This window comes from Dipodomys merriami, unplaced genomic scaffold, assembly GCF_024711535.1.
Source record: "Dipodomys merriami isolate MVZ:Mamm:240054 unplaced genomic scaffold, mDipMer1.0.p SCAF_14, whole genome shotgun sequence".
Lineage (NCBI taxonomy): Eukaryota > Metazoa > Chordata > Mammalia > Rodentia > Heteromyidae > Dipodomys > Dipodomys merriami.
The window spans coordinates 13,262,501-13,379,786 of record NW_027202715.1 but is presented as its reverse complement, the minus strand read 5'-3'; the positions used below and the strand labels follow the sequence as shown (position 1 = coordinate 13,379,786).

The 117,286-nt window shown below is 47.5% G+C and overlaps 2 protein-coding genes across 5 annotated transcripts; both read right to left on the bottom strand.

The window, feature by feature from the left end:
- Positions 1 to 2,551: 2,551 nt before the first annotated feature.
- Positions 2,552 to 83,338, bottom strand: Ldb3 (LIM domain binding 3). 4 transcript variants are annotated; one of them, XM_070020769.1, is made up of 16 exons: positions 83,260 to 83,334; positions 83,042 to 83,155; positions 71,272 to 71,423; positions 70,737 to 70,812; positions 63,416 to 63,438; positions 61,329 to 61,532; positions 58,840 to 58,854; positions 55,270 to 55,439; positions 54,434 to 54,470; positions 37,231 to 37,413; positions 35,107 to 35,249; positions 25,593 to 26,085; positions 22,843 to 23,023; positions 21,509 to 21,629; positions 13,234 to 13,349; positions 2,552 to 7,479 (listed from the first exon to the last, which is right to left on the bottom strand). In XM_070020769.1, exons 2-16 carry the CDS (start codon positions 83,132 to 83,134, stop codon positions 7,390 to 7,392), a joined length of 2,097 nt encoding a protein of 698 aa, XP_069876870.1. In that variant the 5' UTR covers positions 83,135 to 83,155; positions 83,260 to 83,334; the 3' UTR covers positions 2,552 to 7,389. The 4 variants fall into 4 exon arrangements, with proteins under 4 accessions (XP_069876870.1, XP_069876869.1, XP_069876867.1 ...); XM_070020768.1 differs by lacking the exons at positions 2,552 to 7,479; positions 13,234 to 13,349; positions 21,509 to 21,629; ... (2 more) ...; positions 35,107 to 35,249; positions 37,231 to 37,413 and adding an exon at positions 47,442 to 48,132; XM_070020766.1 differs by lacking the exons at positions 2,552 to 7,479; positions 13,234 to 13,349; positions 21,509 to 21,629; ... (5 more) ...; positions 61,329 to 61,532; positions 63,416 to 63,438 and adding exons at positions 47,442 to 48,132; positions 68,322 to 68,659 and having other exon boundaries at positions 83,276 to 83,338.
- A 2,461-nt stretch (positions 83,339 to 85,799) lies between these two features.
- Opn4 (opsin 4) lies at positions 85,800 to 97,930 on the bottom strand. Its single transcript, XM_070020379.1, has 10 exons — positions 97,787 to 97,930; positions 95,712 to 95,854; positions 93,831 to 93,964; positions 93,303 to 93,506; positions 92,517 to 92,688; positions 91,687 to 91,842; positions 90,700 to 90,807; positions 89,561 to 89,741; positions 88,684 to 88,827; positions 85,800 to 86,312 (listed from the first exon to the last, which is right to left on the bottom strand). The coding sequence occupies exons 1-10, from the start codon at positions 97,928 to 97,930 to the stop codon at positions 86,274 to 86,276; spliced, it is 1,425 nt and encodes a 474-aa protein (XP_069876480.1). The 3' UTR covers positions 85,800 to 86,273.
- Between the last annotated feature and the right edge of the window lie 19,356 nt (positions 97,931 to 117,286).

Sequence of the window (117,286 nt, the reverse complement as noted above, 5' to 3'; positions counted from 1 at the left end):
AAAAGAAAAAAGGAAAGGAAGAGAGTATCTCTGTCCAAGATACATATTCTTGGGGAAAGATCCTGATTGTCAGGCTTGTTTTACAAACCTACCTCTACAACCAATGACTGCACCCATTCCTCTCACCTGTGACCCAGGCAGACTCGGAGGGCAATGTGACATGAAGGTAACACAGTAGAGCAAAACCCAGGCATGGAAATCTGAGGTTTCAAGGGGAGCACAAAAGTAAACACTTAGTGACTCAGAAAAGGATCCAAATACCTTGATAAAATTAATGACAGGATATATCTCACAAGCTGAGTAAATAGATGAACTCATGATCATTCTCAGATAACCCTTTCCATGGCTTTAATAGAGGTGTAACTGGGATTAGTGAAGTGCAGAATTAGAAAACAAATGGTTCTTAAAAGAAAGCAAATCTCACAACAGTATGTATAGTATGATTCCAATTAAGTGAAACAATGTGTGTGGGTGTGTATGCAAGCATACATCTGTGTTTCCCAGACTTCATATCCATGCAGAACTTCTGTTTCCCAGGCTTTAGACCATTATGTTCCAACCTGCATAGCTTTCACAGATTCGTCTAGAGCTGCTTAACAGCGGCTTTGAACATTTTTTCAAATGAAAAGCCTTAGAGAAAAAAATAAAATTCGTACCTTTATCACAGTTAGGTTCTTCGTCCTTAAAATAATTTTTTTAAATCTGTGCCAATGCTGGAGCTTGAACTCAGGGACTAGGCATTGTCTCTTAGCTTTTCGCTCAAGGCTGGTACTCTACCACTTGAGCCACAGCTCCACTTTCAACTCTTTAGTGGTTAACTGGGGGTAAGAATCTCAGGACTTTCCTGCCTGAGCTGGCTTCCAATCATGATTCTAAAATCTTAGCCTCTTGAAGAGCTAAGATTATAGGCATGAGCCACCATGACCAGTTAAGGTTCTTTATTTTTACTTGTAGTCAACCATTTATTTCTTCTCTGCAGTCATCAAGCTTTGTAAGGTATTCTTCCATGTAGCCAAAGTCCTCTCCTTTACCTTCTTTTATCCCAGTGAGCTCCTTTTCCAAAGCTTAGCATGCTCCTTCCCCAGTTTCACAGCTTGGCATCCTCTCTTCCTAGGCAATGCTAGGTTCATTTAATAAAGTCAATAAATAATCAGCCTCCAACCCCCTTTTACCTATGACACTCCTCTGGGGCAGCTACCACCAAATAAGGCAGTAAGAGCCCCTTAGAATGACCTTCATGTCTGGGCAGCTGCAGAGCCCCTTGTCTACTACTTGGGTGGCAGCCATCAATCCTAGACCACTATGATGAAGTCCCTGGTCCACACGTGCACACCAGGGTCTCTGCCCCTCCTAGTTATATAGGTCACCTCAGACAATAACTGATACTTCTCACTTCTCCCTGTGAGAAGGGGTCTTGTTGGTCCCATTGCTGGCAATAAACTGTTTTCTTTGTTCTTTGTACTTGGATGTCTGTGTAGCTTTCTGGAAAAGTCTTAATCTATTCTACCACCTTCATTCTAAGATTCCTCCCTAAATCCTTTACCTCTCTTTCTTTCTTCCTTCTTTTCTTTCTTTTCTGTTCCTCAGGGCCTAGATGCTGTCACTGAGCTTTTGTGCTCATGAGTAGCGCTCTACCACTTGAGCCACAGTTCCACTTCCAGCTTTTTGGTAGTTAAATGGAAATAAGAGTCTCACAGACTTTCTTGCCTAGGCTGACTTTGAACTGCAATCTTCAGATCTCAGCCTCTTGAGTAATTAGGATTATAGGAGTGAGCCTATGGCACCAGCTTTTTTACATTTCTTTTTCCCTCTGGCTGGAGCACCCTACCCCAAACTTTAGTGTGGTTAGTTTTTCTTATCATTGAAACCTCAGCTCAAATGTTACCTCTCAGAATGTTCTATCCTGACCACATTCAGCACAGCTTACCTCTCGCCAACATGTGACTCTGTTTTATGTCCCCATTGCACTCAGATTCTGTTGCTTGTGTCACTTGTTGATTGCCTGTCTCTTTAAATTATGAGCTTTACCAAAACAGGAACTATGTCTCAGTTTTCATTCTCCACACCTACAACAGAGCCTTACTATTCAGGAAATGTTTGTGCATTAAAAATAACAATTAGGGGCTGGGAATGTGGCTAAGTAGTAAAGTGCTTGCCTAGCATACATAAACCCTGAGTTTGATTCCTCAGTACCACATAAACAAAAAGAGCTGGAAGTGGCAATGTGGCTCAAGTGGTAGAGTGCTAGCCTTAAGCAAAAGAAGCTCAGGGACAGTATCCAGGCCCTAAATTCAAGCCCTAGGACTGGCGTATGCATCACACACACACACACACACACATGAAAGCATTATAATGGCGCACACATGAAGTCAATTCAGTAGAAATTCTAGCTCAGTTTTTGAATTTGGATTGTTTTATGAGCTAGCCATGTGCACAATCATCTTGTCTCTCCATACAAGGCAGTAACAGTGTGTTCCAACTCATTGTAACCCCAATCACTAGGGAAATAACTATACTCAACAGTATGCTGTGTTGCTAAGCTGTGATGTTTGGTAGGTTAGGTAGATTCAATACATTTTTTCATACACAGTATTTCCAATTTACAATGGGTTTATTGGGACAAAAATCAGAAAGCATTTGTGCTGTCCAAATTCACTGAAGGTTTAAATGTGAGTGGAATATAAAGAAAGATTATTGGACATTGGTGAAGTGTAACCAATATTTTAAGTAGTGTTTCCACATTGGAACTCCCTACTGGGAAAAGTGTATACAACCTCCTTCCAGTATATCTAATCCAGAACTCCTTCCCAATGCTATACCCTTAACTCTGAATGTCCAGCTTCATGTCAGTGTTATCTACAGCTTTAAATAGTTCAAATATGTTTCCACTTACACAACAAAAAGAGTGAGCAAATGAATCATTATCTTCATCATACAGTATATAAAAATTGAACTACATAACTTAACAGTAGGGATGTGAGGGGGAAGGAAATGTTGGAGAATGATGGAAGGGATGACATTGATCAAGATGCATCGTATTCATAACCTGACTTGTGGGATTGTAACCACTCTGTATAACTATTTAACAATAATTGTTTAACTAAGAAAAAAAGAAAAGAAAAGAATTAACATGCCCTCTGTTAGTTACTTGTTTCTCTGATTCCAGTTCACTAACATGGGAGTTCTATGGAAGCAGAGTTACTGTCTTTGGAGTATACTATCATGTCCTTTGTGTCCAGAACAATTCCTAGAACCTGGTAGATTCCCAATAAATATTTGTTGAAAGAGTGAATGAATGAACAAATGAACAACTTTTATTCTGCCCATAAATCCTCAATAAAGCAGTCAGAAATGTTGGTAGAAGTTAATGACACCAACTCCAATTGTTCAGTTCATGCTTCTGAGCTATTTGTGATATTTATTACTCATTGTGCCAGTACTGAGGCTTGAACTCAGAACTTGGGTGCTGTCCCTTAGCTTTTTTGTTCAAGGTTGGTGTTCTACAACTTGAGCCATAGCTCCACATATGGCTTTTGGGTGGTTAATTGGAAATTAACTGGCTCACAGAGTTTCCTGCCTGGGGTGAGCTGTGATCCTTAGATCTCAGCTTACTCAGGAGCTAGGATTATAGGCATGAACCACTAGTATCCACCCATTCCTTTATTTTTAAGGAATGCCTACAAATAAAATATCTTTTTTCCCCTGGCAACAGTAAGTATTGATCCTCCAGATCTTAGCTTCTTGAGTGGCCAAGATTGTAGATGTATACCACTGGTGCCCACCTAACTCTGTCTGTTTAAATGAAGTGATTAAATTGTCATTGAGCAAGTAAATTTTGTTTCTTTTTCACAAGGCATTTAGTTTTGTCTCATACTTTTATTTGTGGCCATATACAAGTAGGTTTCTTTTGATGTTACATGAAAAAAGTACACAGAAAGATCTGTATTAAACATCTTCTTCTGAGTTTTACTTTGCTAATAAGTGAATTCACACAGGCCAAAAAAAAAAAAAAAAGAGAACATGCAAAATAGTTTTGTGCACACCTCTAATACACTACATTTCACTTCTGAAAACTTAACCCCAAAAAAATCATAAAGCAAGAGTACCAGGGTTAAAAACATTAAAAAAGCTAGATTCCTAAAACGGACACTGCAGATATGTCACTCCATTACAAAAAGTGAATGTTTATCAATGTTAAATTAAGGTTAACAATGAGCAGACAGAACTGTAGATCCAAAGAGAACACCTCAATATAAATTATTAGAAATTGTATTTGATGTCCTAGGACATCTGTGATGTTCACTTGAATTACAAACAGCCTTAATCTTGATACTACACAAGACTCACAGACACAATATAAACCCCACTAAAACAACTTCCTTTTCCTTTTAAAGTGGTCTTTGCTTTTATTTTGTTTTTTTGCAGCGCCGGAGATGGAACCCAGGACCTTGTGCATGCTAGGAAAACATACTACCACTGGTCTATAGCACCAGCCCCTAAAATGTTTATTGTTTGGGTTTTTGGTAAGAGTCTCTTAGAAAATGAGGTACGGTATGAACTCAGAGATGTGAGGAAGCAAGGAAGGAAGGAAGGAAGGAAGGAAGGAAGAAAGGAAGGAAGGAAGGAAGGAAGGAAGGAGGAAAGGGAGGCAGGGAAGGAGGAAAGGGAGGCAGGAAGGGAGGAAGGAGAAAACTAAGACAGGTAACTGTCTCACAGAGTAATCTAACTATGCAGGAGGCTAAGATTTGAGGATATTGGCTCAAAGCCAGCCCAGGCAGACAACTCTGAAAGCCTCTTATCTCCAATTAACCACCAAAAAGCTGAAAGAGGAGTTTAAGTGGTAGGATACCAGCCTTGAGCAAAAAAGGTAAGAAACAGTACCCAGGCCCTGAGTTCAAGCCCCAGTACTGGCACACATACACAAAAATTCGGTAGAGAGTGGTATAAAGCTGTCTTTTAATATCTCTTCTCCTCCTCTGTATTTGTGGCATGTGTGCATTTGTAAAACCTTACAAAGAGATGTTAGAAATAACTCTAGGGAACTTTTATTTTCTTTCTGCAAGACCAGTTTCTGATGATTTGACAGACTTTTAGAAAAGGAACAAAAAACCAAAACCTGATTAGAGCTTTCTGTATAATCAGCAAGCTCCTTGTCCCTGTATATTTGAACTTTCTGAAAATAACAGAATGCTCTAAGGTATTTGTTTGCACCTTCTGCCAAATTTCCAGGCTGTCCCAGCAGAATTCCTCTGCTGGGGCTATATATCCACTTTCTCCCTGCATCAAAGGTAAAGCTAGGCTTCTGACAGGGCACCTTTTGCCCCTCCCTAATGCTGCCTGGGGGAAGTTAGTAGGCTTCACCCCACCCCCCAGGATTTGGCCAACTGTTTTTTCTTCCTTATACACTGTGTTAGGTTGGCCAGCCCTGAAATGCCTCCGTTCTCAGAAGAAAAAAAAAGTGTGCTAACACATTTCTGTAAAACATTTCTAAAGCGTAAAGAGAAAAGTCCCAAACCAGAGCAAGGAGAAAGTAGCAGTGAATTGGAAGAGTGCCTAACTGTTGTGCTCCAGTGCGAAGCATCCTTACTGACTGCCTGCCTTAACGCCATTTTCAATGTGCCTGCCACCTCCATCCTCAGAAATGAAACTTCTGCTAGCACCAGTGGCTCCCTGTAATCCTAGTTCCTTAGGAAGCTGAGATCTGAGGATCACAGTTCAAAGCTATCCTGGACAGGAAAGTCTGTGAGACACTCTTACCCCCAAATAATCACCAAAAAGCTGGAAGTGGAGCAGTGGCTCAACTGATAGAGTACCAGCCTGGATCAAAAAAAGCTCAGGGGCAGTGCCAAAAAATGAAAAAAGAAACTTCTTTCTTTACTACTAAAGAAACATTCCCATGCTTAAACTATCACTTACATTGTAAAGCAGTTTGTAAGGCCCATTCTACTTCAATAAATATTTAAATAATGTTAGCTCCATTCAAGATATTGGCCCAAATGGCATCTATATCCACTTTTTCCTTCCAGTAGTGACAATGGTTGTGCATAATCAGTGTGCTGTATTTAAACACATAAAGAAGATAGTGAAGCTGGGCGCTAGTGCCTCATGCCTGTAATCCTATTTACTTAAGAGGCTGAGATCTGAGAATCTTGGTTTGAAGCCAACCCTGGAATGAGTCCATGTGAGACTCTTACCTTCATTTAACCACCAAAAAGGGGGAAATGGAGCTGTGGCTCAAATGTAGAATGCTAGCCTTGCCAGGGACATCACCCAGGTCCCAATACCAGCACAAAAAGAACAATAAAAAGAGAATAATGAGGCCCTGAAGGTCGGCAGCCTGTTCTCACAGAGGTTGGCAGAAAGGAAGGGTCCTCCCCACCCACAGTTTGGACATGCCAGCTATTCCTCCAACCCATATCAGACACTGTCTCTTCTCTTCTTTCCATGGGGGATGAGGAGTGTGCTGAGAAAGAGGTCATGCATGAGCGGTGAGTTGTAAGTAGAGAGTAAAATACATGCATAGGACAAATGCTCAGGAACCTCTTAGAAACACAGACCAAATACAATCCAGATTTTTTTTTATATCTCCCCTCATGCACTTGCAAAGCAAAACTGGAAGAATCCAAATCTGTTTTCCCTTCCCAATTCAAAAAGGAGCCAATAAGCCTTCTTGGATGTTTCAAAACTGTAAGAGAGATGCTTTGAAAAGCCTGTCAGTCTCAGCAGTACAAGGCAGAGCCCTTCTCAGAGCCTTGTCAGTTCTGCCAGTGGCTCCCAGAAGACATCTCTCCAGACATCTGGGCTCCCTTTAGGCATTTTAAGTTTGTTCAAGGTCTGATGTGCAGAGGTAGCTTCATGACACTAGTAATAGAATAACACTTCCTTTTTTGGTGAGGAAAGCCCGATTGGTCTTAGCTAGCAAGCTCTCAGCTACAGCTCTAAAAATATCCCGTAGCAAGTACTGTTTGGCACTTAATTTTGTTTGCTGGAGGAGCTCTACAGAGCTCTATTAAATATTTGGGGTTCTCTGTAAGTACTCTGAGCTCTGTCTCTACTATGGGGGTGGCAGGTAAGGTATATCACTTGGAGAAAGTTACTTTTCATTTTTTTGCGTTTGAGTTCCTGTAATCCTGTCCTAACTGTTTGAAGTGCAATTCCAGTCTTGGATTAATTACTAGCTTGGTTTAAAATCTTCATTTGGCTTTTAGTCTGAACTATGCAAATACCATGATCTGTGTACACAAGAAAAGATTAAAATTATACTTCAAAAGAGCTCAATCGCTTCCTCTCCTCTCCCTCCCACCCAAAGAAACATCAGCCTCTTTGAATCTTTTGTTGCCAGTAGCAAGAGCAGCTGGGGGTCTTGCCCACCCCAGATGCCCTGGGCCTTTACACATTGATGGCATGCGCATGCTTCTTGCACAGGGGTTTATCCTTCTTAGAGTAGAATGGCTGTCCCTCCAGATTCACATGGCAGACCTGGGAGAGAGAAAAGAGTTCTATGAGATGGAGTCTTATAGCCCACATTGCAATAAGACATGAGCAAAAGAGATTTCAGTCAAGTTGGGCATAATGGTGCATACCTGTAATTCCAGCACTTGGAAAACTAAGACTCAAGACCTTCCTAGATCTTGAGTTGACATTAGCCTAGATTATTGGTGTTAGTATTTATTACCATTGGTTCTCAGCTCCACCCATACCAGAGCTCCTCCCTGCCCTAGAGTTCCTGCCATATAGCGGATCACTCCCTTTCCCTGTTCAGACCTACTGCACATGCACCTATTCATTACCTGCCCCCAGACCTTCCTGGCACTAGGATAGGGACGGATACCTTGTACTTCCTCTCCTGGGAAATATGGCCCCTCTAATAAACCTTATAATGATCTTTCTCCTGGGCCTGCTTACATCCGAGTGGTCCCCTAGGATGGTCATGAAGGATTACATTTGAGCAAGATCTTATATCTCAAAATGACAACAACAAAGCATTGTCACCCCATAACAAAAAGTGCTATTATATGTCTTTGTGCAGGGGCAAAACTAGCTTTAATGAGTGAAACAGAATAGATCAGTTGAGCTATATGAAAATAAAGACTTCCAAGCCAAGTGATACTCAGAAGGCTGAGGTCTGAGGACTTCGATTCAAAGCCAGCCTGGGCAGGCAAGTCTGTGCGACTCTTATCTCCAATGAAAGCTAAAAAAAAAAAAAAAAAAAAAAAAAGCCACAAGAGGAGCTGTGGCTCAAGTGGTAGAGAGCTAGCCATAAGTAAAAGGAACTCAGGGACACTGTCCAGACCTGAGTTTAAGCCTCAAGCAAGACCAGCACAACCAAACAAAAAATAAAGACTTCCAGAGAACATGGACTAAAACTCAAATCTAACAGAACAGAGAATGTATGTGATGAAGTGTCCAACTCATGCTATCCTACATGTATAAGAAGCTAATGCAAGTTCATATGTCAGTTCCCACAAAAAGGATTAACATCTAAGCAAATAATATTAGTAAACTAACAAAATATTGGAAAAAAGTATCCTTAATAATGATTAAAGAGCGGACTGGGAAGGTGGCTCCGTGGTAGAGTGCTTGCCTTGCATGTATGAAACCCTGGGTTCAATTCCTCAGTACCAGATACACAAAAAGCTGGAAGTGGCGCTGTGACTCAAGTGGGAGAGTATTACCTTTGAGAAAAGAAACTCAGGGACAATGCCCAGGCCTTGAACTCAAGCCCCAGGACCAACAAAAAAAAAAAAAAAGAAAAAAAATTACAACCTGAGATGCCACTAGAACCCTATTAATAAGCAAAGTATATGAGACTAAAACCCTCAATAGGCTTGGTGCTGGAGGCTTATGGCTGTAATCCTACCTACTTGGATGGCTGGGATAGGGAAGATCATGATTCCAAGCCAGCCTAAGCAAAAAAATCCTCAAAATCCCATCTCCACCGAGAAGAAGCTCTACAAAGTAACATATGCCTATCATCTCAGCAACTGGAAGAATAAAGTGGGCAGATCACGGCTCAGACACTCACCTAGGTGGAAAATGAAACCCTATATCAAAAATAATCAATTAGCCAGGCACCAATGGCTCACACCTGTAACCCTAGTTACTCAGGAGGGTGAGATCTGAGGATTGCAATTCAAGCCCAGGCAGGAAAGTGAGACTTTTATCTCCAATTAAATCACAGAAAAGGCCAGAAGTGGTGCTATGGCTCAAGTGGTAGAGTGCTAGCCTTGAGTAAAAGGTGCTCAGGACCGACACACAAAATAAATAATAACTAATGAAAAACATGGTTAGAGGCTTGGCTCAAATGTAGAGCACCAGCTTAGCAAGGGTGAAACCCTGTGTTCAAACCGCCTAGAACCACCAAAATAAAACTTTCTGTTATCTTTAAAATAGTGCTTTAATGAAGAAAGGAGGGAAAGAAGGAAGGAAGGAAGGAAGGAAGGAGTACTCAAGAAAAATAAATGCCAGTAATCCCCCCCAAAAATAAATGAGGCCTGTCTACTTTTGCACTGTTTGATGACACGTGAGTTACCTTGATATCCTGTAGGGGATATAGCAATATTGAGCACAAAAACATTAAAACTATGTTCTACTTTGCAATGTTTCACTGGGAAGAGAGTGCCTCACAAGGCTGATTTAGAAGAAGATCTAATCATCTCCATGGTATTTTCCAAAGATCAGGACCTTCCTAGTTTTTTGTTTTTGTTTTTTTGCTTGTTTGTTTTTGTTGGTCATAGGTCTTGAACTAGGGCCTAGGCACGTCCCCAAGCTCTTTGGCTCAAGACTAACACTCTACCACTTAGAGCCACAATGCCACTTCTGGTTTTCTAGTAGTTAATTGGAGATAAGAGTCTCACAGGCTTTCCGGCTGGGACTGGCTTTGAATCTTGATCCTCAGATCTCAGCCTCCTGAGTAACTAGGATTACAGGCATAAGCCACAGTGCCTGGCTCTGCCTAGTTTCTTTAAGCAAATCTGCTCAGCAATGCTGTGAGTGTCTCACCCTGGACATAAGTTCCTGAAACTCATTTGTATTATGAGCCTGAACCCATCTTATCTCTTCTATGCTCTCTTTAGGACTTGCACTGTTGTGATTGAGCAGAATCTAATGGCTCGAAGGAGAGGACTCTCCATTACCTTTGCCACAACTTCCTCCCGGGGCAACACAGCCCTCTCATCAGCCTGCTTTCAGAGAAGAGGCCATGTGTGGCTCTGTCTACCTGGACCTTCTCCAGGTCTCTTGGATCTTTCTAGAAGTTGGGTAACCAGACTAGCAAGCAGTGTCTCAGGAAAAAAAACAAGCCATGGCTTGACAGTAAAGGTCAGAGAACCCTATGCTATGCCTGGCTGAGCCCCAGTTCTGCAAGCCACCATCTTAAAGCCAGAATATTCACACCATCGGCCTGTTTTTGGAGGGGTAGCTCTAATAGATTTACAGGACCTAAGAAAGCAGAAAATGTGTTCAAAGAGCTGGAAAATAAGTATTATGGGATTGAATTTGTCCCTCAAAATTTATAAATTGAAACTATACAGTAGTGCATACCTATAATCCCCGCTACTTTGGAGGCTAAGACAAGAAGATCTCTTGAACTCAGCAGTTCACAGCTAGCCTGAGCAATTAGTAATACTCCCTCTTAAATAAAACAAGTTCATATGTTGAATCCCTAACCCCAGGACCTCCAGACTACCCAGTGCATATGGTAATAGCAGCAGCCCTATCTGGAAACAGACTCTTTGCAGATGCAATTAAGATGTAGTTTAAGCTGGATGCCAGTGGCTCATGGCCTATAATCCTAGCTGCTTAGGAGGCTGAGATCTGAGGATCGTGGTTCAAAGTCAGCCTTGGGGAAGGAATGTTTGTGGGACTCTTAGGTCCAGTTAACCACAAAAAGCCAGTCTTGGAGCTGTGGCTCAAGTGATAGAGAGCTAGTGTAGAAACAACAGCACCCGGGCTGAGTTCAAGTCCCAGGACCAGCAAAAAAATAAAAATAAAATAAAATGTTGTTTTATCTGAGTACCAGTGTTATGTCTATGGTCCTACTTCCTTAGGGGGATGAGACTTAAAGATCATGGTTAGAAGCGAGCCAGGACAGACAAACACAAGAGACTTTTATCTTTAATTAACTAGCCAAAAAACAGAAGTAGAAGTGTGGTTCAAGTGGTAGTATGCCAGCTTTGAGCAGAAAAAGCTGTGAGAGTGCACAAGGCACTGAATTCAAGTTCCATTTAAAGTACACACATTAAAAAAAGACAAGTTAAGATGAAATCAGATTGGAAAAGGTTGGTCTTTAATCCAATATGATCAAAAAGACAAACACATAGAGATGGCCAGGTGAAGACACAGATACACAGAGGGAAGACAGCCATGTAGTGATGGAGACAGAAATGAGAATGACACAGCTGTGAACCAAGAAATCCAAGGATTGCTGGAAATCATCAAAAGGTAGGAGAAAACGCATGACTGCCTATTGGAAACTTGATTTTAGACTTTCCTTGAACTGTGAGAGAATACATTTCTGTTGTTTAAACCATCAATTTGTAACAGCAGCCCTAACAAACTAATACAGAGTGAATACAACACATCCCACAAATAGTAGAGGTGTCAAAGTGGAGAGCCAAAGGCATATGGCAGAGGACTCTATAGGATTTTTCTCTATTATATTTGTCTAAAACATTATTCAAATTTAATCTGCACATATATCTTATTCACTCCCCAAAATTTACCTTGAGCAACCCTGATTAATAAATAAATATATATAGAGAGATAGACAGACAGACAGACAGACAGACAGACAGACAGACAGACAGACAGACAGATAGATAGATAGATAGATAGATAGATAGATAGATAGATAGATAGATAGATAGATAGATATCTGGACACTGGTGGCTCACACCTTTAATCCTAGCTACTCAGGAGGATGAGATCTGAGGATCCCAGTTGTTCAAAGCCAGCCTGAGCAGGAAAGTCTGTTAGACTCTTATCTCCAGTTAACCACTAGAAAACTAGAAGTGAAGCTGTGGCTCAAAGTGATAGATTACTAGCCTTTAGCAAAAAGAGCTCAGGGAGAGCACCCAGGCCCTAGCTTTAAGCCCCATGACTGACAATAACAAAACAAAGTATAACATTAATTTCTCCAAAATAAAATGAGGTCACTCAGTGTCAATGATTCATGCCTGTAACCCTAAGTACTCAGGAGGCTCTGAGGATCCCAGTTCAAAGCCAATTAATCACCAAAAAGCCAGATAGTAGAGCTGTGGCTCAAGTGATAGATCACCAACACTAGCCTTGAGCAAAAAAAAAAAAACCTAAGATGCAGTGCCAAGGGCCTGAATTCAAGCCTCAGTACTGGTATACACACATATACACAAACATTAATTTAAAGACAGACTTTACAAGGCTTTAGCAGAGATGATTATTTCCTACTTATAATTCAATGTATAAATGTCAGTATGTCCAAGATCATGTCCTTACCCCAACCCAGATTCCTGAGAGGGGAAACACCAGTCTCCTAGTAAAATAAACTGATCCCAGTTAATAGTTAATCTAAGGTTTATCTCCTAGCATCTATATAGCAAGAACAGGTGGACAGGAAAAGAAAGGGATATTCACTATTGCTTCTTAAGTTTCCATCAAGAGAAATCTTTAGTTAGGCACTGGTGGCTTACACCTGTCATCCTAAGCTACTCAGGAGGCAGAGATCTGAGGATCGAGGTTTGAAGCCAGCCTTTGTAGAAAAGTCAGTGAGTCTCTTATCCACCATTTCCAAAAAGGAGAGAAACTTTACCTCAGTTTTTCATAAGACTAAACAATAAGCTGCAATCTGGTGTTCATGGTGACAGTTTTGGTGGAAACCATCAAATCACTTCACTATAATGGAAGCAAGCAACATACAGCCTTAAGAAACCATCTGTCCCTCTTATATCTAAGCATTATCTCACCTTCACCCCCACCTACAGAGACATAGCCAGCAAGCAAGCTGCTGATTTCCAGATCATTTAGTACTTTTTCTGTCCATCAGAAAATGGAGTAACAAAACCACTGGGTTTTTAGATAATCATTAGTAACAAGACTTTGTTCAACTGTGTCATGCTAAGGCATATGGTATTTATAAGATTTGAAAAACAATATCAGAATGCCTGAGTTACAGGGGAATTGCAGGGTTGGCCATCGCCCCTTCTTACTTCCTGCCACCCACTTTCAATCAGCTAGAACCCCAAGCTAACAACATACCGCACAAATGAAGCAGGTGTCATGCCAGGTATGCCCCAGGGCTTCAATAAACTTGTCACCAGCCTCTACCGGGAAATCGCAACCATGGCACTTGGTGCTGAAGAGATTGATGTAGTCTGTAATAAAGGTCAGAGTGAGGATCGAGCAGCCATCAGACAACCAGCCACATCTACCCAAGGCCAGAATAACCCCCAAAGCAGTTGTTTGAGGACAGTGGTTTGTCATTGCACAGACTACATAAATAAAATGTTGTGATTGATATGTTTTTCTTTTTTAATAATTTGTTCTGAAGTTGTACAGACTTGGGCTTAGTCACTATCTTGTGCTGATTTGATCTACAAACACTTTCTGAAGTTCTCATCAGCTTTTTTGCTGGATGATTGTCTCCTTTGACTCTGTCATCTTTGATAGTCCAAACAAATGAATTGTAAAACACCATTTTTTAATCCATAGTTCCTTGCAGCTTTTTGTAATAATAAGGTTCTCACTGGATACCAGTGAGAACCCTGGCTACCCAGGAGGCTAAGATGGGATTCTGGTTCAAAGCCAGCCCGACAGGAAAATCCATGAAACTCTTACCTCCGATAAACTACCAAAGAAACCAAAAGTGGAGCTGTGCCTCAAGGTAGAACATTAGCTTTGAGCAAAAAAGCTCAAGTACAGTGCCTAGGCCATGAGTTCAAGCCCTAGAACTAGCACGCATGAGGGCGCGCGCGCACACACACACACAAAAGAATAAGGGTCCCTAATACATACATACATACATGCATATTTTTTTTTGTCGGCCATGGGGTTTGAACTCTGGGCCTAGGCGCTGTCCCTCAGTTCTTCACTCAAGGCTAATGCTCTACCACTTGAGCCACAGAGCCACTTCAGGTTTTCTGGTGGTTTATTGGAGATAAGAGTCTCACAGACTTTCCTGCCCAGGCTGGTTTTGAACGATGATCCTCCGATCTCAGCCTCCTGAGTTGCTAGGATTACAGGCATGAGCCACTGGCACCTGGCCCTAATAATATATTTATAAATGTGTGTGTGTGTGTGTGTGTGTGTGTGTGTGTGTGTGTGTGTGTGTGTGTGTGTGTGTGTGTGTGTGTGTGTGTAGTATCGAGTTTGAACCTGTTAGGCAAGCATTTTACCATTTGAGCCATGCTTCTGGCCTGTTTTTCCCAAGTTTTGGGGTAGAGGGGTGTTGAACTCATGGCCTGGGTGCTGTCCCCTAGCTTTTTCATTCAAAGCTGGTTTCCAATCTGGGAACAACTCATTTACCTCTTAGGGCTTCAACTTTCTTATCTATAGAGTAGAAATAATGATGCACCAACTCATGGGATGGTTGAACAAATGAAATAATATAATTTAATATGAAGTATTTAGCACAAACATTCAGAAACATTGCTCTTATTTTAGAAGTCTTTATAACTGATAAAAGAAAGAGAGAAGAATGCACTATGTTTCCTGCTAAATCCTCACAGCAGCTCCGTGAAGAGCTATAAAGAGGTAATATTCCTATTAAAAGGAGGGAAAGCTAGTAGTTCACACCTGCTAGCTACCCCTGAAGCTGAGATTTCAGAATCAATGTTCAAAGCCAACCCAGGCAGGAGAAGTCCATGAGACTCTTATCTCCAATTAACCACCCAAAAACCAGAAGTAGAGCTGTAACTTAAGTGGTAGAGCACTAGCATTGGGCAAGAAGGCTTAGGAACAGCACTAGGTACTGAGTTCAAGGACTGAAACCAGAGAGAGTGGGGAGGGGATGGACAGAGGGGGGGGAAGAGAAAAGAATCTGGAGAGAGTCCATTACACAAGTCATAATGAGTAGCATGTGACTTGATGAACTCCAAAGTTCAACCTCTTTGCATGACTTGTTCTGTTGCTAGCTCCTATTTACCATTGAGCTTTGGTGAGTTTTATTGATCTCTGGTATAGTTTTTCCTGTGATTTCCCCTTTTGTGCTTTAATAACACTCTGTCATGAAAATAGTACTATATCTCAGTCCATCAATGTTGTCTCTGACAAAATACTTCATTTCTTCAGTGGGCAGAACTGTATTACCTTGCCTAAACTAAGAAAACATTACTCTGCTTCTTTTAGAAAGTTACTGCAGGTGCCTAGTAAAAGGAATTCACTCATGCAAGTTTCAGCTAACTCACTTCCACTGTCAGCCAAGCCTTACTTACCCTCCTTCTGACTTTGCTTTCATTACTCCCACTTCATCTCCAGATGTTCTGAGCTCTCTCATATACCTCCATGCTTCTGTATTAACCAAGCCATGAGTTTGGAAAGCCCTTCCCCACATTCTCTACCTGAATGTCTGTAATCCTTAGGGTCAAACCTTTCCACTAGGAAGCCCTCATGCTCCATCTCAGCCAAGAGAGGTGAGATTACTCTGGGTTTCCCTTCTTTATCCTTCCATTTATCCATCCATCCACCCATTTGCATCCATTCATCCACCATGCACCCATTCATTCATGTGTCATCCATTCTTCCAAAAACTCATCTATGGATCCCTCATTCTGTGTGTGTGTGTGTGTGTGTGTGTGTGTGTTCGGCCTGGGCACTGTCTTGAGCTTTTTACTCAAGGCTCTCACACTACCACTTTGAGCCACAGTTCCATTCTGGTTTTCTGGTGGTTAATTGGAGATAAGAATAAGATCTCACAGACTTTCCTGCCTGGGCTGTCTTTGAACTGTGATTACAGGATGGATTACAGGCATAAGCCACCAGCACCCAGCTTCCATGCCTCATTCTTGAATGAACATATGGAGCCCAGCATGTTCCAAGATGATAGTTTGCTTTAGGATATTGAGAGCAAAATCTCTATATAGTTTTTTTTTGTCGGTGGTGGGGCTTGAACTCTGGGCCTGGGCATGGTCCCTCAGCTCTTCAACTCAAGGCGAGCGCTCTACCACTTGAGCTACAGCGCCACTTCTGAGAGCAAAATCTCTACCATGCTTACCTTTATGCTCAAGGCTTCCCACAGTGACTTGCATACACTACATTCTTAGTTCACATTTTATAGGCAAAAGATAAAATATATTAAAGAAATGGTTCACCTAACCTTATTAAATAAGTCCTTTCTTTTCCTACCAGTTTTTCACATATTTTGCCCTCAGAAGGGCTTGAATCTATTTGTGGAATTGATTTGCCTTGACTACAGATACATTTTCCATTTTTAAATCTGATTGTTTATGATCTGGAGAATTGCCACTTTGCTATAAAAGTTAATAACATGAATCTGATTCTAATGTATTTCTTTAAAAAAGTTGGTGTTTATGTTTGCTTATTCTACAAAAGGAGAATAACATTGGTTTCGAATTAAGCCTGCATACATGAACCTTGCTACCATGAGCATAACCTAGTTCCTCATTTTTCTTCTTTTATTTCTCCCTTTAGGTATTTATAATTTTCTTTGAATAACTCTCTTATGTCTCAGGTTGAGTTAATATATTCCTTCTATTTGATGGATTTTTATTGCTATTGTAAAAGGATTTCTATCCATCAAATCACAGATGCTCTATGTTGAAAAAGGGCTTAGAGCTTCTTGCATGCATTGATTCTCAAACATAATCACATAAAAGGCTTATTAAAACACAGATCACCAAATTCCACATCTGGAGTTTGTCATTCACAGATGGAAGGAATGGCCCAAAGACCTGCATTTCTAACAGGTTCTCAGGTGATATTGAGACTGGTGGCGCTGCGAACATACCTTGAGAAACAAATTCAATTCTCAAACCTAATAAAGTATTAGACTCAGTCTAATGGAGTAAAGTACCCCCATGAGATTCTGTCTTTGTAGGTCTGGGGTAGGACTAGAAATTTTACTTCTCTCTAGCTTTCTTCTTTAAACTTATTTGGTGCCAGTCCTGGGGCTTGAACTCAGAGCCAAGGTGCTATCCTGAGCATTTTTTCTCAAGACTAGTGCTCTACCACTTGAACCATAACTCCTTTCTGTTTTGTTTGGTGGTTGATTGGAGATAAGAGTCTCACATATTTTCCTGTCCAGGCTAGCTTTGAACTGCAATCCTCAGATCTCAGCCTCCTGAGTAGCTAGGATTACAGACATGAGGTCCCAGCACTGGCTTTTCTCTAGTTTTTAAAGCTCCTTAGGTTATTGTGCTGCACCTCCACCTTACAAATCGCTCAGGTGTAGCTTCAGATGTGAAGGGTTGACCTTCACACCTGTCTTACTTGTGTCTTAATGTTTCAGCTCATCTTTGTAGATACCAACTGTCTTTTGGGGTCTAAACCCTATCATTTTGGCTTAATTTGAAGATTTAACAGGATTCTCTTCATGGTCTTCCTCCAAGTTGTCCACAGAAGTAATGACAAAATACAACAATGAGCTAACACTTCACATCATTATGATGACAATGTATTTTTTTAAACCCAGAATATATGTTGGCAAGGATGTAGAGAAACTGGAGGTCTTGTATCCTGTTAATGAGATTGCAAAATGGTGTGACTACTCTTATACCATTACAATAGGGCTGGAAGTGTAGCTCAGTGGTAGAGTCCAACATGTGTGAGGCCTTGATTTCAATCCCCAGCAGTGCAATGCAATACAAGAAAAATCATACAAAATAGAATTTCTGACCGAAATGAACTCCAGGAAATAGGAACAAGAGGTTTTTTTCCCCTTTGTTGCTATTTTTGTTTTCTTTTCTTTTTGTCTTGTTTATTTATCCATCTTTGAGAGGGTAAGGGGAGGCGCAAAAATGGAGGGACAAAGGGTGAACAAATGCAGCAGTGGTACTCACTAGACACTATGTTGAAAATGAACTATACAACTTGTGGGTGGAGATAGGAGGAAAAACTGGGAGACAGCTAGGAAAGGGATGACATTGTCCAAAAAGAAATGTACTCTTTACCTGCCTTATGTAACTGTCCCTCTTTGTACATCACCTTTATAAAACATTATTTAAAAAAAATAGGATTCCACTTAGATGATAACCTAGAGGAATAAAATTCATAGTTACAGAAAATAGAATGGTGGTTGCCAGGAGCTGAGGCCATGAGAGAAGTGTAGTCTCAGATTAGACAAAAGGCTTCTGAAAATTGGTTCCACAATATTGTGAATACATTACTGAACTGTATGCTTAAAATGGGTTGGGTGTTGTTGGGTCAGGTTTTGTTTTATTTAACATACCCACTTTCATCAAAATAACACCTGGGATTGATGACACCAAGGCCTCTCATAGCAGGCAAGTGTTCTACCACTGAAGTATATCCTTAGCACTGATATATTTTATTAACTCTAAGGCAGGTTTATCAACCAAGTTTGGCTTAACTGTTGGATCACCTAACCCTTCATTCTTTATCTTGTTCATAAGAATATCATTCATGAGCCAGGTGCTAGTAGCTCATGCCTAGATACTCAGGAGGCTTCAATCTGAGGATAGAGGTTCAAAGCAATCCTAGGCAGGAAAGTCTATGAGACTCTTATCTCCAATTAACTTCCAAAAGGCCAAAACTGGAGCATGGTTCAATTATAGAGCGCCAGCCTTGAGCACAAAAGCTAAAAGATAGTGCCCAGGCCTTTAGTTCAAGCTCCAGGACTGGCACAAAAAAAAGAAAAAGAAAAAAAGATCATTCAATAGTGTATTTAACAAATATACTAGATTTCTAGTACTTTTTCTAAAACAAAGATTATATTCTTATTACTTTGCCTTCAACATTTCAATGACTGCTGCTTAAAGCAAAGGATTCTTTTAAATCTAGTGCTAGGGACTGAACCAAGTACTCAAGTATGCCAGACTTGAAGCACCTATCACTGAACCATCCCTTCAGCTCAGGAAATGGATTTAATTTTTATTGCATGTGTATCTTCACTGGAGCTTGAACTCAGGGCTTAGACACTGTTCCTTCGCTTTTTCACTCAAAGCTAGTGCTCTATCTATCACTTGAGCCACAGTTCCACTTCTGGCTTTTTTGGTTGTTAATTAGAGATGAGAATCTCATGGAGTTTCCTATCTAGGCTGGGTTGGAACCTAAATCCTCAGGTCTCAGCCTCCAGAGTAGCTAGGATTACAGGCATGAGCCATGGGTACCAGCTAGAAAGTGGATTTTAAATTATTCTCTACTTTCTGAGGACAGATGGGTTGCATACACCATCTCAATTAATTCATACAACAGCCTCTGAAGGATGGAGTCTGGATGAGGAAACAGACTAAGAAGAGGTGGGTGCCTTGTCCCTGATCACATAGCTTAGAAATGGCCCCGCTGGATTCAAGTCTAAGTCCTCAGAGTTTCTTGATCCAGAGGCAAACTTCTGTCCCTTCTGTCCTCCCATAACACTAGTCTGTTCCCTTGCTGCTTGTACCTTCTACTCAGAATGTCATGTTTATGGCCTTTTTTTGAGGGGGAGAGGTTGCCATGGAAAGCAGCAGTGGTCAGTGGAAATCTGTCATCTTTTCCTGAGCCTCAGACACAAATTGTAACTTTTTACAAATGATGCAAATTATAATGCTGTTGGTTGAAGAATAGAAGCAATTTGTCTAAGCAGAAGAACAATTTTGTTCATCATCAATCAATACCATATGATCAAAAGAAACGGGTATGGAAACTGAGAGACAAAGTGATTTCATTTGAAATAATTCAGAGCTAAAAAGATCTTCCAGCATAAGAACTCAAGACATTTCTTTTTATAATTTATTGTCAGGGGGAAGACATAATTTGTTTTGCTTTTCTCCTAGAAGAACGAGAATGATGTTTATCTTCTGGATTTTAAAGTAAACTAACTGTGTTTCCCTTTTTGACTTCATATTGACTGCCTGGCCAGTTACTGCTGCTATTACTCTTAAAATCAGCATGCTTTCTTTTTCTTCTTCTGATTTTCTGGTGCTACAATCTTCATGTCTGTGTTCTCATTGCTGGCTATGAGTGAGTGGTCAGCTAGCCAAGATAGCTAGCTTTCTTGTATCTCAGTGGGCACTAGTGACTCATGCCAGTATCGTTGCTGCTTGGGAAGCTGAGATCAAGAGGCTTGTGCTTTGAGACTAGCCCAAATAGCAAAATTCACAAGACCCTATCTCAACCCTTAGCTGGCCTCAGTGGAGCATGCCTATAATCCCAGCAACAAAGTGAAACCTAAAGTAGTTCGATGGTAGCTCAGGCATGTGCTTAGGCAGAAAGAGAGAGAATCTCAAAAATGATCAGCAAAAAACAGAGCTGGGGGAGGGGTCTTAAGTGATAAAGTACCAGCCTAGCAAGCAGAAGATCTTAAATTCAAATCCTAGAACTTCCACCCCCCCCCCCAAAAAAAACGAAGTACTGTGATTCCTAAACTTACCATAATTTCTTCCATTTTAGATAATACATTACACTTTGGGATATACAGCAACTCTGAATTCAGATGGTGATACTATAGGACTTTGAAGTACATGGTAAATAAAGAGGAATGGTCATACACATTTCCATTTCATGTTTTATACCCTCTCTGATTTCCTCCTCTCAATACCACAGATCGGTATTTACAGATCAGGAAAGTGAGGCTTAGAAAATTTTTGTAGTTCATTCAGGGTCACAAAGTTAGTCCAATATGGAAACAAGAATAGAACCTAGGATGGAGTCCAAAGTTAAGACTAGACTAGACCTAGGTCTTTACATGAAAATAACTTGAGAGGTTTCCAAAGCAGTTACAAGACTAATTTGTGACTCATATATTTGAAGTATGGAAAGGAGAAAGAGACTGGATGTGTAAAATAAACTGTAAAGTACAACTCCCTTTCCCCCAGAAAAACTGCAAATGAGCAGAGGAAATAGATCAACTAGCATCCTTTGATAATATTAGCTATGATTCTACCACTAAAACAAAATTAAAAACAAGGGGAGAGCCAAGCTCTGGTGCTCATGCCTATAGTCCTAGAACTCAGGAGGCTGAGATCTGAGGGTCCCAAATGCGAAGCCAGCCCAGGCAGGAAAAGTTCATGTAACTCCTATTTCCAATTAATCAGCAAAAAACCTGAAAGTTAGGGGGTGGCCCAAGTGGTAGAGTCAGAGAGTGGCTCAAGTTCAAACCTTAGTGCTGGAGGGGAATAAAACAAAACAAGGGTTGAGCAATAGAGTGCTTGCCTAGCATGTGTGAGGCCCTAGGTTGATTCCCAGCAGTATACGGGAGACAACCACTACCACCCTGACCCCCCACCCCCACTCCCGCCAAAAAAAAATCTTTCTCCCAGAAAGGAAAGCCTTTTGATAATCAGGTATAAATGGATATAGGCAGGAGGGAGTTCCCGGTGCCTGTCCCCATCTCTCAAATAGGTTCCCATTCTCCTACCTTTCTCACAGTAGGGCTCTCCATCTTCCATGTGGAAAAGGCTGTTCCCAAAAGGCTTCTTGCAGGCTGCACAGACGAAGCAGGTGGTATGCCATGTCTGTCTCAGGGCATGCATCACTTCCTGGGGGAAAAAATGTAAACTCAGGATGCAACCATCCAGGGGAGGAAGGGAGCTGAGAGAGAGAGAGAGAGAGAGAGAGAGAGAGAGAGAGAGAGAGAGAGTGTGTGTGTGTGTGTGTGTGTGTGTGTGTGTGTGTGTGTGTGTGTGTGTGCTGGTACTGTTTGAACTCAGGACCTGGGCACTTGTCCCTTAGCCTTTTTGTTGGTACTCTACCATGTGAGCCACAACATTACTTCTGGCTTTTTGGTCTTTCACTGGAGATAAGCTAAATCCAAAGAACTTTTACTGCCTGGGCTGGCTTCAAAGGGCAATCCTCAGATCTCAGCCTCCTGAGTAGCTAGGATTATAAGTGTGAGCCACACCCAGCCAAGGAAAAGAGGTATTTCTGACTTCCCTATCAGGCCCCTGCTTCTGCCCAAGTAGCCATCAGGAAACAGAGCAGAAGGGCCCAGGAAGCAGATCTTGGACAAGCTAAGGAAAGCATGGGAAAGGTTCCTCGTGTCCTGAGTTTGCTAGGTGCCAGGTTCTGTTTATTCTTCCATAAGCTATGATGCTTAATCCCCCATTAAACATAGAAGGGAGGTCCTGCTTTTTACTGCCACTATTCCCAAGGGGCACTGAGGGTCAAGGCCACCTGCAGGTGAATGGTGATAACAGACTATGAATGGATAACTAGCTTTACAGAATTCCCCTATCATTCCAAGCTGCATGGTCCAGGCCCATAATTATTTCTCTTTTTTTTCCATAATTATTTCTTGTCTCAAGTTCATTTGCTCTCTAGTTCACTGATGGCAAACCAAACTCCTTGTGGGAGAAAAATAAGAGTTGCTCATTCTCTTAGCAGTCATTTCTTTTCTTTCTTTTTTTTTTTCTTTTTCTTTTTGTTGGTCATGCGGCTTGAACTCAGGGCCTGGGAACTGTCCTCGAGTTTTTGTGCTCAGGGCTAGTGCTCTACCACTTTGAGCCACAGCTCTACTTCCAGTTTTCTGGTGGTTCATTGGAGATAAGAGTTTCACTGGCTTTTCTGCCCAGGCTGGCTCTGAACCATGATCCTCAGATCTCAGCTTCCTGAGTAACTAGAATACAGATGTGAGCCACCAGCACCTGGTCATTTCTTAGTTTCCAAATGGAACCCCACAATCTTAGAGGGAAAGGAAAGTAGGATTAGGGAAAAAAAGACAAGGCTCAATGGAGAGGGGTGCTGCCCACTTACCCCCATGATTTTGGTGTTGCACTTGGCACAGAGTGGGGCAAAGAACTGCTCATAACACCGCTCACAGTAAACATTGTTCTGCTCTTCCACAAAGCACACATCTGCCAGGGAGGTCTTGCAGTAGGCACAGTTGAACTCCTCTGGGTGCCAGGAACGGCCCATGGCTACCAGAAAAGGACCCCTGGGTAGGCAGAGAACAGTACCTGATAAGTAGCATCCCCAACCTGGAACTCACTAGTTCAAGAACCTCCCACTTTTGAGACTATTCGACTGGAAGCATAGAAAATTCTGAGAAAGCTCCATAAAGAAAGGTGTCTGCTGTTGTCTTACTCACAATAAAAAGAACCCAGAAGCAACTCAAATATCCACTGTAGGGGCAGGGTGTTGGGGGCTTACAACTGCAATCCTAGATGCTCAGGAGGCTGAGATGTGAGGATCATGGATCAAAGCTAACCTGGATAGACAATTCCATGAAACTCTTATCTCTAGTTATTCAGCAAGAAGCCCATATACACAGACACAGACACAGACCCACACACACACAGACCCACACACACACAGACACACACACACAGACACACACACACACACACACACACACACACACACACACACTATGGGGTATAGAACCCAAATCTCTGACAAAAGGAGCAAAGAACCCAGACAATAGGCCTAGCATCTTCCCAAGCCTTGCCTGGGCTCTGGTCTAATTCTCCTCACAGGCATGACCTGCCTGGCTCTGCTACTTGACAGCTGTTCAGATTTCTCTTATGGGTTCAAGAAAGTGATCATTTTGTAGTGTATTTTTTTTATAATAGTTTTTAGGGTATCAGCCGCAATTTTTTCTCCCTCTGCATCCTAAGTTAAAACCAGTTTGGGTCTTTAAAAATCAATTTATTTCCTTTTTAATAGTCTCTTTTCATGTTCAGTATTCATTTTGTGTGTGCTGGTATGAGGGTTTGAACTCAGGCCTCATGCTCCTGCTTGGCTTTTTTGCTCAAGGATGATACTCCACCACTTGAGCCATACCTTTACTTCCAGCTTTTTGCTGATTGATTGAAGATAGGACTCTCACAGATTTCTCTGCTTGGACTGACTAGAAGGCGTGATCCTCAGATCTCAGACTCCTGAGTAGCTAGGATGACAGGTGTGAGCCATTGATACCTGGCTTGCTTTGACATTTTTGAGACACAGTCTTATTTCTTGGCATTAGATTATGACCACAAATGAAAATGTCATTAGTCAAAGTTATCAGACCACCAGATTATCACTAATGCTAACTTTCCTAGTTTATCCAAGTGGAAAGGCAAATACTTTAGGTTACCTCTGAAATCATGTCACTATATTGCCATGACAGTAGGGCCCACCCAAGAAGAACTGGGAGTATTGATGAGGGAACTGGGATTTGACAACCTGCTAAATTTCTTCACTAGATTTTTAAAGAAAATAAGAGGAAGAATAGGAGAAGCATTTACCCATAATTTTAATCATCAAGAATAAATACTCATCGGGCTGGGAAGGTGGCTCAGTGGTAGAGCGCTTGCCTTGCATGCCTGAGGCCCTGGGTTCAATTCCTCAATACCACGTAAGAAAAAAGCCGAAGTGGCGCTGTGGCTCAAGTGGTAGAGCGCTAGCCTTGAGCTGAAGAGCTGAGGGACAGTGCCCAGGCCCAGAGTTCAGGCCCCACGACGGACCGCCCCCCCCCCAAAAAAAAAACTCATTAAATTACAGATTCAAGGCTGTTTTCTAGCCTCAATCCAAAAATCAGAAATCTGAAATGCTCCAAAATCCAAAAGTATTTTTGAGTGGCAGTGTGCTGCTACAAGTGAGAAGAGTGTATTTTTCACCAGGAGTGTGGCTTAAGCAATAGAGCACCTGCTTAGCAAGTGCAGAGAACTGAATTCAAACCTCAGTACCACCAAAAAAAGATAGAATATTTTTTCATATACATAGGCTCATAACACACACACACACACACACACACACACACACACACACACACACACACACACAGAGTATTAAACAAACATAATTCATGACTCCTGGCTGTTAAGTTTAAAGAGACTTGTTTTTGTTGTTTTGTGTGTGCATTCTGGTCTTGGGCTTAAACTCAGGGCTTGGTGCTGCCCTCAGCTTTTTTGCTCAAGGCCAGTGCTCTGCCACTTGAGCCCCAGCTCCACTTCCAGCTGTTTTGGTGGTTAATTAGAGATAAGAGTCTCACAGACTTTCTTGCCAGGTCTGGCTTCTAACTGCATTCCTCAGATTTCAGTCTCCTGAATAGCTAGAATTACAGGTATGAGCCACCAGCTCCCTGCAAAGAGGCTAGTTTTTTATTTCAGTGTCTACCAAAGCCTTGAGAGCCACAGGCCTGTCTGTAGAAAGACCCAGAAGCAACTCTAAAGGAAAGTGGAGTCAAAGCCAGCACCATCAGCCAGCATGCCCAATAAACCTATTGAAAAGGCTGGAGATTCCCAGAACCCAACCTTAGCCCAAGGGGGAGCTCCAGGCACCAGGCACCAAGCTGGGAGCTCCAACACTTACCTCACTGGATCCTCCCATCTTCCCCAGGGCTGTAGGTGTCACACAGGAAAGGAAACTACAGCCCAGAGAGGGCCACACAGATATCAATCCAGAGAGACTTGAGGCTGCTAGGCCTGGCTAGTTTATCTCCCCACACCTGCCCTTCCACCTGCAGGGCTCAGCCCTTGGGTGAGCATGCTGCCACGCCTCCAGCGCCCCAGAAGCCATACCGGATGACGTTGTTGCAGTGGCCACAGAGCGGAGTCCGGCTGCTGGCTGGGAATCGCTCTGCTCTCTGGACAGTCCCTCTGGCAGGGGGGGTCACCTGGGGACCCATCTGGGTGTAGGCTGGAGCCCCCCGGGGCAGGGTCTGCTTGCTGATGGAGGTGGTGCTCTTGCTGGGGGCAAACTTCTGAGAGAAGCTGTCATCGGTCACCCAGGGGGGACGGCTGGCAGACTCTGCAGGACCCCCACTGTAGGCCGCTGAGGGTGCAGGGTTATAGTTTGGAGCAGGTGAGGGGGTATAGGCTGGTGCAGGGGAGGGAGAATAGGTGGGGGCAGGTGAAGGGGTGTAGGTGGGGCCAGGGGAGGGGGTATAGGCAGGGGCAGGAGAGGGAGTGTAGGCAGGGGCAGGAGAGGGGGTATAGGCAGGGGCAGGGGAGGGGGTGTAGGGAGTTGGACTGTAATTGGCCCCCGGGGCAGGGCTGTAGGTAGATGCAGGCACTGTAAACCAAAAATAACCAAAGAAATGTGTCAGGAATCCATTCCTCCTCCTTCCCTGCTGCCAGCCAGAGGAGTACAAAAGGTCACTGGGATAAGAAAACAGTTCAATTCACATTGGCAAAGGAGACATGGTGTGTGTGTGTGTGTGTGTGTGTGTGTGTGTGTGTGTGTGTGTGTGTGTGTTGTGTGCACATGCACGCACATGCCAGTGCCAGTACTAGGACTTGAACTTAGAGCATGGGTGCTGTTCCTTCGCTTCTTCACTCAAGGCTGGAACTCTACTACTTGACTGAGGCACATCTCCACTTCTAGTTTTTTGCTAGTCAACTGGAAATAAAAGTGTCCTGGACTTTGCTTCCCTAGCTGGCTTCAAACTGTGCGATCCTCAGCTCTCAGCCTCCTGAGTAGCCAGAATTACAGGTGTGAGCCACCAACACTCCACTAGGAGACATGTTTTTGAACTTCTTTCAGGCTCAGATTTTAACTCTCTTCAGGGAACCTAGAGAAGTAAATAGCAAGCAAGCCCAGCAGAGCCCTGGGGAGCTTGCACAGGACTGGGAAAGGCATGTAGCTATAAATATTTGCAGCTGTGCAGGGTGGGGCTCTGGGACTGCCCAGGGTGTGAGGGTTCTTGGGCCTGGAAGAGGGTTGAAGTGAGTTGACTTAGCATGCACCAAAGGAAGCATTCATCTGCCACTGGGATCAGTAATTGGACTCTGAAATGTTGCATTCTTGTTACACCTGAATCCAGTCCAGCCTTTGGGTTTTCAAGTTCATATTTCAGGTTTAGCTACAACTGCTTTGTACTGTGTGTGTATGTGTGGGGGTGGGGGGTGGGGGGGTGGCCTGGAAGGATTCTGGCTGAGAAGGGGAAGGGTCTTGTAGGAATCACTCAGAGTGAGTCTGGGCAGAGAGATAGGTATAACACAGCCCAAGTCTAGCTGCTCACTTGGTCTCTGGCTGCTCCCCAACCTCCCTCAGGACCCCCGCTCTCCAATATCCTAGGTACCAATGGAGTAAAAGCAATCCGAGAACAGGAAAGGGAATATGCTCTGTCTCCTGCCACTCACTGAAGCTGTGGACTCACAACACACAGGCCATTACAGCTGCCACCCCCAAAGCCCTCAGAACCCATTTATTTTATTTTATTTTTTTATTTTTATTTTTTGGTGCCAGTCTTGGAACTTGAACTCAGGGCCTGGGCACTGTTCTTGAACTTTTTGCTCAAGGCTAGCACTATACCAGAGTCACAGCTCCACTTCCAGCTTTTTTTTTTTGTGGTTCATTAGAGATAAGAGTCTTAAAAACTTTCTTGCACAGGCTGGCTTCAAACCTCGATCTTCATATCTTAGCCTCCTGAGTAGCTAGGATGACAGGTGTATGCCACTGGCACCTGGCTAGAACCCAAGTTTCTCCCACCTCTCACTGTGGACCTAGCTAGGCTGACCTAGCTGTGTCCTGAGACATGGTTCATCCTACCTCTGACTTCAGTGAAAAAGATTCTGGAAGCCTCACCTCTTCTGCCAGCCTGCTTCTCTTAAGAGACCTGGCAGGACCTCTTGCCTCCTCCTGAGCTAGATCTGTGTGTGCTAATGCATGTGCGTGCACACACACACACACACACACACACACACACACACACACACACACACACACACACACACACACACCAGCTGGCCTCAGGACCCTGGCCCCACTTCTGGTCTCTCTTTCCTAGCTGATGCCTGGGCCATCTTGGGTAGACTGAGGCCAGCTTTCCCTAACTATGCATCTTTGATTCCCAGATGACGGCCTTTTACAGCTGGCAAATGTGGAACACACAGACGTCCCTTATTGGAAGGGATAATGGAATAGGAAGGCATAAAACTCCCCCACAGCTTACCCAGAAGTCATCAGTCATAGTGGGAGTGTTACTGGCTCCTAAAAGGAAGAAGGACCTTCTCCATAAGAAATTGTCCCACCTACTGAGAAGGGGGTGGGGTAGGCATGCAGCAGATCAGCAGATCATCATCCTTACATTGTTAATATTATTATTAGATGAGGTAGATCACACCTGTAATCCTAGCTATTCAGGAGGCTGAAATCTGAGGATTGTGGTTCCCAGCCAGCCTGGGCAGGAAAATTCATGAGACTCTTATCTCCAATGAACTACTCAAAAAACCTGAAGTGGCACTGTGGGTCAAGTGGTAGAGTGCTAGCCTTAAGCTAGGGACAGCACCCAGCCCAGGACCAGCAAAATAAATAAGTAAAATGCTGTGTGTGTGTGTGTGTGTGTGTGTGTGTGTGTGTGTGTGTCTGTGTGTCTGTGTGTCTGTGTGTGTACAGCACCCAGCCCAGGACTAGCAAAATAAATAAGTAAAATGGTGTGTGTGTGTGTGTGTGTGTGTGTGTGTGTGTGTGTGTGTGTGTGTGTGTGTGTGTGTGTGTGTGTGTGTGTGTGTGTGTGTGTGTGTGTGTGTGTGTGTGTGTGTGTGTGTGTGTCCTGGAGCTTGAATTCAAGATCTGGGTACTGGCCCTGAGCTTTGTTGTACACCACTCTTTGTACTCTTTGTGCTCTACCATTTGAGCCACAGCTCCACTTCCCGATTTATTTATTTATTTATTTTTGGTGCTTAGTTGGAGATCAGAGTCTTGTGGACTTTCCTTACCTGGCTGCCTTGAACCTTGATCCTCATATTTCAGCCTTCTGAGTAGCTAGGATTACAGACTTGAGCCACTAGTCCTTGGTTTACAGTATCTTTTACCCTCAAGGGCATGAGGGGAGGGAGGGAAGGAGGAAGAGAAACTCAGAAAGTCTCTAAAACCTTCTAATTCCCCCAGCTGCTTCTGTAAAGAACACAAGTCCAGTTCTATTCAGTGTTCCATGCTATTAGACATTCTTCCTTCCTCCCTTCCTTTTGTCCTTCCCACTTACCTCCCTTTTTCCCTCTCTTCCTCCTTCCTTTCCTTTTTTCTTTTTCTCCTACCTTCCCTTCTGCTTCTGTTCCCTTCCCTTCCTTTCCCTTCTCCTTCCTTCCTTCCAACTGATGCTAAGAATTGAAACCCAAAGTCTTGTTTGCTGCTGTACCACTGTCCCTAGGTGATACTTCCTGCACAGAGGAAACCCCATGTTCTGAAATGTAGCACAGCCATCGAGAGCCCTGTCTTGGGAGAGTCTGGGGCTGGGATTATAGTTCCATGGTAGCTAGCTTGTCTAGCATGTAAAGACTTTGGTTTGATTCCCCAGCACTGCCCTTCAAAAAGTCTAGCTTCATGTCCCAACTCTACTATTTCCTGGCTCTCTATCATTGGGCAAGTTCCTGGGACTCCGTTTCCTTATCAAAAAAAAAAAAAAAAAAAAGTTGGGGCTGGGAAGGTGGCTCAGTGGTAGAGCGCTTGCCTTGCATGCTCAAGGCCCTGGGTTCGATTCCTCAGCACCACGTAAGCAAAAAGAAAAAGCCGGAAGTGGAGCTGTGGCTCAAGTGGTAGAGCGCTAGCCTTGAGCTGAAGAGCTCAGGGACAGCGCCCAGGCCCAGAGTTCAAGGCCCCACGACCGGACCCAAAAAAAAAAAAAAAGTGATAAACAACCCATAATACTCCATAGGGTTATTATAAGGATTAAAGGAAAATAGGAAATACAAAGTACTTAGTAGCTGACACCATGTGTGTGTCACTAAGTGTGGGTAGATGGCAAGGAGGGTGGCATCTGGGTCTCAGAATGGTTCAGCAAGGTTACATTTCCACCAAATGATATTCTTTTTCCAACTTAAAACACCTCCCATCCTTAAGCCTGGACAAGCCTTGGTTAGGCCGCAAGAAGTGGAGTAACGTGGCCTAGTCGTTGTTGTCTATATTGTCTCTGGGGTCTAACTCTATTCACTATCATTGGTTTGGGCCCACCTAGGATTGGGGAGAGGAGATAGCATGGAATGTCTTCCTGACAAGCCCAAGTGTGTGGTGACATTTGAAATGAAGGCTGCTCTTTCTTCTATGACTTGCACTCATTAGTTCCATTGCAGGGAAGAGGGTTAGGGGTCAGGCAACACCGCTTGATTTCTTTCAGAAGAGGGACAGCCTTTCAGCTGGACACTCACTGGTGGCTCAAACCTATAATCCTAGCCACACAAGAGGGCGAGAGCTGAGAATGGAGATTTGAAGCTAGCTGGGCAATAAAGTCTCCTATGCCCCCCCACCCCAAATTACAGGTTTAAACAGGTCTGATAAAAAAGCAAATCCAACATACCTACCAGACCCCTAAAAGATGTAACCACACAGAGAGAAAATCTGCAAGAAAGAACTCTGTATTTTCTGATTGCCCAATGCCCTAGTAGGCCACAGCTTTGATGCTAGCCCTGCCTAGGCAGGGAAAAAGCAGTGAGAATAAATTGTGTAAATGTCTTCTCATTGGTCAATGAATGTACCCCACAAGGTGAGGGATACCCAGAGAGGTACTGGCTGTTAGTCCTATGGCATTGTGAGTGAGAGAGGAGGAAGTAAGTTCCTTGGGGGTCCACATCTGGATGAATGACTTTCTGTTGCCTGGAGATTCCACTGTCCAGAAGGAGGAAGCCAGAGCCAGTGAAAGGTTATATGCCTCCTATGGGACCACATCTTCACCATTTTGTTAGCTTTCCTTGGTTGTTAACATTGAAACTTCTAGTGTCTTACACAAGCTTGGCTAACTCTCCTGGACCTTTTAGATGCTCTGCTGTCATCTTGCTTAAATAGAATATCCATCTTGGAGCCCAGAGGTTTGCTGGTCTTTGTGAGAGCCCCCAAAAACCGAGCTGTGAGACCTGAAAGGATTGGGACGGTGGAATGCTTCTTCCCAACATGAACTCTCAGAACACTGAGAGTTTCCCGAAAAGGTCAATCAGTCCTGGCTTGGAGGGAATTCAGATTTCTATCTCAGTGTAGGCTATTTCCACACCAATCTTTCTGGGAATTTGGAGATAGACAAAAATCTATGTTAACCATAAGTCATTTACTACTTACACCTGCTTCTTAAGATAAAAAAAAAAGTTAGTCACTTGAGTAAAAATATACCACATGATTGGTGCTTGTGACTTCAAGGAAACTGTGACTTCACGTTCTGTGTATGCACCTGTACCCTACTCAATTTAAATACCTTGTAAAATGGACCCAGGACACCTGAAGCTGGCAGATACTTCAGGCCCCTGCTTCCCAAATCTCAATTTCATGGTGTGGTGTCTGTTATTGTCTTGTCTCTGGTTTCCGGGGATTGCGACAGCTATTTATGCTATTGGCAGAGGTAAATAAATACATTAAAACTAAGTTCACCAACTTTTTCACTTAAGGCAATTTTGACTACCTGAATATTTCTTGCTCTCAGATTTTGGTGTCTCTCATCAAAACAGTGGCTACCAGTGTGGCTTCCACATGCAGACTGGTGGTATGCATAAGCTCAGGAAATAAATACTCCACACAGCGCAACCAGACTGACAGTCCATTTTACAGAGGAGGAATTGAGCCTTGGAGAGTTCAAAGTCAGCCATCTGGCCAGCCAGCTGCCTAGCAAAAACCAGGACACCGGTCCAGCTCAACACCCCGGCGTAGCCACACCCTAAACTGTTGAGCAGGCTTAGGCCCCGCCTGTCCCAGCAAACCTTGCTGCGGATCCACCTTTCCTGCCCCCCTTCCTCCTGCTGCCTCCCTCCCCCTTCCTCTCATGTGAAAGCCCCTGGGACCCCTTGGATTACCCTCCTTTTCTAACTTCCCGAACACTAGGATCAGCCTCCTGGTTTGGCTGTTTCCTAGCTCTCAGGGAGGCCCAGCCCTTCCTTGTGGAGGGGTGGGCCACCCCCACCCCCTACTTGGGAGTCCCCCCGGACTCCCTGGAAGTGGCAGGGTGGGGTGGGTTGGAGCCGTTTTCCGGTCCCCTTTCCCCCTGTGCCCTTTAGCCTGCCTCGCCGCGCGACAAGCCCAGAGACACGATATCCATCTGGGAGCCTCGGGGCTCTGTTGCTATTTTCTGCATGATGGAATTCAGCACGTCCAAATTAGAAGGTGATATTTCATCTCTAATTGGCAAGTTCAAAAGGCTCCCTATCGCACTCGGAGGTCTCGAGACTGTGTAATTAAACAAGGTTGATCTCTGACTCACTCCGGGGCCGAGCTGGGCCGGGCTCTCTCGGAGCTCCCCGGCCGCCGCCCGGCCCGGCCCCAGGCCCGACCCCCGGGCCAACGTGGCCACCTGGACCATCCCGTCCTCGCGGGACCCCGGGCCGCTGCCCCTCCCGGGCCCCAGGTGTTCGGTATACAGCGCCAACGATTAAGATCAGGCACGACGAACGCCGCCCTGGGCCCGGGGGCGGCCCGCAGGGAGCTGCCTGGGTCCCCGCAGCCGGGTGGGGCGCGGGCCCACGCTCCCTGCTTCGCCCGGGCCGCCAGCCAGCCGCCCCCGGACCTCCCTCGGCGGCCGGGCCTCCCCGGGACGGGAAGCTGGGGAACTGCCCGCCCTTCTCCCCTCCAGGCAGCAATGAGTTAACGTCTGCCGCGCCTGGGAACGGCGCGGAGACCCGCGGCTCCGACCCCGTCTCTCCCGCCTGGGCTCCTGTCCCGGACTGGAACGGAAAGGCACGACGCCGGCCGGGCCTGCGGTGCGCGCCCAGCGGTGCGCGCCCTGGAGCCGCGTTGCCCCCTGGCGGGACCTCGGGGAACGACCGCGGCCACGCTGAAAGCGCCCAGAGGTTCTGTCACTACCAGGGGGCAGAAAAGCCCTCGCAGGGACACCCGCAGCCTCGCATCCACGAGCTCCCGCCACTGTTCCCGGTCTCCCAGGCGCGGCCACTTCCATACTTTCCACCCAAGGTCGGTCACATTACAGCCCTATACAAAATGCCACTCCACCCCGGAGAGTTGTTGGGTTTCTGTTTTGTAGTGTTTTTGTTGTTGTTGTGAGCCAGTCCTGGGTCTTGAACTCAGAGTCTGGGCGCTGAGCTTTTTTGCTTAAGGCTATCGCTTTACCACTTGCACCACAGCTCCACTCCCACTTTTTGGTGATTAATTGGAAATGATGAATCTCATGAACTTGTCTGCCAAACTAGCTTCAAACTGCCATCCTCAGATCTTAGCCTCCTGAGTAGCTTGGGTTACAGGTATGATCCATCGGTGTCTGGCCAGCCCCTGGAGTTTTAACTTCAAGCTGCACTTGGCATACATGAACACACACACACACACACACACACACACACACACACACACACACACACATCCTGATTTTTCAGATGAGGAAGTTGGAGTCTGAGAGATGGGGTAGATTTACTTTCCAGAGCAGCCTGGGAATTGTCAATCTGATACTAAAGTATTTCCTGCACTCTCAACACTGCGATCAGAATGAGTTTTTACAAAAATGAGGACTGATCATGGCACCTCTGCCCCATAGGCCCATCCCCAGGAGAAAAACTCAGTGGAGTCTCTCTTGTGCCTGAACAGGACATGCCCCAGAGTCTAGATGTTCAAGTGTTGCTCTTAACCTCTGGCTCCTGGGTAATTCACACTCATGCACAGAAGGCTTTCTCTGTGCCCCTTCCCTCTTCCTTAGAATGACCCACCTCATTCATTCCCAGACAAGTCTGCAGATTTCCTGTCTTCATCAGTTTACCGTATGTGTCTATGCAAGGCAGGAAGGACCTGGAAGTTGCTGTACCTTCCACACTTCGTTCTGCTATAAATCTAAAACTGCTCTTAAAAAAAAAAAAGTCTAGCCAAGTGCTGGTGGCTCACACCTTCTAGCTACTCAGGAGGCTGAGATCAGAAAGATTGTGGTTTAAAGCCAGCCTGGGCAGGAAAGTCAGTGAGGCTCTTATCTCCAATTAACCACCAAAAAGCTAGAAGTAGAACTGTTCCTCAAGTGACAGAGCACTAGCCTTGAGCAGAAAAACTAAGAGACAGCATTCAGGCCTTGAATTCAAGCGCCAGGACCAGCACTTACATGCGCAAACACACACACACACACACACACACACACACACACACACACACACACACACACACACACATACATATACACACACTCAGGACCCTGAGCATACTGGGTAAGTCCTCTACCATTAAGCTACATTTCTAGTCCTGTTCTTCCATTTTCTTTGCTTTTGCTTTATATCTCCTCATACCAGGCCCATGTCAGGTAATAAGGGGGGAAAATCCACCATAGCCCTGCTCTGCTAGAGTTCAGAGTCAGAATCCAATGGGAAAGAGGGGATGCCAGGAATACCAACTGGCACAGAAACGTAGGCTTCATATTAGCCTAAATAATTGCCCTTGGGCTTTAGAGAGTAGACCCAACTTTGGCTAATAAGGCAAGGGGACATGGGCTAACTCTGCTGTCCCTGCTAGGCCACCCTGGGCACTGATGAAGATGGGAGCTCAGAAAGAACAATGGCCAGTGAGTTGTGCTTGGACCCATCCTGAGCAGGCCATGTACCTCCAGATTTACTGCCTCTGCTTAGGAACCACAGAACCACAAAATAGACAGACAGAACAGTTAAGATTCCCCTGTGATGCAGTAAGTCCCACACCTGTGACATTTTTTGTGACAGCAATCTCTCCTCTAGCTTGAGCCAGACCCAGATTCATGGAGGAATGGTACTTTTTTCCCTTACTCATTCCTCCAAACCTTCTAATGCTCACCTTGAGCATAAATAAATGTTTCAGCCAGGAACATCTGCTTCTTTCTTTGCTTTTCTTTTTTCTACTTTTTAGGTCCAAGACCAAGATTCGAATTCAGTACCTTCCTCTTTTGCTCATTGGCTAGTGTTCTATCAACTAAGCCACGCCTCCAAACCCTGAAACATCACGTTTTAAGAACTAGGAGATCTCATCCCTACCTGGCACTGTCTACCTGTCTTCTAAGGCCAGATACAGGCTGCAAAGAATTCTTGTCCACAAATGGCTTCAGAAGGGCTGAGACTCAACAGCAGGGCAGCAGGGCCTCACTGGCCACCATTCTTCAGGAGATGTGACCTGAGAGCTCACCCTTTGTGCAGCCTGGACAGCCTTCCCTCCCATTCCGCTTCTCACCTGGCTGGTAGACAGAAGGCCGAATGCTGGCAGTGGTAACAACCCGGGGCTTGGGTGCAGGTGCAGCTGGACCTTCGCTGTAGCTTGTATGAGAAGCTGGTGCTGGAGAGGCAGCCGCTGAAGAGCTGTAGGCAGAGCCCGGCCTGGAACCAAGGGGGAAGAGTTACCATCAGGGACCTGGCAGCCATGGCAAACTGGCTCCCTGATCTCCAGAAGCCTCCACGAGCAGGAAATCTGATAGAAATATACTTGGGCTTGCACCTATACTCCTAACTACTAAGGAGGCTGAGATCTGATATCAAGGGTCAGCCCAGATGGCAAATCTGAGAATGATCTCTAATTAACCACCAAAAAGACAAGTGGAGGTATGTCTCAAAGGTTAAAGCGCCAGCTATGAATAATAAGCTGAGCGCAAGTGTGAGGCCCAGGGTTCAAGCCCCATTACAGGAACACACACCAAAAGGTTCTTGGTGAACCTGGGCACCAGTGGCTCACACCTGTAATCCTAGCTACTCGGGAGGCTGATGTCTGAAGATCACGGTTCAAAGCCAGCCTGGGCAAGAAAGTCTGTGAGACTCATCTCCAATAAACCACTAGAAAACCAGAAGTGGCACTGTGGCTCAAGTGGTAAAGTACTCACCTTGAGCTGAAGATCGCAGGACAGTGCCCAAGCCCAGAGTTCAAGCCCCATGACTGACCAAAAGAAAAAAAGGTTCTTGGGGGAGCTGCCAGAAGCTGTGAAGAAGTCAGAATCTTGCAGGAGTGGGGAGCTACACCCTGTGCTTAGTCCTACCACCTTTGGAGGGAAAGGAGAAAAGGTCCTAGCCTTTACTCCCCCATAGGACTGCCATGCTGTGGTGGGATCCAGGATGGAGGCAGAAGGAGGGAAAGGGAGGGAAATAGAGGTGGTTAGAGTTACCTGGTCCTCCATTCCCCAATACTTCCATGGACTTCAAAGCCTCCACCACCTGGCCTCTTCTTCCTACTTCTTGTCTGTCTGTCTGTCACTCCTCTGTGCTGGTCATGGGGCTTGAACTCAGGGCCTAAGTGCTGTCCCCTTAGCTTTTTTGCTCTACTATTTGAGCTCCAGCTCTACTTTCTGCTTCTTAGAGTCTCACAAATGTTCTTTCCAGGGCTGGCTTCAAACTGCAATCCTCAAATCTCAGCCTCTTGAGTAGCTAGGATTATAGGTGTGAGACATTGGTGTCTGGGTCCTATTATTTTGTCATTGCTGGTCCAAGCAATGGTCTCAGGTTTCTGAGCAAGAATGCTTCAGCAAGGGTTCATAGGAAGAAGCCACGAGGCTCCTAGCAGCTCTCTCAAGCAAACCCGGTCCACTTAGAGAATTCCTGCTGCCTCTTCCCACTGACTTGAACAGCCTCTCTCCGCATGTGGCCCAGAAACCATGGGAGCAAATGGATGGGGGAAAATGTGTCCTAGTTCATTGCCCTCAGGAAATGCTGAACTTGGCCTCTGTCTTGAGGAGCTGAAAGTTCCAGGAACTCTGGAGTTCAGTAGCTTGTTTAATCTTGTCTGACTCCATGTTTCTCAATTCCATTTGTTTTTGAAACCCCTTTCTTCACTTAAAATTAATGAACACCTTGCAGAACATGTCTCTGCATCTTTCAGATCCTAAAGCGAACACACACTCAACACCTAAGGCAAATGGGTTATAGGTTGGGGGTGTGTGGAGAAGTGAACTCCTAGAAACTGACCTTCCCTGGCCTCTGGCTTCCTGTGTTCCTTCTACCTGCTCCCCATGGGTGCAGTACCCAACCCTGCAGAACTATAGGAGGAGAGATGCTAACTCTCTAGGGCTCTGGCCAGGAATAGCCCAAGGACAAAACCTACCGCCAAGCACTGCGAGGATCTAGGAGCTGCCTCAGTCAAGGCAGAGATAAAATAGTCATAGAGACCAAGATCTCAGACTTAAAGGCTGTGCACCCTTGCTCTGTCTCTGTGCCAAGCTCTGGCTGAATGAGGCCAATGTCTGCCCCTTCTGGGCTTGCTTGTATTTCTGCAGGACACCAACCAATGGGCCCAAGCTGTTCGAAGATGGTTCCAGGTGAGGCTGTTTCTGCTTTCCTTTCCCATAGTGATGGCAGACACCTGCAGGCCAATTACCTTGGACTATCCATAGGGCTTGAGGCAGGGGCTGTAGCAGAGGCGGTGGCAGCATGGGCAGCACCTGCAGCCAGGGGTGGCGAGGCTGCACTGGGAGAGGCAGCAGCAGGCGGCTGGGCAGAAGCGGGCAGCAGTGGGGTGGCGGCCTGGCTGGTGCACACCGGAGCATGCTCAATGGGGGTGCTGATGAGGTGGGACCAAAAAAGACAACCGGTCAAGGAGGACCCATGCCCCTGGGCCCTTTGCATGGGGCACAGGGGGGGCAGCAGTGGTAGGTCTAGGAAAGCACCATTCTACCAAAACCAGCAGAATCTCCAGTACTTATACCTTCCATGGGCGGGGCCAGCGCTCCTCTGGGAACATAGGAGCTGACAGACCACACAGAGGCACCTGGGAATTTATTTATTTTTTATTTTATTTTATTTTTTTATTTTTGGGTCTGGTCATGGGACCTGAACTCTGGGTCTGGGCGCTGTCCCTCAGCTCTTCAGCTCAAGGCTAGCACTCTACCACTTGAGCCACAGCGCCACTTCCGGCTTTTTTCTTTTTGTTTATGTGGTGCTGAGGAATCGAACCCAGGGCCTCGGCATGCAAGGCAAGCGCTCTACCACTGAGCCACCTTCCCAGTCCCAACACCTGGGAATTTAAAACATATTCTCACTCTGGTACTAGAGCTTGAACTCAGGGCCTAGGCACTGTCCCTTAGCTTCTTCACTCAAGGCTGATGCTCTGCCACTCGGGCAATAGCTTCACTAATAACTTTTTTTCTCTCTCTCTGTCTCTCTGTCTTTCTGTCTCTCTCTCTCTCTGTCTCTCTCTTTCTCTCCCTTCCTTCCTTTCTTCCTCTCTTTCTCTCTCTTTTATATTTTTGTCCATGGGGCTTGAACTCAGGAACTGGGTGATGTCCCTGTGCTCTTTTTCTTAAGGCTAGCTTAACTCCACCACTTTGAGCCACAGCTCCATTCCCAGTTTTCTGGTGGTTAGTTGGAGATCAGAGTCTCATGGACATTCCTGCTGGGGCTAGCTCTGAACCTGGACTTTCAGATCTCAACCACTTGAGTAACTAGGATTACAGGTGTGAGCCATGAGCATCCGGTTGTACTTGCTAAATTTTTTTTTTCTCAGCAAAATATAGCTCAGTGGGAAGGTAAATTAATTATCAACCATCCTCTTTCTCTTTTGTCCATTCAGCCAGAGAAGTTATTCATTACTTTAGGGGATATTGTAATATTTAAAAGAATTTAAAAAGCTGAGGAAGAATGTTTGAATGGCAAGATCATAGAGATTGGAGTTGTGAGGAGGACTTGGGACATGAATAGTACATAAGCCAGAAGGATAAAGGCTATCATCCAGGCAAATCAGCTTATCTGGACCAATGGGGGCAGGAGTTACGGAAAGAATCACTTGTGTCCCTTTTCAGTGTAAACCCTAAAAAGTGACAGGCAGAGCCAACACAGTTTAAAGATCCTCACATGGCCTAATACCCAAGTGGGTTTCCTACATATCCAAGAGTGACACAGATGTGGCCCTGCACATCTGTGGATCTCAAAGGCATTGTAAATAGAACAAGAAGGGCGGTTACTCTGTCACTATGAGCCAGCAGGATCACAAGATAGAGATCTCCATCAGATGCCTACATGATACTTCAAAAGCCAAGGAATTCTATAAATGCCTCATTTTGGGACTACTCCAGGACAAGAGCAGGCAGGGCCTGCATTGATGGGATTAGACTTCTGCTACCTGAGAAATAGGGCAGAGAACAAAAAATCCACTCATAGGAAATGGAGGGGGGAGGGGACCCCCGTGGGGAAGGGGGGGAGAGCCAGGAGAAGGACTTAGGAAAGGTGGACAAGTACAGTCATTGTATTTAATGTACATATGTAAAAATAGAACCATGTAACTTGAGGGGACAGGTGGGGTTGGGTAAGATGGGGAGAATGATAGAAGGGTGACATTGCTCAAGATGCACTGTACTTATAAACTGATGTGTTGAATTGAAATCCTTTTGTACAACTACTTAATGATAAGAATATATATTCTTATATGTATGTATATATACAGTAAAAATACATATATATTCTTGGTTTTATTGGTTTTATTTACTTTTTTCCTGTACTGAAGTTTGAATTCAGGGGCTTACATGTGCTAGGCAAGTGCTCTACCACTTGAGCCACACCTCTACCACCTTATCTTTACAGAACATCCCTCTGATATGGGTTTTATCAACTCTAATACACAAGGAAAACAGAAACAGAATTCAGTTGCTCAAGATTCTAGAGCTTACCCATAAGGACAAAATGACTGAGGGTCATTTTGATTTGAAACCTTAACCAGTATGTCATGGGAGAAGAAAGAAGCCTCTTTTTATGTCAGCCAAGTAGAATCTGTCTCCAATAAAGTATGCTACTTTTTTTTCTTTTTTTTTTCCGGGGGGTAGGGGTGGGGGGTGGAGGTGTGCTGGTTCTAAGGCTTGAGCTTAGGGCCTCACAGTACCACTTGGCTTTTTTGCTCATGGCTGGCACTTTACCATTTAAGCCACTGTCCTACTTTCAGATTTTTGCTGGCTATTTGGAGATGAGAGGAATTTCCTGCCTGGGGTTGGCTTTGAACCAAAATCCTCAGATCTCATTCTCCTGGGTAGCTCGGATTGCAGGTGTGATCCAACAGTAACTGGCAAAGGGTGTTATTCCCTCCCCTCCCTCCCTCTTTCTTTCTTTCTTTCTTTCTTCCTTCCTTCCTTCCTTCCTTCTTTCCTTCCTCCCTTCCTTCCTGTCTTTCTTTTTCTCTTTCTTTCTTTCTTTCTTTCTTTCTTTCTTTCTTTCTTTCTTTCTTTCTTTCTTTCTTTCTCTTTCTCTCTCTCTTTCTTTCTTCCTTCCTTCCTTCATTCCTTCCTTCTTTCCTTCTTTCTGTCTTTTTCTTTCTTTCTTTTCTTTCTTTCATTTTTCCTTCCTTCCTTCCTACCTACTTTCTTTCCTACTTTCTTTCTTTCTTCCTTCCTTCCTTCCTTTCTTCCTTTCTTCCTTTGTTGTAGAGCTTGAACTCAGGGCCTGGGCACTGTCCCTGAGCTCTTTTTCTCAAGGCTAGTGCTCTACCTCTTTGAGCTACAGCTCCACTTTGGAATTCCTGGTAGTTCATTGGAGATAAGAGTCTCATGGACTTAACTGCCCAATCTGGTTTTGAATTGCAGTCCTCAGATTTCAGCCTCCTAAGTAGCTAAGATTAAAGGCATGTGTCACCAACACCTGGCTCCATATTCCTTCCTTCCTTCCTTCCTTTCCTTCCTTCCTTTCTTCCTTCCTTCCTTCCTTCCTTCCTTCCTTCCTTCCTTCCTTCTTTCCTTTCTCTTCTCATCCTAGGGCTTGAACTCAGGGCCTGGATACTGTCCCTGAGCCTCTTTGTGCTTAAGGCTAGTGCTTCACCACTTGAGCCACAGTGCTGCTTCCAACTTTTTCTGAGTAATTTATTAGAGATAAGAGTCTCACAGGCTTTCCTGTCTGGCCTGGCTTCAAACCATGACTCTCAGATCTCAGCCTCCTGAGTAACTAAGATTACAAGCAATGAGCCACCAGCACCTGGCTCCTTCTTTCTTTCATTCATTCTTTTTTATTTTTTGTTTCTTCCTTTCTCTTTGCTAGTAACTGGGGATTGAATTCAGGATTGGCTCTGAACTTTAAGCCTTAGATCTCAACCTTCTGAGTAGCTAGGATCACCAGTGTAAAGCCACTGGCACTGGGCTAACTAAGGGTGCTATTCTTATTAGAAAGAGAGTTAACAATACTTCCCTCTACTGAGTGCTTCCCTAATAGCATCAATGTTACCTTATTATTTTGTTTGATCTTTCCAGTGTTCCTAAATGATTGACATGTGAACCTTATTTGAGGAATCTGCATTCCTAAGAGATTGCATATCTGTACGTCACACCACTGCCAAATGGTAGAAAGGGGGTTGAACTCTAATCACTGCAGTGTTTCTGAAGCATAGTGATCATGTAGGGATCTTATTAAACTGCAGCTTCTAGTTGAGCAGGCCTAGGGTGGGGCTGAGTCCGGTATTTTTTTTCCCATCAAACTCCCTAGTGGTACTGATCCCTGGCCCACACTTGGAGTGAATGTATCTCTATGCAAGGTAATCATGAGCTATTTACCAAACTGTCACCCAATTTCTTTCCTCCAGCAGACATGCTCTGCCTACAACTTCCCTGGTTTAATGGTCAGAGAGGAGGCCTTGGGCCTTTTTCCAGTTTGCAAGCCTGCAACAGGGATGGCCCTGGCTCTTCCACAAGGCCACTTTCCCAGCCTCTGTGAAAAACCTTGCTTTGGAAGTGGTGCTGTGGCTCAAATGGTAGGTAGAGCACTCGCCTTGAGCTGAAGAGCTCAGGGACAGTGCCCAGGCCCAGAATTCAAGGCCCATGACTGACAAAAAACAAAAAACAAAAACAAAAAAGCTGCCTCAGAGAAGAAACTGCAAACCCTGAAGCTCACTGAGCTGGTTCCTCACAGGTGGCAGGTATAAAAAGGCCCAGGCTGACATAGGACATGAGTCCTTTTTTCTTCCTTCCTTCCTTCCTTCTTTCCTTCCTTCCCTCCTTCCTTCCTTCCTTTCTTCCTTTCTTCCTTTCTTCCATACTGGGGCTTGAACTCAGATTCTCAGACTCTCACCTTGCTCTTTTGCTCAAGGCTGATGCACTACTACTACTTGACTCACACCTCTATGTGTTCATCACAGATAAGAGTCTCATGGACTTTTCTGCTTGGTCTGGCTTTACATCTCAATGCTCAGATCTCAGCCTACTGTTTAACCAGGATTATAGGCATGAGCCATCAGCCCTCTCTGCAGGACACTAGTCTTTGATTACCTGTCCTTGGCCCCATCCTACATTTTCTAGTTGCCTGCTGGGGACTGAGGACACCACACAAGGCAAGAGTAATGGAAATTATGAACCTAGTGCTGTCTTCTTTGCTTCAACTCACTGTCAAACTGGCTATCAAGCTGCCCTCCATAGCTCCATATGAGCCCTGGGTTGTTGGGGATGAAGTTGGAACTAAATATGGGCCCTTGGAAAGTTCATCACTGTTCACTGGGCTGGGACAAAGGTTCCCACCAGGATACACAGGTATGCACATGAACCTTTTGCTCTGGGTTCTTGCTCTGTGAGCAAACACCAAGCATTCAGGGTTGAGGGAAGGGAAAGGCAATATTAAAAAGCATGCTGAAGAATCTAGGGATTTTTTTTGGTAGATACATGGCCTTGAACTCAGAGCTTCTTGCTCTCAGTTGGCTTTTTCCACTTAAGGTGGATACTCTACTACTTGAGCCACACCTCCACTTCTGGCTTTTTGTTAGATAATTGGAAATAAGAGGTCTCACAGACTTTTCTGCTCAAAGCTGGCTTATAGCTGTAATTCTCAGATCTCAGTCTCCTAAGTAGCTAGGAGCACAGCATCACCACCTGGCATGGAAGGCACTGTCCCTCAGCTCTTCAGCTCAAGGTGAGCACTCTACCGCTTGAGCCACAGCTCCACTTCCGGTTTTCTAGTGCTTTATTGGAGATAAGAGTCTCACGGACTTTCCTGCCCAGGCTGGCTTTTGGGGGTCCGGTTGTGGGGCCTGAACTCTGGGCCTGGGTGCTGTCCCTCAGCTCTTCAGCTCAAGGCTAGCGCTCTACACTTGAGCCACAGCGCCACTTCCGGCTTTTTTCTTTTTGCTTATGTGGTGCTGAGGAATTGAACCCAGGGCCTCAGGCATGCAAGGCAAGTGCTCTACCACTGAGCCACCTTCCCAGCCCCCCAGGCTGGCTTTTGAACTGTAATCCTCAGATCTCGGCCTCCTGATTACAGGTGTGAACCACCGATGCCCAGTGGATCTGGGGATCTTATTCAAGATCAGTTCCTGTAGGGAGTTCTATGAAGTGTCCTCCCCCCCCCAAAAAAAAAGCACCAGTGAGCAAGCACTGCAGAGAACTTACATGGCCCTGGCTTCAGTTCTAAAGATAGCATCCATGAAGATCATGGGTCTGGTGTAGGATTCTCAGCTGCCTCCCACCTTGGTAATATGAGTCACTAGTTTTCCTTTTCTTTTTGGTATGAGGGATCCAAACTTAGGGCCTCATGCATATTAAATACACACTCTGCCCCTGAGCTCCAGCACCAGCCCCATAATTTAAATGTCTAAGGGAAAAAAATCAAAGCAAACCAAAGGAGACTCCAATGTTCAGGATGATGTGAGAAAAGCTAGACTCTCAGAGCCCATCTCTTCCTTCTCTCCAGGCAGCAAAAAGGCAGACTACACTGACCTTGGGCCTTTGTTCTGTAGTGGGGACGAGAATGGTGGGGTTCAGTTGGTGCCTTAACTGATGACAGTGATGTATCTGGAAAATGTGGGTATGAGCCACGTGCCTATGGCTTATGCCTGTAATCCTAGCTACCAGAAGGCTGAGATCTGAGAATCGTGGTTTGAAGCCAGACCAGGTAGGAAAGTCTGTGAGACTTTTGCATCTGATAAACTAATACTGCCCCCCCAACAAAAAAAAAACAAAAAGTTTTAAGTGGAGCTGTGGCTCAAGTGGTAGAGTGCTAGCCCTGAGCAAAAGAAGCTCAGGGAAAGCTCACAGTCAAGCCCCAGGATTGACACAAAAAGAAGGAAAGAAAGAAAGAGAAAGAAAGAAAGGGAAGGAGGAAGGAGAAAGAAGGAAAGAAAGAAAGAGAAAGAGAAAGAGAGAAAGAAAAAGAAAGAAAGAGAGAGAAAGAAAGAAAGAGAGAAAGAAAGGAAGGAGGCGGGGAGGATTGGGGGGGTGGGAGGGAGGATGGGAAGGGATGGGAAGGGGAGACAAAGGAGGAGGAGGCTACAATGCTTGATAAGAAATGTACTCATTATCTTGCCCATGTAATTGTAACCCCTCTGTACAGTATTTTCACAATGAAAGAAAGAAAGAGAGAAAGGAAGGAAGAAAGGAAGGAAGGAGAGAGAAAGAAAGAAAGAAAGAAAGGAAGAAAGAAAGAAAGAAAGAAAGAAAGAAAGAAAGAAAAGAAAGGAAGGAAGGAAGGAAGAAAGAAAGAAAGAAAGAAAGAAAGAAAGAAAGAAAGAAAGAAAGAAAGAAAGAAAGAAAGAAAGAAAGAAAGAAAGAAAGAAAGGGGGCGGGGAGGATTGGGTGGGGGGGGCGGGGGGAGGATGGGAAGGGGAGACAAAGGAGGAGGCTACAATGCTTGATAAGAAATGTACTCATTATCCTGCCCATGTAATTGTAACCCCTCTGTACAGTATTCTCACAATAAAAGAAAGAAAGAGAGGAAGGAAGGAAGGAAAGAAGGAAGGAAGGAGAGAGAAAGAAGGAAAGAAAGAAAGAAAGAAAGAAAGAAAAAATGTGGGCATGGAACAAGTGGAGGTGCTGGATCTTAGGGTGATTGGGATTGGGATGGACCTGTATAGATGCTATCTGTGTTAGTGAAACCAGTGGAACATGAAATTTTCGGTTCAATATCAGATGATAACAGAATATCAGCCCATGGCTGGTCATGAAGTTGTTCATGCTGCTGCCCCCTCCCCACATCTACATTCTATCTTGTAGTTTAATGACTGTTGCACATGGAAGTTCTGTCTATATCAGTGTGCAGTCCTCATTGCCATTGTAGTCTATGCAAAGGAGGTGTATCAGCCACAATTGAGATTGGAGCCTTTCTCATTCCATTTTGCCTTAAGAATTCATTCAAAAGCCCATAGCCTGGAAATCTAGATCTAGCCCATTACTAACCATGAGCACATCTGCATGTCCTCCATACCAGGAAAGGATGAACTTGGGGTCTGGGACACCATCTTTTCTCATCAGTATCTCTGCTCTCTCTTTGACTGTCTGTCCAGCCTCATTTACCTGTATGCATCCCAGCCCTAACTATTCCTGAAGATCAAACACACTGACCTCTTCTTCCAGGAAGCCTTTTTTGATCCTCCAGTTGGAGGGACTCCACACGATCGACCTTGCTTGGCAGTCACAGCACTTCGTCCTGTGCTTTCTGATGCCTTTAGTGCCCATAGCCACCAGGTGCCTCAATAATCGCATGCAGATATAGGGACTGAATGAGGACATCCATCTTACTTTTGTTGTTGTTCTGAGACTGAAACTTGAACTCAGTACCTGATGCTTTGCTCGTTGGCTAGTGCTCTAACAACTGAGCCATGCCTCCAACCCCACATGCATCCCTCTTCCACTGGGGTTTACCTGGAGCCCTGATCTGAAGCCATACACAGCACTACACATAGGGTCTGGTGTAACTGGGAAGGCACCAGGAAAACTAGAAAGCAAGCAAGAGCCTTCTAAGGCTTCAGCTGAGTGGCTCCAAGACAGAGCCTACCAGCCAATAGATACTCACTGCCCAGGACCCCTAGTACCTGGGATTTCCCTGCTGCCCCCACAGTCCATCCCTCGGCCTTACAAGTTCTCAGTAAAAGGTCATCAAATATGGCTGTGTTCCAGGTTCCCTACATGAAGTCAGGAGTCCCCTTTCCTTCCCAGAGTGGACCCCAACAGCCAGTTTCATGATGCCTGCCTGGCTGTGGCATCAGACTGAAGGGGTGAGAGGAGTTGTGAACACCTCAGCACCTCAGGGGCAGGTGGGCAAAAGAGAGCAGCTCCTCTGGAGGCAGAGAGACAGGCAGTGAGAGTGGAACAGCCTCACAGAAGTCAGGGAACCAAGTGTCCTTGTCCTCATGGTCTCAGCCTTGAGAGTCTATGCAACCAGGAACCAGGCAGGTGGGCGGGGTACTGGCTTTGGAAAGATGTCTGCCCCTTGTCTTGACTGGCACCCTTTCTCATGCTGCTGCCCTTGCTAACTGCCCTGCACAAAGCCACAGGGCAAGGCAGGGAGCAAGAGCCACCGTGGAGGCCTTGCCTACCTTCCTGCCACCAAAACTTTTTAAGGCTGCCTTCCACCCTCCTCTGAGCCCTGTGCTTGCCCCTGAGCTCCCCAGTGAACCCTTCCACTTCCTAGGCCAGAGGTGTCAACCAGAGCTCTTTTTGTCGCTGTTGTTGCCAATCCTGGGGCTTGAACTCAGGGCCTGAGCACTGTCCCTGAGCTGCATTTGTTCAAGGCTAGCACCCTACCACTTGAGCCACAGCACCACTTGAGGCTTTTTCTGTTTATGTGGTACTGAGGAATGGAATCCAGGACTTCATGCGTGCGAGGCAAGCACTCTACCACGAAGCCACATTCCCAGCTCCCAGAGCTCTTCTTTTATCTCCTGGACAAGGCAAAGCATGAGTACTGCCTGCCTGGGGGGAAAGGGCTTACAGCATCATGTGTTTGTTGTTATTTGTTTTGTTTCATTTGGTGCCAGTACTGAGGCTTTAACTCAGGGCCTGGGCATTGTCCCTAAGCTTTTTTTTTTTTTTTTTGGGTCCGGTCATGGGGCCTGAACTCTGGGCTAAGTAGCATGAGTACAGCAATTTATTTTTTAATCCTATACTTCTTTTTCTTTATTATTATAATAGTGATATACAGGTGACTTTTTTTTGGGGGGGGGGTCCGGTCGTGGGGCCTGAACTCTGGGTCTGGGCGCTGTCCCTCAGCTCTTCAGCTCAAGGCTAGCACTCAACCACTTGAGCCACAGCGCCACTTCCGGCTTTTTTTCTTTTTGCTTATGTGGTGCTGAGGAATTGAACCCAGGGCCTCAGGCATGCAAGGCAAGCACTCTACCACTGAGCCACCTTCCCAGCCCTCCCTAAGCTTTTTTTATTTTGCTCAAAGCTCACTCTCTCCTACTTGATCCTCAGCTTCACCTCTGGCTTTTTGCTGGTTACGTGGAGATAAGCATCTCACAGACTCTTTTGCCTCACATCCTTAGATCTCAGCCTCCTGAGTCACTAGGATTTCAGGTGTGAGCTACAGGAGCCTGGCTCAGAATGCTTCCTGACACAGGATGGCTTAGCTTGCCACTGGGAGCAGAGTAAAGGGGGCAGGCAGGGGTCCCTGAAGGAGCCCCATCCACACTGCCCCATGGGAGACTAAGACTGCTGATGGGACCACACCATGGATTTCCATGCCCCTTCACCAGATTCCTTAGGGTCTACTGGATGAGAAAGAGCTGTGCTGGGTCCCCACTGTCCCCGTCCCTCTACTGGCAATGCCTGTCTACTCTCTGCCCCATATATATCCCTCACAGCAATCTCCCTGGGGAGAGGGGTACATGGGAGACACGCACAGGCACAGCATGACTGGCACTTGTTTTGGTTCACTTCAAATCCTCTTTATTTCAGAACAAACATGCTTATATGTACAGAAGAGAGAACTATGGAGCCAACACACACATACAGAGAAGAGGGCGCCCACCCCACATCTCACCACAGCCTGCAGGGGTTTCTGCCTCATCTAGCCTGTGTTTCCACTTCATCTGCAAAGAATCTACCTGCCCTGGGCTCCAGAGGGCAACGAGGGATCCAGAAGAGCCAGGAAACCGTCCCCTTCCCAGGACCCTGATCTACGAGCAACTTCTTCCAGGATGACACAAGGTCAGGAGGGGGAAGATGAACAGCAACTATTCTATTGGTTCTGGAGTGTTATGTCAGCAAACCCATCAGGTCCTCTCTACTCTACTTAAGGCTGGGTGGGAGTGGAGAGGGGTGCAAGGGGGTAGGACCAGACCCCGGCTGTCAAGTCTGAGGAGGAGGGCAGAGAGCAGCAATGTTATAGTTGGTACCAAGGTGACCCCCCCCCCACCCCGCCCCGGCACAGTTACATATCGTCAAGCATCACCATAGGGCTCACATGCCAGATCTGTGCGGGGTTGGGGGATAGAGAGGGGGTCCAGGCAGCTTTTTAACTTTTAACATTAAGGATTTGGGCCGAAAGGCCATGGTGCCAGTTGCGCAACTTGGCAAACCGTGGGCTGTTACGTTCCGTTTCAAACCTTTCCCTGTGGCACAGAGAAAGAGAGAGAGAGAGAGACAGAGGGAGAGAGAAGAAGAAGAAGAGAGAGAGAAAGAGAGGAGTTAGGGGACATGTCTACTATTCCCCTGTCTCCAGTGGGGGCAGAGGGTTGGGAGGGGCGGTTGTCTTGGAATAGCACAGCCATCCATGGGGTACTTTGTGGGTGGTCAGGTCTGGGTCAGGTGGGGTAAGACTAGAGAAGGAAGGAGGGACCAAAGTCCCTGCCTCAACCAGTAAGGGGTCATGGAGAAGGGGCCTAACTAGAGGGCCTAAGGGCTGATTTGGCAAAGGTTGGGGGGTTCCCTATTTGGGGCTTATCTATCTGGTTAAGGCTGGGCAGGGCTGCTTTGGCCTTGACTTTGGCGACTGAACCCATCAGGTGGGTGGGTCTAGCACTGTCTCTGTCCTCTATCTGGGCACCAAGAAGAAGGAGCACCTATTCCCTGTGATGACACCTGGTGGGTAGACCTGTCACCTCCCTGCATCGCCTGCACCTTCACACACTACCCCTAGCCCGGCACAGGAGTGAGTGTACACACCTACACACACACACACACACACACACACACACACACACACACACACACACAGAGTATACATGCACACAGACTCACAAGGCCACCATCACAGAGATGGGGATGGGGACTTCCTGACACTTCCTGACAATGACATCTCTGGAAACTCAACCCACAGCTGTTCAGCTAAGGACACAGCACAGAGGGAACAAGCAATAGCCAGAATGGTAGAAAATCTGCTATGCCAGGGGAATGGTATTCCTGGACGCTAGAATCCTAAGCCCTCCCCACCAGAGGCTGGGGTTAAGGGAGAGGAGCAGTCGGGTCTCCAACACCCTACAGACCAGAAAGGTAAACCAGTGGCCAAGGCTCAGTCATACCTAGTGAGAAACACAGTAGGCTTAACCTGTATGGAAATTTGATTGCACACAAAATAGGGCTGGGGATGTAGCTCCATGGTAGCACCTGTTTAGTGTGCCTGAGTTTCTTTTGTTTGATGGCAAAAATAGCTAATTAATTAAAATAAAAAATGGCCAGGTGCCAGTGGCTCATACCTGTAATCCTAGTTAATCAGGGAGGCTGAAATCTGAGGATTGAGGCTCAAAGCCAGCTTGGTCTGAAAGTCTGTGAGACTCTGATCTACAATTAACTTCCAAAAAGCTGGAGATGTAGCTGTGGCTCAAATGATAAAGTGTTAACTTTGAGCAAAAAAGCTCAGGACAGCACTCAGGCCCTGAGTTCAAGCTCCAAGACTGGGACCAAAAGGAGAAAAAATTAAAGTAAAAAAGTCACCTGTATGGGGCTGGGAAGGTGGCTCAGTGGTAGAGCGCTTGCCTTGCATGCATGAGGCCCTGGGTTCAATTCCTCAGCACCACATAAGCAAAAAGAAAAAAGGCAGAAGTGGCGCTGTGACTCAAGTGGTAGAGCGCTAGCCTTGAGCTGAAGAGCTGAGTGACAGTGCCCAGGCCCAGAGTTCAGGCCCCACGACCGGACCCAAAAAAAAAAAAGTCACCTGTATATCACTATAATAATAATTAAAAAAAAGAAGTATAGGATTAAAAAATAAATTGCTGTACTCATGCTACTTAGCAATGAAAAGAACCACCAGAACTGCAGGTTTTCAAATTCCTTTTTTGGAATATTTTCATATACATAAGAAGAAATCTTAGAGACCCAAACCTAAACACAACATTCACTTACATTTCAGAAATACTTTATACACCAACCTATGTTTTAGTGCATGTGGTGTGTGTATGTGTGTGAGCACGCGTGTGCATGTGCACGCACACATGTGTGTGTGATGGTACTGAAGCTTAAACTCAGGGCCTTATGTCTCAATTGGTTTTATTACTCAAGGCTGGCACTCTACCACTTGAGTAACAACTCCACTTCCAGTGTTTTGCAGGTTAATTGGATATAAGAATTTCACTTTTCTGCTTGGGCTGGCTTTATTCTCAGTCCTTAGATCTCAGCCTCCTGACTAGCTAGGATTACAGGCTTGAGCTACCTGCACCTGTGTTTTGATGTCAACCTACTACAGAAGGTCAGTTGTGGAATTTTCCACTTGTAGTATCATGTGGATGCTCAAAATGTTTTGAATTTGAAGCAGGGAAGATTTGGAGTTTTAGATTAGGGAAGCTTGACTTGCACCTTGGACAATTTGATTATATCTCTCAGTTGAAAATGCCAATCCTTAAACAATCACATGCTGTTTGCTTTTATCTTTAGCACATTCTTGCAAATGAAGCAATGGAGAGCAGACAACAATAGATTTGTAGTTTGGGGCAAAAGTTGGGGGAAGAGGTCTGGGCTAGGCATGGCCTGAGCTGCCTTAGAGTGATGGAATATTCCCTATCCTGATTGTAGCCTTGCTGTCATGTGTTGCAAGATGTTACCACTGGGGTAAAGGAGTAAAAGGCCCAAGGGGATAGCTCTGTGTTATTTCTTAAACCTGAAAAAAGCTGAATTGACAGTTCTCTCAAAATAAACCAAAGTTTCATTAAAAAAAAAAAAAGAATTGCCAGCACATAAGAATCAGAAGGTCAACTTTAGGTACTGAAAAGATCAGAAGACATGATAGTGCTGGGCTTACCATCTGTATAGTAACCATCATCAGGTGCCAGTCCTTACTGTTCCTATATCCTAACATTTACAAAAGTCCACTTTGCCATCTGCATGGCAGACATTTGTTCTACCCCTCCAGTCTACCATATTGGGTCTCTGTGTACAACTGTTTGTCCAAAGGGGCTGAATGCTGACATAGTAGAAAACCACTGGTCTAAAGCAATATTTCCTTATAACAAGACAAAACAGGCCCAGAGATGGTCACACAAATGATCTGAAGCCCCAGCAGCAAAACCATGCTCTAAAGAATTGAGCAACTTCTCTTGCTCCACTTCTGTCCCTCTGAGGTCAGGGTGAAGGAGTGCAGCCCATATAAGCAAAGACCCTGTGGTAAGGCCCACACAGCTCTACAATCATGACCAGCCTATCCAGGACACAGGAATGCAAAATTAGATGTAGCAAATTTCTGGTAAACTGTCAATTTTCTTGTAAGGCTTACTAAGACTGGGTGATGATTTGTCATTATTGCTTGGGGGCAAGGCGAAGGCCAAACCTGAAGTTTCTCTACTTGGTGTTGTTTAAAAATTCCATTAGCCAAAAGAAAGGAGAAGAAGGCACAAGGGAAGAGTAAAAAGAGAGAAAAGCAAAAGAAAGGAAGAGAAGGCCCACCAGGGCTGCTGAGACTGTGGCATTTGGATATCCTGGTGTCTCCAAGTTTGATTCTCATACTCAGTAGAGAGGCAGAATACTATGAGTTGATGGAATAGGAGAAAAAGAGGATCTGGGTGCTGGTGGCTCACGCCTGTAATCCTAGCTGCTCAGGAGGCTAAAATCTGAGGGTCATGGTTCAGAGCTAGCCTGGGCAGGAAAGTGTGTGAGACTCTTATCTCCAATAAAGTACTTAGCAAAAGCTGGAAGTGGAGCTGTGGCTCAAATGGTAGAGCACTATCCTTGAACAAAAAAACTCAGGGATACTGCCCAGACCCTGAGTTCAAACTTCTGGGCCAGCCCCCTGCCCCCAAAAAAAGAAGGAGGAAAGAAAAAGAAAAGAGGAAGGGTTTAGTTGGATACTGTCAGCCAACAAATTGGATAAACTGGATTTGGGGGTACAGCTTCTGACTGAAGTGTAAGGGTTAGGGGTGGGGACAAGCACACTCCATTCTGCTCAGATGCCACTTGGGTAAGTGTGGGTCCCAGCTACAACCAGTGGCCAGAGGTTTATAGAGGCTTTAATCACAAGAAGAATGGAATTCACACATCCATTGCACCTGCCCCGGATTTAGTGATGGGAGGCTGTCCATGAGGATGACCTGAAGAAATTAATAGTCACAGCTGGATTTGGTAGCCCAATCCTGTAATACCAACTACTCAATAGGCAGAGATAAGGAAGACTATGGATCAATGCCAGCTGGGCAAAAGGTTAGTTTAATGAGACCCCATCTCAACCAACAAACTAGGTGTGGTAGTTCATACTTGTGATTTCAACTATGAAGGAGGCATAGATAGGAGGATCATGGTTTAGGCCAGCCTGGGCCTAGAAAAGCATGATATTCTATCTAAAAAAATAACTAAAGCAGAAAAAATTAAATCCTCTGGCTGAGGATATGATTCAAGTGCTAGCAAGCAACAGTGCCTACTTATTAGCACAAGGCTTTGAGTTCAACCCCCAGTAACACAGGATAGGAAGGAAGGGGCAGGAGGCTTACATTCTGGTTCCCATAATCCAAGGAGGAGGTTACTAGTTCCTCAGAGCCTCCAGTTCAGGGCCTGAGATCCCAGAAGAGGGGCTGATTGGCAGAAGCTGCCTGAGACTGGGGGAGGAAGCAGGCTGGAGCCCCTTGTTGGGCTTTCTTTCCAGATTTTTCCCTGATCAAACACTGTGATAGGTAGTCCCTGGGAATATTCCAGGGCAAGTAGGAAAAATAAAAGTTTTCTGTAAGCCAGGCAGCCATGGCTGCTCACACCTGTAATCCTAGCTCCTCAGGAAGCTGCGATCTGAGGATTGCAGTTCAAAACCAGACCCATCGGGAAAGTCTGTGAGACTCTTATCTCCAATTAATTTCCAAAAAGCAGAAAGTGGATCTGTAGAGCACTAGCCTTAAGCACAAAAGCTCAGGGTCAGCACCCAGTTCCGGAGTTCAAGCCCCAGGACTGGCAAAAGAAAAAAAAAATGTTTTCTATAATCCCTACTAGTATCCTTCCCCCTTCTAAGGCAGCTGAATGACAAGCCCCAAGCTTAGCATAGCCCCTGTGTGTATCTGATGGGAAGGAACACAAAATGATCAGAAAAAGGTGCCAGGGACCAAGAGGGCAAGGCTCTAGGTCTTATGGGAAAGAGGAAAAAAGGTCCCTGCTGACTTCTTAATGGAAGGAGCCTGGGATGTTTAGGCTGTTGGGGTGGGGATGAGGGGGTTGATGTAAAAACCATTTGTGGAGTCTTTGAGAAAGTCTTCATTCCTCCCCAAACCCTCTATGTGGGTGGCTTGGAGGAAGAGAGTGTCACAGACACGGAAGTAGCACAGTCTGGGAGGAAGGACTAGCTGAAGCTCCTCCCACTTAAAACAGCTGGCTCTCTACTTTGGAGCCCAGCATCATCTCCCTTGGCAGATGCACTGCAGGCACGAAAGGGTTAATGACCATTACAGGGGCTACATGCCATCCATAAGAGTTGGGAGGACCATACCTGGGCTTAGATATCCAGACAAAAGGTAGAGGTGACTGGAGTGGATGAACCCTCCCTCCCCCCAAAATACAAGTTCAACAACAATCACATCCATGTGAAACCCCAGCTGGCCCCAGAGTCCTCCTCTAGGCAAGACCTGTGGTCACCACACACTGGTTAGCAAGTACAGGAAGCTTGGCTCAGGGTGGAAGCATGCCTCTGAGCTCCAGGCCCTCACAGAGAGACTGCAGGATGCCACAGGCAGAAGTTCCCAAGAGAAGCATGCAAATGACATACTTGCTACCAGAAGTAAACAATCACACTTGGCCCCATGCCTCTGCATGGAAGGCCCCTCTGGGGGTTCCAGTGGATTGTAGGAAAGCATGCCACCCTCATGCCCAGGGCTACAGCACCTGACAGTCTGCAAAGAGTAGGTAAGCAGCTATGGCTTGGGAGGTCCCAAGACAAAGAGTGACCGCAATCAGCAACCTCTAGCCCTAAACAAGACCCTCCTGGTGCCAGGGACTTGTCCTCCCTTCCAGCAACTCTTATGATTGTGGAGCAATTTCCAGAACTGGTATCTCTCTGTGGATATGGATAAGTGTGCTCAGAGATTAGGCATGCATGCCCAACATGGCCTTCCACATGCCTTCTCCCAGTGCCCAGCCTTCAGACTCACAGGGGGGACAGGCCCTGCGATGAAGGGGCAGACAAAGCACTGGCCGGCTGCCCTCACAGGGAGAGGTGCCCTCATTCTCTGTAGCCCAGCAAAGATCAAAGCAGCCCTGCTCCTGCCCAGGGACAGAGCCAGGAGTGCCTAGAGTCCTTATTGCTGCAGCCTGGGTATGGACACTCAGCTCCAGGCACCCACCTTATGGATCCATAATAGGCATCCAAGCCAGCATAGGCTGGCATCATTTGTGGGCCGGGCTTTCCAAAATACATGAACTTGGCAGGTTCCTTCTATGAGTCATGTGGCCTGGGAGCTGCCTGGGGAGGGATGGGGTTAGAGGGTAAGGCCATGGAGCCTGCGTGCAGGCACCTACCTTGACCTGCGCAGAGCTTCTTCATCCGGGTCTTGCACTGTGGGCAGAAAGAAGCCAGTCAGGAGGACTCACCGAGCACAGAAGAAATACCATTGACGCTCTGTGCAGAGTAAGTCCCCAGAATTCAGCCAGGCCTTGAACACTTCCCACCTCATGCCTGTCAACTGGAGAAAGGAGCTCAGCAGAGAGCCAGGAGGGGTTTGGAACTCATGGTACAGTTGAGGGAGAGTGATCATAGCCCAGCCTGCAATGTTCTCTTGTCCCAGCCCTGGAAGTCATGTTGCCTGAAAATTGTGTGACACCTTATTGCTAGGGGTGGAAGGTTGCTATGAATGGACAGCCCACCCAGAGGGTCCCAGGGGTGGAAGATTGTTATGAATGGACAGCCCACCCAGAGGGTCCCACAGGAGCTCTGCCCACTGCTAGGAGTTCATCACCATTAATTTGTTTCCAAGGGTTGGTGGCTTGGCTCCTTGGTTCCTATAGGGCTTAAGACTGTGCAGTAGGCTGGGCACCAATGGTTCCTGCCTATAATTCTAGCTATTCAGTGGGTTGAGAGCTGAGGATCATGGTTCAAAGGCATCCCAGGCAGGAAAATCCATGAAACTCTTATCATAGATTCCAGAAAAGCTGGAAATGTAGCTGTGGCTCAAGTGGTAGGGCACCAGCCTTGAGCAAAAAAAGCTATAGTGCCTAGGTTCTGAGTTCAAGCTCTAGTACTGGTATACACACACACACACACACACACATACACACAGACTGTGCATTAGGACCAAGGACCTTCCTGGGCCTCAGGGTTACCCTCCTCTGGTCCCAACATGGTAGCCCTCACTCACTGAATTCCGTCCCCGTCATCTGGGCCAGGATACGGAAGGAGCGAGACTGCAGGTTCGAGGACCGGCGAGCCCACTCATCAGCCTCGTCTTCCGGCTTGCTCTGGTTCTTGATCACAGCCTGGTATACAGGAGAGGCGCTGTCCACCGCCAGGTCCTTCACAGGAAGGCTCCTGCAGCATAGAAATCGGTGTGGGCTGGGGCTGGAGTGGAACTCAGGTTCCCCCTTCACTGTGCCTCCTCCCACCATGTCCTCCCACCTCCCAGGGGCCCCTTGGTGATACTACTGTTCAGGCCCCACCAGGCCACAGTTCAGTTCCCAGTGCTATTGGGTACTTGAGACAGTGGATCCTCAGTGCTCAGGGTGGTCCAGGCAAAGCAGTGGCTCCTCTTTCCTACCAGGGGTCAGGAGCTTCCATCTCTCCTGTTTGTCCCTCCCTAGTTCTAACTCCAGTCCTGAAGTCACCCGCCCCATCCCATGGTGAATTCTTGCAGAATCCTGGGCAGATTTCCTTGAAGTAATATTGATCACCCTGAGGTAATGCTGATCTCCCTGAGGGAGCCCTGAGTTTGGGGCCCAGGTCCTCTCACCACCCTCCTTCCACCTTTGGATCCTACAGGAAGCTGGCAATATTGTGCTGCCTAGAAGAGGGCCCTGGGCTCTGGAGCTCAGCAATAGACAGGTAGACCCAGGTAAGAAGTGTGAGATACAAGGCAACAAGACCCATGAGGGCCTGGCACAACCCATAGGGCATTAGGGTTGAAGGTCAGGACAGGGGAGTTTGGGAGTCCCGTAGGGGAAGGCCTCAGGTCCTCTGCCTCAGGACAGAACAGTCCTTTGAGGAAGATACAACAACCCTCTTTCAGACTTCTAGAATCTGGCACTTGGTAGAAGCTGGGCACCAGTGGCTCATGCCTGTGATCCTGCTCAGGAGGCTGAAATGTGTGGATCACAGTTTGAAGCCAGCCCAGGCAGGAAAGTCCATGAGATTCTTATTTCTAATTAATTACCAAAAAAGCAGGAAGTGGAGCTGTGGCTCAAGAGGTAGAACACTAGCCTTGAGCAAAAAATGCTAAGGGACAGTGCCCTGAGTTCAAGTCCTAGGACCAGGACACACACACACACACACATACACACACACACACACACACACACACACACACACACACACACACACACACACACACACATAGCAGACAAAAACAAAAACACCTCTTAGTTGAATGAGTGAATCTTAGATCCAAAGGAGCTCCAAAGAGCCCCAAGTCTAGTGTTTCTCCCTGTATTCTGCTGCAGGTTAGGCAATGATCCAATTATCCAAAGGTTTATGGGTCAGGCAAAGGCAGAAGGATCTATGTTGCCCGGCTTCCTTCTTGAGGTCAGGGGAGGAAGCCCATGCAAAACTCGCAGTAATGGCTGCCAGTCTAGCCTTCTCTCAAAAACATTGAAACTGAGGTCCAGAGGGTACAGCTGCTAGAATTCAGGCATCCTGGTGCTTAGCCAGTGTCTTTTTTTTTTTTTTTTTTTTTTTTGTCGGTCGTGGGGCTTGAACTCTGGGCCTGGGCGCTGTCCCTCAGCTCTTCAGCTCAAGGTGAGCGCTCTACCACTTGAGCTACAACACCACTTCCGGTTTTCTAGTGGCTTATTGGAGATAAGAGTTTCACAGACTTTCCTGCCCAAGCTGGCTTTGAACCGCAATCCTCAGGTCTCAGCCTCCTGAGTAGCTAGGATTACATGCATGAGCCACCAGCGCCTGGCTCCCAGTGTCCTTTTTATCAGGCCCTGCATAGTCATGGTAGGTCCAGAAGGCCACTCCTAGCCATCAAAACCTTTACTGACAATGCTCTGACTGGATGATGACATGATCTACCCAACATCCTTCTGCCTGCTTCCATTCTGGCCCACAGAAGACTGGCTGGCTAGGGAGGATCTCCTTGCTGCAAGGAGCTAGAGAATGGACTCTATCTTCCATGATTGGTTTCCCTGGGCCTGGCTCAGAATGGACTAGGCCAGCAGAGATGAAAAAAGGGATCAAAGGTAGATAGCAATGTCTCCAGTTCTGCCTAGGCCTGGAGAGCTGTGGGGATTGTGGGCTGAGGGTTAAAATCAGATAGGGAGGCTCTGCAGACCCCCTAGGATCTAGCCAGGAAGTAGGCTGGGCTGCCCAGGAAGTGAATTACAAGGTAGGAAGGATCCCTAGGTCTCCTAAGATCTTTAGGTGAAATAGGTAATAAGAAGGGGGTTGGGAAGTTAGCTCAGTGGAAGAGTATTTGCTTGGCAAGTAAGTGCAAGGCCATGAATTTGGTCCCCAGTGCCACAGAAACAAAACAAAACCACACACACACACACACACACACACACACATACACACACACACACACACATACACACACACACACACAACCCAATCTTCCTTGCTCAAGGCCATGAATTTGGTCCCCAGTGCCACAGAAACAAAACAAAACCACACACACACACACACACACACACACAACCACACACACACACACACACAACCACACACACACACACACACAACCACACACACCCTGATCCAGGGAGGAGTAGCCTTGCCCTCCAGCCTGTCTACATTTAGGATCCAGAAAGCATATTAGAGGCATTTGTTTCCATTTCCCTGGTGTGTGTGTGTGTGTGTGTGTGTGTGTGTGTGTGTGTGTGTGTGTGTGTGTGTGTGTGTGTGTGTGTGTGTGTGTGTGTGTGAAGAGCTGGTGTGTGTGTGTGTGTGTGTGTGTGTGTGTGTGTGTGTGAAGAGCTGTTCTGTGTCTTCCCCAGCTCCAAGGGCTCAAGAAAGCTCCCAAGATTGAGTTCCTCAGAACTCAGCAGTGATGTCTTTCTTTCCCACCAAACTGCAAGGAGCAGAGATCCGTGTCTCTTTTGCCGCAAGGATAGGGAGGGAGGTAAGGGAATCAATCACAGGGCCTTTCTAGCAAGGGAAGACATGTGTTAGAGAGGACAGAACAGGCTCCCAAGTCCCAGAACCTGGTGCTGCTCTCTGTAGACACATAGAGTTTCTGCTTCTCACCACAGAAAAGACTTTTCAGTTATGAAAGTTCAAGATCACCCCTGACATTTACTCCACTGAGTACTCTTCCCAAATCTGATTCATCTTTCACCTTCCTGGAACAGTCCTAGCTGGCACAGACCCCCCCACAGATCTTTCTCTCAGGAGGATTCTGGGAAGTAGCCGTGAAGAGGTCCTTTTGCCACCCTCGGGCGCTGAATAATGACCCAGTGTGGAATGTGACCCCAGGTCCACACTGTGCAATGCAGAGAGGAGGCTGGGGGTGGGGAGGAGCTTCCCTAAAGCATGGCCTTAGGCTGGGCGTAGTGTGAGTGTTGTTACTCTGGATTTCTGTAGCCACATTGACATTCTTCGGAGCTTGTGTAGGCTGCAGGGGATGTCGTTTGGCTGCGAGGTGGGTGTGAGGAAGAATGTGGACAGAGCACACGCACTGACCACTGGTCCTCAGACACATCCCATCAAAACCCACACACCATCCCGCAACCAGACAGACAAGACAGCGCGACAGACACACTGCGGGTCTACTTACGCCAGCGGCGATGCCCTGCCAAGCAGAGGGAAACCCAGCCGTGGGTTGGGCGTCCATCATGGGGTGGCAGAGGGGCAGCACATACAAGAGAGCGGGGTTAGGATATCAGAAGTGAGTTAGGGGAGTGGGATGGGTGGAAGAGAAGAGATAGAAAGAGAGAGAAAGAAACAGAGAACACAGTCAGTGAGGAAGGGATCTTGGGAGTGAACAGCAGCAACAAGAGCTCATTAGGGCCAGGAGGGCTCCCCATTGGCACCAAAGCAGCCACAATCCAGCGTGGCTGAGTTAAAAAGGGAGAGGGGAACAACTGATCCTGTCCAGAAACACCAGAGAAAGAGAGGGAGGGAAAGGAAGGGAAGGGAATGAGAAGGACATGGGAAAGATCAAGATTAATCAGTGGTGTATCATATTCCAAAAGATCATAGGTGCCCTGATGCTGACAGTAATCTTCCAAGGTGCAGAAAATACAAAGTGTGAAGAGTAGTTCTTCCATTGTTTCCCATTATTATTATTATTTATTATTTATTTATTTTGGTGTCTGCTACCCCATTTAAGAGGATACCAAAGACCAGTTAGCAAAAAAAAAAAAAAAATTAACAGGAAATCTCAGATGGTTCTTGGGCTCAATCAGGAAGTTTTGTTTTTCTTGGTGTATGTGAGATATTGGTTGTTTTTAATTTACATGGTCATATTTCCTGCTTTGAATAATGGATTTAAATCCATCAGTGCTGCCCAAGGATCTGACCCTGAGTCTAGCTGGTTTGAGACTTGTAGCCCCAAAGTTGGTGATCTCCACCCCCTAGTGGTGACAATGAAGTACTACATTCCCTAGAGGACACCACAGCTCCCCAAGACCAGGAAGCCCAAGAATTTGTACACCCAGGGCACCCAGGATTCCATCCCCTGGCCTCTGGAGCCTGTCCTGAGCCACAAGGACTGGATCTGCAAAGGCAAGCCCTGTAAGATCTTCCTGGGATTTTAACCTTATATTCCTCTTAAAACATATGTTTTCATAACTAAAAAATAATTACTATCCAGACTTTTTGCTCTGATTGCTAAGGATACTGTCCAAGGAATAAGATATTGCTTGAAGAGAGAATCAACCAATACTGTAAGTCAACACTATGGCATTCCTAAGCAGAAAAACATAAGGAACTCTGTGTGCATATGATTATCTAGGGGGGAAAAAGCTAGGAGAGACAGAGACACAGGAAGATAATAAGAGGGAGAAGAAAATAGGGAGAAAGAGATAGAGACAAAGAAATAGAGAGAGACAGAAATTGAGATAGAAGGACAGACATGGAGAGAAAGAGACAAGAAAGGAGCCAACACCAGTAGCTCATGCCTGTAATCTTAGCTACTTAGGAGGCTGAGACTTGGAGGTTGCAGTTTGAAGCCAGCCTAGGGCAGAAAAGTCCACAAGATTCTATTTCTAATAAACCAGCCAAAAGCCAGACTGGAGGCATGGCTTAAGGATATAGCTCCAGCCTTGAGCAAGCAAGCTAAAGGAGCGTGGCAAGGCCCTGAGTTCAAGGCCTGGCACTGGCAAAAAGAATATGTAGTAAATAAGGAAAGAGCAAGAGCGAGAGCAAGAGAGAGAGAGGATGAGAGAATGAGAGAGAGAATGAGAGAGACATTAATATTTGCACAATTAGTAGCTTCATCTGCAAGAGTTTCAGCAGCTGTCTTCCTAATCCACCTTGAAATTTCCAGTCTTAACTAATTCCAGTCTTAACAAATTGTTAGAACAAAAATATCTTGGTGGGTGTCGGTGGCTCACGCCTGTAATCTTAGCTACTCGGGAGGCTGAGATCTGAGGATCGAGGTTCAAAGCCAGCCCAGGCAGGAAAGTCCATGAGACTCTTATCTCCAATAAACCACTAGAAAACCAGAAGTGGTGCTGTGGCTCATGCAGTAGAGCACTCGCCTTGAGCTGAAGAGCACAGGGACAGCGCCCAAGCCCAGAGTTCAAGCCCTACGACCAACAAAAAAGAAAATCTTAAATTCCACTGTCCTGAGACCAGGCTTCGTGGGACAGGGCGAATGAGGGGGATGCCCATCATCTGGGGATTGGCTGTCAGATTTAGCTTTGATGGCTGATCTGAAGCATCTTCCCAATAAGAAACCTGAATGAAGAACCAAGAATGAAGCAACCCCGCTCCCTTTCCCAAGAATGGCTTAGTGGAGAAAGGCCTAGGGCTCTCCAGTGAAGTCTAAAGCAGCCTTTTTATGATGCCAGGAAAATAGAGACTGTGAAAAGATCTTTGAGAAATTGCCACATTCTGCATCCTTCACCTTTCTCCTTAAAGCTGAGCATGGAGTAGATTCTGACGTGGAAGACAACTGTACTTTGGAAAAGGCCCTGGTGAAGGCTGACTTTACCCCTACCCCCAAAGGTTTGTGTGGAAGAGGCCCAAGGTGAGGGAAAAAGTCAGTGCTGATGGCATCCGGTGGCCTCGGCGGGCAGGTGGAGATGGACAGGCGCTTACCCACTGAAGTCACTGCCTTGAGCCTGGGCCTGCCCGGCGATGGCATCCATGATGGCATCCTGGGAGTACATGCTGATGGGTGTGTTGTACTGCGCATGGATGATGGTGGCCTTGCCACCCAGTCCCTTCACCTCAATGGGCTTGTGGGTGGACAGGGCTGAGTCCTTCAAGGCACTGGGGTTGAAACGTTCCTGGTAGTCAGCACTGGGGGCAGCACATGAGGGGCAGGAGTGAGGTGGAAGGAAGGAAGGAAGGAAAGGAGGGAAGGAAAGGAGGGAGGGAGGGAGGGAGGGAGGGAGGGAGGGAGGGAGGGGAGGGAGGGAATGGAAGAAGAAAGGAAGCAAGGAAAGGAAGGAGGGAGGGGAGGGAAGGAGGAAGGGGAGGAGGGAGGAAAGGAAGAAGGAAGGAAGGTATGGAAGGAAGGAGGGAAAAGAAGAAGGAAGGAAGGAAGGAAGGAAGGAAGGAAGGAAGGAAGGAAGGAAGGAAGGAAGGAAGGAAGGGAGGGAGGGAGGGAGGGAGGGAGGGAAGGAGGGAGGGAGGGAGGGAGCGAGAGAGGGGAGGGAGGGAATGGAAGAAAGGAAGCAAGGGAAGAAAGGAAGCAAGGGAAGGAAGGAGGGAGGGGAGGGAAGGAGGAAGGGGAGGAGGGAGGAAAGGAAGAAGGAAGGAAGGTATGGAAGGAAGGAGGGAAAAGAGGAAGGAAGGAAGGAAGGAAAGAAGGAAGGAAGGAAGGAAAGAAGGGAGGGAGGGAGGGAGGGAAGGGAGGGAGGGAATAGAAGAAAGGAAGCAATGGAAGAAAGGAAGGAAGGGAAGGAAGGAGGGGAGGGAAGGAGGAAGGGGAGGAGGGAGGAAAGGAGGAAGGAAGGAAGGTATGGAAGGAAGGAGGGAAGAAGGAAAGAAGGAAGGGGAGGGAGGGAGAGGAGGAGGGAAGAAGGAAATGAAGAAAGGGAGGGAGGGAGAGGAGGAGGGAAGAAGGAAAGGAAGAAAAGGATGGAGAGAGGAGGGAAAGGAGGAAGGAAGGAAAGAAGGAAGGAAGGGAGGGAGGAAGGAAGAGAGGGAGGGGAGGAGAGAAGAGAGGAAAGGAGAAGAGAGGAGAGGAGAAGAGGAGGAGGTCAAGGAGAGGAAGTCAAAGCTAGTCTACTGGTGGTGGGTATTAAAAGAGACCTCCCAGAGCTGAGATTCTCTCTCCAAGTAGACCCCACTGTGGTCTAGTGGTCAGGCAGCTCCTCAGCACCTCCCCCAAGCCCCTGTGTGGTTTTTGTTCTTTTTTTTTTCTTGCCCATCCCAGCTCTCCCAGATCCCCCAGCAGGCACTGGCTAAGCCTGAGCGTCCTCCCATAGCCAGCAGGTGGCGCCCAACACAAGAAGCGCGCCCAGCACACACAGTCCTAATGGAAAAGCAGAAACCAAGGCGTTAGGCGAGCAGGGACTGAGGAAAGGACAAACGCTGGGTTCATGAGAAAGCAGCAGTAGCAAAAACGAGTCCAAAGTGTCCCAAAGGTGAAAAGCAGCCACCGTGGGCACCCGAATGAGAGCTTCCGAATGAGACTCTTCCATGAAAGGGGCTGGCTCATTGTGCCAGCTACCCCTCTGTGGTCAGGGGCTCTCTATTCTTCTAGATGCTTCCATACATGTGTTTCTTCCTGGGAGCAGGGACAGCAAGGCTGTCCAAGCACCTCTAGTTCTGTTTGCCAGCCTCTACCCATCTGGGAACTCTTGTTGGAACAGATAGGTGTGCTCCCCGGGGAAGAGACAAAACCAGGTGCAGTCTTTCTGGGGTCCCTCCAGGACATTAGATCTTCAGGCTCACGCAGGCCCCAGCCAAAGTGCAGCACCACCTTCCCCTTCCCCCCAAACCAGTCAGCCTGCCAAGCTTAAGCTGGAAATGGGGGACAAAATCAACACCATCGAATGGACGAACACCTGCCCTGCAATGCGTTCACTCTGCTCACCCGCGTTGCACCTCTGCAGGCTCACCCAGGGCCACAAATGCACCCCTACTCACACATGCACACACATCCGCATGCCACAGGCCATAGACACATGCTGGGCTGGCACACGGGTACACACGCATGCTGTCTGAATACTAACTTGGCAGGAGAGTTGGCTACCACCTGAGAAGGAGAGAAAGGGCAAAGAAGACAAGAATAGTCAGAGCGAGACTCCTGCAGGGCGTATGTGTGGTGGTGGGGAGGATTTGAGGACTGGCATCACCCTTAGTCTGATCAAGACTGAGACAGAACCAGCCAAGCTGTACTAGATGAGAGAATGGAGAAGAGGAGAGCGCCCCGACTTAGGAATCACGGCCTCCAGGAGCCCTGATTTGGGCTAAAGATGCCACTGCAGCCATGCTCGGTCTGCAATGAATCCCAGTGCCCTCAGCTTTGCCAGGGAGGGGACTCTTCTCATCCATCAGGAAGGCAGCTCTTCCACGCACATAGACACTCCCCGCCGCCCCGCCCCCATTACACAGTCTGCCCCATTACACAGGCAGCTATGGGTTGAAGACAGGCTTCAAGAAGCTCCAGGCCCCTCCTGGAGAGGCAGCTCTGGACTTAGCCCTGTTTCTGCTCCCTGAGCAGCCACTGCAGTAATTTTTTTTGGGGGGGGGAGGGGTGGCCATGGTGTCCCATGGCCCCCTGGGAGTTGTTCTCCCTCCCAGAGGATAGTAGGCAGTTCTGGCAGCTCTCTATGGAACACAGAGGCAGACAGATGGATGCAATCCCCAGTGACTCTTCCTAAGGATGCAGTGGATAGCAGTGAACAAGAGAGAGCTCACGAGGCCCAGGAGGAGGAAAGGGCCAAGGCTTGCTACAGGAGAGGCACCAGCTGGGGCAGCCCAGCATGGACACCATTGAGGGACCTTGCCCTCCCTCTGACCTGAGAGCCAACCCCTGGAACTCAAGGTGTTTGGGAGAGCATTGTTTACTCCTTCCTTCCTTCTTTCCTTCCTTCCTTCCTTCCCTTCCCTTCCCTTCCCTTCCCTTCCCTTCTTTCTTTCTTTCTTTCTTTCTTTCTTTCTTTCTTTCTTTCTTTCTTTCTTTCTTTCTTTCTTCCTTCCTTCCTTCCTTCCTTTCTTTCTTTCTTCTGATACTGAAGCTTGAACTCAAGGCCTGTGCTCTTGCTTGCTTAGCTTTTTTATTCAAGGCTGCTGCTCTACTACTTGAGCCACTCCTCCACTTCTAGCTATTTAGTTGGAGAAAAGAGCTCTCTCAGGACAAATGGCACATATTTTCTCTCATGTGTGGAAGCTAGATCTAAAATAGAACTCGGAATGATAACTTATACCAGACTCCAGACACACGCACACACAAACAGACTGAAGGAGGATAGTCTGTGGGGAGGAAAGGTATAACTCCTCTGAACATTTAAAATACTATTTGTCAAAAGGAAATCCAGGAAATGGAAACATGGGCTTCTTTTGTTAGTTTTGCTTTTGTATTTTTTTTCTTTTGGGAGGGGCAAAGGTGGGCACAAAAAAGAGAGGAAAGGTGAACAAATGCAATCATGCTCCTCAGTATACACTATGTAGAAAATGAATTATGTAACTTGTGGGCAGGGTGGAAGAGGAGAACTTGAGGAAAGAGAAGAAAGGTGTGACATTGTCCAAAAAAAATGGATATACTCTGTTACTTGACTTATAAAATGATGATCTCTCTGTACAACACCTTAACAATAACAATATATATATTAAAAAAATAAAAAAAGTTATCTCAGACTTATCTGCCCAGACTAGCTTCTAATGAGAATCCTCAGTCCTCGGCCTTCTCAGTAGGTAGGATTACAGACATGAGCCACTGGCACTTGGCACATCTAGGTTCTGTAAAATCAGATTCCCTGCACTGCAGACCCTGAGGCCAGTGACTCTGTCTGAAACCTGAGACCCAGTGTGGAGGCCAGCGGGCTCTGTCTCCAATTCTACCACCCACTATGGTCTGTTCAAGGTGGGTTCTGGCTGGGGGAAGTCTGGGCCCAGTTGACTTGACCCTGATCACCCCCTAGCTAGGATCCTGGCTTTGCTCAGCCCCAGGCCCCCCACTGTCTTGGAGCTGATAAAATTCCCTCTGTCCTCCCAGGCTCAAAATAGCCACAAGTTGAGCTATATTAGGTAAGGACCAGCTTGGAGCTTCCATTCCTTCTCCATGTTTGGCCAGTGCTGACAGCTGCAGGGTCAGCGTTTGCCCTGAGCATCACAGTGTCCCCCAGCAGGAGGCGGTGTTGGCCCGGTGGGGATGGGAATTGCCTCTGTGTAGCCCTGCAGCCAATTCCTTTGACATTGACTCCCGTCCCTTCTGAGGACTCAAGGCTAGGGTGCTTGCCACAGACTGCACTCAGAGGGGAGCTAATAGCTTCCTTTTCTCAAGGCTAGTGTTCTACTACTTGAGCCACAGCTCCACTTTTGGCTTTTTTTTTTTTTCAGTAGTTTGTTAAGAGATAAAAGTCTCATCAACTTTCCTGCCTGGGCTGGCTTCAGATAGAGATCTTTAGATCTCAGCCTTCTGAGTAGCTAGGATTACAAGTGTAATCCACCGGTGCCTGGCTTCATCAGCTCCTTTCTAGTCCTAGCAGATAACAAGCTGCTAAAAAATCACATTGTAAGCTGCCTCTCCAGGTGGAGTTGGGGACAGGACTTCTTTTGGAGCCAAACAGGACAGAAATTACTTCCTGATCCTGTTTCTTCCTTGAGCAGGTGACTCACCTGTCTCAGGCTTCCATTTCTCAAGTGTCAGATGGAGACTGAGGTGCCGGCCCCACAAATGGGTTATGCAGAATAAACAAGACCCTTAGTCTGAAACCCTTAGCATAAGTGTACAATGGATGAAGAGCTTAGCATTTGCCAACCTCTATAGCCTAGGAGCAGTTAGAACTTAGCAAAGATGGTGGCCTCTGTCCACAGAAACACCCCCTCTCTCTTTCCCCTCCCAAATATTGCTCCTGGACAATAGCCTTGGTTTTGTTTTGGTTTTTGGTTCGTTGGTTGGTTTTGTGCTGGTCCTGAAACTTGAACCACTTGAGCCACAGCTCCACTTCTAGCATTTTTGTGGTTAATTGGAGGTAAGAGTCTCATGGACCTTCCTACCTAGGCTGGTTTTGAACCACAATCCTCAGCTCTCAGCCTCCTGAGTAGCTAGAATTACAGGTGTGAGCTGCGGATGCCTGGCTCTTTGGTTTTTCCTTTGGATGAAACACCACACTCTCTTCCTTTCTGGCTTATCTTCCCAAAAGAGAACTGTTGAGTTCTTTGGGTATCAAGTCATAATTCATACATTTGCCAGTTTTGGGACAGTGCCTATGCCAATGGGATGGCCCTTGGGAGTCAAGGAAACCTAGCAGGTAGCTTGCTGTCTGTCACCAAGCAAGATGATTCAGGCAGACCAAGGTACCCATCCCATAGGCTACTTACAATCTCTGTTACTTTATTCAAATCACTCACCCTTTATGAGCTTCTGTAAGGCAAGGGGGAAAAAATCCATCTGTGAAATTACTGAGTTAAAGCCAGCCCCAAGCCAAGAGTCAGAACTCAACTAGCAGTGATGCTGTCATTACTGAGAGTGGGAAAGTCTTTCTGTCTGGGGTTAGTCCCAGAAAAGACCAACAAGACTTTACCAGCTCATTAAAACCAAGGAGGCCATTCTAGGTTTTGCTAATCCTGAGTTTTCTGGGAAAAGCCCCTCACTTGGAAGCTATATGTGTCTCTGCCACCTTAGCCCATGGAAGCCATACCATGCCCAAGACCTGCCATACTCAGAAAGATCTGAGAGCCAGCTGCTGGTGGCGTTATGCCTATAATCCTAGCTACAGAGGAGGCTGAGATTGGAGGATCTCGGTTTGAAGCCAGCCTGGGCAGGAAAGTCCATGAGACTCTTACTTTCAATTCATCAGCAAAAAGTTGGAAGTGGAGCTGTGGCCTACGTAGTAAAATGACAAAAAGCTAAGTGAGATCCAGTATCTGCACAAAAGGAAAACAAAAAGGGAAAAAGAAGGAGCTGGGGAATGCTGGTATATCCATGCAGCACTGAGCTGGTATAGCATTGCAAGACAGAGGAAAGAAGGGAGTAAGCTGGGGTCAGACTGACTGCGACCTTCTGCGGACTGGTGGCAGACTCCAGGAGGTGGGTACCATGTGAGAGTGGCAGAATGGAATTCAGCACTTTACATGTGCTGTTCCTCTCTATCCCTTACCCCCAGTAACCCCAAGATGTGGATACCCCCTTTCCCATAAGCCACTAGACTATGCTCCATTACCTCAGCCTGCTCTGCCTTTAGCAGCCAGAGACTTAAGCAAAGGTTCCAAGAAGAGCAGGTGGGAAGGGACTAGAGGCCAATGCTTAGCTTAGGTGCCCCCTTCACTCGCCCCTCCACGATGTCCCAGCTCCAGGTTCCTCTAACTCCAGAGCCTCTTTCTCCTCAGGGTCTTAACCACCCTGGTCAAGATCAGTCCAACAAACCCACTCCCCTCACACCACTGCCCAGTCTTTGAATGGAGAATGTGCGGTGCTTCTTCCTCCAGGCAGCTTTCCCAGATTCCTCCTAGCCCTAGAGAAGTCACCCTTCCACTGAAGATATTTCCTTGTTTCTGGCTTAGAGTTCTTGGAGAGATGGAAGCTAGCCTGTCTCCTTGAGTCCTAACTCCTAACGGCAGAAAACTGTGGGTCCCAAAGAGAGGGGTGTGTGACCTGCTTTGAAAATTTGGGAAGACAGTCTCTTACATGTAGGCCTGATTCTGCCTCTTAGTAGCTGAACCACTGGACCTCAGGTTAACCTTCTCTGTGCCTCAGTTTCCTCTTTGCAAAGAAGCTGACCTGTCACCCCAGAGTGATTACAGAAATCAATGATGTGCCCAGTGTGGAGCAGATGTCAATAGGCTCTTTGCCAGCCTTGCTCTAAACCTGTGCTGCCTTGTTGTGCTGGGGCCAAGGCCGATGCCTGGCTCTGACCACCTGATGAAGCCTCTGCCACGAGCACTGAGGATTCCAGCGGCCCGCCTGTTACCTACCCGCCTAGGAGTCCAGCACATGAGGCCTTCCTTCGGAGGCTCATCTGATACATCTGAGCCATCTCCCTCAGGGTCTCTGCTGAGTACAGGCCAATGGGGTTGTTATACTGCCTTGGTTGGCTTGGACCTGGCAGGACTTTGGGACTGAGTGGGCCCTGGGTGTCCTCCAGACTGGCCTTGGCCCCTGAGCTCCCCCGTGGAGGACTGGAGTCCAAGGAGCAGACAGAGGCCTGGGAGAAGGAGGAGCTAAAGGTGTCCCTGAGCTCCAGGGTGCCCGAGCTGGCCCTCGCCTCGGGGCTGGGCACCGCCAGGCTGCCATTCGTGTCCACAGCAGGGTCCTGGCACAGGGCAGCGCCATGCAGGGGAGAAAGAAAAGATTGGTTAGAAGCCACACATGGTAGGCACGCTTCTGCATGGACTTGAAACAGATGTGTTAGTGTAAGTACCCATGCCCCCCCACACACACACTTGGCAGACAGCTCTCTGGGGTGCTCTGCCCAGGGTAGGCACGGGTCTGGGGGCTGTCATAGCTCAGGACAGAATGCAAAGCTCTGTATAGAAAGCCAGGCCTGTCTGTCCCTGGGGCCCTCCATATCCTGTGTCTGGTCCCCTTTTCCCCCGTGATGTGGGCACCCCATGAATGCAGCCCAACTTCCAGCTCTATTGACCCCACACTGAGAGACTAAGATCCCATGCAGCCAGGGAGACAAAGGCCCCATGACTGACGTGGTATTTGGGATGGAGAGGAAGAATTTAAAGAAGCAGGCAGGCTGCTTGGTTTCCTGTCCACTTCTGTGAATTCCCCACAAGTCCCCTGCCTAATACCCAGTCTGTGACCCACCCTTCCCCAGGCTGCCTCTTCTTCCCATTTCTCCAGCCTTTCCCACAGGACAGAAAGCCAGGCTGTACTTGTGCAGGGGTAGAAAGAGCTGTAGGGTGGATCTCCCAAGCTTTGGGTGAGGCCTTTAGGCCCACAGAATTGAGCTTCTTAGAGCAAGTTTGGGAAGGGCCCTTGGGCACAGTGATGAAGTCTAGGGCCAGGGTATTCTGTCCTCTCCCCATGCTGTGCCTGCCTCTCCGCAACAAACAACAGTTTTTGAGTTTTTCTTTTAATACCGGTTCTGGGTTTTGAACTCAGGGCCTGGGTACTGTCTCTGAGCATTTTTGCTTTTTTTTTTTTTTTTTTTTTTGTCAGTCATGGGGCTTGAACTCTGGGCCTGGGCGCTGTCCCTCAGCTCTTCAGCTCAAGGCGAGCGCTCTACCACTTGAGCTACAGCGCCACTTCCGGTTTTCTAGTGGTTTATTGGAGATAGGAGTCTCACGGTCTTTCCTGCCTGGGTTGGCTTTGAACCGAGATTCTCAGATCTCAGCCTCCTGAGTAGCTAGGATTACAGGCGTGAGCCACCGGCGCCCGACGCATTTTTGCTTAAGACTAACACTCTTCAATCCCAGATCCACTTCTGGATTTTTGCTGGTTAATTGCAGATAAGAATCTCACAGACTTTCTTGCCCTAGTGGCTTCAAACCAGGATCCTCAGATTGCAGCCTCCTGAGTAGCTAGGATTACTGAGCAGCTAGGTGTGAGCCACCAGCACCCAGCAACCAACACTTCTGATGGGCAATAAAGGTGTGCAGTTACTGGAGGCACACCAGAAATAAACCAGAAGAAATGTGAATGGGAAGAGCCCAGGATAAAGGGGCAAACCTTACTAGCCAGAAGTGTAGCCAACGCAAGCAGGACTCAGTGAGATCAAGTTCGATTAGCATCAGAGCTTTCTGTATGCCTACCTGCCTGGTCAAAAAGATGGCCCCTTGCCACATGCTGATAGCTCACTCCTGTAAACCTAGCTACTCAGAAAGCTGAGATCTGAGGATTGTGGTTTGAAGCCAGCCTAAGCAGGAAAGTCCATGAGACTCTTATCACCAATAAATCACCAGAAAACTGGAAGTGGAGCTGTGGCTCAACTGGAAGTGGAGTGTTAACTTTAAGCACAAAGATCTCAGGGACAGTGTTCAGACCCTGAGTTCAACCCTGCCAAAAAAGAAAGGAAGGAAGGACGGACAGAAGGAAGGAAGAAAGGAAGGATGGAAGGAAGGAAGAAAGGAAGGAAGGAAGGAGGGAAGGAAGAAAGGAAGGAAGGAAGGAAGGAAGGAAGGAAGGAAGGAAGGAAGGAAGGAAGGAAGGAAGGAAGGAAGGAAGGAAGGAAGGAAGACCCTTTTCTGAGACCATGGCTGTCCAAGCTGCTTTCCTATCAGCCCAGCTGATGGGGGGTGGGCTGGTGCCTGGCCCCCAAGCAAGCAACCTCACAGCTTGGTATTTCATGGGGGCTCAAATGCCTCTCCAAGGAGCGAGCATGGCAGGGCCAGGAAGGCCAGACTGAAGGCCAGGATCCAGGGCTCACGATGAGCACCTACCTTCTGGTGGGGGATCACTGGCAGAGGGGACTGGATTGGAGGCGCTGATGTGGAGATGGTGATGGGACGCTTTGACCTGGAAAAAGCAGAAATGGGACCAAGTGAGGATGATCATCCCTGGGAACAGGAGCTCCTGCCTGGGCGGGGCCTGGCAAGGGGAGAGTAAGAGAGCTGGTGGCCAGGCCAAAAGGCCCCTTAGGTTCACTGTCCACCCTATAGGCTCAGTCTCCCCCAAGAAAATACTAGGTCTGATCAGCACGTGGGAGTCAGTACCCATTGTGGACCTCTGCTATGTGTTTAGAGGGCTCCTGGGCAAAGAGGAAGCAAGAAAGATCCAGGTTTCCAGGCCCAATCTTACTAGCAGCCACCCTCTCTGGGTCTCATCTGTAAAGTAAAGCATTGTGATTTTAGGCCTACTACTTCCAGCACAGTGCTATAACACCAAGCTGGGCCCAGGCAATGGCTTGAGACCATCCCTCTTTTGCCCCAGCCTATACCCAAGCCTCTGCCCTTGCTCTGAAGAACTTCCACTTACTTTTGCAGAGTGAGACTCAAGTTGTAGCTGGCAGACTTGATCTTGTTCTGGGCCTCCAGGTGGGTCATAGTGTCTGTGTTGACACCATCAATGGCTACCACAAGGTCTCCTTGGCTGAGCTGGGACTGGGCTGCCTTGCTTCCTGGAGTGATCTGGTTGGACAGCAGAAATGGGGTGAGCATAAGAAGGTTGGGCCGGGCACCGGTGGCTCACGCCTGTAATCTTAGCTACTCAGGAAGCTGAGATCTGAAGATCTCAGTTCAAAGCCAGCCCAGGCAGGAAAGTCCGTGAGACTCTTATCTCCAATAAACCACTAGAATCCCGGAAGTGGTGCTGTGGCTCAAGCAGTATTGCGCTCACCCTGAGCTGAAGAGTGCAAGGACAGCACCCAAGCCCAGAGTTCAAGCCCCCTGACTGAAAAAAAAAAAAAAAAAAAAAGAAGGTTGGGCCTTGCTGAGCACCAGTGGCTCATGCCTGTAATCCTAGCAATTCGGGAGAGCTGAGGATTGCAATTCAAAGCCAGCCCAGGCAGGAAAGTCTGTGAGACTCTTATGTCCAATGAAGCACCAAAAATCCAGATGTGGGGCTGTGGCTCAAATGGTAGAGCACTAGCCTTGAGGAAAAAAAAAAAAAAAAAAAAAGCTCAGGAACAACACCTAGGCCCTGAGTTCAAGCCTAAGGACACACACATACACAACCCCACTAGTGCCAGGAGCTTTGTTCTACCATGAAAGGTGCAGAGGACTGAGGAATCCTTGAACCCTGGCTGGATGGGCAAAGCCAGCTAGGAAATTGGGCAAGGTTTGTGGCTTTATATCTTCAGAAGGGGGAATGCAGTTGGGGGAGTTAGTTCCCAAATGACATGTCCCAGTGATGTCACAGCATGTTAGAGTCTGGAGGCACCAGGTGCAGTGCGGCCGCACAGAATGCCACTGAAATGCTACCTAGAAACACTCCCATAGGGCCCTCAGTGAGACCACGCTCCCCTTGGAACACTACTTGGAATCCAAACTGCATTCTCAGTGACATCATACACAATGGCAAATTTTGCAGGCCTGGATCCCAGTCATACCATGCTAAATGCTGTGGGAAGCCCTACCCCAGTGTCATCACAGGAGTAAAACAAAAATTGCACGGGGGCGGGAGAGGGAGGAGGTGGGGAGGTGGGGAGGGAAGGGATAGAAGGGGAAAAACAAAGGAGGGGATAACAATGCTCTATAGGAAATGTACTAATTACCTTATTCATGTAACTATAACCCCTCTGTACAGTATCTTTACAATAAAAATATATTTAAAAAATTGCAACCAAATGCCCTGTTTACCACCCAAAAAGCTGGAAGTGAAGTGGTGGCTCATGTGCACTAGTCTTGAGCAAAAATGTTCAAAGACCAAGTGGCTGCAAAGATGAGCATCTTGCCCTAGCTTCCTTGTCTACTGTCCTTCCCTCAGTGCTTGCCAGGCCACGCCTACAACCTCAACAATGGGTGAGCCCAGTAATGGTGCTAACAAGGACACACAGGAGCAGCCTTCGGTGTGCCCGGCTCCATCCTAAACACCTTTTCCTTTATTCCTCACCATGTGGCCCTGGGAAAGGTCAGTGACAGGATGGGGACATGAACCAGACTCTGCTTTGAAGTCCTGGCCTTCAACTCTACAGCTTCTTCATTAGGTTAGCTAGACATGAGTCCTTGATGGGCTCCATTCCTTGGGGTGTGCCATGTTGCAGTAGGTTTGAAACACAGCTCTGTGTTGAATTGAGATGCATTTAATTCAAAAACAGAAACAAAAAAAACCTCGGGCTCTAAGTTCAAGCCCCAGGATCGGCACACAACATAAATAATAATAATTCAGAGGACCTAAGGATATCACCTAAAATGGCTTGATGGACCTCCCCAATTAACATTAGCAGTCCTACCCCTAAAGATATCTCACAGGATGTCCTGGAGACGCGGGCTCCACGCCTCATGACTCCCTATGGAACACTCCAGTCCCCTAGGAAACACGGGAATAACTTTAGGACCTGACCTTCATGGAATGCCATTCAGGCTCACCCCTGAGGATATTATTGGAAAGAGGAGGCTCCAGCTATGGCTAGAGGGTGTCCCTTTGCTTTCTCTCCCCCAACGCACCCTCCAGCCAGCTCAAACTTCTCTGGGCTCCCTCCAGTCACCTTCTGGGATCCAATCTGGGCACCTGGCCAGTTCCTTACTTTGGCAGAAGCCAGATTCTGGCCAAGGCCTAGGGTCCATCCTATGAGCCCAGAAAGGACTGGAAGATAGTCCCAAGTTTCATGTGCCAAGCCTGGGTAGGCCTCCAGCCAGACCTTGGGCTTGTAGACATGGATGGTAGCCTCTTACCAGGCCAGAGTGCCCTGCCATCACCACTTCCAGTCTGTCGAACCTATTCGATAGGGTATACCCAGGAACGGAGGTTTTTTTCCTAACCCCATCACTGGTCCCAGAAACTACCCCACATCATGTAAGCCATAACAGAAAGACTTGTAAGTTCTTCCCTGGCCAGTGAGTGCTGACCTGCTTTTGCAGCTCTGAGAGCCTTTTTTTTTTTTTTTTGGCCAGTTTCTGGTCAGGGCCTGGACACTGTCTCTAAAACTTTTTCAGATTGAGCCACAACTTCTGGCACTTTGTGTGTGATTAATTGAAGATAAGAGTCTCCTGCAGGGGCTGGCTTTGAACCATGATCCTGAGATCTCAGCCTCCTGACTAGTTAGAATTACAGGTGTGAGCCACCAGGCCTCCAGCTCGCTAAGAGCCTTCTCTTGTTCCAAGAGTACCCCTCCCCCAACCCCTGGATATAAGGGCTAAGGCGGGGACAGTGGAAAAGCAGAGGCCCGGATGGCCAAGAAGCCATACTCCATAGCCCAGCCCACTGCCAAGACTTCACAGGAGACATGTATACCCCTAGGGATTTCTACAAACACATCCTCACCCCCAAAATCATTGCCAGAGGGAGCCTCTTCCCACGACAGGAGTATGTTACTATCTTTGGACGCAGAGAGTGAACCAAGGGCATTGACCCAGGAACAAAGAAGAAACACAAAGCCCTTCCCAAGGGAGAGAGGACTCCTGAGGGCAAATGGGGCTGCCTAACTGCCACAGTATTCTTTGGAAAAGCCACTCCACCTTCTGCCTTCCTGTGCTGGCTAGGGAATCCCCAGCAAACATCACAGACATTTTTAAACAAAACAAAAAAACAGTTGAGGCAGGTATCAGTGGTTCACATCTGTAATCCTAGCTACTTAAGAGGCTGAGATCTGAGAATCAAGGTTCAAAGCCAGCCTGGGAAGACAAATCTATAAGACTCTTCTCTCTTATTTTCTAGTAAAAAAGTTGAAAATGGAGCTGTAGCTCAAGAGTGAAAAAGCCAAGTGGGAGCATGTGCCAATACTGGCACACGTAAGAGACAGAGACAGAGACAGAGAGAGACAGGGAGAGACAGAGACAGGGAGAGACAGAGACAGGGAGAGACAGAGAGACAGAGACAGAGAGACAGAGACAGGGAAAGAGAGAGACAGAGAGACAGGGAGGGACAGAGAGACAGACAGAGAGACAGAGACAGGGAGAAAGAGACAGAGACAGAGACAGAGAGACAGAGACAGGGAGAGAGAGAGACAGGGAGAGACAGAGAGACAGAGACAGAGACAGAGAGACAGAGACAGGGAAAGAGAGAGACAGAGACAGAGACAGGGAGGGACAGAGAGACAGACAAAGAGACAGAGACAGGGAGAGAGAGACAGAGACAGAGAGACAGAGACAGAGACAGGGAGAGAGAGAGACAGAGACAGAGACAGGGAGGGACAGAGAGACAGACAAAGAGACAGAGACAGGGAGAGAGAGACAGAGACAGGGAGAGACAGAGACAGAGTCAGGGAGAGACAGAGAGACAGAGACAGAGAGAGACAGAGACAGAAAGGGAGTGAAAATTTCTACTATGAGTACCCAAATATTCACCACTATCCTATCCTATCACCACTGTGAAATCTCACTATAATATTTCACTCATCATATGGTGATCTTGCAATTTTATCTTACTTTGGAGACAATTCAAGAAACATTGTGAATACTAGGTACTTCTGTCCAGGATACATTTTTGTTACAATTTTGCTTTGGGTCCCATCCCCCTCTCCCTCATTTTGACATACCAGTGCTGTCTAGTAGAGCACATTGCAGGCAACCCCCCTAGCAGAACAACCTCACAGAAAAACATCTTACAGTGGACCCCCTCCCATGGCTGTCACCCCACAACAGGCCCCTGCCATAGCAGTTTATCCCACAAAAGGACACTAACTATCCATGGAGAAGGGGCTGACCCTGCAGTTGGAAGCTTAGGGTAGAGTAGGGCAGGGTAGCTGCAAATCTCGCACAGGGGATGAGGCTACAGCCAGAAGATCAGGATAACACTATGACCAAGGGCACCAGAATGACATCCAAGGGGGGCTGGGCCCAATGAGTGAGGGCCAGCTGCAGGCCATCTAGAACTCCCTCCCTTCAAAGTTGCCTGGTGACATCTCTGTCCCCCAGGCACAGGCCAGCTTGTGCCCATCCTTCCTTGGGTCTTGCCTCACTCCCTTTCATCCTCAGGTGTGGGCTGGGGTGATTCTTATTCCTGGGGAGAACTCAGCCTTCCTAGGGCCTGGTCAGTGGCCAAATGTTCCAGAAGGAAGCTGCCAATCTGGCTCCTGCCTGCCCCTGGCGCCTCTTTCCCTGCACCTGTGTCTGCCCATCAGGGTGCAGCTGGCCTGGCCTTTGGCTGCCCTGATCAGGGCCCAATGTCCCTCAGAGTACAAAGGGGTGGGGTACAGATATTTTCTTATAGGAAGGGCCTCTTGTACTCTACTCAAGTGTCCTTACACAAGGAGGCCAGATGGAGCCAGGGTCCCTAAAGGGCCATCAGATCCCTCTCCTTCTGCCACAGAAACAGTTCAAGCTGGCCAGGGGGAGGGGAGAGGCTCTCTGGGACCCTTGCCCAGAGCCCAGACCCAGAGCTCATGGAAAGAGTAGCGCAGGCATGACGTGTAAGCATGACGTGTGTCCCTCATCTGACTCTCCACTCCCCTGCTGACTTTGTCCCAGAAAAGACTCAAAGCACTCAAATTCTTGGAGATTGGGTTGTTCATTTGTTTGTTTAACTTTGTTTTTTATTTTCTGTGCCTGAATTCAGGGCTTGAATTCAGGACCTGGGGACTGTCTCTGAGCTCCTTTTGTTCAAGGCTAGTACTCTACCACTTGAGCCACAGCACCACTTCCAGCCTTTTCTGAGTAGTTTATTGGAGATAAGAGTCTCACAGACTTTGTTGTCTAGGCTGGCTCTGAATCTTGATACTCAGATCTCAGCTTCTTGAGTAGTTAGGATTAGAGACTTTAGCCACCTTCACCTGAGAGTGGGTTTGTTGTTTGTTTGTTTATCTTTCTATTCTTCTCTTTGGAGCCCAGTGCCTAGGGCTCATATTTATAATCCTAGCTACTTAAAAGGCTGAGATCAGAGGTTCAAGGTTCAAAGTTAGCTCTGGAAGACAAATCCAGAAGGCTCTTAGTTCTAATTAACCGGCAAAAAAAGCCAGAAGTGGACCATTGTCTCTAATGGTGGAGCATCAGTTGTGAAGCAAAATAACTCCAAGGAGGTCCTGATCAAGCCCCAGTACCAGCACAACAAAATAAAATGAAAAGATAAAACATAAATAAAATTCTCTTTCGAATGAGTTTCATTCCTATTTCCCTTTTCAGCTTTCTCCAGCCAATAGCCACCTCCCAACTGAACCTCAACTTCCAGCAGAACCTGCAAAGGCCTCAGATGTGCATACAGAGGACAGGCTCTGTGTGTTTGGAGGCCATGATCAGCCACCTTGCCCAGAGAAGCCTGTCTGTCTTGCCGGCCTGAAGTCCTGGGGTTCCCTAAGAGAAAGGTACCAGGGCCACCTGCTCTAGGAGGGAGACAGAAAGGGAAAGAGGGCATGGGCTTTGAAATGAGCCACATTTCAGGCATCCTTGGCTAAAGCTTGAGTAACTACAGTACAACAATGCCTTTTGTTCAGGATTGTCACAAGGATTACATTATTCAACAAAGCTTCGCATAAAGACGGGTACAGAGCTGAGAAAGGAGCAGAACATTTGCAAAACCAAAACAAAATCTCAAATGCTGACCCCACACCCTTCCAAGGAGAAGTGCCACCAGGACCCAGGCTGGCAGGCCCCCTCCCTGGGCTCCACTGGCGAGCTGGCAGAGGGGGAGAGATGAGGGCTTAGCCCCCACGGCCCAGTCCTGAGCCAGCTGCTGTTCCTAGATTCCACCCATGATTCCCAGGGAAATGGGATGCCAGGTGGGACTCCAGAGGCCCCCAGGCAATAGCCTCCTGGTCTCTGGTTCCCTGACAGTAGGGAGGGCATCTGGCAGCCTAGGTTCTCCAGAAGTTTCCAGCCATCTCTGCTGATACTCAGAAGCAGACAGGCCTCTGCCTTCTGGTTCTCTACTCAGGAGTGCTGGGCAGGCTGAAGGCAGGTAGTGCAGCCTCCTTCCGGTCCTCCAGGATTTGTCCTGGAGCCTCGAGTATGCTTAAGTTTGTGTGATTAGATTACCCCTGAGCTTGGCAGGCTCTTTTCCTATCTGGCCTCCCCTGGGGCCTTGCCCCATGCACACACCCCTTCTCTCCCTCCCTCCCTCCTTCTGTCTTATGGCCTCACCCACATCCCACACAGTCAGATACATATATATATATGTCCTGTCTTGATTGCTCCAACTGACTCCTGGCTCCTTTCTCTCCCTTTATCTCTAGATTTCCCTAACAAGCAAGCAGAAAATCCTGACTCCATTCTCTTCAACCTCTCTACATTCAGCCACCAGTGCCCATCCTCCACACATACCAACAACCACCCGAAAGTGCAAATTCGAGGGATCCCAGATGTTTTCTAGCTGACCCTGCCCTCTCCTGCTGTCCAGCCCAGCTGCTGTTTCTCTCCTCTCCTCCTCCTGTCCAGGCCCACAGTTCTAGCTGATCCTGGATGTGGCCAGTGTATGCTCCTGTATGTATTGGGTTAACTTTACACTTCCTGGGATCACTCCTGTGGTTAAGCTGTGTTTGGGTATGTAAGGGCTAAGGAGGAGAGACATTGCACTCAAGGGCAGCCCCTGGAATGAAAAAAGACCAGAGAGAAAGAAAAGAGACTCAAGGGAATTGGAAGAGATCAGTCTACCAGGCTAGTAGACTCTGCTAGGCTCTGCCTTCTTTGACATCTGCCTTACCATATTTCCTCCTCCTCCCCCTCCTCCTCCTCCTTTGTTTTGGCAGTTGTGGGGTTTGAACTCAGAGCCTGGGCACTGTACTTGAGTTCTTTTGCTCAAGAATAGCATTCTACCACCTGAGTCACAGTACCACTTCTGGTTTTCTGTTGGTTAACTGGAGATAAGTCTCACTGACTTTTCTGCCCGGGCTGGCTTTGAACCACGATCCTCAGATCTCAGCCTTCTGAGTAGCTAGGATTACAGATGTGAGCCATCAGCTCCAGGCCCATCATTTCTTTTCCTCAAGTGGCCCAGGGACTACTTGTGCAGTTTGCCCTTGCCTTGTGAGGATCTACCCTTTGGGACCTTGATGGACCTCAATGGACAGACTCTAGTCCTCTTCTTTCAGTACCCTCAAAAGGGTCAGAGGCAGCTTTGAGCCTTGGGAGGGCCCAGAGAAGGTATGTCTAAGAGCATTCCCCCCACTGTGTCACTGCCCCCTTATCTTCCACTGATGGATAGACAGATGCTTGGAGCCTCTAAGGCTTGCCTGACCTTCAACGCTGCTATAAACAGCAAGACCTGTCAGCACCGATAGGCACTGCCCAAGAACAGCCCCACAACACGCTCCAGTAGCCTCAAAATTCCAGGAATTGCCAGCACAGCTACTCCCACCCCTACCCCACCCCCATACACACCCTGAATAGTCCCCTGCCTACCCGGTTCCTCTCCCCAGGGACCCTCTGTTCTCAGTGTCCCCATTAGCTAGGAGAGAGTTTGGTAAATACAGAAACTGAAACCACCAGGGAGTTTAGAGGCCTCTGGGCTGGTGGCCCAAGATCTGTCAGGTGGGACCTGAGACCTTGCAGGCTAGGCCCCGCCTGGGCCTGGCTCAGTCCCACTCCCCGTTGCTCTGTTAACCTCCAGCCAGCCAGTTGAGGCATCTTTCCACACCTGCACTGTCATACCTGGAGAGGGCATCTTCTCCCTCCTATAGGTAAGGCACTGAGACTGGGCAGAATAGCAGAGTTGAATGAAGGCATGTCCCTCTTCCTATGGTAGAGATGTTACAGTAACAAGGATGAACCTTATGCTTGGCACCAGCCTCTGGCCAGTGGCTCAGACAAAGTGGGGGCAGGGCCCATAGAGCTGCTCCCTGGGTGGGGGGAAGGAGCCTGTTCTCACTCTTCCTTGCTTCCGGGAGCAGAGGGGGGCAGGGTAAGAGGGCAGCTCAGGTTGCAGGTCCTTTGCACCTGTCCAGGATAAATAAAGGCATTTCCCTGAACTGTCTGGGTCTCCCTTCTGAATCACTTCTCTGCAGTTTCTGAGGATCAGCTCAGCTGAAGGGAGACCCCCAGGGGCTGCCCAAGGTTGACGCTTGGGGCCAGTATAACTCAGGTACAGGCTGCCACTCTGCCATCAGGTGGCAGTCCCTGGTCAGAGAGAAGAGGAGGCAGATCACAGGAATTTCCACTCATGGCCCCCTCTGCCCCATGTATAAATGCAAGCAAGTCTCAAGTTGGGCACCTGTGATTCACATCTGTAATTCTAGCTACTCAAGAGGCTGAGATATGAGGATCATATCAGCCTGGAGAGAAAAGTCCATGAGACTTTCCAGTTAACCAGCCAAAAAAAAAAAAAAAGTCAAAGTAGAGCAATGACTCAAGTGATAGAGCAAAAAAGCTAAGCAAGGGCTGGGAATGTGGCTTAGTGGTAGAGTGCTTGCCTATCATGCATGAATCCCTGGGTTCAATTCCTCAGTACCACATAAACAGAAAAAGCTGGAAGTGGCACTGTGGCTCAAGTAGCAGAGTGCTAGCCTTGAGCAAAAGAAGCTCAGGACAGTGCCCCAGGCCCTAAGTTCAAGCCCCAGGACTGGCAAAAATAAAATAAATAAATAAATAGGGCTGGGAATGTGGCTTAATGGTAGAGTGCTTGTCTAGCATGCATGAAGCCCTGGGTTAGATTCCTCAGTATCACACAAACAGAAAAGCCAGAAGTGGTGCTGTGGCTCAAATGGTAGAAGCTCAGGGACAGTTCCCAGCTGAGTTCAAGCCCAGGTCTAGGGAAAAAAAAAAAGCTAAGCCAAAGTGGGAGGCCAGAAAATTCAAGCCCTAGCACTAGTAGAAAATAACTAAATAACTAGATAGCTAAATAAATAAATAAGTGTAACCTGCAGTTCTGCCTGGCTGTGAGGTGAGACGGTGACCCCTCCCCCTCAGTGGTCAGGCAGTGAATGTGCCCCAGTACTGTGGGTACCTGCTGGAGATATAAGCAGGCTCTGCCTAGCTAGTTCCCACATGCCCCACTGCTACTGCCTGTGGTATCTCCATAGCAAAGGCTTAAGCTAGGACTCCAAGTGATGTCTACTGACCATTATGAGACGTGGGTTGTATCTGAGGTAGAATAGGTCTCTTCCAGAAAATTCTGGTCCTACATCCCTTTGAGGGCTTGTTCTTGGTAATAGAGGGTCCTTGTGAGCCTCAGCCAGAAATATCACAGCCCTGGTGCCCATGAGATAAGCTTGGCCATAAGCACGGAGCCTGTGAGATCTGTCACCTGCCAGAGGCATTTCTCAAGGGACCTCCAGTGTTGAGGAAGGCTCCAGCATCTAGTCCTCCCTCTCCAGGTGATTCAAGGCGTGTCTCAGAAGGAAGTTAAAAGCTCACCATGCCCATCCTCCATCCAGTGCTCTGCCTGGATTCTTTTTTTTTTTTAATCCCCCCTTGTCAGTGGCTCTAGTACATCCCAACATACCCCCTCCCCAAGTGAGTACGTTCCTCCTGCTGTCTAGCTTATTCTGTACTGCCATTTAAGCCCCTGGCCATCCAGGGCCGAGTGCTGCATAGGTCCTGGGTGAGGTCATTGGCTATCCTGGGTATCACTGAGCCTGAAGGCGAGTTGGTGTCTACACGATGGGGCAGAGAATACCAGCAGCAAGTCTCAAGAATGGTGGGGCTGGGGGAGGTAGGGGTTCAGCTCTAGATAGAGGATGCTAGAAGGGCTATGACAGCAGTTCTGCCTTGTACAAAGAGATGGAGTTGGGGTAGCCACTGGGCTTAAATACTCATAGGCATTTGTTACCACATTATGAAGCTGTCACCATACCACCAATATGATCCTTTCAGTATGGGACCCTGGGGCTGGGATGTAGCTCAGTGGCAAAGCGCTTGCCTAGCAAGTGCAACGTCCTGGGTTCGATCCCCAGTACCAAAAAAGAAAAGACAAAAAAAATACAGTTAAAAAACAAAAAAACTCAGTATGGGACCCTGTAGTCTTCGGGGTAGGAGATCTGAAAGGTGGAGCCTTCACACCTCCAGCTGATGAGTGAAGGCCAAGGACTACTCCTAGTGCCCAAGCCAGGTTCAACAACCAAGCTGTCTTTCCAGTGAAACCCTCTGCCCTCTGCCTACCACCATTTGGACTACTCACCAAGTGCTATTCCTAGGCCCAAGGCAAGTCTCTATTGCCCTGGAGAAGAAATTGTTCTTTCTCCTTAGGGAGAAAGCCACCCAGGAGACTCTCCTGTCTAACCATGATCCTCTAGTGACAGCCTGAGGCTTCACCCTGCCCCCAGGCCCAGGGAAATACCAGTAGGTTTTCAGCCACCCAACCCATGTTGTCTTTGCCCCTTGAAAGCCTCACAGTCTCTCTGAGACATGCGGTTTCCAGCCCCAGCTCTTCCAGGACTGCTGGACAGTACCTTTCTATGACAGACCTTGACTGTACCTGCTGTGTTCTAGTTGTGACCTATATGCTGAGAATGTGCCGTAGTTAAGATAAAGTCCTTCCTTCTTCTCAAGCATGTCTACTCTTGGCTTCCCTGGGCTTTGGGGTCTCCAGCCTGGCAACAGAGGACCTCATTTCCTCAGGTAAGCATGGAGAGAGAAGACATGACACTGTCAGGCAGGACAGACAGTCCCCTGCTTCAGGTAAGGAGGGAGGTCCAGCTCTGTGAGCCAGACAGTAAGGGAGCTCCTGGAAGACCCGGGTGGCAGGAGGAGGAGAAACTCATAACCCAGGCTTGGTATTTTGGATCTAGGATAGAACAAGTACTAGAACCCAGTAACCAGTTCAACCCCAATCCACATCATGATAGCAGGGCAGCAATCTGTCCACCCATGCATCTGCTTACTTGTCATCTATCCTCCCCTTCTAAGGAGCATTCTTTTCCCAAAACCTCTGCTTGCTTCCAGGCTTGGAGGCAACCTGAGCCCACCTTGCCAGAAAGAAAGCGCTGTGCTTTCTTCCACCCTGCAAACTCAGCATTTCCTTCTCTGCTCAAAACACCTGCCATTTGCCCATCACGTCTCACTCAGGTGGGCAAATTCAAGGGGGTACAAGCTTGAGTGGGCCAGCCCTGGCTGTGGCCAAGACCAGAAAACCAGATCAGTCCTCAGATGGGATGGATCATGCTCTGGTTTTTCCCTGGTAAGGACAGATAGACAGACAGACATGGGACACAGACATACACATGCCCTCTTCCAAGAGTGCCCTGCCCCTTTGGGAGCTGGGCTGTATGGCAGGGCACACTCACCCTGGAGATAGTAAGGGGCATATTGAAATCCTTGCCCCCTTGCAGACGGAAGCCCCAGGGCCCAGGCCCGGTCAGGGTCACACTGTAAGACATGCTGGTGTTGACAGAGGTCACCTGTGTGGAGAAAGGGAAAAGTCAGGTGAGAGAGCACGAGCGCACCCCGCCTCCCCAGCCCACGCCTCAGCTCCCGATCCCCGACCCTGGACCCCCAGTCTTGCCTGCTGTGTCCCTTACTGCCTGGCCTAGCTGTGTGGAGCGCCTGGGAGGCTCCTAAGAATAGCTGGGAGTGAATGCCATCGACACTGATATCTGCCTTGCTGAGCCCATAAATGGACTGTAACCCTACACTAGGCCCGCCCGCCTGCAGCCTCCCAGCCGTCCACCATGACTCACCAAGCTAATATAGCCCCTGGGGAGGGGCACCCAGAAACACCCCCCCTCTTGGGGGCAGGAAGGGAGCACTTGCCTGCCTTCTGCCCTCTACAGAGCCCATACACCCTTGCTCTGCTTCAGCAGACCCACCTCCAGCCCAGGAGACTGTAGATTGGGCTCCCTTAGGCAGGGATTTTATCTCTCAGGGACCCTGAGATAATGCCTTACCTAGTGTGAGGCCCTGGTGGTGCCTAGGGCTGAGTTCAGCTCTCAGCAAGTCTGGGAAAACATTTAACTCAGAAGGCCAGCGATTGGCTTTGGGCTTGTCCAGTCATAAAAATGATCATATAATAGCATAATAACTGGGCATCGTCAAGTTCAGAATGGTACCCTTCATGCCACTGTCCCTGGGGTCCCAAGAACTGCTACCTTGGAAGACTGGAGTTCAGAGAGGTTAAATAACTTCCCCAAGGTCACACAGGGAATGGACGAGGGCCTACTGGATGGAACCTGGGCTTGTTCCAATAGGATTCATGACAGACAATGGGCTCTCAGTGGCTGCAGGCATCTCCTAAAGCCCTGGCTGGGGGTGGGGGTGGGGTGCACCGGGGCCTCTGCCTGTCCACCTTGGCACAGGGTCTGACAGCAGGTTTAAGGCAGGGCCATCCCTCTAGACCCTCTGGGGCCCAGTTGGTTATTCCTGGCTCTCCTGTCTCATTTGTGCCCTGGAAAACTTGACAGTAGCATGGAAATCTCCAGCTGCCAGCACTGCACGCCAGGCCCCGTGCCCTTTGCGCAGGAATGGCAGGGGGCAGGGAGGAGGGAAGAAGTGCCATTTGCTCAGCTGTTGGGACACAATGCCAGAGGGGCAGGGAGGAGAAGCATGCATAGCATGTTCCATCCATACCCCAGAGACAGTGTGTTCCACTGGGGACCCTGGCCCCATGAGACTCCTGCCAGTGTGGTCTTTGGTCAGAGTAACCCTAGAAACCCTCCTCCAAGAGCGATCTCAGGCTCCATGTGATCTAGAGACAGATTGAAGCCCACTCTGTTTTGTTTTGGTTTTTTTGCTGGTTGTGTGGCCTGAACTCAGGGCCTGGGTGCTGTCCCTCAGCTCTTCAGCTCCAGGCTAGTGCTCTACCGCTTGAGCCACAGCGTCACTTCCAGCTTTTTTCTTTTTTCTTATGTGGTGCTGAGGAATCAAACCCAGGGCCTCAGGCTTGCAAGGCAAGCGCTCTACCACTGAGCCACCTTCCCAGCCCCCCACTCTGGTTTTTAGCTGTGGAAACTGAGGCTTGGAAAATAGGATCAGATTGAGTTGGCTACTTGCTCGCTCTCTCAGAGAGCTGGCCTGAAGTTACGCTGGACCCTGAGGACTAGATGCAGGCCTGGGTGTGAGTAATTTCTAATGTGCCAGGACTCCAGCCTAATACCCAGGGTCTGGCACATGCAAGGTATGTGCTACAAATGTGCATGTTACAAGACTATTTGGTGATTTATCCAAGGTCACAAAAATAGCAAAGAAACCAGGGAGGGAACTGTGCTCTTCCCTCCCCATCTTCAGCAACCCTTCTCCCCTGTACCCAGAACCCCATCTGGCCTGGCCCAGAAAGTCAGCATCCATACCAGTCACTGCCCATATGGGCCCCACGCCGTCATCCATAGGTCTAGCCTTGGCTTAGTAGGAGTGTCTGTCCTGCCAGGCTGGTATGGCCTCAGAAGCAGGAGATAAACAGTGTGGGAAAGGAAAAGGCTGCAGGAGGGGGTGGGGGGACACCTTTCTTGGGGAACCCAGGCAAGACTGTATTTGCAGGCTCTTTCTCTGCCTGATGTGGCCTATGGGGGGGGGGGGAAGGGAGGAGCAGCAGGGAAGATGCTCTTAAAGGGGAAAGCCAGCCTCCCTCCATCTGCCTCCCCTGGGAGATGTGAATCCAGAGAGCAGCTGGTACCCACGGGCTGGGCAGGGCTCAGAATATCCTTGAGGAGTATGATGGGGCCATGCCTGGTCTTTGTCTCTCCTCTATTTTTCCCAGCTGCCATTTGAGATGGGTCTTCAGAAGTGACCCAGAGGCTCTCACTGAGAGCAGGGAGCAAGCAAGAAAATGCAAAAAAGCAGAAGGCACCACAGCCAGGCTCTGTCCTCTTTCCCATCACAGCATCAACAGGTAGACAGCAAAGGTGTCAGAGGAGAACTTTGCCTTTTATTTTTTCCTTTGCCCTTATTAGAGGCATAATCCAGGAGGAATATAGACTACTCATGCAAAATAAACCACAGGAGCAGAACATGCATCATGTGTTCTGTGTGCATGTAAATAAATAGGTACCTGGTGTGGGAGGGGAGGTGTCTAGCAGTACAGGCATGCCTGTGTGGGGAAATAAGCCAGAGATGAGTGTGTGTGTTCTGTGCTCAGGGAGGACTGTGTTCAGCTGGCCAGTAAAATGCCCAGCCTAGGCACACAGGCTGGCCAAGAAGCTTGGCTCATAAACAGCTGATGTGTTCCCTGGAGCCATTGCTATTGTCATCGCTGTCATTGCCTAGACAATCCCTAACACACAGCATTTGAAGATAGGCAACTGCCAGAAAGAGGAGGGCCTGAGGATACATGCTCCAGGCTGGACGTGACTTCTGAGTTGAAAAGTGGGTGTAGAGCATGCTGCAGGGAGGGGTTTTAAGGTATGGGAAGGGGAACATGGGGCTGTGGTTGTGAATCCCAGAATAGCATGGGCAATGAGACCACTTGCAGAGCCTGAAGGCTCATGGAATAATCCTGTGGTGCTGGTGGTGCTGGTGGTGGTGATGGTGACAGGAGAGAAGATGAAGCTGGACATGTCCCAGAAGAAAGCGCCAATGAGGAATATCCTATATGGTGAGGTCCAGGCTGGGGAGTTCTCCCTTGGTCTGAAAATAAATAGCATGTATCTGTTTACCCTGAGGAGCATCCCAAAGGGACCACTCCCCCAATGACCCTTCAGGTTTGAGGTCACCAAGAGATGAAGGCATGGTGAGTGGCAGGGCCAGGTTGAGGTCCAATGAGGACAGATCTTGTTGAGTGAGGTTCAGATCTTGGAAAGGGAGCCAGAGACAATATCTGTCACTGGCTTAGGGATAACTCCTAGGACATCCTCAACTTCCTAAGCCCCATGTGTAGGTGTGTGGGTGTGTGGGTGTCTATATGTGCCAGTAGGGGGACTCGAACTCAGGGACTCTTGCTTTCCCTTGGCTTTGTTGCTCAAGGCTAGTGCTCTACCACTTGAGCCACACTTTTCTGGCTTTTTTACTAGTTATGTGAAGAGAGGTGTCTTGCAGACTTTTGTGCCAGGGCTGACTTTGAACCTGGATCTTCAGATCTCAGCCTCCTGAATAGCTAGAATCACAGGGGTGAGCCCCGAGCACCTGGCACTCCTGGGGTTTGATCTGATGAACTGAGCTCCTCATATACACTTCCGTGCATCTCTTCTCTGCACTCCTGTACATGTGTGTCTCTTCTCACTCCTCCTGCCCTGAATCACTACTTGATTATTCCACTCAACTCAATTCAGTATTCAAGATACATTGAAGGGGCCTGGCTACTTTGTAAATCTCCTCCCAAGGCTCCCTGTCCTCCAGGGTCAGGTCTAGAAACCCCCCAGGCTTCCAGCCCTCTTCTATGCCTCTCAGCCATCCCCAGGGTCCCACTAGTCACAGAGGACAAACCAAGTTTCCTCTCCTGTACCCTCTGTATCTACCCAAGACCATGGACAGTACTGTTCAGTGCCCACCCCCCACCCACTCTAGCATCTTAGAATCCCCCTGTGGCCCCTACCTTCCCTGACAGTCCTGAGGGATGAGCCTCCGTTTCCAGCAGGTTGGGTACTCTTAACTCAATGGCAGTACTTATCAAGAATATCTGCTATAGCTGAGTGCTGGTGACTTCTGCTGGTACTCCCAGCTACTCAAAAAGCTGAGATCTGAGAATCACAATTTGAAGCCAGCCCAGGCAGGAAAGTCTATAAGACTCTTGGCTCCAATTACTCACCAAAAAAGCTGAAAATAGAGCTGTGGCTCCAATGGTAGAGTGCTAGCTCTGTGCAAAAAAATAGCTCAAAAAGAAATGTACTCATTACCTGACTTACGTAACTATAACCCCTCTGTACATCTCTTTTATAATAACAATAAAAAAATAGCTCAGGGATAGTGCCCAGATACTGAGTTCAAGCCCTAAGAACAGCACAAAATAAAATAAAATAAAATAAAATAAAATAAAGAATGTCTGATGACTACTGGTGGCCAGCTCTCCCTGCCCGTGCCCCTTCCCAGCATCCCTCCCTGGCCTCTCCTCCCTCCAGGACAGCCACTGTCTTTCACCATTGCCTGGCCAACCTAGAGGTCACTGTCAGGACTGCTTCCTTCCTTGCTTCAGTGGCTGTAGAGTACCTGGGCTCCAAATTGGGCAGTGGTGCTTCTAGATGGTGAAATTACTGGGGAATGGGGTAGGGGTAGGGAGGGCAGGGAGTGCTTGCCTCTTGTGAACTTATGGGGAGCCAGCAGGAGGAGGAGGAAGACAGGTCCTGAGCTGTGTGTGGGGGTAAGAGAAGGGCCGGGTGGGGAGCTGCAAGGGGAGGGGAGGGGCTGCCTGTGCTCACAGCATTTCCAGCGTTCCAGAAGATGGCCTTCTCTAATCACCATCAACATTCCGTTCCATAGGCACTTGGGCTGACAGCTGGTCTTCTTTTAATAGCCACAAGTATTCTGGGTGGCATCCTGGTCTCAGGGTGTTCTCTGTGAGCACTTCATGGCCCTTAACCCACTCTCCCAGGTATGCCCAACATCAGATCACACAAAGAGGTATGCACTGTCCTCACCCAGTCACACCCACCGACAGACACAAAGACACACTTGGTTGTGCATCCTTGCATGTGGTACAATGACAGCATATGCCAGACTCATGGTCACATTCATGTATGACTTACGTGCTCGTTGGCTGCACAGATCACCCACATTCATGGACACTCACAATTATTCACATACCTTACTAAGGCAGAGCATAACCAGGGACACCAACTGCTAGAGGTGTTCATAGAGCCACACAGTCATGCACAACACACCAAGAACAGCCACAGCCTATACTCAGTTGAAGCTGTTGAGGGAAAGCTGGAATGTCTGGGGAAGGGGTGATTCCCAGAGGACATTATGCTGCCTGCTAAACTAAGCCTTGTTCCTGGCCACTCTCTGGGCTACTTATCCCTATTCCCCTCCCCTTCATAGATTGGCAGGTACTGGAACCAATCACCTTCTTGGGTGTCTTGACTTCCTTTCTCTGGGCTCTGGGAAGAACCTTGACTTCCTCATCCTCCAGGTCCTGACTGCAGGGAGACTGCCCAGTCATTTGCTGGGCATCCCCCCATGCAGCTGCTGCCTCTGTGTCTGTCCAGCCCTGGGGGAAGAGGGAGCGTAACTGTGAGGAAAGACTGACCCCCTGCAGCCTGCCCCTCCCCAACCCCCTGACAGGTCCTTCCCCAGCATTACCACAGGTATCTATGGCAGTTTCATGGCGCCGTTAACTGTAAAGTTTCAATCACCAAGTCCCTGCAAACCTCACATGCCTGGACCAGAGTGCATATTAGTGTTATGATTGATACACACCTTCCTATGAATGTATTATGTATCCTGTGATTCTTTGACTGTATTTTTTTGTCTTTTCTATTTTGGTACTGAGGATCGAATCCAGGACATTCTACTTGTTGGCAAGCACTTTGCCATTGAGCTACATCCCAGCCCTGTGATTCTTTGAGACACCCCTTCTCCCTATATGAGAGAGCTTAGTACTGAGGGACCAAGGGCTCTGAGTTGGCTCATGCCTTGTCTCTAGATGCCCATCTAAGGCCAAGAATGTGAATCTATTCTATCTTTGCTCTGGAGATAGTGTTAGCATGGAAAAAGAGATGCCCTGGAGTTGGAAGACCCATGTGTAGAATGATACATTCCTGTGTCACCCCAATTCCTCTGCTAGTCACAAGAGAGTGACACCCATAAGGTTGGGAGGGGCTGACCACCCTCCCACCCCATCTCAGTGGCAGCCTGGCCAGGACCTAGGACTTCCTAGAGGTCTGGGGCTGCATAGGGAAAGGGTGGTAAGGTATCAGCTGACAAAGGCCTAGAAGTCTTACCATCTTGCTTTCAGAGCCTAAGGACTCCTGGCGTCTCCGTCCAGAGATCCAGCTGAGGTCAGAGGTCTGGCTGGTCAGTGTGGAGCGGTGAGTAGAGCGGAAGCTGAGTGAGGGGTGATCATGCTGGCCTGACACACCCAGTAGCACTCTCAAGCAGGGCAAATGCTGGGCAATGGCCACCCTGGAGGAGTCATACATCTGGTTAGGATGAAGGGAAAGACAAACTGATACAGGATGAGTGGACAGATAGATGCCTAGTGATGGGAACAGATAGCCACTAGGAGTCATTGGAGGTAATGAAGATGGACAGACAGATGCTGGATGATGGGGACAGATGGATGCTGAGTCTGACAGGACCCAGGGATAATGGAATGGATAACAGATAGACAGGAGTCTGACAGACTCGCAGGGATGTTAGGACAGATAGCAGATCCTGGATTCATGCATGTGGAGAGAGAGAACCTGGAATAGAAGGTTCAACCAGGTGGACATTGCTTCCAGCCCTCATATGGCTGGCCAAAAGTGACATCTCTGGCTGATAGGGACCAGGGACTTCCTGTGTTCTTTGGGCTGGACTGGCTAAGACCTGCAACCAACTTCAGGAGGGTGATGAGTGATAGATACCACCAAGCTATAGGAAGCACTGGGGGCCTCGAGGGAGAAGTACCTTGTTGGGATTCTTATCAGCAGAGCTGTGCTGGCCACAGCCACTCAGGACCCTGCCAGGGCCCCTTAAGGCAGAGTCAAAGAACTCCCAGATGGGATCTTTTTTGAGGGTGGGTAGCAGCAATGTTTATCAGTAACCTTGCCTGCCTTTAATCACCAGCTCTGAAGATCCCAGAGTTAAAGCTAGACATTGCCCAGAAAAAAAAATTCCTGGTATTCCTCCAAACAGAGCCCTCTGGGAAGTTAAGGCCAGAGAAGAATTGTGTCAACTCCGGATCCTACTGGCTGCTCCTAGATGCTTATGGCCCTTGCTCAACTCACCTATGAGAGATCACACACACAGAGACACACACACACACACACACACACACACACACACACACACACACACACACACACACACACATATATCTGCAGGCCCAAGCCCTCCACGCCCACATGGAGACAACTTGGAGACCTGGAGGGTGCTGCACCTGTACTTGGGGTGGGTGATGGCATAAACGATGGGGTTGTGGATAGAAGAAGCCTTGGCGATGACGGCTGGCACTGAGTTCATGTAGGGCGTCAGGATGTGTGCATACCTAGGAGGGAGGAGGTTCCTTCACTCATCCCTACCCCACACCCCTCACCCCTCACCTCTCCCCGCCACCCCCAGTTAGCTTTTACCCATGAACCTTCTTCCTCTGGGTCAGACCTGTCAAGGCCCAAATCCTAGCCCAGCCCAAACCAACATAAATAATTCAACCCCAAAGGGAGGGACCGGCAGTGCTAGGGAGAATTCTGATGGAATGGGAATGGAGCTATGAGATTGTTGGGGGCGGGGCTTTGGGAGGAAGTTTCACCAGGCTTGAGGTGGGGTTTGCCAGGCCTCATTGTCCATTGGATCCTATGCTGCTGGTAGCACCTCCCCCTGTTCCCCATTGGCCCTGGCCCTCTTGTGCAGCAATTCTCACACCATGACATGCCCCCTGCTCCCCTGCATTCTGAGAGAGAGAGAGAGACTTCATGGTAGGTTCTATAGGGATCCAGGCCATTCCTACACAAGTAGATACAGACCCAGACACTTCTAAGATGTCATAGTTCTCACTGTCCCCAAAGTACTTCTGAAGTCTGGCCTTTGGCCACGCTGCTGGAGATATCAAAGTCCCCAGAATAGCTGCAAAGGACTAGAGGACAGCTCTTAGGAATCCATGCGAGGTGACAGCACCCCAGCTATGTATCTATGGCCCAGGAAAAGAGAGGACTGGGACCTGAGGAACAGCTGTGTGTTCCCCAGAGGGGTTGGATCTGAATGTGTACCCTGGAGCTCCAGAAGTAAGCAGGGCCGCTGGGGTGGGGCATGCCACACTGGGAGAAGGCAGGGCTGGGACATTAGCTTTATGCTGTCCCATTGGTTGACCTGGGTAGGAGAGGCTGCCTAGGGGTCCCTCCCCTTTCCAATCCCTTCCGTCCCTGCTCACCCAGCAAAGGCCACCAGGGCCACGGTGGAATAGGGGGCCCAGGAAAGCACAAAGAGGAGGATGACCAGCAGTGCGATCTTGGCCATCTTCCACTCGCTCTGCAGCCGCTGCCACTGCTGCCGTTGCCGTGGGGACTCACCACAGCCTTCGCAGGCCCTAAGAAAGGCAAATCCATGTTGTAGCAAATACAGGGCCACAGCTACTGTGCCAGAATGGGCCTGGACTGTCCATCCTTTCCACAAAGTATTCGTTACACGAAGTCTCAACAGGTTTCCTGTGGTTCTATGTGGATGCCTTCTTTGTCCCAACTTGGAAGATGGTCTCCAAGCATGCACTGGTGGCTCACACCTGAAATCCTAGCTACTAAGGACATTAAGATCTGAGGATTGTGGTTCAAAGTCAGCCCAGGCAGGAAAGTCCATGAGACTCTTATCTCCAATTAACCACCAGAAAACCAGAAGTGGAGTTGTGGCTCAAAGTAGTAGAGAACTAGCCTTGAGCAAAAGAGCTCAGAGACAGCATCCATGGCCTAAGTTCAAGCCTAAGGACAGACAGACAGACAGACAGACAGACACACACACACACACACACACACACACACACACACACACACACACACAAATACACAGACAGGCTCAGACACACAAGTTCAAAGACAGCAACCCCAGGCCCTAAGTTCAAACCCCAGAACAGGCACCAAAAATTAAAAAAAAAAATCTTCAAATCACATGTGCCTATTCACTTGTTTTTTTCCTGCCTGGAGCTGGGTATTCTCTACTAAGCAAAACAAAGCCTGCTCCTTTAGCCCTTCCTTTGTGCTAGGTACTTACCGACGTGTCTCCCGGATAGCTCTGAAGATGAAGATGTAGCAATAGATGATGACGAGCAGGGGGAGGAAGAACACGAAGCAGAAGAGCAACATGGTGTAGGAGCGCACAGAGGGGGTGAAGGTCATGTAGTCCCAGGAGCAGGATGTGAGCAGCCCCTCGGGCACATAGGCACCTGGGGGCCAAGGGCCAAGTGCTCAGCCTTCATGGTGGCACTGCCTAGAGATTCTTGTCCACTAGGGGCTTTCTATGTGAAGCCTGGGATTCCTATAAACAACCCTAGTCCCCCAACTCTCCCAGCTGCCCACTTTTGAGAAATCCTGTGACAGGGTGGGGATGTGGAGGATTCTGGCTGTGACATCAACTAACGAGACAGCAGGCAAAACCAGCTGCTGCTTGTTCTTGATTGGCTAGAACAGAGGCCCAGTGGTAAACCAGGCCTCCAGGTAGCCCCAGGGCCTTGCTGCCTCCCCACCTGTTTGTGGAACCTCACATCACAGCCCCCTGTCTAATCTGACTTGCTGCAAACCCTGCAGCAGACATAGCAATCATTTCACTGTATCTGAGAACTCCCATATTGCGGCACAGGCTACCCAGATGATTCTCAAGCCCCTGATGGATTGCTCAGTTTCTCCTACTGCTCATGCTACCCTCCAGGTGTCCATTTGACGAGGTCCTTGCCAGCCTGCCAACCCAAGTTCACTGATCTCCCCCCAAGGTCATCTCTCTCCCCTTCAACTATATCTGCCAGCATATCTGCCCCTCCCCCAATTCCACCAAACCACTTACTCCAGCCAAAGAATGGTGGAAGACTCCAGGCCAGGGCATAGACCCAGACACCCAGCAGGACAAATGCAGTTCGTCTCTTGGATGTCACCCCGATGGTGGCCAGTGGGCGTGTGATCACCAGGTAGCGGTCCAGGGCAATGGCCATCAGGGTGATCATGGAGGTGATGCCAAAGAGAGCTCCACAGAAGGCATAGAATTCGCAGCCTGTGGGTACAGCCCCTGCCGTTAGTTCTTGGAGAAGGGAGCCCCTCAGTTACCCAATGAGAGGAAGGGCTAGAAATGGGGAAACCTAGTCGCTGTCTCTGCCCTCTAGAGAAAATGGTCTGAGCCTTCTCCACCCTGTCTGGCCAAGCTTCTCAAGCCCAGAACCTCCCTTTTCCCTGCTTACTCTTGGGATGGAGTGTGTTGCTCACTCTCTGCCCACAAAGGGCAGAGAAGGTGGCTTCCCCTGGGCCACCCTTCTCCATGGGCATCCTTGGATCAAATCATCCCTCATCCATCCAGCAAAAGGTATCCCCAAGTGTCTACCTGCCTCCCCAAAGAGCCACTGCTTGTGGAGGCTGCTGGCAAAGAAGACAGGGGCCTGGGTGAAGGACATGAGGAAGTCGCTGACTGCAAGGTTGATGATGAACATATTGGCGGGGGTTCTCAGACCTCTGGTCCTGTAAGGGTCAGAAGTGGTAAAGGGATGATTCCCAGCACATACATGCTACACATTCATACATGCACACACGCACATCCACATAAGCACACACACCCCACACCCATATATGCACAAATGCATTCATTTATACACCAGTTAACACATGCATAACACATATGTGCAATGCACATGCAACCACATATGCATATGTTCACATTCATGAATACATGTGGGCATATGTGTATGTATCCACACAACATATGCACGTATTTGCATGTGTGGATACATGCATGCCCCTGTTAGTATACATGTGTGTGTTCACCTGCGTGTACATGCATGCATGTGCGTGCACATTCAGGCAGGCCAAGGTTGCTGGGCCACAGACTCAGCCCTCTGTCCAGCAGGTGTTATCTATGCAACAGTTAACCCCAGTGGTTGAAGGGGATGGGATGCCTATGGAAATTCCTTCAGAAAGAGGTAATGAATAATGTCTCTCTACAGTGTGCTGTGCCACCCAGGGGAGATTGGGTTCCTCTTCTCACCTTCTGATTGCCTCTGTATGATTCACATTCTCTCCTTAGACAAACCTCTCCAGACTTCGTCTCTCCAGCGGCTTCTTCCCCAGCTCCTCCCACGTGTCCTGATTGTCCTCCCAGCTCCTACTTCCTCAGGCTCCCCACTTGTCCTCTTTAACAAGTGTCTTTGCCAAGGGAATGATGACTGTGACAGCTCATCTCCTGTCACAGCCACCCTTGCATCTACCCGAAGGGAGGCATGTGGTTGCCATTTTCCAGGGGAGATCACAGAAGCCTTTACACCTAAAGTGACTTCACTCCAGTCACACAACACAGCAACTAGCACAGTCAGCCAGTTCACTTACTCAATCATCCCCTGGACTCCAAGGAAGAAAGCACAAATCTCTTTCACAAAGAGTGAGCTCAAAGACAATAAATGACTGGCCCAGCCCTTCTGTTAATCTGTGGAGCCAGGGACTATGAGACCCTCAGTCTGTTCACTTCCCCACCCGCCTGTCTCAGCCATCAGACTTCCAGAGGGGAAGATGAGGAAGGAAGTCTGGGGACTGTTGCTGAGGGCTTCAGGTTTCAGCATCTGGGTGTCCAGGCTGCTCCTCAAAGCACAGAAAGGATGCTCCCTGGGGCAGGTGATGACAGGGGTAAACTAAGAACAAGACAAAATGAGCAGAGATCTGAGGGCCTTAGGGTACCAGCTCCGCATACAGGGTGTGCAGGATCCAACAACCAGCAGGTACCATTCAAACTTCCCTGGACCATTCCCTCCCAGCCTCCACCATTCCCTGAGCTTAAAGATTCAGTTCTAAGCCCAGTGTTGGTGGCTCCTGCCTATAATCCTAGCTACTTAGGAGACTGAGGTCTGAGGATTACAGTTCAAAGCCAGCCTGGGCAGGAAAGTACGTGAGACCCTTACCTTCAATTAACCACCTAAAAACTGGAAGTGAAACTATGGTTCAAAGTGGTAGAATGCTTAAGCTCAAAAGCTCATGGACAATGTTCAGGCCTTGACAGAGTTCAAGCTTCACGACTGACAAAAATACAATACAATACAATAAGAATCAGATCTGAGCTTGAAGATTGAGTCTTCTGCCCAAGACTATGGAACACTTGTCCCTGGCCTCACCTAAGTCTCAACTGAGCAGAGTGACACATCTCCACGTTGCATTCAGCCCTGTTTCACATGGCCAGGCCCCCACTCTTGATGCCCTAAGGCTGGTTCAACCAGCCAGATACCTGCAAAAGGTATAGATGACGGTCAGATTTCCCAGCATCCCCGTGAGCCCCACCAGCAGGATCACCGTGCCCAGGGTATAATGAGCATGATCTGGAACATCAACTGTAGGGAAGGGGACCTGGGCAGCTTGAGTGCCAGCCATCTGTAGAAAGACAGAAAAAGAAGGGTTAGAGTGAAGCTGTGGCTCAAGTGATAGGGCCCTAGTCTTGAGCACAAAAGCTCAGAGGCAGCCCCCAGGCTCTGAGTTCAAGCCATAGGACCAGTACACACACATACGTACATACAGAGAGAGAGAGAGAGAGAGAGAGATAGAGAGAGAGAGAGAGAGAGAGAGAGAGAGAGAGAGAGAGAGAGAGAGAGAGAGAGAGAGAGGGAGGGAGGGAGGGAGGGAGGGAGGGAGGGAGGGAGAGGAGAAGGAGGAGGAGGAGGAGGAGGAGGAGGAGGAGGAGGAGGAGGAGGAGGAGGAGGAGGAGGAGGAGGAGGAAACGATTATATTATACCCATCACCTGCAAACATCCCTGAAAAAGAAGAGTGGTTAGTGTTACAGCCATGAGCCACCAGCACCTGGGGACCTTCAGGTATCCTTACCCCAGTGCAGGGGCTGGGAGTGGTGGAATGGTAGCCCAAGCTTTGGAAGAAGCACTGGTGCCAGCTCTCCCATACCTGATGTCTGTGGTGGCTGCTGGTCCCTGTGATTCCTTTCCTCCAGTTACCTTGGGGGCACCCTGGCCAGGAGCCAGCAGGGTCCCTCTTACCATAGCCACAGTGCACCTGCAAGTTTTTTTGTTTGCTTCTTGTTTTCTTTTGTTACGTCTGAACTCAGCCTGGGCACTGTTCCTGAGCTTTTTTGCTCAAAGCTAGCACTCTACCACTTGAGCCACAGCTCTATCTCTGGCTTTTTAGTAATTAATTGAAGATAAGAGTCTCATAGACTTTCCTGCCCAGGCTGGCTTCGAATGGCAGTCCTCAGATAGGGTCCTTGTGGGCAGGTAAGGAAATGACCACAGAGCAGCTAGTGGCCAAACTGAAATAGAAGTACACACTTTCTTAAAATTGAACTCAAGCTCCAGTGCAAACAGGTGTTTGGGGCTCTAAGGCTAGGATCAGATCACTTGACAGGCTGGTGGGACAAACATGTGCTTGAAAAACAGGGAGATGTTTAGGGAACTCTGACAACTCCTAGATACTGACTCCTCCCGCCAACCCCTCTGTCTATCTTTCTCTAAAAGTAGGACAATGCTTAGCAAATCTCAGTGGAGAAATTTTAGTCCCCATAGTGGAACTGGGTAATGCTGATCTTGAACCTTGGTAAGAGGGAGAGAGAAAAAATTTCCTTTAGAGCCAGGCACCAGTGGCTCATCCTGGCTACTCAGGAGGCTGAGATCTGAGGATTGCGGTTCAAAGCCAGCCCAGGCAGGAAAAGCCATGAAACTCTTTTTTTTTTTTTTTTTTTTTTTTGGTCATGGGATTTGAACTCTGGGCTTGGGTGCTGTCCCTGAGCTCTTTAGCTGAAGGGGAAGAAGGAAGGAAGGAAGGAAGGAAGGAAGGGAGGGAGGGAGGGAGGGAGGGAGGGAGGGAGGGAGGGAGGGGGGAGGGAAGGAATGAGAAAATAAAGTATGCTAGAAAACTGGTTAGCTTAGAGGGATCTGAGGACCCCTTTCACACTAGCCCCTTTCCAAGGAAGTATGGGTATGTTGTGGTTTGATCTCTGTCCTGCCCAGTATCTTACTCTGACCATAACAATTCCAGATGCCCAAGGCCCAGAGTTTGTATTCCTCTCTGGAAGGTTCCACTGGGCATCTAGCCAACTTTTTTAAAGAAGTAGATATAACTAAGGGCAAGCCTGGTTCTCCCAGCCCTTCGTGATCAGTGCCAGCCTTTCTGGTCCACCAGCACTCTTGAAGGGGAGAAGGGGGAGTGGCCGGCAATGGCCTGTATTCTCCTTTCTCAGCCAATGTGTAGAGAAGGCTCAGAGGTCCAGTGACTTGCCCAGGTTCCTATAGCAGAGCTGAGGAAGGGGACCAAGAATTGGAGAGGAAAGGCTCTGAGCATGGACCTGCTTTGTGGGCTTACCGTGGTGCTGATGGGTGGAAGCTGGCCGGGGGCGGAGACATTGCTCTGGGTACTGTCCCATCTGCCAGGCGAGGCTGGGGTGGCAGCAAAGCTGGGCTCCTGGGTTGGATTTGGAGAGATTCTTGGCCTTGACGGAGGGTTCATCGCGAGACAGGGTGGTCTTGCTCAAGTTCACAGAGAAGTCAAGGACTTGGGGAGCTGAAGACTTTGTGCCCAGCCTCCTAGCTTTCCTCCATACTCAGTGCTGTGGTCCAGTCAACCTGCTGCCTGCTCTCCCAGTGCAGGCTGAACCTAGCGCTGCTCTTGGAGCTGATGGCTATTCTGTGTTCAGTGAAGTGGGAAGAACGAGTGTTACAGTTAAAACCATCACAGCCACAGAGTCCCCCTGCACCTTTAAACAGAAGGGCTGCACATGCTCAGTGGCTCTTTGTCTCTAGGTTCAGACATGGGTCTTTGCTGTCTGCCCCCTAGGGTCTGATGGTGGTGATATAATGATGGGGTATGTATGTGCGTGTGCACTGCTAGGCTTGGCACCTGGATATTGCACTGAGCCCTCTCTGTTCTTTTTCCCCTGGGTTCATCAAGAACAGTTTCTGTTGGATGTAGTGGTACACTCCCATAATCCCCTACTCCTCAGAAACAGAGGCCAGAAGATCGGCAATTCAAGGTCAGCCCAGGCAGAGTTTGAAAGATCCTACCTCAAAAACAAAATAATACCTGTCTCCTGCCTGTCATCCCACCTATGTGGGAAGCATAAATAGAAGGATCAAAGTCCAGGCTAGCCCAGGCAAAAATATGTGACACTATCTCAAAAATAACCCGAGAAAAAGGGGAGTGGGGATATCAAGTGATGAGGCAGTTGCCCAGCATGTATGAGGCCTTAATTCAAATTGTAGTAATATAAAAATAAAAGAGTTGAGCTGGGTGGTGGTGGCTCATACCTATAATCCTGTTACTCAGGAGACTGAGAGCTGTAGATTGAAGTTCAAAGCAGGCCCTGACAGGGAAGTCTGTGAGACAATTACCGTCCATTAGGGCTGGGAAGGTGGCTCAGTGGTAGAGCGCTTGCCTTGCATGCTCAAGGCCCTGGGTTCGATTCCTCAGCACCACATAAGTAAAAAGAAAAAAAAGCCAGAAGTGGCGCTGTGGGTCAAGTAGTAGAGTGCTAGCCTTGAGCTGAAGAGCTGAGGGACAGCGCCCAAGCCCAGAGTTCAGGCCCCACGACCAGACCAAAAAAAAAAAAAAATTACCGTCCATTAATCAGAAGCCAGAAGTAGAGTTGTGACTCAAGTTGTAGAATGCTAGCCTTGAGCAAAAGGGCCCTGAGTTCAGGCCTCAGGACCAGCACACAGGTACACACACGCACACGGACTCACACACACACAGACACACACATAGACACACGCGCGCACGTGCACACACACACACACACACACACACACACAGAGGGCATTCTTCTGCAATCCAGACCAGTCCTCCCCCTATATCACATGTCTGGAGGGGGGCAGAGGGCGCAGTATGGGACTGATCAGGACTCTGCAGAAGACTTTATGGGGTGGTAATACATGATAGAACTGCTGACTTGAAGGAATTCTGTAGCACCAGAGATTAGTGAGAGCAGGATGCCTCAGGCTGGAAGGACTACAGGAGAAAGGGAGTCTTCATGATTCTAGGGACACTGGATGCTGGTGGCTCACACCTGTAATCCTAGCTATTCAGGAGGCTGAGATCTGAGGATCATGGTTCAAAGCCAGCTCGGGCAGGAAAGTCCATGAGACTCTTTATGTCCAATAAACCACCAGAAGTGGTGCTGTGGCTCAAGTGGTAGAGCGTAGCTTGAGCTGAAGAGCTGAGGGACAGCACCCAGGCCCAGAGTTCAAGCCCCTCGACCAACAAAACATAAAAAATAAAAATAAATGATTCTAGGGGTTAGTGCTGTCCAGCTAGGAGCCTCAGAGGAGGGCACTCTGAAGAGGCCTGGGGTTTCTGGGTCACTGCTCTCCTCTCTGATCTATCCTAGCTTTGGCAGGTACCAAACCTACATTGAAGTCTGAGTGGCCTTCAAGGATGGGGTTCCCTGTGCCAGACAGCTGGTAGAGCGGGGGAGGGGAGAATCGGGAGCAAAGTGGGGCTGCTAGTCCCTGTGATTCCTTCCCTCCAGTTACCTTGGAGGTACCCTGGCCAGGAGCCAGCAGGGTCCCTCTTACCATAGCCACAGTGCACCTGAAAGCATTTTTTTGTTTGCTTTTTGTTTTCTTGTGTTACGTCTGAACTCAGCCTGGGCACTGTTCCTGAGCTTTTTTGCTCAAAGCTAGCACTCTACCACTTGAGCCATAGCTCTATCTCTGGCTTTTTAGTAATTAATTGAAGATAAGAGTCTCATAGACTTTCCTGCCCAGGCTGGCTTCGAATGGCAGTCCTCAGATCTCAGCCTCCTGAGTGGTTAGTGTTACAGCCATGAGCCACCAGCACCTGGGGACCTTCAGGTATCCTTACCCCACTGCAGGGGCTGGGAGTGGTGGAATGGTAGAAGCTTTGGAAGAAGCACTGGTGCCAGCTCTCCCATACCTGATCTCTGTGGGGTCCCTGGAACTTCTCCAACTACCCCATTTGCTCAGCCTGGCCTACACATCTGTCGACCCTCACTCATCTACCCACCCCATCCCCATCCACTTTGCCTAGGAGACCAGGGACTAAGTGTCCCCCATGGTACCCAGAGGCCCTGCCCACCGCTCTGCACCAAGGCATCCAGGGCATCTTCTCTTCACACTTCCACGGCATGGCTGGAGGTGGGAAAAGCTTTCCAGATCCCTCATCACTGGGGAGTGAGGATATAGCAGGGACAGAGGCAGAAGGAGGTCTGAAAGGAGCCAGCACAGAGGACAGATACCATTTAATGTTAAGTAGGCCAAGAGTTTGAAGCAGCTCAACAGCAGGGCCTGGACAGACACATAACTTGAACTTTTGGGAGAGGGAATCAAGCAGCCATCATTGGGGGCTACAAGGCACCCAGAATTCTATAATAAATTCCTAAAAGCCCTTGCAAGGCAAGCTGATAAAGAAAGCCAGGAGGGTAGGAGGGTCTCCCCCCCCAGACACACACACACACACACATACACTCTCTCTCTCTCTCTCTCTCTCTCTCTCTCTCTCTCTCTCTCTCTCTCTCTCTCTCTCTCTCCCTCTCTCTCTCTCTCTCCATCTGCATCTATATCCATAGCATCCATTGAGTCAGGTCTCTCTGCTGCTGGCCCAGCACAGACAGCAGCACTGTAATTCTGGTCCCAGGCTGTCCTGCCCTTTTCTGTAGATTGGATCTGCTTCCTCATCCTGGGGCTGTAAGATTGAGTTACCTAGAGACTCCTGGGAAACTCCCAGGAGCTGTTGCCAAGGGAATATTAAATGTCTCCTTCACAGGTTTAGTCTTGAAGGGCACCTGGCCAGTCACCCACCTGGGGCCTCCCTTACCTGCAATCTGGTACACCCATCAGAATGGGATCTCCTCCCATGGCCTGGGGCAGTGGGGGGAGGGAAGGGGGGGTTAGAGACAGAAACAGAACAGTGTGGCTGATCATGCCATCGAATCTGTACCAACCCTGTGCTGGGCTGGTAGATGCCAAACTTGTTCTGGGCTAAAGATGCCAAACTCCAACCCTAGCCCAAGGTCATCCTGTCCATCAGGACTAGACAAATGACCCAGAGATCCTGTTATGAGTGAGCCACCTGGAGCCTTCACTAATCAAAAGGGACCAGGAACAACTGTGGTTCCCAGGAGAGAGCGAGAGAATGGCAGAGTTTGCAGTCTATACATCTGTGCTCTGGTCCCACAGAACACCTGTGGCACCTAATAATGGAGCCATGATTGCCTGGGGTGTTGGCCCCAGGCACTCAGATATGTCTCTGATGTTGGTCCTACCCTATTGCATATGTTGTCTCAATGAATCCTGTTGAGACATCTCCTGTGAAAGGTGAGCATTCATTAAACCCCTACAGCCGTATGCCACAGCCCAGGCTGGCATCCAGTGCAGCCTCTGACCCAAGTGAATGTGACATCTAATCGGAAGGAGTGACAGAGTCACCCCCAGAAAGCAGTCAGTTTTTCACTCCCGCTCCGGGCTTCTGTGGAGGGAGTGAGGTGCGAGAGGGAGAGATGGATGACGCAGGAAACAGAGAATCAAGGAAACGCGGGAGAAAGGATCAAAGAGCAAATTTTAACTTGAAACTTAATTACACACCAAAGAGAGGCATGTGAATGTAGAAGAATTTTCCACGTATGAGGTCCAATTTCACATACTTTGGGCACACCCAGCTCCCCATTGAAAGTGATCACTTGCTACTGGATTTAAAAAATGGAATCCATTCCTTAGGGCCTTAGACATTTCATTGTTCATATTTCCTTGTTTGTGCATAGAGCTTCCTGACATAGGCCAAGAGTTTTCTATACCCAGGGATGGTCTACTTGTTTTGAGTCAGTACTGAGATTTGAACTCACAGCTTTGTGCTTGCTAGGAAGGCATGCTACCATTTGAGCCATTCATCTAGACCTTTTGGGTTTAGTTATTTTTCAGATTAAGGTCTTCTGCTTTTTTGCCTAGGGCTAGATCATAATCCTCCTACATATGCCTGCTTATTTGTTGCGATACGGGGAGGGGAGTTAAATTTCCCCTGGGCTGGCTTGAACTGAGATACTCCAAGGATCCTTTGGTAACACACTGGAACAACAGGAATAGTAATTTTCCTTCTCAATGTATTTTAGCTGAGCCAGAAGCCAGTGTCTCAAGCCTGTAATCCTAGCTGCTTAGGAGGCTGAAATCTGAGGAGCAAGGTTCAAAGCCAGCCTGGGCAGGAAAGTCCATGAGACTTTTACCTTCAATTAACCATCAAAAGATGGAAGTAGAGCTGGCTTAGATGGTAGAGCACATGCTTTGAGCAAAAAAAAAAAGCTAAGGGATAGTACCCAGGCCCTGTGTTCAAACCCTAGTACTGGCACAAATATATACATATATATAATCATATATATTATATATAATATACAATAACAATAGATATTATATGGTGTATACTACATAACATATAATCAGCTAATGTTTTATATATTATATTATAATAACATATATTTGTTGACTGTAACCAAATATCCAAGTTATTTTCTATAAAGTAGGCATTTGTCTGAGCAAGAGAAGAAGGAAGAAAGTTACCTTTTTCTTCATTTTTGTGCTGGTACTGGGACTTGAACTCAGAAACTTGTGCTTTTGCTTGCCTTTTTTACTCAAGGCTGATACTCTCCAACTTGAACCATACTTCCATTTCCAACTTTTTGCTGGTTAATTAGAGATGAGAGTTTTGGATTTATCTGCCTGGGCTGACTTTGAATTAAGATTCTCAGATCTCAGCCTCCTGAGTTGCTATGATGACCCGCGTGACCCATAGGCACCCAGCTCTCGTCTTCGATTTATGACAGCCCAGAGCTATTTCTGGTGGCTGTAAGAGCAAAAGAATCAGGAGAGGAAAAAAAAAGAACAGAATGGAAGTCTCCAGGGAATGCCAGAGACATCCTAGGTGGGGAGCAATGCTATAAATGTGTGGCTGGATGTGCTGGGTGATCACCCCACAGGTCCTGAAGGCATTCTGAGTAGAAGCTTCGCTCTTACCTCATGGTGTGACTGCAGACACGTCAGCTCTCCAGTAAAATTCCAACACAGTGAACAGTGCAAATTCCTTCTCATCAGGCCTGGCAGTAAGGCTGACCTTGGCGCGTCTTCCAGCCTTGCCCTTATCTGCCACAAGTATCTGGGAAGGGACAAAGAGCCACAAGGTCTCTGAGACCTGTCCTTAGTCCAGAGAATGAAAATAGGGTCATGAGTTACATGATGTGATTATTTGATTAGCAAGGGATTGCATAAAAGACAGTGGGCTCCTGAGATCATATCACCTGGTGACAGTATCCCTTCTGATGGAGTGTAATCTATGATGGTAAAACCGCCTAGTGACACACTTCTTAGGATGTATCCATGGCATTAATAATGCAAGGCTGAAGTGTCATCTGCCTCATGTCGCTTCCAAGTGCCTTCTAAGCAAGAACATGAATGGTACACCCTTGCCTCACAGGGCTGCAGAGTTCTAGGGACTGCCAGAACAGGAAGTGTCACCCTGGGCCTCTGGGGCTGTGTTGCTTATATGGCAAACCCTGCAGGTGATTTCACCTGACAGTTCAAAAGTAGAAGCACTTGAGTTTAAAAAAAAGAGTTTGAAGCCAGGCGCCAGTGGCTCACGCCTATAATCCTAGCTACTCAGGAGGCTGAGAATATGAGGATCGCGGTTCAAAGCCAGCCTGTGCAGGAAAAGTCCATGAGACTCTTATCTCTAATAAACCACTCAGAAAACTGGAAGTGGCACTGTGGTTCAAGTGGTAGAGCACTCTCCTTGAGCTGAAGAGCTGAAGGACAGTGCCCAGGCCCAGAGTTCAAGCCCCACAACTGACAAAAAAAGAGTTTGAAAAATGGAAAGAGTTTAATAAGTGGAAGTCCAACTCACCCCTGTAATCCTCAGAGACTGAGATTTGAGAATCACAGTTCAAAGCCAACCTGGACAGAAAAGAAGATAAAACTATCACATCCAGGGGCTGGGAAGGTGGCTCAATGGCAGAGCTCTTGCCTTGCATGCCTGAGGCCCTGAGTTCAATTCCTCAGCACCACATAACCAAAAAGAAAAAAGCTGGAAGTGGCGCCGTGGCTCCAGTAATAGAGTGCTAGCCTTGAGCTGAAGAGCTGAGGGACAGCGCCCAGGCCCAGAGTTTAGGCCCCACGACCGGACCAAAACAAAACAAAACACCAACAAAAAAAAAAACTATTACATCCAACTAACCACCAAAAAGCTGTAAGTAGAGCTGTGGCTCCAGTGGCAAAGTGGTAGCCTTGAACAGAAAAAGGGACAGTACTCAGGTCCTGAGTTCAAGCCCCAGGACTGGAGATATATTCACAATAGCCAAAATATGGAACTATCCTAGGTGCCAAATAATTAATAATTGTGTAAATAAAATGTGGTACATATTTACAACAGAAAATCATTAAAAATGAAATTATGTCATTTGCAGGAAAATGCATGGAACTGGAGGTCTGCATATTAAAGTGAGATAAGCCAAATTTAGGATGCCAAATACTATATGTCTTTATGCACATGTAGAATGTAGACCTAAAAATATGATATAATTGTAAAAGAAGGATTGTTGGGTGGCGGGGCCAGGGGGGCGGTGAACCAGTAGATGTGGGGAAGGGGAAAGGAGGGGATGATGGAGGGATTGAATATGACAGAGCACATTATAAATTGTATGAAAACAACATAATGAAACCCACCACAAACTTTTTTAAAAAGAAAGGGGAATGCCAGGCACTGGCAACTCACACCTGTAATCCTAGCTACTCAGGAGGCTAGAGATCTGAGGATCGTGATTTGAAGTCAGCTTGAGCAGAACAGTCTGGGTGATTATTATTTCCAATTAAACAAACTCCAGAGCTGGGAAAGTGGCTCAGTGGTAGAGTGCTTGCCTTGCATGCATGAGGTCCTGGGTTCGATTCCTCAGCACCACATAAGCAGAAAAAAACGCCGGAAGTGGTGCTGTGGCTCAAACGGTAGAGCGCTAGCCTTGAGGTGAAGAGCTGAGGGACAGCGCCAGGCTCAGAGTTCAGGCCCCACAACCGGACCCAAAAACAAATAAACAAACAAAATAAACAAAATAAACACAAAAATCCAGATGTGGAGCTGTGGCTCAAGGAGTTAAGTGCTAGCTTTGAGCAAAAAAACTAAAGAACAATGCCCAGGCCCTGATACTGGTGCACACAAGCGCACGCACGCGCGCGCACACACACACACACACACCATGTCATATAGCTTGCCTGCTTTACAAATTCCTAAGTATTATACAATTGCCAAGTAATCCAACTTTGTTAAAACACTGCAAATGTCATTCTTCCTGCTGCTCTCGCAGATCCTCAAAATTCATTGCTCACACTCTCCTCTATGGATGTGTATAATGTCAGCACATGACAAGCACAAATTGTAATTGCATATAAAAATTTTTGTAAATACTTTTTAACTGTAACCTCTCTGTATATCACCTTTATAATAACAATTTAGAAAAATTTTAAACATTTTTAGCCAGGTGCTGGTGGCTCACACCTGTAATCCTAGCTACTCAGGAGGCTGAGATCTGAAAATAACAGTTCAGTGCCAGGCTGGGCAAGAAAGTCGGTGAGACTCTTTTATTTTTGGGGGGGGTCCAGTCGTGGGGCCTGAACTTTGGGCCTGGGCGCTGTCCCTCTGCTCTTCAGCTCAAGGTTAGCGCTCTACCACTTGAGCCACAGTGCCACTTCCAGCTTTTCTTTTTTTTTCTGCTTATGTGGTGCTAAGGAATCGAACCCAGGGCCTCATGCATGCAAGGCAAGCGCTCTACCACTGAGCCACCTTTCCAGCCCCCAGTGCGATTCTTATCTTCAATTAACCACCAAAAAAGCAGAAGTGGCACTATGGCTCAAACTGGTACAATGCTAGCCTTGAGCAAAAAGAGCTTAGGAATAGTGCCCGGGCACTATCAAACCCAACAACCAAAGAAACAACAACAACAACAACTTTTTGCTTATGTATCTCAATATTGGTTAGGTTCTGTATCTGACTGTTTCTTGCTTCTGTAACAATGTCTCTTTGTTTCTTTACTTTGCAGATGTGACCTCAATTAAGACATTAGAATGTCATCTTCCAGAAGGTTTGAAGCCAGCCTGGCTAGACATATCTGTGAGACTTATCCCCAATTAACCACCAAAAAGCCAGAAGAGCTGTTGCTTAAGTGGTTGAGTGCTACCACTCTACCTGTGTGAGTGCAGTCAAGGGCCAAGTGAGAGCACAGGGCCCTGAGTTCAAGCCCCAGAAGTCACACTACACACACACACACACACACACACACACACACACACACACACACACACACACACACACACACTCCTCCAATCTTCTGCTGAGATGGGGAAATGCCAAGGACTCTGAGACACTCCCCCTCCCCCCAGTAAGTGCCCGGACAAGGCTGGCTTCCTCAGTCAGTACCTGCCAATGACATGGTGACAAGGGAGCTGGGGACACCAAAAGATTTGGTGTTTCTCTTCAGGGGGTGTTAGGCATTGAGAAGAGCACACCTAAGCATGCATGTCCCCCCATGAAAGGCTATGTCAGCAGGAGTTCTCTGATCCATCATCTTCTCCCAGTCCTGAGTTTGGGCTTGGGCTTGGCGCTATCCAGACCCACTTCCGGTGCAGTGATTGAGTGGGACTGACTTGGGAGAGGCCCAGGCATGGCTCCCTGAGCCTTCTTGCCTGTGCTGTGCAGTATTACAAGGTGATGACCTGTGGCTGGCACTGCTGTAGTCCCTTAGTGCGCTCTGCTGGCTGCATAGTCCTGCCCTCTGGCTGCCTACACAGAACTGTGGGGGTGGGGTGCTCTGTACCAGGGCTAAAGGGTCCCACACTCTGCCAGTTTTCATTCAGAACTTTCAGGACTTCAAGAACACTGAAATGGCAAGGTAGGAGCAGAGTAGGGAAAGCAGCCAAAGGTGCAATTTTAGGCAAAGTCCCAGCCTGGGACTTCTGGACTGTTAATTACCCTTGAAGATTGATCCAGTGTCAAGGCAAGGGAGCTGAGATTTCCTTCATTCGCAGTTCTTTGTGATAAGCTGCCTGGTTAGAAGCCAGGCCCTTCTAGCTCAGCCCACAGCCTAAGGGACAAGGAAATTCTCATTGAATGAACGTCAGTGAACTTCTCTTGAACATTTTTTGCCTGGCTGGTCTTGAACCATGATACTTCCTATCTCAGTCTCCTCCATACATAGGATCATAGGCATGAACCACAAGCCCTCAGCCTCCTATGTAGAATTTTCTTTTTCTTTCTTTTTTTCTGGTCCGGGGACTTGAAATCTGGGCCTGAGCACTGTCTCTGAGCTTTTGTGCTCAAACCTAGTGCTCTACTACTTGAGCTCCACTTCCAGCTTTCTTTCTTTTTTTTTTTTTTTTGAGATAAGAATTTCATGGACTTTCCTGTCTGGGCTGGTTTTGAACTGTGATCCTCAGATCTCAGCCTGCTAAGTAGCTAGGAGTATAGGCATGAGCCACCAGCACCTAGCTTGTATGTAGAATTTCTAAAGAATCTACTTATTTGTGGCTCACAAAGTTTGAGGATTCTCTAGCAACAGAAAAGGCCTGAAGCTTCTAAGTTTTGGGAGGTTTGGGGGAGGTTTTTGGCCTTTCCTTGCTTTTTAATGTAATGGGATCTTTGTCCACCTTGGTTTCCTCCATGCTGTTTCCATTCCTGAGGGTCTGGAGACTGTGTCCCCACTATCCCCCACAGAGGAGGAAGTGCTGAGTAACCATGAGCCAAGCTGATGGCACACAGACTCTTATTTTTAAGGTGTGAAGACAGAGTTCTGCCTTAGCCTGAAATCCCTGGAAAATAGGCCCTGAAGCTTAAATGCTAACACTTTGTGGGCGTGCAAATCCCAGGGAAGCGACAATGAGGCAGGCAAAAGGGAAAGGAGGCCGCAAGGGAGGGAAAGAGCTAGACACAGCTTTGCAGCAACCAAGACAACTTGACCTACTGAGATGTCATCAGAGAGTGTGGATGAACCATCACAGCTCCCCTGAGTCAGACTTAAAGGAGGAAGAAGATTTGCTCCACAAATTCCTACCTCCTGCTTTCTTTGTTTCCAGGTGTCGCCATCCATTTGTATCTTGAACATGGTACCCTCACTTTCCCACTACACTCCAGAAGAGCTGGGCCACAGTGTATGGGGGGATAGAAAAGGGCAGATATGGGGCTGGGAAGGTGGCTCAGTGGTAGAGCACTTGCCTTGCATGCATGAGGTCCTGGGTTTGATTCCTTAGCACCACCTAAGCAGAAAAAGCAGGAAGTGGTGCTGTGGCCCAAGTGGTAGAGTGCTAGCCTTGAGCTAAAGAGCTGAGAGTGAGCACCCAGGCACGGAGTTCAGGCCCCACGACCAACAAAAAGAAAAGAAAAGAAAGAAAGGAAGGAAGGAAGGAAGGAAAAAAGAAAGAGAGAGAGAGAAAGGAAGGAAGGAAGGAAGGAAGGAAGGAAGGAAGGAAGGAAGGAAGGAAGGAAGGAAGGAAGGAAGGAAGAGAGAAAGAAAGAAGGAAAGAAAAGGGCGGATCTTAGCCTGGCACTGGCAGATCACGCTTGTAATCCTAGCTATTCAGGAGGCTAAGATCTGAGGGCCAGGGCAGGAAAGTCTGTGAGAGTCAATTAAACACACACACACACACACACACACACACACACACACACACACACACACACAAGCCAAGAGTGAAGCTGTGGCTCAAGTGGTAGAGCACTAGCCTTGAGTAAAAAGAAGCTGCGAGACAGCGCTCAGGTCCTAAATTCAAACCCCAGGACACACACACACACACACACACACACACACACACACACACACACACACACACACACACACACACGCTGGTGACTTGCATAGTTGGATCCTCCCCTCCTTGAGTCTCAGCAGGAATAAGCTCTGGGACATGGGGGAGGGACACATAGTTGTGAAGACTGGAGGCTGGGTGGGCAGAGAGCTAGTTGGGCACAGCCTCCCCTATGAGGCTGTCTCTGACAGTTATCAGCTACAGTATTCAGAAGGCAGGAAAAACTTGTTAACCATGCTAAAAAGCCTGGAAAATATGAGCTGTGATATAAAGGGACATGGCCACAAGAAGCCAGCTATGAGCCACAATGCCTATGCCCCTCTGATCATATAAAATAATATTTATTGAAATGAACTCCAGGAAATGGAAACAAGAGAGGTTTTTTCCTTTGTTGCTATTTTTCTTTTCTTTTTGTCTTGTTTGTTCATTTATCTGTCTTTGGGAAGATAAGGAGGGACACAGAAATAGAGGGAATGGTACTATGACACTATGTTGAAAATGAACTATACAATTTGTGGGTGAGGCTGAGAGGGAAAAACTGGGAGAGAGCAAGGGAAGGGGTGACATTGTCCAAAAAGAAATATACTCTTTATCTGACTTATGTAACAGTAACCCCTCTGTACATCATGCTTATAATAACACTTTTAAAACTTTTTTAGCTGGGTGCCGGTGGCTCATGCTTGTAATCCTAGCTACTCAGGAGGCTGAGATCTGAGGATCACAGTTCAAAGCCAGCCCAGGCAGGAAAGTCCGTGAGACTCTTATCTCCAATAAACCGCTAGAAAACCAGAAGTGGTGCTGTGGCTCAAGAGGTAGAGTGCTCACCTTGAACTGAAGAGTGCAGGGACAATGCCTAGGACCCCCAAAAAACTTTTTGTTGTTGTTGGTGGTGGTGGTTGTGGCACTTGAACTCTGGTCTGGGCTCTGTCCCTCAGCTCTTCAGCTCCAGGCTAGCGCTCTACCACTTGAGCCACAGCACCACTTCCGATTTTCTGAGTGGTTTATTGGAGATAAGAGTCTCATGGACTTTCCTGCCTGGGCTGGCTCTGAACTTCCATCCTCAGATCTCAGCCTCCTGAGTAGCTAGGATTACAGGCGTGAGCCACTGGTGCCAAGCAACATAATTTTTAAAAAGAAGAGTCAAAGCTCGGCACTGATGGCCCACTCCTGGAATCCTAGCCATTCAGGAGGCTGAGATCTGAGGATCACAATTCAAAGTCAGCTTGGGCAGGAAAGTCTGTAAGACTCTTATTTCTAATCAGTGACCAGAAAAACAGAAGTGAAACTGTGGCTCAAAGTGGTAGAGGGCTAGCCTTGAGCTTTCAGGGACAGAGCCCAGGCACAGAGCTCAAGCCCCAAGACCAAAAATTTAAAAAAAAAAAAAAAAAAAGTGGGGGGAAAGGGGAAAAGAGGAAAGGAGCCAAATGTAAATTCTACAACTAAGCATATATAATATCTGCAGTTGTAGACAGTCCATAAAAATTAACTAAACTGTCAGGTCCTGGTGGCTCACACCTGTAATCCTTGCTAGGCAGGAGGCTGAGATCTGAGGATCAGGGTTCAAAGTCAGCCTAGGCAGGAAAGTCCATGAGACTCTTAATCTCCAATAAACTATTCAGAAAAAGCTGGAAATGGCACTGTGGCTCAAGTGGCAGAGAGCTAGCCTGGAGCACAAAGAGACTCAGGAACAGAGCCTAGGTCTTGAATTCAAGCCCCAGGACTGGCAAAAAAGAAAAAGAAAAAAATAAAAATAATTGAATGAGTTGCAATGGTTCAAGTCTATAATCCTAGCTATATCAGAAGATCATAATTAAAGGCTATCCCAGGGCCAAAAACTTACATTTGAAAGACTCTATTGAATTTGGGGCTTGGCTCAAGTAGTAGAGCACCCATCAAGATATTCTATTTTAACAAATGGGTGGGCACAGTGGCACATGCCTGCCATTACAGTGGCTCAAGGAAGCAGAAGAAGGAGGATTTCCATCCAGGCGAGCCCAGACATAAAGTGAGATCTTATCCAGACAAAAATCAATGCCAAAAAGGTCTGGTGGTATGGCCCATTTGATAGAGCACCAGCCTAGCAAGCATAAAATCCTGAGCTCAAACTCAAAATCCAAACAGAAGAGAAGGGAAAATACTAGAATAAAAGAGTATCAATACTTGGGGAGGGGCACAGTGGCACACACCTGTTATCTTAGCACTAAGCCTTCTAGTTAAAGTCAGGTTAAGTACCTGCAAGTACATATACAGACAGGTATGCATGTATGCCCCTGAAATCTAGATTCTGCAAAATTATGTGGTATTTAGCTCTTTGAGCTTGCCTTTTCTCATTCAACAGGTTGATCTCCAGGGTGTGTGTGTGTGTGTGTGTGTGTGTGTGTGTGTGTGTGTGTGTGTGTGTGTGTGTGTGTGTGTGTGTGTGTGTGTGTGTGTGTGTGTGTGTGTGTGTGTGTGCATATGTGAATACCACAGTGAAACTTCTTGATACAAGTAATATCCACTAAAGGAGGTGGAGAAAGAGAAAGGGGGGGCGGTGTAAAGAAGGCCCCTCCCACTTCTCAAAAGGTCCATTTATGGTGGCACTCAACAGTGCCACCATGTGGACAAAACCTTCACAGTGATTGCTTAGAGAACACAAGTCATATCTAAACCAGAGCACAAATCTAACAGCATCAAGTGAAAAGGAAGTTTTCAGCAGAACCCACAATTTCCTGAAGCAATTTGATTTCTATAACCTCTGCCTGCCAAAACACCAATGGCTCCATCCTGTGATTCTAGCTAATCAGGAGGCTGAGATCTAAGAATTACAATGCAAAGCCATCCTGGGCAGATAAATGCATGTTTTTTTTGTTTGTTTGTTTGTTTTTTTCTGGTCCTAGGGCTTTGAACTCCGGGCCTGGGCACTGTCCCTAAGCTTCTTTTGCTCAAGGCTACTGCTCTACTGCTTAGCCACAGCTCCACTTCTGGCTTTTTCTGACTAGTTTACTGGAGATAAAGTCTCACAGATTTTCTTGCCAGGACTGGCTTTGAACTGCAATCTTCAGATCTCAGCCTCCTGGGTAGCTAGGATTACAGGTATGAGCCACCTGCACCTGGAAAAACTTCATTTGTTCAAACTAGTAGTGTAGCTCAGTGGAAGAGTGCCTGACTGGCATGCACAAAGCAAAACAAATTCATTTCTTGAGAACTCCAAGACTGAAAGCTGTGAGCAGTCTAACTCCCTACTTACTGTGGTAAAGGTCTGGAGGAAATAAGTGTTCACATGATGCACTTATCGTGGATGGAAATGGAGAACCAGCTGCCACTCAGCAGAGGTGTAAGGCTAGTGTGGCACTGAGGGAAAAGCCCATACAACATATACTAAAGGGTGGGAAAAGCAAATAACCCTGGCATTTATGACATTGTCTCTCTGTCTCTCTCTCTCTGTCTCTCTCTCTCTCTCTCTCTCTCTCTCTCTCTCACACACACACACACACACACACACACACACACACACATACACACACACTGTTCACACAGCATCTAAAAGGATTGTTTATACAAGAAAAAAGGGGTGAAATCTGACAGATGAAAATAAACTTAAGTCTTAATTACAAAATGAAATAAACATTTGGTAACAATCAAGGAAAATTGATCCCTGTCTAGATATTAGAATTTTTATTTTTTGCTGGTCTTAGGGCTTGAACTCAGGACCTAGCTTCTTTTTTGCTCAAAGTTAGTGTTCTACCACTTGAGCCACAGTTCTATTTGTGGCTTTTTGGTAGTTTATTGGACATAAGAGTCTCATAGACTTTCCTGCCTAGGCTGGCTTCAAACAGCCATCCTCAGATCTCAGCCTCTTGAATAGCTAGGATTACAGGCATGAGCTACCAGTGCCAGGCTTTGGACACAAGATATTTTTAAGGAGCCATTGTTTATTTTATAAATAAGTGTTGTGGCTATGCTTTTAAAAAGTTCTTCAATAGATGCATAATATGTAGAATTTTCTTTAAAATAATCCACAGTAAGCTGGTTGGCAGTGGCTCAGGCCTATAATCCTAATTACTCAGGAGGCTAAGATGTTAGGATCAGAGTTCAAAGCCAGCCCAGGCAGGAAAATCTCTGAGACTCCTATCTCCAATAAACCACTAGAAAACTGGAAGTGGCGCTGTGGCTCAAGTAGTAGAGCACTCACCTTGAGCTGAAGAACTGACAGTGCATGGGCCCAGAGTTCAAGCCCCACAACTGACCAAAAAAAAAAAAAATCAAATCTTATGTTAAGACTTTGATCCATTTTGAATTGATCTTCATACAATTTAAGACAGGGGTCTAGATTCAGTTTTCTACATGTGGATAGCTAATTTCCCAGCACCATTGGTTGAAAACCTTTTCTGCAATGTGTGTTTTGGGTACCTTGTACAAAAATCAGATGGTTGGGGCTGAGAAGGTGGCTCAGTGGTAGAGTGCTTGCCTTGCATGCATGAAGCCCTGGGTTCAATTCCTCAGATCCACATAAGCAGAAAAAAAAAAGCCAGAAGTGGTGCTATGGCTCAAGTGGTAGCGTGCTAGCCTTTAGCTGAAGAGCTGAGGGACAGTGCCCAGGCCCAGAGTTCAAGCCTCACGACCAGACCCCCCCCCAAAAAAATCAGATGGTTGTAGCTGTATGGGCTTGTATCTGGGTGGGGTCTTCTGTTCCATTGGTCTGTGCCTGGTTTTGAGCCATACCATCCTGTAATTCAAAATCAGGGATTACTATTCTTTCAGAAATTCTTTTTTTATCCCCTTAGGATTGCTTTGGCTATTCTAAGTCAGCAAGAACAAATCCATAGTCAGAAATAGAAGGTAAATGATTTTTCTGGGCTTGTAAGTAGTGTCTGAGCCAGGCGCTGGTGACTCACTCCTGTAATCCTAGCTAGTCAGTAGGCTGAGATCTGAGGATCACAGTTCAAAAACAGTCCAGGCAGGAAAGTCCATGAGACTCTTATCTCCAATTAACCTTCAGAAAACTGGCTCGAAGTGGTAAAGTGCTAGCCTTGAGCAAAAGAGGTCAGAGACATCACCCAGGTTCTGAGTTCAAGCCCTTGACCAAAGGAAGGAAGGAAGGAAGGAAGGAAGGAAGGAAGGAAGGAAGGAAGGAAGGAAGGAAGGAAGGAAGGAAGGAAAGAAGGAAGGAAGGGAGGGAGGGAGGGAGGGAGGGAGGGAGGGAGGGAGGGAGGGAGGGAGGGAGGAAGGAAGCAAGGAAGGAAAAGAAAGGAAGGAAAAGGAAGGAAGGAAGGAAAAGAAAAGAAAGGAAGGAAGGAAGGAAGAAAAGAAAGAGAAAGAAAGAAAGAAGGAAAGAAAGAAGGAAAGAAAGAAAGAAAGAAAGAAAGAAAGAAAGAAAGAAAGAAAGAAAGAAAGAAAGAAAGAAAGAAAGAAAGTGGTATCTGTAGTTTGCCTAGAACAAGCACAGGGAATCTTTAGCGGTGATGAAAATGTTCTACATCTTGATTGTGGTGCTGTTTTGTTTACGGAATTGTATTCCCTAAATGCATCAAACTGTACATTTGAAATAGGCGTGTTTCATAGATTATACCTAAAGTTGATTATAAATTTTCTCTTTTAAAAAATGTATAATTCATACCACAAGTTCTCTACTAATAAAGAACCTCTAGAAATCAGGAATTCCAAGAACAATATAATAGGAAAATGCAGAATGGTTATGCACAGTTTTCAAAATAAGCAATACTACCAAGAGCTTATGCCTGGAATCCTGACTACTCAGGAGGCTATGATCTGAAAGATCTCAGGTTAAAGCTATCACAGAAAGAAAAGTCTGTGAGACTCCATCTCCAAAATAATCAGCAAAAAGCAGGGATGGAGGTGTGATTCAAATGGTGGAGTGCCAGCAAAGCAAGCAAGCCAAGCAAGCTGAGCAAATCCAAGGTCTTCAGTTCAAGTCCCAGTCCTAATTAATGGAAGGAAGGAAGGAAGGAAGAAATAAAGGACAAATTACCTTTTAATATATGAAAAAATATTCAGCTTCACTGAAAGAAGTGCAAGTCTAAACCATACTAAGATCATATTCCTCATATATCAGATTGGAAAAAATGCAAAAGGCTGAGAACACATTCACTACGGCAGTGGGAAAGCAGGTACACACACACACACGTAGTTGGTCCAGGTACATGAGACCTCTTCCATAGACAAGAATTGGGCAACCTCTGACAGAATTGAAAAATGCACATGCACATCAACCCAGCAATTTCACCTCTGAGACCCTATACCAGTACAGCTATCAATACAGTCAAAATGTCAAAATAAAGTAATGAAATTTGATCCACCTACCATAAGATTACTTATTCTATTACTATGGTTTATTTACTATAAGGCAAAATTTATTAACTCTAAGTTCGTTTTTCTAGGGCTGGGAAGGTGGCTCAGTGGTAAAGTGCTTGCCTTGCATGCATGAGGCCCTGGGTTTGATTCCACATAAGCAGAAAAAGCCAGAAGTGGCGCTGTGGCTCAAGTGGTAGAGTACTATCCTTGAGCTCAAGAGCTGAAGGACAGTGTCAAGGCCCAGAGTTCAGACCCTACAACCGACAAAAAAAAAAAAGATTGTTTTTCTAACAAAATCCCAGAAGTTCCTCTAAGTGTCTATTGGTATTTGGTTAAGTAAGCCAATGGCTCATTTATATAACAATTACCTATATTAAAACAAAAAATAAAAGAATAAGACAGATGTGAGTGACTTATGCCAGTAATCCTTACTACGCAGGAGGCTGAGATATGGAGATCACAGTTCAAAGCTAGCCTGCAGATTATTATCTCCAATTAACAAGCAAAAAAAAAAAAAAAACGGAAGTGGCACTGTAACTCAAGTGATAGAGTGGCAGCCTTGAGCAAAAAAGCTAAGGGATAGTGCCCAAGCGAGTTCAAGCCATGCACACACACACACACACACACACACACACACACACACACACACACACACACAAGAATCTTGGGACTAAGGACTTCTTTTGAGTCAGCTCCATCTCAACACTACTCTGGGTGCAGGGTTTGGCCAGGAGCCAGTTTTGAGTCAAGGTTAGGGCCAGGCAGTTCAGGAACAGGGACAGCCCCTAAATGCAGTTTACAGTGAGCTCTTGCTTGTTTTCGGCACCAACCAGTGACATACTTAATCAGACAAGTATCTTAGCCTTGTCAGGGTATCTTGGGCTTGCCTATTGGGATATGCACTATTTACTTCTGGTAAAAGAAGAACTTTGACAAATTAAACTTAGCAAAGTTTATTTAAACAAAGAAATGGTTTATGAATCAAGCAGCACCTAGTCCCTGTAAAGCTCAAGAGAGCTCCACCTAGTGGTGGACTAGGAGTACTTACAAAGAGAAAAAGGAAGTGACATACAGAAATAGCTTGATTGGTTAGATCTCAGCATTTGCCTTATTTGATTTGTCCGTGTTTGCAGCTTGTGATTGGCTGAAAGTTTGGCTGCTGTGAGGAACAGACTCAGTGACTTGTTTTGTTGGGACTTAGAAAATGGTACACCAGAAGTATGGCACTTGGAAATGTCACAGCCATAGCCTCTTTGACCTGCTTTCCTGCCTCTTACTCATTCTGCCTCAAAGTGAGTCATAGAAACCAAAATTCAGCAGGACACCAGTGGCTCACAGCTGTAACCCTAGCTACTCAGGAGGCTGAGATCTGAGGATCACATGTTGAAGCCAGCCTGAGCAGGACAGTCCATGAGTCATCTCCAATTAACCAACAAAAGCTCCAGGATATTACCCAGGCCCTGAGTTCAAGCCCCAGTACCAGGAGACAAAAAACAAAACAGTTTGAATAAATTTGTTACGGTTTTCTCTTGTTGAGGAGGTCTTTACTTGTAAAGGTATTGGCTATGACCCATCTGACGAGGGGGAAAAAGACCTTCTATTCTGCCAGGTACAATTTATAGATTGTTTCAATATTCACTCAGGTTGGGGGTGAGGCTGTAGCTCAGTGGTAGAGGGCTTGCCTAGCATGTACAAGCTGTGACAGTCTTCATCCCTGCAAATACACAGGCTT

Excerpts from the sequence above, each read along its gene's own strand:
- Ldb3 (XM_070020769.1), bottom strand. The coding sequence starts at position 83,134 with ATGTCTTACAGTGTGACCCTGACCGGGCCTGGGCCCTGGGGCTTCCGT. Across the intron at positions 70,813-71,271 it reads TTGAGTCTCACTCTGCAAAA|GTCAAAGCGTCCCATCACCA; the intron begins GTAAGTGGAAGT and ends TGCTTTTTCCAG. Across the intron at positions 21,630-22,842 it reads GCAACACCAAAATCATGGGG|GAAGTGATGCATGCCCTGAG; the intron begins GTAAGTGGGCAG and ends TTTTTCCCCCAG.
- Opn4 (XM_070020379.1), bottom strand. The coding sequence starts at position 97,930 with ATGAACCCTCCGTCAAGGCCAAGAATCTCTCCAAATCCAACCCAGGAG. Across the intron at positions 89,742-90,699 it reads ATCACCCACCCCAAGTACAG|GGTGGCCATTGCCCAGCATT; the intron begins GTGCAGCACCCT and ends TGACTCCTCCAG. Across the intron at positions 86,313-88,683 it reads AAGTCAAGACACCCAAGAAG|ACCAAGGGAGAACTCCCCAG; the intron begins GTGATTGGTTCC and ends ATTTATTTTCAG.